The 142,856-nt window shown below is 41.4% G+C and overlaps 6 protein-coding genes across 8 annotated transcripts; 3 read left to right on the top strand and 3 right to left on the bottom strand.

Annotated features, from left to right (window-relative positions):
- Positions 1–19,975: 19,975 nt before the first annotated feature.
- NPY4R2 (neuropeptide Y receptor Y4-2) lies at positions 19,976–21,109 on the bottom strand. The gene has a single exon (XM_009814795.2). It carries the CDS (start codon positions 21,107–21,109, stop codon positions 19,976–19,978), a length of 1,134 nt encoding a protein of 377 aa, XP_009813097.2.
- Positions 21,110–41,632: 20,523 nt separating this feature from the next.
- On the top strand, positions 41,633–41,998 carry ELOB (elongin B). Its single transcript, XM_009814799.1, has one exon. The coding sequence runs from the start codon at positions 41,633–41,635 to the stop codon at positions 41,996–41,998; it is 366 nt and encodes a 121-aa protein (XP_009813101.1).
- Positions 41,999–49,997: 7,999 nt separating this feature from the next.
- Positions 49,998–53,536, bottom strand: LOC104259424 (beta-microseminoprotein). Its single transcript, XM_009814800.1, has 4 exons — positions 53,528–53,536; positions 53,047–53,155; positions 50,840–50,945; positions 49,998–50,127 (listed from the first exon to the last, which is right to left on the bottom strand). Exons 1-4 carry the CDS (start codon positions 53,534–53,536, stop codon positions 49,998–50,000), a joined length of 354 nt encoding a protein of 117 aa, XP_009813102.1.
- An 8,964-nt stretch (positions 53,537–62,500) lies between these two features.
- Positions 62,501–66,686, bottom strand: LOC104259421 (beta-microseminoprotein). The gene is made up of 4 exons (XM_009814796.2): positions 66,658–66,686; positions 63,611–63,710; positions 62,979–63,081; positions 62,501–62,764 (listed from the first exon to the last, which is right to left on the bottom strand). The coding sequence occupies exons 1-4, from the start codon at positions 66,658–66,660 to the stop codon at positions 62,635–62,637; spliced, it is 336 nt and encodes a 111-aa protein (XP_009813098.2). The 5' UTR covers positions 66,661–66,686; the 3' UTR covers positions 62,501–62,634.
- A 10,584-nt stretch (positions 66,687–77,270) lies between these two features.
- On the top strand, positions 77,271–114,670 carry WASHC2C (WASH complex subunit 2C). 3 transcript variants are annotated; one of them, XM_059820865.1, is made up of 27 exons: positions 77,271–77,342; positions 78,964–79,029; positions 79,699–79,872; positions 80,549–80,642; positions 81,044–81,102; positions 81,916–81,963; positions 83,283–83,387; positions 83,967–84,054; positions 85,296–85,364; positions 85,753–85,865; positions 88,110–88,182; positions 91,054–91,212; positions 91,829–91,962; positions 93,379–93,471; positions 93,990–94,094; positions 95,465–95,581; positions 97,101–97,264; positions 97,726–97,744; positions 98,776–98,961; positions 99,994–100,176; positions 103,082–103,210; positions 103,415–103,510; positions 104,575–104,694; positions 107,013–107,225; positions 109,558–110,169; positions 110,771–110,945; positions 114,186–114,670. In XM_059820865.1, exons 1-27 carry the CDS (start codon positions 77,313–77,315, stop codon positions 114,320–114,322), a joined length of 3,561 nt encoding a protein of 1,186 aa, XP_059676848.1. In that variant the 5' UTR covers positions 77,271–77,312; the 3' UTR covers positions 114,323–114,670. The 3 variants fall into 3 exon arrangements, with proteins under 3 accessions (XP_059676848.1, XP_059676846.1, XP_059676847.1); XM_059820863.1 differs by having other exon boundaries at positions 97,726–97,837; XM_059820864.1 differs by lacking the exon at positions 93,379–93,471 and having other exon boundaries at positions 97,726–97,837.
- Positions 114,671–118,523: 3,853 nt separating this feature from the next.
- ZFAND4 (zinc finger AN1-type containing 4) lies at positions 118,524–139,217 on the top strand. The gene is made up of 9 exons (XM_059821204.1): positions 118,524–118,735; positions 126,177–126,252; positions 126,348–126,415; positions 126,976–127,162; positions 131,311–131,458; positions 132,341–133,522; positions 134,152–134,206; positions 136,609–136,723; positions 138,773–139,217. Exons 1-9 carry the CDS (start codon positions 118,552–118,554, stop codon positions 138,906–138,908), a joined length of 2,151 nt encoding a protein of 716 aa, XP_059677187.1. The 5' UTR covers positions 118,524–118,551; the 3' UTR covers positions 138,909–139,217.
- The last annotated feature ends 3,639 nt before the right edge of the window (positions 139,218–142,856 follow it).

The raw sequence follows: 142,856 nt of genomic DNA, 5'->3' as shown, positions 1-142,856 counted from the left end.
TCATCTAGATCATCCTGTAAGAAATCCACAGCCACACTAATTATCTCTTTTCCTGCCAAGTATTCTGGAAAGGCCGGTCGGACAACCTAGGATCCTGAAAACCAGGCTAAATTCAAAGAACTTGACAGGATCATCTGTCTTTGCGTATGTAATCATTTGTCTAGCAGCTGATTCCCAATAAAATTATACCAGGCAAGAAGTTTGAAGAACTGTTGGTTTGGTTTTTGGTGGAAGATAGGGAGAGAAGTCTCTTAAACTAGCCAAGTACCCAGTAGGCATTACTACTTTTTCTGGTTTCCTGATGAACTTTTCACATGGTTCTAATGATAGGTCATAACCACTTTGTTAAATGTTTCAGTGACAGTAAACACAGCAAAAATAATTGTCTACAATACATTGTGCCTTACAGCGCTCTCACTAGTTTAGGAAAATTGTGGTTAAAAACTGTGGCATTTGGATGACCTTCCTTTTGCTGTTCTTCCAGCTAATACTAATACTCAAATCTAGGATAAATAAAGCAAACATTACTGATAATAAACTTTCAAACTCAGGCACTGACTTGTTTATAGTTAGGTTGGTACTTGAGGGATCCAGTGCAATTTAAAAGGCAATAAATTGAAACAAACTCACTCCATTTTGGAGGCTGTTTATGAACTCTTTTAATTTGGTGTCATATTTATTTGGGGAGAATTAGATTATCCTATTCATTAGCTGCAATGGTCGGTGATGAATGGAACAACATTCCACATCAATGGCATTAATTGAATCCTCACAAGCACAGATAATACCCCTGCAGGAAACAGGAGAAGATGGAAAAGTTCTCCAAAGTAGGTCTGCAAATACTGCAGTGGAGAGGGAGCGCTACTGGACAGCCAGGATTGTTGGCAGCAGTTGAATCGTTTTCACATTTATGAAACTACTGGAAGAGTAGTTATGACCTCTAGGCATACAATTAAGATCAGATCCCCATGGTGCTAGGCATTGCACAAGGGCATGTTAAGGGGAAGCTCCTGCTCCAAGGCTGAGTTTAAATAAAAAAATCACACAACGTATGGGACAGGTGGTAGATCTAGCCAAGGGGAAAATAGGTGGTTTAGGATGTGGTTTAATGATACAGGTTAGCTGCTGCCCTAGCAGACCTAATATAATTCCTTTACTCTGGCACCTACGTGACTTGGTGATGAGCTGGTTCTGGGGACAAATCAGCGGAGAACTTATCTCAGTATTTGTAGCCTGAGGCTGTAAATTCGTTTCAAGGGGTTGCCTGAACCAACCGAACATCTCACTGATGGTGAAAGCAAGCTGTTCCACTCCCCCTTCCCTGCTCCCAACCATGTACTCTTGCCTGTCGCTGCTCCCAGGCCTCGTCTGACCACATGCCAGCCCTAACAGCAAAAAACTAGCTTAGCGCTTCTTTGCCTAAGAAGGGAATTGCATCAGCTTAGCCTGAGATCATAGCCAAGGCAAGGGAGAAATCCCCTTCGGCGGGCAGGGAGCCCTTCAGCTCAGTAACAACAAACCTGCCTCCTTCCTCTCCTGCCAGCTCAGACCCCTGCCCTGGTCGGATCATCAGACTGCCGGTACCACTACAGGGGAATCAGCGATGCGGACGGAGGGGAGGGGAGGGCTGTGCCAGTCGCCCCACTGGATTGCCTTCCTTGGGTTTTGACATTGCACCCATGTAGGTGCTTTTAAAAATGGGACTCCAGTTCAGCAGGCATAGGAAACCTTTTCAACATCTTGTCCGGGATCACCCATGGTGTCCGGAGCAGAACCCAGGAGAGAGTACAGGCCTCCTGAGCTGCCAGCTAGTGCCATACCTAAACACTTTGCCCTAGGGAAAATTTACTTTATTTCAGAGGGAAGCCATAATCAAAAAGACTGGCAGACCTTCCAGCAAAACGGATTTAAACCTCAGGTTTGTAGCAAGACCCAGATGATTTTCTCCTAACTCATCAATAATACATGCTTGGGTCTGTTGAGGAATTCCTGGAAATGTGTCATTCTTCCAGGGAGTGTGTCGTATTGATAGAGCCATAAGCCACTGCCAATTAATCAGGGCATAATGCAGCGTTCAAAAATGAGCATGAGCTTTTCATGCCAGTCCTCTTTGATTCATGCCTCCGCTATGATTCATGCCAGTCCTCTTTCAGAGCATAAGCTGTTTGTTATAAGCAAATTACTTTATTGTCAGTGAAAGGTGAAAACCAGCCTGAGACATTGATGGGCTTAGGTGCGAAGAGAGTAGGAATCCAAGCTTCATTAAATTCTGAGTTTTCTCATTACTTCCTATGGAAGAGACTGCTCTCGCACATCCCAATGGCACAAAGCAGTGAACAGGTGAACAGTGGCAAAGTGGGTTGAAGCAGCTGTGCCCTGGACATATGGGACCGCCCCCCCCCCCCCCCCCCCCCCAAGATCCCTGATGTGACCTATGAAGTCCCTGTATTCCTGATGGATCCTTTCCATCACGGATGTGCTTCCAGTCTTCAGGCAAGGGGCAGGTATCCTCAGCAGTGTGTGCACCAGGACGGTTCTCCTGGGGGAATTCAGGGGCAGTAATTGGAGCGGTTTTTCCTCAAAGTTTTGAGCACATGCCCGAAACCCTCCTGCTGGGTAAATGAGAGAAGCAGGGCAGCATGTCAGGAGTGATGATTACTCATGCAAAAAGGAGGTGGGAACACTAATGACTCTGAGCTCTCCCATGGCATGTCCTCTGCCAGAGGCAGGAAGGCTGGAAGGCAGCAAGTAGCACTGTCCTCATTTTGCTGAGCCAGAAACAGAGGTGAATGACCGGTTCAGGGTCAGCAGTGGAGCAGGGATTAGGATGCAGTTTGTCAGAGCCCCAGGCAAATCACCCACCTGGGGACTCCACCTCTTCTCTCTGCTTGTGCTGGGCTATGTTTCTTTCTGATCTGCGCTCTCAATATTGCAATCCTGAGAAAGTGCTCTCAGCCAAGGTCTCAAAGAGGTTAAAGCAGTAATAACCACAGAGGGAGCAACATGGGCATCTATAAAACTAACCATTTCAGAGCACTAATCTCATCAGCAAGCTAATTGCAAATATTCTATCTAAGAACATTTCCAGCCATCTGCAGGAAGGGAGTGTCACAGTGCTTGAAAGGCATCATGTATTTATGATTGTGTCTTGCTGATAAATAAATCTGGTGCAGTGAGTTTTGGATGTCATGATGATAATCATGCAGAACAAACATCTCTTGCTGTTACTTGGAGGTATTTACACACCACCTTTATTGTGGTATCTGAATACTTCCTTGTGTGTGTAAAGTCCTGCTACATTTCACCTCTGTTTTAGAGTATAGAACTGAGTGAATATGGGGACGGTTACTAGTCCCTACAGCAGGGCTTGGCTGTGCCTGTTGTCACACAGGAAACCTGTGATGCTGCAAGGAACAAAATCGCATCTTCCCAGCTCCAAGGCTGGTACTCTGCCAACTGCATCTCCCTCTTTTATTGTGGATCCAGGTAAATATCTGCAGTCTCTAAACAACTTTCATCAGAATCAGTCCTAAGGTGACATGAGTGTCAAAGGAATCAAAAGGTACGTCCGTGTCCCATTCCCAGAGTAAGAACAGCAGCAATGTCAGGGAAGTGGAAGTTTGTGCTGTCACTGTCCCTGTGCTCTCTGTATTCTGGGTAAATTGAAATCCTCGCTTCCTAGAACTGGAGGTTTCAGCAGACACCAAGTCTGCTAGAAGGTAAGTAATTCTTATAAAACGTACACGGCAGGATTCACCATGTGGTACAGCCTTGTTTGGTTTTTGATGCTCCCTGAATCAGGCAGTGGAGCTTGAGCTCTAAAGGAACCTGCCACCCCATTGGATAGAGCTGTGGCATGATTTGCCTTTCTGTCTACTTGGAACCAGCTCTCGAGGCTTGTTGTTCCCTGGGAACCGAGTTTTGATGTTTGGATTGTCTCACATAACTCTCAAATCATCTGTGTTTGTAAACAACCCTTTTCAAGGACTTGTGTATGATGTATAAATAAAGTTAGTTATGCTTACCTTTTTCCTCCCGTGCAAAGGTGACCCATAAGGACCTGACATGTGAAGCTACCTGATGAGGTGGCAACGTAACAAATAACCTGCAAGACCTCCCTCTCGCACACCAGTTAAATAGCTGTATGTCTGCATATATCTTGCAGGTTTTGTGAGTTGCCAGCCAAGGAACTGAGAGTTTAACACCGCCACAGGTCCTGCTTTGCAAGAGCCAGCAGCCTTTTAAAGAGAAGCCAAAATTATTTTTAAAAGTACATGTTTGTCAATCATTTAATGAGAAAGCTTGTCCCACTAATGGTTATTATAACACTTGTTACAACAATTCCCTCACCCGGTGATCTGTGGAGACGTTATATTCTGAAGTCTCAAAAGTTTGTGCTGAGACACAACAACAATTCTGTCTTGAGGGCAGGGTGAAGTTATTACATCCAGGCTTAAGGCTAACTAATCCCAGGGGTCAAGACATTCAGACTGATCTTGCAACATAGCTCTTAAAATATTTCCCATTTTCCTCTGGAATAAGCTAGTTGAAAAAACACACTCATGTTTCTTGTTAATTTTAGCATGCGGCTATCAATGAGACCTTGACTTTGTGTGCAAAGGAAATTGAAACCTTACCCCAGAAATAGCTCACTTTAAAAGGATTTATTAACATCCCAGCTTGTCCGGGCTCCAATCCTGGTAGCTGATTTGTCTGGACAGTTTCAACGCTAGGACTGAGCACCATGGATTTTGTTGAAGTTCTCTTGTGTTGCTGGGGTCCAGTTAACATCTTCTCAAGATCATGACCTATGGTTGGAGCAGAGAACTGCACAAAACTTTCTTTTCCCATCGACTTTAATAAGAGGTGTGGAGACTAAGCACCTCTAGTAATAAATAAACATATGTGTATAAAGTGGTTGTCATAGTAAATAGACAGAAGTAGAAGTAGAAGTAGCTTCACAGTAGAAGTAGAAGTAGCTTCACAGCAATGTGAAGGGACCCTCCAGAAGGATCTGCCAGTGCAAGCTCTGGCAGATCAATACCTGGGTCCTGCTTTTCCTATAGATTGTGTTATATGTCTGCCCTATGAACATATGCAACAGAAGATATTTACTTCTAAAGGCCTAAATGATTTGCATGTGAATACCGGGACACAGTCCTAAGAGCAGTTTCCCGCTCTGCAGTCTTGACCGTGCTCTGAGAACTCAGCTTCTTTTGTGTGTGGTTCCCGTGTGTTACTGTTTAGGGCAGAGCCTGGACAGTTATGCAGTATGAAGTCTGCTTCTACTTCTGCTCTGACACAGCACAGGCTATGTGATCAGAAGATGTTGGTGCTGTCTGGGTACACCAGATGATTTTTTTAAAACTGATGTATTAATTAAGGGCGTCTTAGAGTCTCATTTGTGAGATTGGTAATACTGGTAACATACATACTGTGACTAGTTCATAAATTCTGTGTGTCTGTCACTCCTCCTGGCAGAGATGACCCACAGAGACGACATGGGTTGAAGACAGTTAAACTAAAGCAGCACCCAGTCACTCAGTCTGCAGGAGCAGAAGAGCAGAACCATGAGCACAAACCCAGCTTCGCCACTTCTAGCACGCGTAGCACCAGGCCTCCCAAAATCTGAACCCAGGTCACGGGAGAACAAATAGAAAGCCCAGTTCATGCTGGCTGAGGTTTCAGTTCAGAAGTAAAGCTTCTTCTAGTCCCTCATGCCTCTTCCCAAGACAACTGCTATAATAATAATATTTTTGTCACAGCACATGGAGGTGTGTAAGGCAGGCAGGAAATTTCACCTCAAATTTTAAAGCTCTTACAATTTAGCAGAAGGCTTGTTGAAGAAAACAGGGTCTGCACAGTGTCTCTTGTAATGTAATAATGGAAACATTAGCCTTTGTCCATCTTACAAGAGTAGTACTGTTAGGAGCAAACAAACTTTGATCTTTAGACTGTGAGACAAAATCTTGTTTGGAGAAAAAACCAGCAGGTTCACATGAATAGTGGACAGCACTATTAAGGTTACTTCCAAATTGTGACGTTCCTTTGAAAACAAAATCCTGATGTAAGGACAAAATTCTCAGCAGTCATGGAATCACTTAGGAATGGAAATCTGAGCAGTTCTCAACTTACAGTTGGTGGAAAAGGATCACTATTTTGACAGAACAAAACTGATTTGTAACACAGATGCATGTGATGATGTATATGTAGAAAAAATACCCTGTTTGTTTGTGACTGAACTCCCAATTCAGGATGGCTCAGTGAAACAAAGAATGAAATAATCTGCTAATTGTACTTCAGGATGCTTCAAAATTGGCTAAGCCTGGATGGGGACTGAGCTTTGGCCCAGCTCCACCCACGATAATGACTTTGTAGAGTTGCAGAAGCCATTTCCATTCGCACAAGTGAAGCCTGTTTCACTGACTCCGATGGTGCTCTGCTGCTTTACAGCAGCTGAAAATCTGGTCTTAATTCAACCAGATGTTAATTCCCAAAGGCTGGGCAAGTCCTGACTGCCTGGAAATAGGCTTTTTAAAATAAACCACTCTTCCAGCCTCCCCTACTGGGGTAGCTGCCACTTCGTTTGTCATTACCTTTGCCCTGCTTTCAAGATTGTTGTGAGGCTTTATTAATGCTTGCAAAAAATTGCTCCATGCTTTGCAGAAAGTAGCTTTTTAAGTATGATGCACTTCTATCTTTAATGCTGGAAAAAAGTCATAAAATCAGGAAGCACATTGATTGAAGTTTATTGGGAACACCTGGGTATAAAATCACCACCTGAGACATCAGGGCATGGAGAGGTGAGAAAAATCAAACTTCATGTAATTCCAATCTAATATAATTAATTGAGGGTTAATTGCCAGGGAGGGGCCCAGAAGACTTCCCCTTCATTTATGCTATTTAAGGGACTGGGCAGGGGGCTCCTAGGTTTCTGGGGAAGGTGAGTCTGAAAAAAGGTGGAAAATTTGTATAGCCTTTACTACTGAAGCTTAGTGCATTTCCCCATACAGTAATTATTGTTGAAGATTTAACTGAAAGTGGTTTTTTGGGCTTTGCATTTTTTTTAATTGTCCTATTCTGAGATATGTTACTTACAGAAATATTTGTCTGGTGATCTGGAAGCTTCAAGGTATGCTTCTGTTCAAAAAGAAAAATTTCCTGCCTCTACCTGAAGGGAACAGGGAGTGATTGTTGTGATGCTGTGAACTGCTAAAAGGTTTATGCTAGTTCCTTAAAAAGGAGGGTATCCCAAGCCTACTGCCATCTTGGGGAAGCTTGTCCGCAGGTAGCTTCTGCAAAATTGTTGATTTTTTTATCTGTGCATTGCAGAAAGACATCTCAAGGCACAGAGGGGTTAGTCACTTGGCAGGCTGAGATAAAGGAAGGAGACTTCGAGCAAGGCTGGCATTGAGATTGCCGTGGTCAGTTTGGTCTCGCAACTACCTGGCAGCAGAGCACAGGACTGTAAGAGCTGGTCCACAGCTATCATCTGCTGCAGCACCAGGTAAACTCTTTTACTGGCTAACCAGGCTTTATTCTTAAAGTTAATATGATTAGGAGGTACCTCAATGAAAGCCTTCCAGTTTCAAGCCCTACATTAACTTGTTTTCATGCTAGCGCTGCCTCTTTACTTGAACTGCCTTTTCTTTCTCTCTGATTTAATTTGCTTTATGCAGGTACAAATGGCAATTGCAGCCTGGATAGAGAAGCTCTTTCAGTCATTTTCGGTACATAGATTGGCTGTTTCTCTGATCCTAGTAATCTTACTTTGCAGCTTGTCCTGGCTTCTGTAGATCTTCCCTCAATGTGGATAACTATTCTGCGTGAGGTCCCTGCACAATGACACTTTCATCAGGTACTGCAACTATGTTGTTCTATGCATCCTCAGATTGCATTTGCACTTCTCATAGCTGCCTCATGTTATGAGCTCACTGTAATGCTGGAAGGGCAGCCTTACATCGTCATCTAACAGCACCAGCGACCATTGCTTTCTTCAAAGGACACTATAGTATTTTACAATAGTAAATCAGAAGATGGACTTGGCCATTTACCTTGGTGTTGTGGAGAGCAGCATCTCAATGCATCTTGTGCACCTGCATTATAAATATTCCTGAGTCTGTGCAGAGGTCAGACTCTGCTCCTCAGGGTTATGGTATGTTGCTTAGATTCCCCATCCACCCAATATTGAACTCATATTGAATAAATAGATATTGTAATACCTCTATAGCACTCAAGTGCTCAGGCATGACAATGGTAGGACAATTAGGAGAGGTATAGAGAGCTGTTATAAATACTCCCTGGAATAATGATTTGTGGTGGACTTTTCCATTTTTTCTGTTCAATGGTAATTTACCAGCTCATGGCTGCTTACATATGTATTCACTCAGTTTTTATCAGCTGACACTTCTGAGCATTTGAGCTTCATGTTGCCTCCTTGTTTCTGCTCTTTTGTCACAAGAGGAAAAAAAGTAATTTTAATAACTAAATATATTTGTTCAGATTTCTTTATCCAACTGGCATTACTTACTGAGAGTTACTTAACATCTTCTCTACAGCGTTGTGTAGGACAAACTAAAAAATGAGGCTGTCATACGCTACTGTGATCCAGAGAGGAATTGAGCCAGCCGAATACAGTTATGCAAACTGGAACATGAACAGCATCCAAAACACACAGCAGGAATTCCCCCTGGCATAGTAGCACTCAAAACACATGCCATACATTTGCAATAACTACAGAAGGTCAGGGTCTCAGCTTTATAGCTCATTGGAGAAAATGGACTTGCTAGTTTATTCTCATTAGTACTTATACTAGACTGTACCTGGCTTCTTGTGCTACACTCTCCTCAGTGTTGTAAGCTGATAAAAGTCCATGGTGTCAACATAGGGGTGAGATGATTTTTTCAGAACTTATAAGGCAGAAGTTCGACATGGGGTACTTTTCCTTCATTTATTAAGGAACTTAAACCTTTATGTTAGAAGCTTCTATAAAATGCATTTTTTGGGTGCACTGGTGATCATTTGCAGCAATTGTAAATACTGGCGCAATTATGCTAAGAGCAGTCAAAGTATTTCATCCAAATTACATGCTAAGTACCTTTTGTCTTATCATAACATTGTCTGCCTTGTTAGTATGGTGCAGAATTTTTCATTTCCTGCTCTGAAAGACTGTTTAAGTTGTACTGAACATTGTTAAACAGATGTAGCATTTCACCCAAGAGCTGGTTGTGTTTCAATTCTGGATAAAGTGGTTCCTGTAAATAAGGCTTGCAAAATGCTTTCTGTCTGAACAAAACTATGGGCCAGTTTTTATTACATGCTATTATGATAATTATAGGATCTTCTGCTTAATCAGGATGTGCTTAATTAGGATAGCCATTTAATTGGGACATCTCCCAAGGAACCAATTTAGCTTAATGTTATTAGTACTATCTAATCAGGGCAGCTTAGGAAAAAATTTGCTTTTAAAAAATAAGACCCCAGCAGAGGAAAAGATAAGCTGATGTTTTGCTGGTCTGATGCATCTAGTCCATTCCCTAAAGGTTCGGATTGCAGTGCTGCTCAAGCAGCTGCAGGGATGATCTCCTTAAAGTAACAGAAGACAAGTACCATCCTTCTGTTGTGAAAGTACCAGACACAACCTTCACTCCTGCTGTTGGCTGCTGTGTCCTTACACCAGAATACCCTGGCAAATGAGGTCTGTGAACTTCATATTGTACCCAACAGGAAAAAAGTCTTCAAGAAATATAAATGGCAAATGGAAAATACCACCACATCTTATATTTGCATGGGTATGGAAAAAAGCAACAAGTAACAGGTATTAAAAGGAGAGTTGTTCAAACAGATTCCCAATGAAACTGTTTGTCATTGAGCTTTTGTTCATATTTCAGTGAAAAAAATCTGTTTGTTCTATCTTAGGTTTTGAAGTTAATGTCATTGTGGTTATCTTCAGCATTGCCCTATGAGATACCATCACCAAACAAAAGCTGCTGTTGTAAGAAAACATAGAATCATGAAAGTTAGGCCTAAATTTCAGTAAGTTCAAAGGCACTACCTTCTGTAATCAAACTTAAGACTCCATATTGGCCTGTGAGCTAATGTGATCCCAGATGGGCAATATGAGCCTGCAGCTGAACTAGACCTGGATTTGCAATTTCAAATACTAGTGAGAAAGTTGGGGTGGAAAAAAACCAAAGTAGGGGACAGACTTCCAGTTGGTGTAAATCAGTGATATCCCATCATAATTGGTGCAGACATACTGGTCTTAATGTGATGAAGACTGTACCTTAAGACAGTGAGATGAAGCAGTGATACAGTTGCTTGTGCAAGGTGGAAGCACTGGAACAAGGTTGCCCAGAGGGGTTATGGAATCTCTGTTCATGGGGAGATTCAAAACCCATCTGGACATGTTCCTGGGTAACTTGCTTGTGGTGACCCTGCTTGAGCTCAGGGGTTGGATAAGATGACCTCAAGAGGTCCCTTCCAACCTCAGCTGCTCTGTGATTCTGTGAAGGTTCTGACTGCAGTCCCCTCAGTATGGGTAAAGAACAAGTCTGGAGGCTAAGGGTTTAGTTAGGCACAATGTTGACTTTGGTGAAGCTGGCTTAAGAAGTCATGGTCCCCAACATTCCCCCCTTATGCTTTTTCCCATGTTGCAAGGTCACTGTCTTTTTACTTGTAGTGATAAAACTATTTATAGGGCCACAGCATTAACTGGATCAATGATAAGACAAGGTTAAAAATAACAAGTTTTCTTTTTTTAGAATGTTTATTTTTTTTGAGTATTATTTTTAAATGCATGTCAGTTCAGCTACCCAGTTCCCAGCTCTGCTGGAATGTACTATGACAGCACATGGGATGATGAACAAGTGGATGGGGAGAAAGTTGGGAAGAGACCAGCACGATGCCTGGATCCAACATATTGTATAATTGCACACTGACTTACACTGTCTTTTGCTGAAAGCAGGGTTAGCTGTTACTTGATGTTAATTAATTAAAAAAATCAGGCCTCTGTCTTCAGCTGACTACCTCTTGGGTACTTTTCATATGGGGATAGGCAGAACATACAAAACCAGGTATGCTTTCTTTAGGTGCAGTTGAGGAGGCCTAACAGTTAACCAAATAAGAATTAAAATTGCATAAAAGTATATCCAGCAAGTTCTGCACAGGTAGGTGTTCCTCAGGGGCTAGATGGCTCATTAGCACTACAAGCCTGCAAGAAGTGAACTCATTCAAACTAAGTTAATTATAAAACCAAGTGACTCCTCAAGAAAGGGAATTGTTCTAATTGTGTGACTGCCCATCCTTATTCAGGTCACCTTGTACAGCCCCATCTCCTTTTCAGTGCTCTTACTCCCTGAGTCTATTTGGGATTGAAGATACCAGGGCTCCAGTTTTCAGAGATTTGGGTACAGTTAAGATGAAAGTGGCATATTGATTAGTGTGATGGTGTAGGACTGGGTTCAACACCTGCTCAGTTACAAACTCCCTGCATGACTTTAGCACGTCACCTTGGAGCTGAATTTACTATTAGATTTAGATGGAGCTTGGGCACATATATTCCACAATGGGATCCTCGGAACTCTCCCTAACCTTAGACTTCTGCATTGTGTCACTTCCCTGGTCCACCTGAAATCCTACCGTGGTCATGTCCAGGATCCCCTCAGTATCATTGCCACATGTGAGTGGTTCACCTTCCCGGTCTCTGCTGCTGTCTGCAGACCAGGTGCTGCCCAGCCTGTGCTTCCCCAAAGGCCTGCTCTGTCTGATGTGCATCAGCAGCTTGGGCAAGACAATACCCTTGCCCTACACTCTCATATGACTGACGAGTAGCTGATGTATAGGCAGTGCATGCGAGACCCTTCTTCCCTGCACAGCTTCTGCAGTAGCAGGAAGCTGTATTTATAGCACAGGTAGATAAGCAAAATTATCTACCTGTGTCTTCAGGGTTCTGAAAAGAGAAAGGAAAGGTGTAAACCTATTTAATTTGTCAGTGTGGTCTGTTCCCAGGAGTTAATTATCTGCACATCATTGCTGTCTCATGTGGCAAAGAGCAGGTGCTCTATGGCTGTGTGTCTGCAGCCCTGAATGTGTGTGCATGTGCTTGTGGCATGTAGGAAAACACCCAGTGGTGTCCAAGTCAGAGTGCTCCTGCAGCTCAAAATCGAGTTTTCTGTAGCTGCCTACACTTAATTTCTGTGTACCATGATGGCACTGAGAGGTCTGGAACTCATTGTGGGAGATGCTGCTGGTAGTTATTCACAATTAATGCATGTTAACAGAGGATGCAACACAGATATTATTTCCGAACAGGGCAGTGATTTGTAAACCTCTATTAAAACACTTGACAGTGTTTTCCTGAATAGATATTATAAATGCGATTTAAAAAAAGTTTGATAAAGAATGGATGTTCCTGGAAGCTGGTGCTACTTATTGGCCCCATACCTTATTAATTTGTATTTAGTTATAAAAGGAAATACAAAAATCATTTGCTCTTAGCATAAAATGGGAGATTGCCACTGATAAGCATGCTTAAAATAAGCATCACAGTGGTTATTTTCATTCCCTAACTACAATAGCAGATTATAGAGACAAAAATGAATGCAGTCAGTCCAGCTGATGGCTGAATCATAGCAACAGCATCAATTGATTTGTTTCCAGGTCTAAAAAAACTAATAAAGACTTTATGTAATTTCCTAGATACAAGAGGATTAAGGTTAATGTCTTAAATCTGTTCCTTATGCTCACATAATCTCTCTGTACGCACAGATGCCTGCTACTACCTCTTTCATGTGAATTCTATTTGTAAAAAGTGATACTGAGTTAAGCTGGTTGAAAAAAAGGCACATTCCTTCTTATTATGCTTAAGAGAAGCTATTAGCTGTTCTGTACTGCACCAAATCATACCATTTACTTACAGCCCAGTCACAATAGTGCATTCATGTGTGCTTTACAGTGTTTATCATTACTGTGCTGTTGTTTTATGTTCTTTCTAGTGAATCTAATGTGTTAACCTAGGAAGTACTGCATAGTAGGAAGGCTAAAACCAAGCTACTTCTACCCCTGACATAACTTCAAGTAAACAAATTTTCTACTGCGTTCAACCTGTTTGCAGAATGAGGGACTGTTTTTCATCCTTGTAAGTTGTTGCTTGGAAATTGTCAAAATAAAACAGATTTTCTTAATGAATTATTTTTAAAATGTATATTGTATATTTGTTCCATGGCCCAGATCCTGAGAAATTATATGGGCTTATGATTCATCTTATATATATTTTAAGCCTGGAATGCTTTGCATATTGTTGTTCTAAGCGATTGTGGTTTGTGGAAAACTGATCAGTGAAAAAATTTTGAAGCGTAAAGCCTCATATTTTCCTTACTTAAGGCTTAACCTTTGCAAATCTGGAATGTAATATATTCATTTTGCCATGCAAAGAATAGAGCATGTGCTGGATCAGGGTTTTGTTTGCAAATATATTGCTTGTTGCTCTGAGTACAGGTAGAACACTTCCTTTTGTTTCAGCCAAACAATTCCCTGCTTCCTTCCTGCAAATAGTAAGATACTCCTTATTTAGGACTTCTCTGCCCGGCTGTCCATCAGCAGCTCACCCAGACACAGAATGCAACTACACTGCCATGAAGCTTTCCCTTGCAATGCATGGGGAATATATTCATCCTATTAAGAGCCATGTTTCATAGACTATTTCTGAGGGAGAGGAACTATATTAGCAGTTTCTAGGTTTAATAGCAGACCTTTTGGTCTGCTAGTGAAGATTAGCTTGCTTGGTGTGAGGTTGTGCCTGCATGCATTTTCATGTGTCATATGATACTCCTGTGGTGGCTTGTGGAGATGTGGGGTATTATGAAAGGACACTATGACTTGCAGCAGTGTAGCTGTATTTCTGATGAGTGGAGTTAGGTACACACTGAATTTTAAATGGAACTGGTGGTGTTAGATGATTTCATCAGCTTTAAGAATCTTAACCAAGGTGCCAGCCAGCTTCTGTTGTCTTTGAATCCTGTGAGCCTTCCCAAAACATGAGCCCAGAGGGTATATGCACATTATGCTCCTGAAGCAGTCTGCGTATTTGCCATTACTTTAAACAAAACTCTCTGCTTGACTGTATTAATTTCTGAGTTTAACATGTATGCTGAGGAGACCAGAACTTGCCAGTATCTTTTAGCTATCTCTCTGATGTGAACGCAGTGTGTTTCAGAAAGTGGTTACATTGCTCTTTAGGACATCAGGAACTTTTCTATAACCTGTCTCGAAATGAAAGAAATACTTTTAGTCATTAAGTCAGCCTATCAAGTACATGAATCAATGCTCATTACCTCACTACAGGCATAGCACGAGATAAGTGCATTCTACATGCAGTCACCCTGTAATAAAATGGAATCAAGACAAATATTTATGAATGATGAAGTAGTATTTGCCCACTAGCTGCCAAAAGGGAGGCTTTGTATTCCTATAGTCTGGATAAGGGACACAGTAATTCATGAGCTAAAATTATTATATTCAAAGGACAGAAACTTTTACCTGGGACTTTTAAGGACAAAACTTTGCCCTATTTTTAAGACTTAAAGTGCAAGTTTCATTTTCTGGATGTCATCGTAGGTTTTGTCAATCAAAAGCTGTCTTTCTACTGCCAGAGGTTGTGTCTTGATGCTGTATTTGCATTTGTGATATTCTATAAAAAATTCTTATTCATATTATTATTACAACACCATGTCTAACATAACCCATAATATTTTGCCAATAGGTTGAAAAAATGTGCAGTACTATATTTTGTGTATCACGACTACATTTTTTTAGTACTATGGGTGGTAATCTGTGTTATGGTTGCTATTGAACAAAGTATTTTCTATCATATGGGATAAATACTATAGTACTATTTAACTGAGCATTTTTAATAAATGGGTGGTAGGGTCTCATCAATTTTAAATTCTAAAAAAGTCTCTGGAATTCAATTTCATCCCATACTTCCATCATATAATCTCTGTGCTGCTACTGGGCTTCATGTTTACTAAGCATTTATTGAAAGGACAACAAAACTATTCTGACTAAGGCCTAATGAGCATTGTCTGGCAGGAAAAGGCATTATACAAAAGTAGAAGTCTCAGGCTTGTTCTACGTATGATTTCCTCAGTTCAGAGAAGTGCCTTTGTGAAGCAAACTGAGAATGTGAGGGAAGGTCATAAAAGCTACGTGGATTTTGATGCTCATAAAATATAAACCCAGATTACCCATGGCGCTAAGCAACACCAATTTCCATTGAAATCAATACTGGCCCAAAAATCAGGCCAGTATTTCATGTATTAGAAATTTGAAGAGAAATGGCCTGTAATGAAACATCAGGTGACCTTGTGAGAAGACACACAGGTCAAAGTAAAAGAATCCCTTCACAGGTCCTTAAGACGCTGTGTCTTAATTTACAATAAGCTCTGTTAGACTGTCGTCCTTCATACGTGTGTATGTACTGCATTTGCAAATAGCAAACCTACAGTGCAGACCCTGACTGCTGTCGCAATGTCATTACCAACTGCTGCTGATTATTACATCACATTTATGCCATACAACAACATTCCAGGCAGGCAGCAGATACTGCTATTGCACTCTTTCCTTGTGTGTGTAACTGTAATAAACATAACCTGGTTATAGTACAACCTATGGTCATTTCTAGTACCTTGGCTTGCTTTCTGTCAAGGCAGGTAACCGAGGTCAGAGAAATCTACCCATTCTTTTAACCCAGTGAAAGCATTTCTGAGGTGCAATAAAATTTAGATGAATGTCCCACATCAGTTTTCATCTCAGCAGTCTTGGTTACTTTCTGGTTGGGTGCTGGTCAGGGTTCAGGACACTATGCCATGTAGGATCCAGTTTCCTGTGCAATCTGGGAAGTCTGTGAAGATGAGCTGAGTCCTGGCATCAGAATATTCCAATGTCCAACGTTGAATTTTTAATACTTAGCCTGTCCTCTCCTCCTCGGTTGGCTGTGCTGCACCGTTGTCTGTACTTAGGAATAATGCATCAAGCTATTAATCCTTCATATATCAATGGCTCTTATCATACAGTATAACTTGTTTTCTCTTGAGAAACACTAGTTGAGAACTAAATCTTATGTACTTTTTACTATGAATAGTAGTACGCTATTTTACAGAAGCAGGTACAGAGAAGTGAAGTAACACAGGTAATATTATTTTATTTGTTATTATGAGACTCCCCACAGCGTGCCACTTATATCACAGCAATGAGTTGTTTTCTTGCCTGAAAACCTTACTATCTTCTTACAACACGTCACAAGAGGCAGGATTATAAAAAAACTTTTTTTTTTAAAAAAAAAGCAGGGTAAGCTCTCAGACTTGTAATAACTCCTGATTTGCACAACTCCTGTGTATTTCCCCAACATTGCCTTCAGAACTCAGTAGCAAAACTTTGTAAAGAGCATACTCAAAAGCATAACTGTATATACAATGAACATAAAAATGCATGATCCTTCTTAGATATGAACCTTATTTACAAATGGATAAGATGTATGTAAGCTATTTCTGTTCTGTTACCCTTTGCTGAGACCAAAGAGATATAAACCCCCTTGGTTGCATTAGAGCCTCAAAGCGACAAATAAAATGGTTCTTTCAACCATGCAGGTATAATTGCATCCAGCCTTGTGCCTTTGCCTTCAAAGGGAATAGAGTACAGTTGCTAGAGCAGTTCTTAAAAACTAGGAGTGTAATATCCTCTACTGCATTTGTGCACAGCTGCAGAAGCCTTGATGTCCATGCAGAATGAGGAAGTCATGATAAAGGCACCTATTTGTGCCAGCAGGATGCCTAGTGTGTAAATAAAGACAGGGCTTACACATGGCATAGATATTTAGTCCTTTGGAACTTAGAGAGAGATATATTTTTTTTTGCTGTGTTTACTCTAAAGTTTATTTAGTTACCTAGGGAATTTTAGAGATGGAAAAACATGTATCTCAGGATGGTATGTAAGTAGATGGATAGGCAGCAGCTGGTTGGGAGGCTGGAGGATCTGCATTTTTGCAGTTAGATGTATGGGTACAGTTTGGTGGCTTTTAGTGTTTAAATCCTTTAGTTTATCCAGTCCAAAGTCTGTTATTTGACTCCAAACTTGACACTTCCCTTAATCACAAGAGGAAGATACATCCATTTGTGTCTGTCTGGGTTACTGTAAAGTTGGATCTGCTTGCTTTACATATTTACTTGTGATCATGGATACAAATGGCCACGTGAATTACAGTTAAACAAAGAGTCAGACCCCACTGATGTTTCTACCCTTTGCAGGAAGAACTGGGACCTGATGCACAATGCAAATGCATAGCTCTAGTGGCAGGTCTCTGACATGCTGTAAGTGCTCTATCAAAAAGTTTTCACTTAAAACTAGTGACAAAGACACTTTCATCGAAGTACAAATTCTAAAGGTAATTGTGTTTCCACTGAAGACACGGGTGCTTCGAAAGTTGTATACTTAAGATCATAAATCAGATAATCTTCTATGCTTGACATGCATCTTAGTTAATTAAATGTTGGAATTATAACAAGTGCAGGAAACAGGCAGAATTACTCAAGGCTAATTGGATGAAATTGATCCCAAATACAAAAATACTACAAAGGTTAAGCAGTATTTAAGCCCTCAAATAACACAACACAGCATAAATCAAGATGATGAGGAAGAGTTACTGTATTTTGTACTACTCAGCATCACATGGTTGTATCAGCTCTGGTTTCAGCCATGGTAGCAAATTTCAAGTTGCATATAAGATAAAATGAGAGTCCTCTTGTTCTGTTTCCAATAGACTCAATGCCCAGTCTAGAAATGACATTGCATACAAACAAATCAAGAGAAACAACTTCTCATCATACTGCAGCAAGTAACAAACAATAAAAGAAAGCAGAAGTCCATTTGAAAGAAGCAAAAATGTCTTGCGAGATAATTGAGGAAGATATAAAAGGTAATCGCGTGTGAACTCTCTTACTGAGAAATACAGGTTCTGCCCAGTATTAGAAGGGTGGCTGCACCAAAATGGCTTCTGCCTTAAGACTCTGCACACAGGAATTCAAGTCCAAACTTGATTTTTTGCCACCTATTTCCGTGCACCCAGCTCATGGCAAGGGATTAACTCCCATTTCTGCCAGCTGAGGATATGATCTCATACTTGCTGATAGCTCTTGCTATTTGATGGCATAAGGTGTTGCTCTTGCCTTCAGATACTCTGTCCAACATCCATATTACCTATCAGACTACAGCATGGCAAGAATTTTTTCCTCACCTAACTATTTACCTATTTGTCTAATCAGAGAGCTTCCAGCTAAGGAATTTCTATCTGTCTGCATAACTATACATTGGATAGCTTCAACTCTGTGCGAACTCATTGACTACAATGTGTAACAACTGTTCATCATAGCATAATTAAGGTTGGGAATTACCTCAGGTGGTCACCTAATCCAGTCTTCTGCTAAGGTTAGTTTAACAACGCAGGATAGAACATGCTTCTGTATTTCTTTAGCATTGACCTGGCTGGTCTCCTTTTTACACTTGCTGCCTTTTTTTTCATCCTTTCCTCAGTACAGGCTTCTTGGGCATACGTACTTCTTGGTTTCTCAGTAGTCACTGAGCAATGTCTCTGGCTCCAGAGGTTAAAATGAGTTTATGGGTTGTAGGTTTTGTGGACAAAGATGAAAAATACCATGGATATGAAATAGCATGACTCTCATTTAGTAAAGCAATTGACAATACTACCTATTTACATGTAGCTTGTCTTCAACCTGACCTGGATTCCACCTGTGTATTGTCATTGACCTTCTACTGATTAGTTGGAATTTCAGCTCCGTCTCTGTTGCTGATGCCAGTGAGTAGGACTGGTGTCTGACTTCTGGTTTTTCTGATTTTATTTTAACGGGAAACTGAAAGCCTCCATGCATATGCTTATTTCTTTGGGAGTGTACCAACTCTGAAAAGACAAGGTTTCTACAAACATGTTTCCATGCCTGTTCTGACCTTCTGAATGAGATACTTTTCAATTAAAGTAGCAAGGAGTTTCTGAAGCAGAAGTGACATCTTGCTACCAAGACCTGGAACAACTGCAGTAATCCAGCTGCCTTGTACCATCATGGCATGCAGTTTTAGCATTTCAGAGCTTTGTGACTGACAGCACCAGAAATTGTGAAGTCAACCAGACTCATTCTATGTAGATCTACAACTGGTTTTCATTTGCTTAAAAATAGTGCTCAGCATCATCTCAATGTGTTTCAAGAATTTAATCCACTGAGTAACATTTTCATTTGCCGCCATCCCTCAATAAGTAACTGTCTTCTTTACATACCGGGGTCATTGTTCTGTATGCCTACTTGCAGAAACAAGGGCTATTCCCAAGCCTATATGACAGGGAGAAAAGTTTCATACAAACATTCAGTTGTTTGATGTGAACTAGATCTGCTGAAAGATTACTGTTACCTAATGGACTGTGAGAGTTGGTAAAGCACAAAAATTTATATATTTACATATCTCTGTTCCACTGGTATGTCAGCCATGCATAAAAATCTTACTAATACTGAAAAACTGAGAGACTCTTCTCTAATGCAACTTTTGGCAGCCTGCAGTGCTGAAACTGGAAGTCTGGGTTCCTACTGCAGCTGTGGTAGAGATGTGAGCTTAGCTGATGAACCCCGTGTCAGTCTATGTGCAGCCACATCTTAGTTACTGATCTGTTAGAGCAGCCGCGTATACATGAGCCCAGTTTCCTCAATGTCTGTACCATCTCAATGACATGAACAACTTGTGTACCATAGGAGCTACTGTATACACTGATGACATTCCTTTGCCAGTTCTTCCAAAAATCAGGCAGTAATGGGTTCCTGTTCACATCCCAGCTATGGCATCACCAGTTGCTTTTTATACCTACAGGTAATAATTGGTGTGTGGTGTCAGTGCATCCCTCTGAAATGTTTTCTACTAGCTAGATAGAATTATGCCTGCAGTTCAACATCAGTGAGCCCTTAGAGATTTCAGTCTGCATGGTGGATAAGGGGAAATGATCATATTCTTCCATTGATGCAGTTACTGAATTGTGCTGGCAGCTCAGAATCAGTGACTTCACTTCTTTTTTGAAGTTGCTATTTAGGAAACCATAGATAACAGGGTTGACACAGGTGGAAGCCATAGCTACCAGGTGGCACAATGAGAAGATCAGATTGTGGTGGCAGGGTGAAATGATTTTGTAATTCCAGTCCACAATGGTGTTGAAAACATGCAGTGGTAGCCAGCAAACGGCAAAAGCAGCAACCATGGATGCTAACAAAATATTTATCCTTCTCAGCTGAACTGCTCGGTTGCTGTATTCACTCTTCTCAAACATGTCCTTTCTCTTCTGTAGACGTAAATAGATGCGCAGGTAGCAAAGTATAATGAAGAACAGTGGGATGCAATATTGCAAGAGCAGTAAAGTGGTAGTGTAGATAAGTCTGTGTTGCTCAGAAGGCCATGAGTCAATGCATATGACCTTGTCAGTGGAAAAATTCATGATGTGTGAGAGCTGCTCATACAAATCATTAGACAAGATGGATGTGGTCAAAAAAGGTAGGGACATGAGACATGCTAAAGTCCAAATTACTCCAATTCCTAGATAGGCTTGGGAGATACGTGGCCTCCAGCCAGTTGGGTTTATGATGAGCTGGTGTCTTTCCAGAGCAATAAGGACAAGGGAAAGAATTGACACTGTCACAGAGGTGCACTGAGTAAAAGAGGTCATTTTGCACATGACTTCCCCAAATATCCAGTAGTCCATCATGGTGTAAACAACGGTGAAAGGCAGACAGACAAGACACATAAACAAGTCTGAAATTATTAAGTTGGAAATTAAGATGTTGGTGACATTGGCCTTTTCCTTCTGCCTGGCGATGACAGCAATCAGACAGATGTTTCCCACAATGCCTAGGACAGTCTCCAGGCTGTAAGATGTGGCCAAAAAGACAGTAAGGTCAGTGATATTCCTGCACTGATTAGAAATGTGCACAGGGAAGCTTCGGTTTGAGCTCAAGTTCTTACTGTTCAGGAAAGGAAAACCATCATTAACAGCCCTTGTCTTATTCATCCTGAACCCCAAAATATTTATCCAAAAAGGTGATAGTCAAATAGAATCTGGGTCTTCTGGAGCCAGACTGAAAAATGTTTTATCTGTTCTGTTTGGCTGTGGAAGATCTGGGTATATCTGCAAAGGGAAAGGAAAGAAGATTTCTTAGTTATGCTACAAGAAATTAGTCAAAATGGTAGGGGGACAGTGAGACAGGGAAGAAAATACCAGGGATTCTGTGTATATTCTGCAGCTCCCTTTTATATACTTAAGCAAAGGGTTCCATTTTATAATCTAATAAACTGTGGTATGGAAGTCTGTGCAACTCTATTGAATGATGACTGTGTTTAATTGTGTGCAGTTCTGGTTTTACAAGGTTCTGATCCAAAATTGAGCAGAAGACATATTGTGGGGTTGTGTTTACCTTTGGTTGAGCTAAACATCAATGTGAAAAATAAAGCATGTTAGGTGCATAAAGCCAACACTAAAATATCTTATATGAGTTATCTGTGAAATGCATTTCTGATTGCAGCCAGACCTACATTTGCTTGAGACAATCACCATGCAAAAATTCAGGCTCATATCCTCAGGAGTGATAACATGGGACAATTTTGAAAAAGTCTAAAATAATTCAAAATCTTTTCAATGTTTTTCGGCTTCTACACAGCTGTGATAGGTCATGGGAACTGAAGTCCAAATTCCCTGCTTTCCCATTCTGGATGAAATCCAGTGCCCATGAGGCATTGATGTCTCTCTCTGGGTGGCCAATGTGGCCATCACAAGGTTTATCAGAAATATAGTCCAGTCTCCTGATTTTGGCTTTAAAAGTGATTGATTTTGACAACATCTCTTAATTCCTTATGAGAAGCTTCTTATTGATTCTCCTTCAGCATAATTTTGCTTTTTTTTAACCAAGAGAATTCAAGTGCTGTAATAGTATGTGCTGTGTCCTGGATGCTGTTTCTGCAGAGGCAGATGTGTCTGCTTCTTAGCCACTGCTGCAAGCCCTGAGCTGGGATTTTCAATGGGGTCTCAGGGAGCTGAACCCACGGAGTTAATTGGGGCTGCAGACTTTTGAAAATCTCAGCCATAGGACTGCCTGGACTCTACCAGATGGCTCCTGGGAGGTTGTCGTGATCAGCCATAGCAGAGCCTGCTTTATAATCCTGGCTCTGGAGTCCAAATCCTCTATGTTCAGGAATCAAAGAAAAAAATCTGACTCTGCTGGGAGTTCTCCTCAGGCTAGAGGCAGTTACATGCTGTACAATGGCTTGTAAAGTAAGAAGTAAATAAATACTTGGGGAACGACACTATTTACCCATTGCACGACTCTTTCCTCAACAATAAAATGCCACTCAAACAAGTTTGTGGAGTTGTGAAAAACTTCTGAGCTTCAGAAAAACAAGTGGTCAAGATATGAACACATGACTAAAATGGTATAGTGAGCTTAGTACTTTGAGTAGCATTTACTGCTGAGCAACTGCATGCATAAAAGTGTACAAAGAAGTGTTCACCATGCTACAGGTTTTTGTTTGCCTTGTCTTCTCCTTACGAATTGTATTGTATGCTTCTTGAGATGTTGCTTCTCAGGAGTAGTGTACAGTAAATTAGAAGGTGTTTTGGGATTGTTGCTCTACTTCATTATCAAAATTTAGTACAGTCAATTCTTTTGTTGTTTTGCTAGGTGTGTTGATTTATCTACCTGTATCCGTCTATATCTATCTGTCTTCTGTCTGTATCTATTGTCTGAGACAGTCAAGACAGTTACACGAGTAAAATATAGTAACCTTTTCTTTCTCTTGTTCTCTAATTTCCTCAGTTGTTTAAATCTTCATTAAAGAGAGCAAAGGAAATTTTTCAAATTGTGGACATAGGTATGACTCTGTTCACTCACTTTTGTGTTGTTACTCAACTCGTGTGAACAGGTTGATTTATTTTCTGGAACAAAAAGAAGAGGCAATGATGATGTATGGGTTGCATGGTCACATATGGGGATGGTTTGTGCAGGGAAGAGTCTGTTTCATCATGAGAATGGATATAGAATGAAAAACTATCAACCACCCCCTTAGCTTTAAATGATATGCAGTATCTCCACTGGCCAGCAGTGAAACAGAGCAAAGGGATCAGCAGCCTGCAAGATTATGTGGTACCTATCAAAGAAGCTCAGTCTTGGCATTTGGACAGGACAAACAGGCTCTGTTGTAAATGAACACATGAGCTTTTTACTACAGTCCCAGCCTAGTGTCCTTAGCTACAGTATCTTCGACAACAAACACATGGTTCTCTTTTGTTGCTTGAAAAATGTGTGCCGAGTTATTACAAACATCTGTGCACCACGGAGTAAGCCCTCTCAAGGGTTCCAGACACTTTTGGACGTGCTGAGGCGTCAGCGTGGAGAACTAATGATGTTGAAGCAAAAAAAGGAAGTAGTGGAGTCACCTGAAAAGCAGAAGCCAGATCCCACAGCGTTAAGAGGCACGTTTCCAAGAGGAATGCCAAGGGCAGAGCATGGCTGTGCAATTGTCACAGATGGCAAACATGGTGGGGATAAAGACCATCTCTGAAGGTTCTGCAATGCATTTGGTTGGGTTAGGAGCTCCCTCTCTTTTAACACCTTGCATTCCGTGGTGTCTTCCACAGGTGACTGTCAAGCACTTCCGGGGCATTCATTCTCTTGGTACTGCCCAGAGAGAAATAAGGAATTGTCATCCTCTTATCATAGATAAGGGACTGAGAGAAGCAGGTGAGACATGAGTTGTCCAGTGTCTCAAGGGAACCTGTGGTGCACTAAGCGGTACTTAAAACTGCCTGCCAACCTGATGTCTTGGGAAAAGTCAGAGCCTAGATCACCTAGGTCCATAGCTTTCTTTATCTCTTGTTCCACCAACCGTAATATAAAAAGTAGTTCTAGAAAAATAGAAAAATAAATGTTGTGGTGACCTTATACTTATGTATCCTATTATGGTGTCCTTGGATGGCAGATTCTCAAGGTCAGTCGCTGCAAAATGCTGTGTTATCTCAAAGTGTTTGCCATACAGTTTGGTGTAAATTGAGAGCCAGTAATGAGCAACATGTACTTACTCTGTTTAGACATTTGAATCAAATGTTAGCTAATACACTGAATCAACAATGCAATGGGAAAAAGGGTGTTAGCCCCCTTACTGTATTGAAGGGTTATTGATTACCCAGTAAAATATAGCAAAAACTCTATGGGCTAAAAAACCATCAGCTTTTGTCTCCAGAAAGTGAAGCATTGCTTACTTGGTTTATAGGAGTAAGAAGCATGCCTCCTAAATCAGTTTGCAGAGGGAGTGGGGGGAAAAGTTGGATTGGTTTTGTTTGCGTGTTTGTTTTTAAAGAGGAAAGAGTAATCCTGTTGGTAACCCTTAATGAACTTCAGGAAAGAGGTCAGTAACAAAAGCTAACATGCTCAAAAACAAGGGTTTTCTTCTCTAATTGATGCAGCATGAGATAGTTTCTCTAAAAAGTGAGCGTCACAAAAATCTGCAGCAAATTAACAGGATACAGAAGGAAAAAGAGAAGGAGCTTTTGTATTTAATCTTAGTGTAAGTTAAAGTCCCCATTTACATCTTTTACAGACATTCATCACTGCTGTCTGTGTCAGAAGCATAGAAGAAGAAGGGTTTGTCTTGCTGAAAACCACAGCTTTCTAAACTAACAAATGTCGCTCAGATTGTCTCAAAAAAAGGAAACCAACTATCACTAGTCAGCTTGAAAGCCTTGCCCTGGAGGGCTATCCTATATTTCCTGAAAAAAATTCCTCAAAGTAAAGGGAATTCTGCAGAGATGGGTCAGGGAAGAAAATTAAACCCTCAGTGGGTTCCAAGGAGACTGCTAGACAGTAAGTGGCTCCAAGCAGTTAATGCATGACTGCTCTTTTGAGAGACCTCTGAACTCGAAGACATCCCATGAAGACCTCTATAAAAAACGTATTCCTGGAGGCAGGATAAAGCAAGGGACTGCTACTGATGTTGTGCTCTGTGTGCTAACCGGAAAAGGGTGGGTCATTCTTGCAAAGGTGTTCATGATCATCCCATCCCTGTAATCAAAACCTAGTCTCCATAGTTGTGATGGAAAGTGTGGATCAACTTCCACATCAGACATAAGCTGAAGAACAAAATGTTTGCAGTGTTTGGCTTCGTTATCGGGTACTCAGTAGCAATTGCTTATCTAGCTCAGAACGTAACCAGTTGCTCAAGCTATGTTTGTTGCTTTCAGTCCATAAGTCTTCTTGAGAAAAGCAGTTCCTAAAGATATGAAGTGATTGTATCATTTAAAGAGTAAATTATCTGGAGTAAAGCAGCTATCATCTGCCTCTTATAAACTAGAAACAAATGAACAGTGGAAAGGTTTAACAGGACTCTGAAATTCATATTGCAGATACTAACTGAGGTGGTGGTGACTGGCTAACAGTGGTATCCCTTTTTGCTGTCAGTGACGTTATCTCAGTAAAATAGATTTGCCCTGTTTAATCTTACATCTTGGGGAAAGGTTAAAAATCAGTTGGCTATCTTTACAGGTTCCCAGGAAGGCAACACTTAACTAGAAGAGGGAACCTGCCACTGGTATGCACAGACATCCCACAGCAATGTTAAATCCATAAGGGATTTGGTACAATGAAATTTAATGGTGGACTCTTCATCTTTGTTTAACTCTGTGTTGCAAAAATATTGGGAGTGACTATCTTAGGTCATTGAAAAGGTTATATATATTAAAAATTTCTAAAACATGCATAACAGGGTATAGCACAAGTTGTTTGTATTACTGTGTTACAAGTCTATAACATTGGGAGATGGTATAAATTCCCAGGAAAGTGAATGTTCTTCCCCCCTCTCACATCTACATGTTTTCAGAAGGAAACCTTTTAGGGGCTATGAACTGATATTATGAGTTAACCTTCTCTGATCCCGCAGAAATTAGGGAAGTTTTACAAAAGCACTTACTCTGGCTTTTTGTTTTCTGTTTAAATTCGTAACAACCTTACCAAAGACACGGAGCCGGCTCACAAATGTAAAACGTGACTAGCATGTCAGCAGACTGGAGAATGGTAGTTAATTCCTGATCCCTTAAGAGTAAAGGCCATTGTGACTTGTCCTGTACCCAAGAGAAAAAAAAGATATTTTTACAAAGGTGATCTTTACCAAGGAGGTGGGGAATCTATAAATCATTGTAATGGGCACCTTAGCAGACAGCCAGCTAGGCTATCTGGAAAGTGATGTGTGCTGCCAGAAACTGCATGGGCTGGGTAAGGAACAAGGAGTCTTGGGGACAGGGAGATAAGAAGTGTTTTTCTATGACCACCGGTAACGAGGAAGGCTTTCTGTCACACCACAAGGTGGCAGGGAGCACACCTGAACCCCAAAGATCCCCCAAGAAGTTGCTATCTCCCTCTTGCATCCTGAAAGATTGCAAAGCTCTACTCTGTAGATACAAGGGTTCAGCATTTCATGACAAGTCAGACTGGATCCATTTGTCAAAAGCAGTCACCTGCTTGGTCGAAAATGCTGGTTCCGTGTACCCATACTCTGCAAACATTTCATGGAGCTGAGAGATGTTCCTTCAAATGCTTTTTCTGAATCTGACAGAGGAGGGAGAATCCAGATAATCATGGTCTCCATTGGTTAAACACCAGGTTTGGTACCATTATCTCCTGTACAGTGGTTCAATTCCTTTGGTTTATTAAAAAAAGAGCTTAGGAATTTGTTTCCAATGAAAAAATATGTTGCATTCATACCAAAATTACTTTTTTTGCATCTGAAAATGCCTCCTTTCCCTCAAAAAATCCAGTCTTTCAAAACTATACTTTTAATGTTTTGGTTCAGGCACTGACTGATAAAAGCAATTGTTTGCAGAGCCTTAATCAAAGGCCTCCCTTGTTTTTATAACCCTTCTTGCTAAATTATTACCATTAATAATTACATTAATACTTATTATGGTGGTATTAAAAAACTAATTGAGAATAGGTCCTTTTGTGCTTGGTGCTGTACAGGTCTAGAGAAGCAGACAAGTCTCTCTTGACAGAAATGGACAACAGCTTAAAAAGCATACAAAGAGAACAAGGTATTTATTACTGTTTTTCCTTGCCTTGTGACTGGATTCAGAGAGCGTTGTTGATTACAGTGGACTTTGGATCAGGTTCACTTTAATATTTCTGCCCTTGTTTCTGTATTGTTCTAAAACTATATAGAAATCGACAACATTTTCGTGGAACTGAAGGATGGTGCAAGAATTCTTTGCTTTTAGGAATCTAATATGTACAAAGCCTTTCAATCCATGGTTTCTCTTGAATTTAAATTTCATATCCCTGTCAATATCAATGGATCGATTTTAGACTTTAAATGCTGATTGAATGCTTTTTATTATCTCCTATTTACCCTAGTAGTTAAACGAATGAAGAATCATATCTGAACTGTTTGTAATCCGTATTCTCATGTTCTTGTAAAGCTTGTTTCTTTAAATTATATTAATGTAGCAACTACTCAGCAACTCTCCCTTAAAATTTTCTGATACACAACTCCTGCCTCAGATCTTACGTTAAATTTCAGGTGAATGCTTACTTAATGTTTTCTGATTAGAAATCATTCATTATCCAAACCAGAGGAAGATTTGACCAGAAAGGAAACTAGCATTGATGGCATCAGCTGTCAGTCATGCAAGTGAAAGTTGAATAAATTTTTATAATCAAAAGTAATAACTTTTTATTAAAGAGATCTGAGCTCTTATCCATTTGAAACACATAATTTAGAAAATTCTTACCTGATACTGATTGAGGAAATCACTGTTGTTGCTGCACGTTTCTTTCTTGGAAGAATGAAGGAATGTTGTAGCAGCAAAGTAAGGTCTTCTGTATCCTAGCAATCCAGAAGAGGAGCTCTCCTCACTGTTTCTGTAGATAATTCGGATGGCATCTCTCTCCCTCTCCCCCTCCCCCTCCCTCTCTCCCCCTCCTTCCTTCCCTCCCGACAGCTTAGCCAATGAATTCTGCTTTATGGTTGTGGTCTGACTTTGAAGTTCTGGCTCCCTCTGCTGTTATATAGATATAGAAATTCTACAGATACTTGAGAGGAATAGCAACTTCAGGAAAGAGCTAGGAAGCTATATGAAGCTCGGCATGCACCCATGCTGCATGCAAGTGTGTACTGACAGAATGATAGGGGTTGGAAGGGACCTCTGGAGATCATCTGGTCCAACCCCCCCGCCAGAGCAGGTTCACCTAGAGCAGATTGCACAGGAATGCGTCCAGGCGAGTTTTGAATGCCCCCTGAGAAGGAGTCTGCACAACCTCCCTGGGCAGCCTGTTCCAGTGCTCTGCCACCCTCAAAGTAAAGAAGTTCCTCCTCATGTTTAGATGGAATTTCCTATGACCAAGTTTGTGCCCATTACCTCTTGTCCTGTCACTGGGCACCACTGAAAAAAGACTGGCCCCATCCTCCTGGCACCCAACCCTTAAGTATTTATAAGCATTGATAAGATCGCCCCTCAGTTTTCTCTTCTCCAGACTAAAAAGACCCAAGTCCCTCAGCCTTTCCTCATAAGAAAGATGTTCTAGTCCCCTAATCGTCTTTGTAGCTCTTTGCTGTACCCTGTCCTTCTTGAACCGGGGAGCCCAGAACTGGACACCGTACTCCAGATGCGGCCTCACCAGGACAGTACTCAAGGGGAAACAGACTGAAGCAAAGGGACAAAATACAGGAACAGGGCCTAATCCTGTTCTCCTTGCTGAGGCAAGATTTCTATAGGGCTCCAAGAGAATTTTGCCTTATACATATGAAAACGTTGCCAGTATCAGCTTTCTCAATTTTTCCATTCCATCACAGACCGATACTGAAATTTTATTTTAGAAGGATCCAGGCTGCAAGTCCTTAAATTGTGGAAGGGGAAGAGGCACACTGTTACTCAGGCAAAGAACTCAGAAATGTAAGAGCACTGAGAAAGCTGGAAATAGAGGAAAGGAAGGATTTGCAGAAGTGCCAGTTTCATTGATTTTTCCCAGGTTTTTCTCATGAAAAACCAAGGCAGAAATCAGAGTTGCAAATTTTTCTCTTGCATTGGGAAAATACACAAACAGAGTATTTCCCAGGGTTATATCAGAATAACCTAATTTTGGTCTTTATTTCAAGTGGTTTTTCAGCTATGGTCAACTACTTAACTAGTCGAGTGGCTAATGCTATTCTGGGGCCCTTCTAAAGGTGTGTTAAGTAGTTGCAGCAAATATGTGTTATCATTTGTAGGCATGTAGTATGTCAACAGAAATCAAACATTTCAATATCAAAATAAGTACAAGCTCTTATCAGCTAAACTAACTGTGAAAATAGTTTTTCATTTGTACTGTATTCTTTCTTTCATTTTTTCTGGTTCCAGCTATTGCAGATGTGCCCATCTACTTCAAGTGCTTAGCTGACATCTTTCATCATTAGAGCAATAATTAAAGCAGAAGCAGGAATATTTAAGGTCTTTCTAGGGTATTTTGGCATTTCTCATGTCTTATGATGCTGAGAAGCATAAAACTGGAATCTGTGTAATGAATGGTGTAAGCTGGAGAGTTGTCCATAGTTACTGGTTCTTTCTTCAGGGCATGCCTGAGTTGCTTGTTGTTTTGTATTACTTGTTTTTCCCAACCTCCTTTTCAGGAGCTTCATTTACCAGCTGGTTTGAACCAGCACCCCATACCCCAGCATTTCCCTTTTACTCAGACGCCTCAGAAGGAGACAACCTTGTTGATCTGGTTAGGGAAGGGGACATGAAGTCTGTGCTCCAGCTGAGAAGGCATCAGCCCACACAGATCTTGAGCCTCTTGCCAGCTTCTTAGGAATTAGGAGCTTCCTATCTTACTGGAGCCAGAAAAGCTGAAATTACTTATTTAGCTGGTCTGTTCACTTTTGTTTCTTCCTTAATTTATTTATCATAAGTTTATTTGTTCTGCTGTTCAAAGCATTAAAGGAAGGGGAGGAAAACCACTAGGAAACAGGCAGTCCTTTTACTGGGGAATATTTTGATTTGTGAAGCTGTTCTTCGCTCTGCTGTGCCCCTCAGCTTGCAGCATTCCTCAGCCAGACTTAATCTCCACACCTTCCAAACATTGAAAGATATGCTGTGTCACTCACTTTTATTCTCTCAATTCAGACTTTTGGGCAGAGCCTGCAAACTAGCAAATTACCATCTGCTCTGCTCTTAAAGTCAACAGAGAACAGCTGCAGCACTGTGACTGAAGGACTGCTCAGGGCTCTGCCACCCAGGGATCGGGAAATGACCTAACCACCAATATTTTGCTATGGCATCTGGGACTTTCTTCTTGACAGATTTTTAGGATGAAGTGCTGTATCAAGGTTCTGGCCATTTTTTGATGAGGTGAATGGGGCTGCATTAGAGTCCTATTACATGCATGTTCTTTCCACATGGTGTCCAAATTGCAGGGTGAAAATGCTTGCTATTAACAAGCTAACGTGGGAGCAGCACTTGCATCATTCCAACCCTGCGCTAGTTCATGTAGCTGGGATTTACATGAACACAGCAGCCGCTGAGCGTAAGCCAAGAGATGTGGTGGGGCTGGAGCTGCCGTGCAGTAGCTGTCTGGACTGTAGCCTAGAGGGGATGATACTGGAGCTAGCTTGGAGTGAGAACAGCAGCAGCAAGACAAAGATGCAGATGCCCGTTTCCTCATCCAGGTGGGTCTTGTAGGCTCGGCTCAGCAACTTCCTGAAAGGGCTGGTGGTACCTGAGCTGGCTAGTTTGAATCTGGCCATGTTTAATTTCACTATACAGTGAGGACTACTAACATGTGTCTGTGGAGAGTCTCTGTGAGGACCCTGACCCATTAAGGCTTTTGCAAAATGCACAAGCAGTACTTGTATGAGGGTGCATAAAGGTGGAAATTCCTCTATATGTAGGACACTTGCTGCTGGGAAGCAACATGGAAGTACTGTAGTCCCAGCTATTGCTAGTCACGTGCTGGTCAGACTGGCTGTTTCTGTTCACATCAGCAGGTTTGCATTGACTGTAGCAACTGATGGACCAGCCCGTTTGCTGTTTATAGGGAATGGAGTAAAGAAACTGTAGCTGGCATGCCATGGGGCTCTCCTACTACCTACAGAGCAATAAGAAGGCCTGCTCCCATTCTCTGTCCACAGTACGTGCTCCTGTTACAGGAAGGCACTGGGGAACTGTCCTGTTTTCTCTGCATAAGGCAGTTGAACTCCATGGAGACAACCTGTTTCAAGGGGGTACAGATGCATGGGGAAAATAGTCCTCTCTGCACTGGCCAAATAACTCCTTTCTCCAAGTGGTTATGGTGACAGCAAGGCCTCTACCAAGAAACGTTCATTGGATGCAATTAAGCATTTCCCTGGGAGTGAGAGGATTGTCACAGCAGTGGGATTACAACTGCACTCTGGATGTTTTGAGGGTCTCCTCCACTGCTCTTGTGTCAGATCTTCAGCCATGTTAGCCTTCATTGATGGAGCCCTGAAGCTCTGTCTCTTTCTTTCCTCTGAGCATGGAATTTCAGAGGCCAATTCTCCTACAGTACATTTAGCAAATCTAATTGTGGTCCAGCATCTGGACTCCTGCTTTCTCTGGCACTGTTAAACAGTGAGCAGTGTCCACAAAGAATAGTACTAGGTAGTCGATTACAAAAGCATATGGAGAAAATGTACCATGGAGCAGTACATAGCCCATGTGTATGCTAAGCTTAGCATGTCTACATGGTATTGTAGGTATTTTGCACAGGTTTGGTTTGGCTTTGTTTTGTCAGAATCTCTACCTCTCTCTGAAGTGGAATTGATATTTTAACCATTTTCAGCCTTCTCCAATTTGTTCACACCCCTCCTTCAATGGGGGGGAGCTAGTGAAAATGATGTATCTTCCCAAGGATTTTTCTGAACTGCTTAAATGATGTTCAAACCTTCAGGAAAGCCCTGTTACTCCTGGTCACCTAGGCAGGCCCTTATAAATGCATCTAGTACAAAGGAAGCTGATAGCATGATCCCTTTTATATATCTATCTATCTATCTCCTTACATATACATGTAGCTGGGTGAAATCCTCTTATCCACCCTCAGCAAGTAGAAAAGTAAGTGCTCCTTCAGTGTTTGCTACTTGCAGGTTGGAAGGGTCATAGCCAGCTCCAGTGATGTCCACTCCATTACTCCCAGGAAGGCACAGGGGGATATCGTCAAAGGGAGCGGCTACTAAGCAGTTCCAACTAAACCTGAGAGCCATAGATTTAAGAAGCTACGATCGCATTTCTCATTTTACCTGGTTCCTGCAATCACCTTAATGACTTTCTGGTAGTACCTGGAGCCATGAATCGGTTTTCTTCTAACCATTGGTAAGCTGTTTTCCTTAGTATATGCAGGTTTTCTACTCCGATACTCTTAGCACTGCACTTAAAAATAAACCATGTGACTGTGGTTTTCCACAACAGATATTGAAAAGAGGTTGTTGTTTCCATCAGCTGAAATATTTCATTGTAATACACTTCAGCAAGGTAGAGGAAAGGCAGATGATGGAAACACCTATGATGTCAGTGTTGAATAAACTGAACATACTCAAATGATTTATCTGTGCCTTTTAAGCTGTACAGTGCTCTTGTTATAATTGCTCTTAATATTGTCTAAATATCTTTTATAGGATATTTCTCATATAAACCATTTTCATGGACTTTGTACCAGGCACAGTGTAGTGCCTGAAGTCTACTGGCTAAACATGTTTTATAGTCTAGGTTTTCTGTATAAACAGCTTTCATGGGGTTGTTTGTCAGTAGACTTTGATCCAAACAAGATTATTGCAGGAAATCTACCCTGGTATGGAAGGCTACAGAGCTATTTATATGGCATTTCTTTGCAGTAGGTTGGACTTTCAGGCATGGGCTTGCTTTTTTTGTGATATACCAGTCATCTCCTGTAGAATATGTTCGCTTATGCATCTGCACTAATGTATTGACCTACACAAGGCACCAGGGTGGGGGCAGGCTTTCAAAGGGCTGTTTTCTGCTTTGTTTCATCCCATTCTTCTAGTATATATGTCCTTGGGGGAATATCAATGAATGTAGAAGCATAATGAATCTGTTTCTCTGGCAACAATTTATATAATACCTGTTACTCTAAAAGCTAGATGATTTCCAAATCAATAATTAGGTTTACAAACACTTACAGACACCATGAATTCTTTTCTACAAGACCAATCAGTGACTATTTAGAAGGAAAAGCAGTGATCTGATGTATGTGAAAATTTATTTAAATCTGGATCCCAACACAAGAAAAGTCACAAAGATATCTTTGGTCAAGCTTGGTTACAAATGAGTACATTGTAAGACAAACCACCTAGTGTCAGAAATGAGACAGATGTGGCACAATGAGAGCTGTGAAAGGCAAGAGGTGAACCCATTCCTCCTGAAACCATGCTGCTTTGCTGCTTTCCTCTATAGGAGAGATCCAGAGCATGTTCAACTTCTAGGGCAGGCACAGAAGAGGAGAAACACATCACGTGGTCTTAACCAACTCCATTGTAGACTTTGCAGCTTATGTCAGGATTAGTCTTCTTCACCACTCGGATGGAACAGCTTTTCTTGTGGAATAGGCCAACACAGTTCACCCTGTCATAGTTCTTGGGGATTAAAACCCTGTCATTGAGAAAGGCAAAGAGAAAATCAGCAGTGAAGACATGGACTGAGATAAGGTTGCTTACCAAGCCACAGCCATCCTGGAGAAAGCTACGTCATGGGTCAATTTGGCTTAATGGATCCCATTAATACAAGCGCTATGGATTATCATAGGAGGAATACAGAGCCCCAGTCATGGCTGTTAAAAGATGAACTGATCTCCCAATGTTTGTTCTGGTTTAAATGCGGTTCTCACTGGCCATTCTCTTAGGGATTGGTATAAAATCCCATACAGAGACAAAATTGGGATTAATTCTGTCTTCCCCATTTAAACTAAGACTTCCTTGACACGAACACAATATTTAAAGCGTGCTGAATCACCCCAGCATGAATACCTCCTAGCTGAGCCTCTTCTCAACACAGGCCAACTCCCTCCCTCCCACGGCTGAGGACAGCCAGGAATATTCCCCACCAGTGGTTCCTTGGGGTGTATCCTTCCTCAAAGACCCTTTATGGGACTCATTTTCCCTCACCTCAAGAAGAAATTTCCCAGCCTTCCAGGGAGATCATCAGTTCACACCATTATATTTAGGAAGACACAACTCTTCTTAATGTGTTACCTGCCATCCATGAAGCAGGAACATTTAGAAAGCAAATTATCAGAGCAGGGCAAGTGTGTCCTGTTTTGATAAGCAGGAAGGGTGGGCTCTTGGCAGCATGGGAAGGATGTGGAGCAGCTCTGGCCTGATTAGATGCTTGCAGGCAGGCCACTGGTCTGGTGCAGAGCTGCAGAAGCTTACACGTATGTGTGTTGTGGGGTGTTTAGGTATCTAGAGACAAGCTGCTGCATAGAAGGAGAAAGAAAACTGAGGTTAAAGGGAGCCACACACCCAGTTAGTGTCAGAATCAAGAGAATGACTAGGTGATGAGGAAGCGCTGTGTGCTTGAAAGACCCTAGCTGTGTTTCATTTTGTTTTTTCCCAAAGAAGTCTATGTGATTGCCAGGTTAGTCTGCTTGGTCATGATTAGAGCTAACTGGGAAACAGGAAGAAGAATTTTGCTCATGTGAGTATGAAACTCCAATGCACGCTTTCAATGAGTTTTTTTAACTTTGACATTTCAACCAGTTCCTGAATAAGCGAACAATAATTTGGGGGAACTTACAAGCTGCAGCAAATCATTGCAGTCATCTTACACCTGCATTGGTAACAATCTTCAGTCTTCCACACCGCACCAAAAACATAGAGGTTTCTGTTTGAAAGGCACCCTGCATGCACACACCAGAAAATTATAGTCAGTAGATCAGTATGAACATGCATCAATAGACATAGACCACAGTCTTATGTTTGTGGACTGGCAATCAAAGCACAGGTTACAATGAGTCACACCAGGGAAGAATCTGACCCCGTGCTCTGCAGAAAGGATACCGTGTCTTTGCTCCTGAAGTGTGCATGACTGTATGATAAGGCATGATAAAGTGGTAGCAACCACATACCAGAGAAGTACTGTTCTGCTACTGCAATGGATCTGAGAAATGCCTTAGCTTTTGGCAACGGTCGATATTTCTGCCCTTTCTCATATCCAACATACAGGTCTAGACTTCAATTTCTCCCTCCTCCCTTTTCCCCAGATCTTATTAGACTTCAGCTTGCTCTGCTAAACTAAATTTAAACACCAGTTGTGTTGTCTTTGCTTTGACTTTAGTGTCAGGTACCCCACTCAGGTTAGTCAAGGCTGCTTAAAAGTATGTGTTTTTTGCCACATGGGCAAGGACTTCAGCTATACATCAGCCCAGAGGGTAACTATTGAACAGGACAGTGCCTTTCTCTGTGTGTCCAGAGATGTCTCCAGGTGGGCTGATTCCTGAGTATGGAGCTGTTTCCTCAAAAAAGAATGTATTATACTATTCCAACATTTCCAAGAAAATAAGGGTTTGAATCTCTGAATTAATGCTTCAGGGATGTCTATATATTTGCCATTCTTACCGTATTTGCTGGCTGGTCTAAAGTAGCAGCGAGCATCACACAGACTCCTTGAGAAGAGAAGGATCAAGCAAAAGACCAGCAAGAATTTCTAGAAAAAAACCAAGAATTCTTCTTTGAAGTTAGGTGTTTTTTTCAAAGGTCTAGCAGACTAACTTGCACAGAATTAAGGATGAGTCCTACTACTCCCAATAAACTCAGATTAAAAAACACTTCCAGTGTACATACACTGCCCCCCCCCCCCCATAAGCTGCTGACTTACCATACTTGCATGGGCTGCCCACATTTCATAATGAGGAGTAGCGTGTATTTATATACAGTGAGGAAACAATGGTCAGTGCAAAGGGAGGTGATGTAAATGTGAGCACCCTGGGTGCCAATGGACACTCTAACCTGTTCCGATCATCGATCAGAAGGTGACACCTCAAAAAGTCTTGCAAAGGCTTGTTTTGTGCACTGACATACATTGGCATCTTGATCTCCATTGTGCTGGTGTAAATCTGAAAGAACTCCAGTAGATACACCAGTTACTCCGCATCAGCATTGGTGTCAGTGGAAGCATCTGACCCCCAGAAAGCTATGCCTCCAGAACTGGCAGGCCATCAAGGAACAGCAGGGAAAGGGCACATGCTAAGCAAGGCAGCAGGGCACCATTGTTCCCCTGACCTGCTACAAGGAGATCGCCCCCAGGTATGGAACAGGCCATTCATACAGTGCAGTGGTGTGGAGAGTCCACTGTTCTCAGACTGATTTATTAGAATTTCAATTATTTTATATGAGACACATTATTTTGTCCATATGTAGGGACATGCAGGGACTAGCTGTAGTTTTGTATCTCTCAGTTGCTGAAGCAAAGCCAGGCCTAGGGGTTAGAGGCAGTTCACCATGACCAGATAGCACCTTTTTGGCAGTGGAAGTGAGATGAACTGTGCATTGTCTCAGTCCAGAAGCAAACGTAACAGTCAGGATGATTGTCACTCATGGCTCTCTTCCTGACAGCAACAACAGTGATGCAAAGGATTGGGGGGACAAAGAAAGGGAAAGTTCCAGTTTTCTTTCACCATATGCATACCTGCCTTTAACACAGCTGGAACAGGACACAAACAGCAGTGTTGTTTCTGCAACACTAAAATGAGGACATTTCTTTCAATACACATCTTGCTGTAGGTGTCCAGGTCTTTGTGCAATTAGACTGTTGCGACACACAATATGTGAGGCTGCATCTCAAAATCAGCCAGGAAAACTAGCTCAGATCTCTGTGGCTTCATCAGGGGCTGCAGGGATTCAATGCTTTACTGAATTGGAGCATAGGCATAGCAAGTGTTAAAAGTTACCGGAGGATTCCCAGCATAATAAATTGCATTAATTCCATTAGCTTGGCTCTTTCAGCACACCTGGGTTTAATTAGACACCTTGATTGGTATGGCTGAACTCGTTAGCTTCCACTGATTGACAAATAGCTAGAGGAAGCAAAGCTGCACTGGAAGTGGTTTCTGGATAAAAGGGACAGTGGCAGAATGAGTGTGCTCTCTTGAGGGATCTGGAGTAAAGGGGCAGTTGTGAAGGAAGTGGCTGCTCTTTGTTATGACAGAAGATCTGATTTATGTAAGTTCCTTTTGTTTATTTGTTTGTGTGTACTTAGTGAGAAGCTTTAGAGCTTCTATTGTAGTTTGCTTTTAACTTAGAAGTGCAGCCACCAAGTTTTGTGTTAATCTTGTGATTTTGGTAGGTTATGCTCTCTGCGTGTGGTTCTGCTGCAGGAAACAGTTGTGGTATCTAATGAAGTGCCTTGAGGAAAAAAATTTCTCCTCTGGTAATCCTTAAATTAATGACCTTCTCTCTGAAGGGAATAATTTGCTTAAAATTACTTAATTAGCTATGAGAAGCAATAATGTGAAAATGTAACATATCTCTCATACTACTGAGCCTTTAAGTATGTGATATTAATTTGTTTTTATTTTAATTGAAACTGTTTGATTAGGGTCTAGTGTAACTAGAGGCCAGACCCACTTCTGGCCTGTTCCTGCTGTAACTCTTGACAAATCTTGTGCTGTTTGAGGATGGCTAAATGTTATGGTGTATGATATCTCCAGTAAGAGTATAGTTGCAAGGAAATGTAATAAGCAACTTCTGACTTGAAGGTCATGGTGGATTCTAAATTATTCTCTTAAGATCATCAATTTACTTAATTAGTTAATAATACTTTCTTCTTTAGAGAGAAATAATTATATTAATAACTTTCTTATAATTTTTGCTGTTTCTCAGGTAGACAAATGTATAAAATAGGAAACTGAAGTATAGTGTGATCAAGGCTATTGCTGACAGAAATGCCTGGTAGCTCTGCCTCCTTAACCTGAGGTATACATTAAAGCATGCTTGTGTGCATTTTTTCCTTTAAAAAAAAAAAGCAGGTTAAAGCATTTTGGATTGCAGACTTGAGAATGAAGAAACCAAATGCTTATGAAAGCCTGTAATATTGAGTGAGTTGTATGTGGGATCTGTAGCAGTGCAGAGACTAAACCTGTCTCCTGCTGACCTGCTTGGACTTCTCCTCTTGAGACAAACAAGGTTTTCCAGGTCAAATGGATAACAAAGGAGTAGAGAGGATTCTCTGTTGTGCAGATGTAAACGAAGTTATCCTCTGGGGCTGCAGTATTAAGCAAGTGTCCTCTGGAGGTTCCTCTGTTAAGGGAAGGTTAAGTTGCCCTAGCCTAGCTTGTCTAGCTGATGGCTGTGACAATTGAGAAGATTGATTACCTCTAAGACATGCAGACCATGGCAGCTTTCTGCTTTCCCTCTATACCTTCTCCCTTGGGGTCTGTTGTGCTGGAAGGGCTTGCAGCCCAGCTCTAGACATACTGACTTAAGTAAAACAACTTCCTTCACTGGCTGTGGGGGTATGGCAGCAGTTAATGTATGGGTCTCCTCAGCTTGAGGTCTGTGAAGCGATGAGAGGAACATCCAGCACTGCCTTTGCCTATTTATCTAGCTCCCGTGTCTGTCAGGGAAGTTGCCAAACTAAACTGGGCAAATAATATAGTGGCTTGATTAAAATAGTGACTCTGTGTCAAGCCAAGGAGGCAGTTCTGCCCTGGGAAGTTTTTGCCAATTAGAATGATTCTGAGTTTTCTGAGGAGATGCCTGGAGTTGGAGGGTCTGGGCTGTAGTCCTCCCTTGAACCAGAGGGCTGCCTGGATAATGTCTTCAGGTCACCAAGGCTCTGACTAGGGTATCAATTCCATAATTTGATTAAAACTTGCTCACATTGAAAACATCTCTTCATTAGCCTTTAGTGGCTTTAGACATGATCTGCTGGTTGTCTGTTCCTTCATCTTGTGTTTTCCAATTCAAAACTACATCAATATACTGCTTAATTACTAAACACCATGGTGGGCTTCAAAATTGGATTAAAGCACATGAATAAATCTGACCTGACTTCAAAATGGTTCATGTCAATCTCTTTTAAAGAGAAGCTAGGAAGGGAAACTGATGTTCCTTCTGGTTCTGACAATCGATTGCCTCCCTTCTTAGCTGAACTCATGGGAGTGAGCCTTTAGGTAGGATCCTTAGCTGCATTTGTGTGTATGCAACTCTTGGGAAATCAAATGGACTTCATGAAACTTGGTGTTTTCCCCAAAAGCACCACGTGTGTGACCTGGCTCTTGTCAGTGATAACTTAGTTTGCTACTTATCAGAGATGCAGCACCATCCGTGTGGCCACTGCTTGTGGTGGGTACTACTGTCTTCCCTCTGCAGGAAGGATTCAAGATTGGCTTCTCATGCTTTTAGGTTATGCAAATGCACCCTGCCCACATTCTCTCCCTAATGTAAATTTTAAAAAGACATTTCTCTATTAACTCTCCCTTTCTTTCCCCACTGGTCTGGGGCAGATGGCAGTTGGGTCTTTTGTATGTGTGGGGTTTTGTTTATTTTAAACTTGAACTACTTCAAGTTATTTAGCCTATGGGCATGCTCCCCTTTGCCCAAATTGGCTGTGTCTCTGAATACGCTCCCTTTGAAGGAAAACTTGAGTTCTCTAACTGCTGCTCATGCAGAAGGCCTGACTCTTTCTTTAAACTGTTCAGTAAAATGACATAACACAAATGCCGTGTAACATCTCTACTACGTTGAGAGGTAAATGTTGCTTTTTCCTTCCTTCAGTACTAGGATTGTGGAGCGGGTAGTTTTGGTCTCAGTTCACAAATTCATTTAGATCCCAGGGTCTCCCTTACATTCAGCAGGAATTAGCCCTTCCATAAACCTTGAGACTGAGCCCAGAGCAGCTCCCTTTTGTTTTGTTTGCTATGCTGGACTCATGACATCTCTCTGCTACTTTCTTTCCCTCTCTTGGAGAACACACTGCGAAGCACAGGGGACTCCAGTTGGAACAGGCACACATGCATGTCTGAGCTGGCATGACATGAAGAGACAGTTAATGGCCATACTTAGATGACAGTGCCCCTGGGTCACTGCTCAGGGATGGATGAACTGAGCGCTGCCAGGCTGGAATAGCAGTGTCTGTCTTCCATTAGGCAGGGAAGAAAATACTGGAAGAACAGAGTTATTGCATCTGTTACTATCTTTGGTGTAATCTAGCTTGAATGACCATAAAAGGGATTAACTGTAGCCTAGGTTTGTCATGGAAAGCTTGCATTTGCCAGGGATATCAAAGTGCAGATGGCAGGGAAAAACAAGGTTAAATATTTTTTTCCCCTCTCTCTGTCCTAGTGAGCAAGAGTTCTGCCTTCTTTCAGTGGTGGAGGCCTGCAGGTAGCTGACCACTGCCACTGCTTGCCTTCATCCAGAAGAATGTCTTGCTCCACTTCTTGAGGGGGTTCCAACTGAGGGGTGGGCAGAGCAGTAACTGCTCGTGAACCTCTGGAGCTTGCCCCTCTCATCCCAAAGACAAGTGCAGCCCAAATCCCTGAAGTGCAGCTGTTCTTCCAGGGGGCTGGGAATGGGGCTCGGTGTCTGTGGGTGCAGATGGAGCCAGCCCAATGCTGGTCCTGAACTTTTCTGTGGGAACCAGTAATGGAAGCTCTGGAAAGATGTCCTTGACTCTCTTGAGCATGTCAGAGCTGAAGTGAGCCTTTAGCCTTTTGGGTGTGACTTGTTCTGTGTGACAAGTGACTACACTGGCACTACCATGAAGTACTCCTAAAATGGCTTGGCTTTGAAGAGATCTCTTTTAAGCTAGTGCTACCAGCCCTCATTTCCCCTCCCACTCTGCTCCTGTGTGAGCCTCTTCTCCCTCAGAGTTTGGCTAGGGTGGAAGAGTTACTCCTAAGCTGAGTCTCTACTGTCAGCATTGGTGCTAGGCAATGAGCTATTTTGACAGCTAACTTTCTAGAACTGGAGTAGGAGGCTAAAATATCTTAACACTGTCCATTAGTTTGACAACTCTCAACGTTTTTGTATTTATCAACTTTCCTGTCTTTACTGAACATGTGAAGGAGCCAGGGAAGTTCTTGACTCTTGCCTGACTAGAAACCAACAAAGCCCAACCACTTCGTGTGCTGCATTCTTCTGTGCTCCATCCTTTCTGTGCTGAGTGCAGTCAGTTGCATGCTTGGCTCCTCCTGGGATCTTGGGTAGATGTATGTGGCCCAAAGCAAACCGGGCATGAAACCCTTCCAGGCAAGAAGCTAAGATAACACATTAACAGTGTTAAAAGCTCTATGCTAGATGACATCTAGCTAGGAAGACAAAAGTCATTAAGTTCTTAATAGCTCTGCTTGTGTTGACCATGAGGATCTTAGCCTGGCTAGTAGATCATCTCCCTGTAGGTATTTTTTTTTTCCCCCCTCCTTGTCCCTGTTGGGTCCATTCATGTAATGACAGTTCTGTCTTGACTTCAGCTATTCCTGAAAATACAGGTTTCTCACTAAGAGGACTGAAACCTGTTTCCCAGCGACACAGGACTGCAGGAAGCCCTAGGATAGTGATGGATGTCTACTTGATGATTCGCCGTCACAAGACAACAATCTTCACTGAGGCCAAAGAGATGACAACTGTGCATGAGTTGAAAAAGGTGGTGGAGGGAATACTGAAGAGGCCACCGGCAGAGCAGCAGCTCTACAAAGATGACCAGCTGCTTGATGATGACAACAAGACTTTGCTAGACTTTGGCTTAAGCAGCCAAAGCTGCCGTCCTCATGTTCCTGCCACAGTGGGCTTGGCTTTATTCAGACCTGGCAATGGCACCTTTGAACCGTTGCGTATTGACCCCTTCTCAAGCACCCCTGAGCTACCTGATGTTACGAAGTCACGGGAGTCTGGTAGCAGCTCCAGTGAGCAAGCCTTGCTCTAAAACCAGCATCTTCTGTTTTGCCTCTTGCAGATAGGGTGCTGGTCTTGTCTATGTGTCCTGTGTCCATCTACACCCTTCCAAATGTGTCTATCTGACCAATAAAGCATTGCAATTCAAAAGCATGATGTCAGTGTGTTGTAGTGTCCAGGCAGCCACCAGAACTGTTTCCTGGGATCCTTCTCTCAAATTAGTGCTAGAGGAGACGGGTAGCAGCAGCTACATGTCGCCTCCTGAATTGTAAATAGCATGTTCTGTCACTTGTGTTTTTTCCAGCCCATGGCCTTATCAGCTCTGGGCTGCTGTTTTTTTGCGGGGGAAAGAAGTGTTGCACAGACTAACTTGGTATACAAGCATTTGTTTTTCTGTCTTCGTCTTGACTTCTGACAGTAGTGCCTCTGAGGAGTTTGGCTGGAAATCTTGGGGGATGGGGGTGCAGAAGGAACTTCTAGTCCTGCCTGTAGCAAAACCTTTAGAAAACTATAACCTTAAGATCTGAGCAGAGGTAAGGTTAGCAAATGGAGCTTATTACCTCCAAAGTTAAGGGATACTGTACTAATACAATGCACCACAATGAATTTCTAGAGTTGATGTGAAGTATGGTTACTGGCATGGACTGTTGAAAACCTCTATCAACTGGGCAAAGATTTTTTTTTTTTTCTTCAAAGTATTAGGAGTTTACTTTCTGACATCTGTCATCTCCTTTCTTGAAAGGCAAGAAAACTGCACCGGAAAAAGGGCAGTATATCGAGAAACTGATGTAATGAAACTGCAGTTTGTGAGGTCTGTAAGAAAGAAGTTGGCTACCATAGGCATGAGATCAGTTCTGTCAATGCTTCTACTGTTAAGAAAGCTTATGAAGTTGCTTCTCTTCCCAAACAGAATTGATCTCAGCACTAATTTTTTTCTATGAACCAGATTATCTATTTCAGAATTATTATTAGACTTTCCCTTTCATCCCTAGTGATGATTTCACAAGCCATCACATCTGACTCAACTCACTCTGCTCTGCTGCAAGGGGCAATCTCCTGTTTTTGCTCTATGTTAACAATCAGCGGTGCTAATGCATCTATTCCCTGAATGAAACTCTGAAGTAGTGGTGGTGTTAAGTTTTCATTCTCCTGTATCAAGAGTAATTCAGGCAGGCCAGTCTATGTCCAAGTTCAAAAAACACTCTTAAAACTACTCAGTCCTGTCCATGATATCTCCTTGGAGGTTTCTCTCTGTACTGATAGACTAAAGACATTTCTGAAATGCGGCTTACATTGCTAAACCTTACTGGAGCAAACAGAAATGGAGCTCAAGTCTGCCACCTGGATCGGGATCTAGGTTTCTGTGTCCTCTGTAGCGCTGACTTGTCCATCCTCTCCTTCCAGCAGAGGAGCACTGTGGCAGAACGAGGATGCCATCTAGTGACTGTCGTGAATTTATAGGAGAGTGAAAAAAGAACAAAAACCTCAGCGACAACAAAAAGAAAATTCCAGAGCTGTCATATGCATAGATAAATACACTGTACTAATGTAGCTGGGCTGTATTTAGAGCAATCTGCTTGATCAACCTCCTGATACTTCCCAGTAGGCTTGCTGAAAAACTTAAGTTCTCTCTGAAATTCTTGGCCTGCAGTGAGCACCAGGCAAAGAATACTGGCATGCTGCTCTCCATTACTCTACGCTTTGAATGTATCCGTTCAACAGTCTGCCTTACAGACTCAAATACTACAAATAGGAATGAACAACTGAGCTAGAAAAAAGAGACTTTTGTGAAATAATCCAGTCTATGACTTCAGGAGTATAAAGAATTTTGAGTGAATACTGCACCAAACCAGAACCCTGCTCACCTCTCCTTGACCATCACCTTTGGTGCACAGGACAGCATCCCTTTTTCCAGAAGCAGAGCAAGAGCAGGAGAGTACCCCAATAAAATAAGTTCTTGCAGCCCTCAGGAAGCTTCCTCCCTGTGCAGGACCTGGCAAGACTGAGGGATAGTGCTATTAGGAGAGATCAAGAAAGTCTGGAAATAGGAGCTGAAAAGGGGAGGCAAAGTGCCTCAGGGAGCTGTTGTACTCTAATGAGGCTGTAACTTGGCTCAGTGTAGCGTGTTAGGGAGGCTACACGGTCCCAAGCTGGTATTTCAGCCCAGACCAGCTACCGCGTCCTTCGTACAGCGGACTGGAGTGACCTCTCTGGTATACGGCTTAGGGAATGAATTATTTTGCAGGCTCTGAGCCATTATAGTTAGCTGTTAAATAAAACCACTTCTTTCTGTCTCTGTAGATCTGCCCCATCTCTGGCAGGCCAGGGCAGCAATGGGAGAAACCTCTGGAATTACAGTGGAGAAAATACTGGGATATTTTGAAGAAGGTAATCATCTCGTAGTGGCAAAGGATTGCAGTTTATCAGCGCTCCATAATGGAGATCTACTTGAGGTATTGACTATGTAAAAGCACTGAAGCCCTGTAGAAATGTAAAAAGCGTGGGTCAGTGGTTGAGACTTACATGCTGAAAGAAATTAAATGTGAAAACAGAATTTTTGGGGGTGGGGAGAAATGTTTAAGTAACCTGGTCTTACTGAGTGTTTTAGATTTGTCATGTGACTTGTGTGTTCTGGAGTTTCATGTAAATACCTATTATAAAGCCAATCAGTTTGCCCTAAAATAGAGCACAGCTTGGCCCAGGGAAACATGCACACAACAATAGAGTCGAACAGAAATGTTCAGGCTTTCAAAAGGCGCCAAGGCAAACTTTCCTGCATACCAACAGTCGCGTTAACTAAGACAAAAGCGAAGAAGCAAAATCATCATAAACTGAATTTATCTAAATTTTAAAAATTGGCACAAAGCAGAATGTGAACTGCAAATCTCTAGGTTCTTGGGTATGCATAATGTAAACGAGATATGCATTTTCCTTGTTTGTGATTGTTTGAGTTGGATTATATTTTTAATATTGGAGTAAAATTCTTAATGGAAACAAAACATGAATGGGTAATAGACCAGTAAGTTTTAAGTGATAAACTGTTTGATAGGAAAAACTTCTATCAGATTTATGACATGTGTGTTCTGGTGTTTGGTTTAAAAGACTTGGTAGTTGTTAGGCTAAACGCTAGATTTCATTTTTAGGGCAAAACCATCTTTCCAGTACTCAAAAGATTTGCCTTGAAAAGAATTACTGGGAGTAGAGGGACCAGGGCCAGCTATCTGAAACTGCCTCTTTTTCTAGCAGGGCTAGTGGGAGAGCTGTGTGCTACCAGGAGGAGAGAGGGAAACTGGGAGGAAGAGGGCACGCAACCTCTTCTGTTCTGCCCAGGCTGTGTGGCCTCCTAAGGTTCTGTAGAGTCTCTTAAACCTTTAACATGTCAGGACAATTGAGGAAACTCTTATGTGAATGTTTCCTTTCCACTATGTGGAGCTAGTGGTGTTATGATCTAAGGTTTTGAGGCTGGGGCGATGTATTCTTTGTATGGAACTGTAGCTGCATTTGTTGAAGTAGTGAAATGCCAAGACAAAATATCACTTGGCAAAAGTGGGAAGAGCAAAGCAGAGCTTTGTACGCTCTGTCCCTGCTTTCTCGATTTTGAAGGTTTTGTCATCCTCCCACAGCTAGACTCCTTACTACAGAAGGGAGCCAAGTCCTTGCTGTGCTTCTGGTGTTCCAAAACTAGATGCGATAGGTAACATCATCTGTTTCCATGTTGAAACTTGGAGCAGACAAGAGAAGAGCAGACTGCTCACTGGAGGATTTTTGGATTAGACATGAAATGAATCTTTCCTACTTCTGCATAGCAGACAGGGTAGATCCACATATCATAACAAGACTTGGCAGATGGTGGAGGAAGGTGCTTGGGTGGATTTAAAATGTGGTTAAATAGGTCTGGATCATGTAGGAGTGCCAGTAAGGCTGGCTTTTCTGGAATTTGTGTGCATAGGTCTACTCAGCCTTAAAAAGGAAAGTAAATCTTTGGTCACAACTTATTTAAGACTTGGTGTTCTCTATGGACATGCCTTGTAACTGAACCTGGAAGTCTCTTGCAGACAGCAAGATATCCATGGAATGGTTTGAGTTGGACGGGACCTTTAAAGATCATCTAGTATTGCTCCCCCTGCCATGGGCAGGTACATCTTCAACTAGATCAGGTTGCTCAAAGTCCTGTCCAACCTGACCTTGAACACTTCCAGGGAGGGGGCATCCACAACTTCTCTGGGCAACCTGTTCCAGTGTCTCACCACCCTCATAGTAAAGAATTTCTTCCTTGTATCTAGTCTGTATGTACCCTCTTTTAGTTTAAAACCTTTACCCCTTGTCCTACCACTACAGGCCCTGGTAAAAAGTCTCCATCCATGTTGCTACCCTTCCTGTGTCACCTCCTTTGGTGGAAACTAGAAATAGCAACCCTACAATTCCCATGCACCATGGTGCAGTAGTTTCTCAGAAAGTATTTCCAAGTCCTCTAGCCTCAACCCTGAAGTGTTGGAGTCTGTGCTAGGCATGGTGCCTTTGGAAGATGCCTTCAAATATGCTTTCTCTTAGCATAAGCATGCAAAGGGAGGTAAACAGGCTCATGGCCTAGCTGCTAATGGGGACATTGTCTCCCAGGCAACGTCACTGAATGTGGATAGATTGTTTTGTTAATGGTAAGTCTTGAGCTTTCCAAGCAGGTGAGAGTGGGAAGCAGAAATAGAAGAGGCAAGCTAGTATTTCTGCTTGCAGTCGTGCTGTCAGCCAGTTTTCCCAAGAAACACGTGTGCTTTGTAGTAGGTGAAGCAAGTATGCAAGTATGTGGGTGCAGTTTCAAAATGGTTCTAACCCAACCTCAGCATCCTTGGCAGGTGCTGAAGGGACTGGGGCTGGTCATCCAGAGCAATGAGTTGAACCAGAACACTGAAAAGCAAAATTTTGGTGCTGGAATAAGGAAGGCAGTAGCTAGAGGCAAGCAGAAAACTAACAGCCTGCACATGCACTGGATTAAACCAATTAGGGAGCTGGAGCCTAAGGTAAAGGCAGCTTACTACTGCAGGAACAAACCTAGTAAGAAGACAGGCTTCTCTTTGTGGGTGGGGCTCAAATTGCATCTGCTGCTGGGATGGTAATAACACAGAGAAAAATCTCTCCTTTGTGCTGTATAAAAAGGGCTGAAGACTATTACACGAGCTCCAAAATGATCTGTCCACTCTCCATTCCACTACAGCAAATCAGGATGCCCTCACAAATGCCCATCTCCTCTTGGCAGGCAAACTGGTTTGCCCTTCTTTCCCAGGTATTGGGACAGGCTGTGAATCTGAATGTTCTACCTGCTGTAAACAGCAAGATTCATGTCTGAGCACATGAATCCTGTCTGTACACGGATGGCCTCTGTAAGATGAGGGGTAGAATAATGGCTTGTTTTTTAAACTTCCTCTCATGGCCTTGATGCTTGGGTAGAGTCCCTCTGAAATGACTCAGGAGGTGTAATGCTCCCAGCCTTTGGACAATTTTCAGACATTATATAATGGGATGCCTCATATACTTCTACTCTGTCTGAGAGTACTCAAACCGGCAAACTTAAGCACACAGTGAGGAGCTCGGGGTAAATGCATTTCAGTGGATTTCATTCTGTTTCAGAGATCAGACTGTGATCTGCAGCAGAATAGAAAAGACTGGTGTCCTCAGAACAACTGGAGAAAAAGAAATTAGCAGACGTTAGTGATGCAGAAAAGGAATTAACTGAGGAGGGGAAGAAGATGGCAGGAAGGAAAAAAATGGCCTCCTCTTTTGGAAGGCTGCACAGAACTTGACCTCTTGTATACAGAGACCATGAACGCAAAGCTCAGCTTCAGTCAAATGCAGGTCACAATTTAAGACCCATCAACATTTTCAGTTTAGGCTATGGTACTGCAGAAAAGGAATAATTCAGGGGTTCAGAAGCAGGTGTCTCCATAGGGAACTCAGACTATCTCTGCAAATACTGAGAAAGTTTATACCACTGCCTTCAGAAATGTCATCACAGCACATTGCTTTTTCGTTACTGTTATGTACTTAAGTCTTTGTATTCGCCAGCTTGTAATCTTCCTGAATATAATTGTGAACTCTGGATCTTATTTTTGACTCATTCTATGAAATAGTTCCTTATCAAAAAGGGACTTCTGATCAAGACAGATGCTAATCATGTGCCTAAGTTGTTGGTTACAAAGCTTATTCCACAATGCACTATAACTGACTGTGTGTGTAAGTACACCACAAGCAGGTCCCAGTAGCTTCCAGATATCGGTAGATACTAGAAAAAAACCTAATTCAGCAGTAAGTTTCAGGTGAGTTTGTAGGTAAACTGCAAAATAAACGGGTGTTATAACAGACAAATTGACAAGATAGCTCTGTTAAGTATGTGATCAACATCCCACTGTCTGAAGATAATAAGGGAAGAGGTATGCTTTGTTCTCAAACTAAGGTATTTTGGGTGTTAAGCTCTGAACTTCTACATACAGCATCTTCCTGGGCTTCACAAGAACATCAGTTCAGTTACAACCCAATCTTGTGTGCGCTCCTGGGCAGCCTGTTCACACCTGTCTTATCTGATGCAGAGCACAAGACCTCAGCCAGTGTTGCATGCTTTTTGGTAGCCTAGAAAGGAGAAAGTGGGACAGATGCAGCTCAAATCATGCAGAACCCTCTTACCTTTTTCCCAGTAGATGTAATTGTTACTGCTTTTGATGTAAGTGCCTTATGGGCTTTGTGACACCTTTAGTCTATTTGCACAGTGACATTAGTAGCTTTGGCTTGTAATCTGTTGTATAAAGTATGTTACTGTGGGCCCTCTTCCAAGAGGACATGTGGTAGGCAATTTAAAAAAGTATAACCAACAGGGTTGTCTTCCCGGGGAAGGAGAAAGGGAAGCAGAGGTGGAATAAATCACTGGGGTGTAGGTCCTTGGGTCCTGTGTTGTTTACTGGAGCATATGTGGTCAAGGCTGATGGAAGCTGAGGTTTGCCTTGCCCCTGCAGACAGCAAGCCCGGGCTCTGCTGACAAGGTGTGTGCTCGTTCCATAATTTGAAATGAGGAACTATGGAATCTCTGACACACTCTTTCTGTTACAGGGAAATAGAGCATGGTGACATATGATGCCCACAGTAATGTACTTTATACAACAGATTCCAAGCTAAAGCTTCTAATGTCACTTGTGGAAAGAAGCAACTGAACAAATGTACCCATAAAGATTATGAAGCAGCACCTCAAGGGAGAGCTTATACCAGCACGTGTATCCCTCTCAGTTATTGCTTGTGGATTTGCCGAGCTTCTTCCTTGTTTGAGCCCAGTCCAGATCAGTCTCTCCATCCAGCCACAATTTTGTTCATTGGTCAATTTAATAACTTGAATTTCTTAAGGGTTATTCTGAATAAAGGACACTTCTTTTTTTTACCCAAATCCCAGGTTGAGGACTGGGTCTGCTGTGCTGTGGGTGCAATGGAAGTATAGTGCTGGGTTAGACTGGGTAGCTGGTGGTTTTTGCAATCTATGGTTTGGGCAGGCTCAACTATATAGGATAAAAGACATTGTCCTAGAAAAGAGAGTGTTCAGAACGATTTTTAAGTTGCTTTTCATTTCTTTCCCATTGTTTTTTGGAATGTTAGTTCTTTAGGTTACTATCCTCAAAGAAGAAAATATGTCATACAGATTTCTGATGCTTCATCTGATTTTATTTTAGCTTTAAGATACAGCTGTGCACAGATAATATATTCCCTGGCACTGAAGCATGACGAGCGAAGAATTAAAATTAGCAGCTACTGAGGATGCTTAAAAATGTTGGCTTTAATTTCTGCTCACAAGGAAGGAACAAGTCTGTTCTTTATGGGGAAGCAGAAGGAAGAAAAACCAAGGGAGTCTTTTGTGAGTAGATATTCAGTTTTATTATGTGTTAGGTTTTATGAGTAGATTTCCCTCAACAGCTGCATTTTTCAGTGTTTTTGAAGTTGTGAGAGAGAGAACCCTTCAAACAAAAAAAGGAAATATCCTCCAAATACACAACCCTTCTCTGTTAGCCCACCAACTCATGGACTGGGCATTCTTTTGAGTGATCGTCTTTCTCCACTACTTTATAAGTGCAGGTGTCCTTGTTGAAAATGCTCACACACTTCTCTTCATCGTAGCCAACTGGTATTGCAAAGCTGTCATTGGGAAAAGAAAGAGGTGATGAGATGAAGAAGTAAACAGCTTCCATTTCAGATGATAGCTACACTTTCAATATGAAGAGGCTGTACTGAGATGATGTTCAGGAGCAGAAAAGGGAACTCACACAAAGCTCCCAGCTCAAAAGTTACTTAGCCTGCTGCTTAAGCAGGATTAGGGGAGAGCTGTTGTTTACTGATCTGATTTACACCCAAGGGATGTTTGCTGTGTTTATTTGCTACTCAAATATCATTGATTTTTCTTTTCAGCCGCAATATGGAACAAGAATTGCATGAGTGGTTGGGTGTCACTATAGTAAAAATTACAGGCAGGACAATGTATCTTGAGCTGCTTCTCAGAGTAAAGAGGGTCTATGTGTGGCTTTGGGAAGATCTGGATTAGGAGCGGTAGAAAATTCTTAAGTAACTACATGTTCTCTCTTGAATCACTGTCTTGCCTGAAATTTTAGCCCCGAGAAGAATTAAGTCCTTTTTTTATAATCCAGAATCGGTTTTTAAACATGAGCTATATTTGTCAGAGGAATTTCTTGCATGCTCAGTGATGATGGTGTTGGGTTAATACATAACACTGTGATATGAAGTGAGCGAGAGAAGGGTCATGGTTGTCTCTCAGGGACCCCTGTTTGAGGGGAGGTGCTTTGTGCTGTATCATGACAGTGGAGAAAAACCCCCATTGCTGCTCTGAACTCACCTGGAGCAGCAGCTGATTCCGTTCTTGAAACAGGAGCAATCATAGCAGTCTGCGTTCCTCCAGCGGGAACCAAATTCATGCAGCTCTCCACTCGAGTCACGGCAGCCTGAAAACGTAGTGTGCAAGCAGCAAGCGGGTGGGATCTTTATTGGCTTTTTACGTTAACATCCCTATCTGGCAAACACTGAGGGTCCCCAACAGAGCAGGACTGCTACTATTCTAACATATGTAGAAGGGTATCTTGGGTCCCTCTGTTTCCCGTGGTTCTCGGCAGCATTGGGTTTCCTGGAGTAGCTCATCTTTACATACAGGAATTGGAGCACCCAGCAGAAAGGTAACTAGGCACAGACCTGGTCAGAATTAAGAAAAGACTTTGACTTCCCCCCTCATTAACACCAACTATTGTTGACTCCTCATTTAGAGCAAGACTAAATCTTCCCAGAAAACTTTTCCCAGTCCTCAGCTGCAGGAAAAAAGCACATATCGGATACAAAGTTCCTGTCCAACAGTCATGGAATTGCAGAAGACACCAAGTGGTGCGGTTGACACAAAGGAGGGATGGGATGTTGTCCAGAGGGACCTGGACAAGCTCAAGAAGTGTGCCCATGTGAACCTCATGAGGTTCAACAAGGCCAAGTGCAAGGTCCTGCACCTGGGTCGGGGCAACCCCCAGTATCAATACAGGCTGGGGCATGAAGGGATTGAGAGCAGCCCTGAGGAGAAGGACTTGGGGGTACTGGTGCATGAAAAGCTGGACATGAGCTGGCAATGTGCGCTTACAGCCCAGAAAGCCAACCATATCCTGGGCTGCATCAAAAGAAGCGTGACCAGCAGGTTGAGAGACATGATTTTGCCCCTCTACTCCAGTCTGGTGAGACCCCACCTGGAGTAGTGTTCAGCTCTGGAGTCCTCAGCCCAGGAAAGACATGGACCTGTTGGAGCGGGTCCAGAGGAGGGCCACAAAAATGATCAGAGGGATGGAACACCTCTCCTGTGAGGGAAGGCTGAGAGAGCTGGAGTTGTTCAGCCTGGAGAAGAGAAGGCTCCGGGGAGACCTTATTGAAGCCTTTCAGTATTTAGAGGGGGCTTATAGGAAAGATGGGAACAAACTTTTTAGCAGGGCCTGTAACGATAGGACAACGGGTAATGGTTTTAAACTAAAAGAGGGTAGATTTAGACCAGATACAAGGAAGAAATTTTTTACAATGTGGGTGGTGAAACACTGGAACAGATTGCCCAGAGAGGTGGTAGATGGCCCATCCCTGGAAACATTCAAGGTCAGGTTGGATGAGGCTCTGAGCAACCTGATCTAGTTGAAGATGTCCCTGCCCATTGCAGGGGGGGTTGGACTAGATGACCTTTAAAGGTCCCTTCCAACCCAAAGTATTCTATGATTCTGTGAATAGACTTCCCAAAGGAGTGATCTGGAAAGCAGGATTTTATGAGGACAGGACAAGACAGAGTGGAGGATTTTGGGGTTCTAGGTTGTGTCTTTGCCTATAAATATGTTCCATTTCTTTGGCAATGCTAACTCATTTTTCTAGTAGTTTTCCCATAAAAAGCTCTATTTTCAGGCACTCGGTTTATTTTGCATACTGACACTCATCAGCTCTTTTTGTGTCCAAATAATTGCATGCTTCTTTTGAGCACTTATTTTCCTGCAGCTCCATCCATCTGCAGACTGATAGACTAGCTGTGTTCAGGAAGAGTACTCCCAGACTCAAGGGAAGCAGCCATTCTGTTCTTAAGAACTTTCCTCGGGACAGGGAAACAACTAGTGAGTAAACTGACCAGTGTGATGAATATTAGCTAATCTGTTCTGTGCTTTATACTGACCGCACGCACATAGAGAAAGGTCCTTCTCCTCCCTTCTCTGTATTTCTAAATATGCTGCCATAGTGAAAACATGAGCTACTACTTCATGCGGATTTATAAACTAAGCCCATGCTATTTCTCTGGACAAAATTAATTTGTAATTTGGCCTCCATGATGCTTCTCAGATAAACTCTTCTTTTTAATAACATATTATAAATTCCCTGTTCTCCATACCGCATTCCCCCCCCGCCCCCCCCCCCCCCATTTCCTAGTGGTTTCTCTCCACTGTTTCCACTTATTTCTAAATTGTGATGAATTGCACTGAATGGACAAATCAAATCAAGCAGTGCTTGTGGTGATGTCTGTCAAGTTGAGGACAGTTGACTTCTCACCTATGATCTTACCATCAGACATCCCCGGCTTCAATGGCTGAAAGAAGCAATCAGCATTGGACATTGTCATACTAATGGCAAGAACCAGAAGGCAGGCCAAGATGGTTTTCTGAACAAGAAAGCAAAATTAATATTAATATTTAAGTAATTATTAAGATGTCTTGAAGAGAAATACTACCATTAGAAATAGGAAAATATATTGTGGTTTCAAATCAAAATCCATTGTCTTTTGCAGTTTAGACACTTTAACACACAGTCAGGAATACTGTGTCATTTAGAAGGAGCAGAGGCAGAACATCATTTGGGAGGGGAAAAAGAGTCTGTCTTTCCAAGCTGTTAAAATCAAGCATTGCCTAATACGGGACTGATAGATGCAGATACTGTTTGTGAAAGGAGTATGTTCTACTCCTTCCCCCCCCATTCATTTTTCTTGTCATTATTTTCTCCATAGGATTGGTCACCAACTGTCTCTGCCACTAACCTCACTCATAGTTGTAGAAACCTCTTCACTGGAGTCTGAAGAACCCACTGGATATTTCACCCTAATATTGAAGGATTAGGAATGAGCTGAAGAACTTTAGCTGAAGTTGAACCCTCAAGATTTGGCCCTGCTTTGAGCAGGAGGTTGGACCAAAAGACCCGCAGGTGTCCCTTCCAACCTAGATAATTCCGTATTTTATGGCCTTTGTCAACAGCGTCTTCTGAAAGTTCAACTTAAATTCCTCAGTGAGTCCCTTATCCTTCAATATTAGCTTGAAATGTTTGAAGGGCTTTTGTTGGGGATATGAAGGAAAGAAATGCAAGAACTCTAGGGTGGAACTAGCTCTGATGAATTTAAAATCTTGGTGAGAGAGGAAAGGCAGACCAGGAATAAACAATGACATATACATACACACGTATATTGTATTTATATGTGGTTTTTTGGATAGAGTAGAACTGGTGACTTTATAAATAGAAGCCATATCTAATAGATGGGAGGAGGAAAAACTAGCATTTAATTTTGCAGAGAAGAGGTTAAAACCCAGAGAACTGCAATAGAGCTGTAAATGAGTAAAAATCAAGATAACGTTTTCAAGTTTAACTAAATGTTCAGACACAAAAATGAAGGCCAGTTCTAGGTTGAGACACAACTGAGCTGCCCTCTGCCAGAAAAGAGATTACCTCCAAACATTGCAGGTGAGTGAAAACAGGTTATAATAAAAAGCCTTAGCTGGAGTCCTGTTAGACATCTCCTGCCATATACATGTTGATATCTTTTACCCAATGTTTTTACCTGCCTGTGCCTATCTGTCTGACTTTAGCTCTCAAAACGCAGAATTTCTACTTTCTCCAAGTTGCTTAGATCTCTGAGTACTGAGATAAATCCAGCAGAACCTCCTTTAAAATCTATAGCAAAATACCATGATCCTTTACAGTAAAAGGTGTAAGGACTCACCATTCTTGCAGAATAAGGAGGCTTCCAGTAAGGAGACAACCTGTAAGAAGCTCATCTTCTCAGAGAACTTATATAGAGAGGGAATTTATGGTACCAGTCCTTGAGCAAACTGAACATGCATGAATAACTCCAATGAGGTTTCTGCAAAATGACCTCATGGGGTGGACATTATTAAGATAAGCCAAATATATACAGGAAGGTTTGGTTCTGAAAGGCACTGAAGAAATAGGTGTGGCTTTTGTGCCACACCAGATCTGGAAGGCAGTTATGGGAGGTATTTCAAAAGGAATTTCAAGCCTGGAAGGAATACTTAGCACTTGCCCTGAGAAACCCATTAGAGATGTTGTGGTTGTCACTCACAAGAAAATTTGCATGCTTAGTTTGAACCATCAAGGTTTTAAAACAGAAGAACTTTGAACTATCATTCTGCTTTCTTGTTCATCAGCTGCAGGCTTTTTTGGAAAAGGATTGGTGGTTGGAAGGGTTACATGTAAAGCAGTGTTTCTGTGGAGAGTGGCTGGCATCTGTAGGCCCTTACAAAAGGGTCCTAGATAACCATTTTCTTCTTCAATTTTACATCATGTAGAAGACCCATATGCTCTGGTCCTCTGTGAGTGTGGAAGAAAATCGGCATCATGTATTTTCTTCCTTCATCCTTGTAGCCAGGGAGAAATGGTCTCTCAACAGAGTCCAAATGTCCCCTCTGGATCTCTCACAAATATGTATGAAACCAATTTAACAGCATCATTGTTGTTTTGGATACTGTCAGTGTTTCAGAGGAGGTATTTCAGAGCATGTGCATTTTTCTAATAAAAGGGGGGGAAAAGGCTCAGTAGGACAACAAAGGAATACCCCCTCATCCTAGACCAAAGCTGCCTTTTGTGTTGGTTGCAGTGAAGAGCTCACACCCTCCCTTCTGATGTTCTGTTCCTGTGCTGCCTGACCTAATTGATTTACATCTGTGAGATGGCTAAGGATGGGCCCTAGCTTTGCATGCCTGCTCTTCATAACCTTTATGTGCTGAGAAGTAACTATTTCATCTTGGCTGAAAATACTGTGGGAAGTACCACAGAGTCCTGTTCAAGATATTGGCTCCTCCATGTCCTCAAAGGTAATCTGGAGAAAGTATTCCATGATAGTTTGGAAGAAAAGGACCATCAAATTACATTGTCTTAATTCTGTTAATATTACTGAGCCATTTAATTTCCTTCTTCTTGCATGTTGTGGAGTTTGCATGCAATATTTTTCTTGACAAGCACCCTGCAGCAGTTTTTGTATATGAACAACAGTCACCAAACGCATAGCAATTTGTGATGCTGGTGTACTGGAGTGAGACCTGTGGAATTCATTACAGCCAAAACCCATTCAACTTACTGGTTTGGTGCTGAGTAACAGAGAACACGTTTGTTGCTCTACTCCAATAAACAAAAATCCAACCAATGAGCATATGTCTGTTCTCTCTCAACTTTTCAGACAAGCAGTGACCACCTAGCTGTTCCCATCGCAGGACCCTCCCTGTTTTCTAGGTGCAAGCTATGCCAGGTATGGAGAGAAGTTCTTGCCAGCAGCTTTCTTTGGAATGCAGCAGGGAGCGACCTGTCTAAGCCTGGGCAGTGTCTAGGGACAGTGAAGAAGCTCTTTGCATGATCTGTGAACTCAGGGGACCCTAACAACATGCTGTGGTGCTGAAACCACTCAGAACAGCAAACTCTATGTTGGTAGTCCATTCGTACATTGATTACTGAGGTCATTTGTGGCCCACATTATGCTGCGTTTCTTCTTCACATTGTTCGTATACAGGATGACAGGTGCCTTGTTTGTGTGGGGAACAGGTATCTCCAACAGACATTGCTTGGTGAAATCTCGTGTTGTCTTCCCAACCGGTTTATTTCTTACTAAAAACATTCTAAGAATATCAGTGCTCTGCCTGGTTCTGTTCCCTCTTTCCACTTATGCTGATGAACAGAGTATCCTGTTTCTTCCTAAAGTGGCGAAAAATCTTGGGGACTTTCTTGAAGATTTACCTCACTATTTTACTTAGCCATTCTTCAGCTAGGATTTCTGGTTACATCTCACTGATGACCACAGAGATAATGAGAGTAATGCAAGATTATCAGCCTTGTTTCTTCTGTGTCTTTCAGTGCTAGGCAATCAACAGAGATAAATACAGCAGGATTTCGGAGCAGTAATGTTACTAAAAAAACCCAACAAGCTAGCTAATACCTATCAAAGGCATTACTCTCTAAACAACTTAAAAGCTAGAAGAGATGCACTAGAATGAAAGCAGTCCAGGAACCTTGTTTCTTAACCCATCATTTCAGTACTACTCTCACATTCTTGAAAGGGATCTGATTTCTGCAGGAGAGAGGAAGTGAAGGACCCCTTATGGAAGATAAGTTCACGTATCCAGTCATGAAAAACAATACGTTGACTGGTACTGCCATTGAGAGGGTGAAAGCAAGAGGAAGCATGAGTGAGGCATATCAGCTCACAGATCATAAGTAAACACAATTTTACCAGTAAATTCGTCTTGACCTTAAACCGACAATGCTATGTATAATGTACATTGGTTTTACAATTGTTAAACAAAGCCTGCCGCATTTGTGTCTGAGAAAGGACAACTGTTTTAAGGAAAAGCACAAGCAAACAGCACTAAAATATATGGTGCACTGTTGACACAGAAACATATTGTAAACGTGCTAGGAGGAAGCTTTATCTTGGTGGGAATATTTTTGTTAACTCTGAGGCTCATATACCCACAAACCTCAAACCCTGTGCCCTCAGACCTCTCCTGGTATAGTGATTAGCAAAGAATTGTATTAATTTTACAGGCAAGAGGCACAGGTGGTGTGAGTGACTTGTCCCAGGTAACATGTGGCATAGCAGAAATTTGAACAGAGGGCTCAATTCAAGCTGGGAGGCCCAAGCTGGAGACAGCAATGTCATTTCTCCCCTGATCTGAACATCCCTGTTTCCTTCCATATGTAGCAGAGTCCCCATCACTGGGCCAAATTTCAGTTTTAATTCAATGCAATTTCAGTGGGATGAGAAACACTTCATTTTTTTTCTCTCTTCAGTTCTGTGGATAGGCAAAGATCCCTCTTGCTAAGGCACAAATGTAGTTTTTTAAAACATGTAGTAATTCTTCAGCTAGTCTGCAAAATCCTGTCAGGTCATGATTCCCAAATGAAGCATCAGTGCTAAGCAAGGGACATAGAGATAGACAAGATCTAAAGAACCAACTGCAAATGCCAGGCTGTGTTTGCAAGGAGCAGACCTCCATCTTTGCAGTGTGGGTAGCACGGAGGAAGATAGCCACAGATTCTATAGTGGCAAGGACAAAAGTTCCGAGGCAGTAAAACAGAACGGATAGGAGTGACAGAGGTAGCCAAAAAGAGATCTCCAATTTATGGGAAATGCAATATTTCCTACACTTCTAACTTTCAACTCAAGCCATGTGGTAACAAAAAGATCTTGGAAATCTTCAGTGAACCAGAAAATGACAGAAAACTTATTCCAGAAATGAGAAAACACAGTGATTCCAAACACAGCTTGTTATCCTGACCCTGCAGCTGATTAAGCAAATGAAGATCATAAGTCTATGAAAAAGTAAAGACTTTTTGATGGAGGCATGACTTAAGGAGTTAGCTATAGGAAGGGTGGTGGAACGGAGCGTTGCTGTAGTTGTTGCCACCGGTGCCTCTGGCTTTGTGGAACTTACATGGTGCAACAGTGGACCCCGCTCTGGCCACACTGGCATTGGAAGCATGCCTTTGTTCCTCCAGGTGGTACCAAATTTGTGGAGTTTTCTGTCATTAACACAACCTGCACATGCATGCACAAAATGAAAGGAGGCTTAACTTCAGTTTTATGTTGTCGGTTACTTAGTTCAGTGACCTCTGGGCTTTCTTTCTGGGAAAGCTCAATTAATTCTGTGTATACCCCACCTACACTGTATTTTAGTTCTATTTAGAGACCATGAGCTTGTTTCTATTTTCTAAACTTGTTAGCCACTGATTCCATGAAGATAAAACTCAGCGGTTGGATATTGATGCTGCATGGACTCAGAACAGACTGGGGTGGGGAGGGCAGCTACAGAATGCTTTGGCCAAATCCATGAGATATCTTGGCTGTTGGGATCTTTTCTTTCTTCTCTGCTGTTTTCTAACGTAATGTATAAAATCCTGCTTCCTCCCATTTCTTGTTCTACACCCTTCCTGTCTGTTCCTGAGGGACAGCAACTAGAACAGAACAACATAAAGAGGGTTATGCAGCTCTTATCTCTGGCAGGTTTCACCAGAATTGCACCCGGGCTGTTTAGTTCATAGTAACAATATGCGTTGCATAGCAGTGTCGAGAAGAAAGCTCAGGAAACACTGCTGTAAGAACCCCACAATGTCTGTGACTACTTCTTGAAAGTATTTTAACAGTTACTGAGAGTATATTTGTGCTAGAAGAATTGCTTTCCCCCCTTTTTGAGAAAGCAAGCAGGAATCGCAACACCTGAAAGGGTAGAACATTTAACAGACTATGTAATTTTTTTCGCAAAATGACAGCTAGCATTTTATTTTTGTTATTCCTTCAGATGTGAAACAGGTCGCAGCTCAAATGCATGTATGGTACTGCCATGGCTCTCTGATCACATCCCTGTCAACAGATTGACTACAAGTGCTATGAAATCTTAAGAATCTTAAATTTATGTTTATGATAACAATGTGTTGTTTATAAGGAGCTCTTGCATGGCCTGTCTGGTGTTTCCTGCAGGGGTGAATATAAAAATGGCAAAAACTTATTCTTCAGTTTCTTACCAAGCAAATCAAACACAAAAATATTTCAGGTTCGGAGAGGTTCTGTTGGGATTTCTGAGGAAGTTATTGAAATTCGACTAGTAATCAATCAGCAGTTTCATCGCTGTGAAGGGTGCAAAATGGAACTGGTACCTCTCCGTGTTTCTGTTCTACACATATAACCCTTGTCTTTGTGGTATGCAAATAATGACAAGTATTCAAAACAGAAGGTGAGTGATATATCATCCTGCTTTCCTGCAGCTGGATCATCTCATGAATGCAAAAAAAAGGGAAAAAAAAATTACCTGCAACAATGCTGTTAAGCATTTCCCCTCTCAGCAGAGGGACTTTCCACTTTATAGCAAGAGGGAGTCAACATTCCTGAGCTTTGTTGTTAAAATTGTTTCATTTAGGGAAAAAAAGTTAGTTTTAGTAGTGCCAGAAACTCTGGCAATAGAAAACCCAATACAATTGCATGTTGAAACTAAAAGATCGCTTTTTTTTTTTTCCAAAAAAACATCTGGAGGGAATTTCTGCGAATCAGCGGAGCCAGACTATTCTCTGGAGCCTCTAGGTCAGTTCCCTCTACCTTTCCTGGGCCTGGTAAACTCATGAGAATTCATTTCCTGGCTTCTCTGGTGTCAGCTCTTGTTTGTCCTGGGCTGTTCAGATTCTGCTTCAAGTACATGTGGTGGAGGAGGTGCCCTTGCAGTGGAAGATGGACTTCCCCACCACAGATAACTGCTGGAAGGACGTGCTAATCACATTGAACAAATGTGCTGTTTCTTCCCAGTCTCATAACCGTAATGAATATATTAAGCATGAGATCCAAAGCCTGTGCTAGATTTCTTGTTTCAGTCCCTCATACTTTTACTGGCGCTACCAGCAAATCAGACATCTTCTTGCACTGAGACAGCCATCTTCATCTGTAAGAAAACTGGCACTTAGATTCCACAGAAACACTTGGGACTCTATGAGGTAATAAGGCTCCTAATTATAAATAAATGAATAAAGGTCCAAATAAGGTAATAAGTAGAATGAAATTCTGTTTATTTTAAAAGTGGACTAAGCATCTGTAAATCACTTAAGATGTTAAGTCTTACTGAGGAACTACCGATATTAAGAACATGAATGTGACCTTATGAGATAATAAACTAATTTTCATAAGTTTCAGAAGAAAAATGTAGCCTTACTTTGTAAGACTATGGTAGAGCAAAACCTGGAATACTGAAATCATGCCAGTATCACATGGCACAGTTCCAGACTACAACAAACTGGATGTTAATTCTGATGTGTGCAGTTCTCAGTGGTTTAAGTTAAAAAATAATCCATGAGGAGCCTCCAGGTAACTTTTGTTAGTGATAAAAATGTTTATTTTTAAAACTGGGATTTAAAAAAAAAAAGAAAACAGATTTTTCTCAAGAAACAGTTCTGTGATCTATTTAGGTAGGAAGTCTTTGGATCTCAAAATATTACTTCCTCTAAGAAGCTGCAGCTGTTTGTTCTGTAAGTGAGAACATTCCTTCAGGTACCAGTTGAGGCTGCATTCTGTGTAACTTTGACATGAGCTGGCAGAAAAGGGGAAAAGTCATTCAGGACAAATTTCAAAACTGTTTCTCTCCTGCAGACGTGAAAACTCTTTGGAGAAAACTTACCCTAGGCAACGTGAGAACATTCATTTCCACATGCTGCTGTTTAGGGGAATTTTGAGGAATGATGTGATTAAATCAGTGAATGAAAGTCAGATTTTAAAAAGGCAGATGCAAATGTTTGTACAGGAAAAAGCTGAACTGACTCTAATTCTGGCCCCTCACATTTTTTCAGCCTTGCAGGAAGCAATTGTACAGGAACACAGAGTTATTGACTGATATCCAGCCTGTGGTACGGAGAACTTTAAAAGGCTAAGAATGTAACACTGGTGCTTGCAGAATGCTTGGATTTTTTTCCCCAAAAGAAGGTATCTTAAGAGAAGCCATAAAAAAGTTTAAAACAATGTTCATAGGCAAATGTCAAAAACAAAGCCAGAGAAAACATACCATATTAAATCCTCCTGATTTTACTGATGGCTCACAGAGCTTGAGACCGGTCATCTTGAGAAGCAAGTACCCCTGCTGAATAAATATAGGCTGACAATTGATTTGGGGCCAAATGAGGATCCCTGCCCTAAGAATGCTCAGCTGTGTGTAACCTTGTACTTTACAACAGACTTGTCATGATAATGGAGAATCATTAAACAGTCCACTTGTCCTGGAAGGTGTGTTTCTTTCCAAACCATATAACAGTTAACTGCAGACTGTTGTGGGTTTTTAATACTCAATTCTGGAGCAAAAAGGCCATGTAGAAGCAGCATTTTACAGGGTATTGTTGCCTGGTCTCCTATATGTGGGAAGATTTAAGATATTACCAGTTGCCAAGTGGGAGATTTTGTTTTGAAGCCCATCACTGGCTGGACTTCTCTCCCCAGGGAATGTGGGGAATTTTTATACTGAAGAGACAGAAGACATCTGCCTTTTATTAGTATCTCAAGCTCTGCTGCCATGAGGAAGCATGTCTCCAGGGGCTGGTCTAAATCTCTTCTTCAGTGTGGGCAAGAACTACTAACGCAGCACAGTGTGTGCAGGCTTTCAGGAGTGGGGCTTGGAGGAGGACACCTGGCAGCAAGTCAGAATGGGCAATAGGGAGGAACAGCCACCACTATTGGGTGGTGACATTGCTGAAAAGAAGGAGAAAAAAAAAAAGAAAAAAAGGAGGAAAAGGATTATGATCTTCCATCCTCACTGTTTTTTCAGGGGTCACAGGTGTTAGCAGCATGGGTCTTGCCAAAACTCCTGCAGCAGTTCAGGTGTGCCCAATGTTCCCTGAGTAGGAGCTATGGCACAGCATGGCACAAACAGTGCATCTTTTCCAAATGATAATGGATTTTGACACCTGGTGAACTAAAATGTCTGCTCTGACCCTTGGCTAGAACAGGACCTGCAAAGCATGAGAGGGGTTTGTGCTAGTGCACTGCTGCACAGCATGTTGGAGTAGTGAGGTGAATGCATTCCTCTCTCAAAGAAGGTGACATTGCCCAGTGTTATTATGTGAAAAGAACCACCATTATGAAGTGTTTCTGGATGTTTCATCTGGATTTATTGTATTCAAAAAAGCTCAGCCATACCAATGCAAGTAATGACAGAAATGAGACATTATATCTGATTATGCATCTTGCATACTGAATTAGAACAATTGGGACATTAAAAGTGAGCTGCTGAAGTACTCTGTCTTACAAGATCTTGCATGTCTTCGAGCCTCTCTGTGATGGCAAAGCACCTGCAGGAAGAGGAGGAATTCCACAGGGCAGAGAGGTTCAGAGCAGGTGGGTTGTTAGCCCACACGAGAATAGACCAAGCACTCCTTTGAGGGGTCACTCTTCTGCACCACGTCATAGTCACAGCTTTTCTTGTTGAAAACGACTTTACAGTTCTCTTTGTCATAACCAATGGGAGTATGAAAGCTGCCGTTGGCAAAGAGAAAGCAAATGTTAGACTGAGAGCAATAAAAGATTCAATACTTTAGTGGTTCAGTGATTATAGCTTGAACTAGTGCTGAGTGAGATACCTGCGAAACTATAGCTAAGACCAGCCTAGCTAGCTTGAGTGCCACAGAACTACAGCTTCCAGGGCCTCACATGATGCCTTGCTGCATTGTGCTGTGTATTTCAAACTTACAGGGAGCAGCAAAGCATTGCTTGTTGGCTGCAGCTGCATCTGAAGCAATTATCTGTCCTCGCGATCTCTCCAAAGGGGTATAGTTTTCCATCCAGGATACAACCTGTATAAGACCGCAGCAAAAGAAAACATGTTCTTTAAGCTTCCACATAAAGGCTGAAAAGTTTAAAAGTGATTGCAAGTTTTCTGAAAATGTTTTTCTTGGCAATAGTAAAGTAGAAGGCATTTTGTTCTCCGGGTTATTACCTGGACTATTTTGAACTTGTTTCTCCTTCACTTGTTAGAGACAGTTTCAGTGTGACAGATCTGGGGTGAAAGTGAGCAACCAAACAGCTAGGTCTGCCAACTGGCATCACACTTTTATTCAGAACTACTCTAAACTCCAGCATCAGCTCCATGTGCTGCAATAACAATAGCAACCCACCACCAATAACAATAATATTGCTGCAACCATACCCAGTCCAGAGGAACACTTTGGTTTTCCCTACTTTTGGAAACTTGGTACCAGAACCTCCTATTAGTGTCTTTCTGACATCTCCCCCGCCTCGTGTATTTTGAGCCCTTCCTGGCAGCTCCACGTAGAGCTGAGCTGCCACAAAACAATCAAGTGAGAGGACCTTCCCTGTTCTTACCTTTGTCGGCCTCCCCTGGCTTGTTCATTTTAGAAAAGCAGTATGCATCACCCAGTGTCACCATGATGCCCATTGCAACAAGGAAAGCCAGAAAGCTCTTCTGTAAAAGAGACACAGATCCCATGGCATGAATTTAATTCCACTTTGATTATCTTTGTTTTCAAAAGCTAAGTCACTGAACCTGAAGCAAAAATTAGAAATATAGAAAATGTTGGAAAAGGGCACTCCAGATATTTCACTGCATTGATGACTTTTTCCTTTAGGTGGGAAGAGACAAAATGATATAACATAAATGTGTCAGCATCATCACTCCCTGCTGAAGTTCAATCTCTAGAAATCACAAAAAGCTTCCATAGTATTATACTCTTGCAAGCCCTGCCAGACTCTTATTAGTGCTTTATTTATTGCCTTTGAGTCAGATTTAGCTATTTTGCCAGCAAATCACTGTCTGTATAGCATCCCATTGCTTCACTTTTGGTTACAGCAATTTCTCCAAATTTGGCAGTGGAGTGGAGATCTCAAACCTAATTATATTCCAGTAAGTTTTTTTAAATACATGGCTGGGTAGAAAAGAGAGACTCAAATTAGTGTGATAAGGCAAAATTCCAGTCCTGTACAATCTGCTTAGCAGCACATGAGCCATCTTGTCCAACCATGCACACACAGGTCTCGACATGTCACAGCAAACCCTTCCGTTTGTCTAGGGATGGCAACAGCTTTTGCCTAGTGGTGGCAACAGCTAAACATCTGTAAGAGCTCTTCAGAGATATCTGCTGGGACCTGCTGAACAACCAGGCCTTTTTTGAAAAATCCTGCATTTTGATGGGTTGCCCAAGCTGGATAACTTAAGGCAAAAGTTTAGGAATGGCCAGAGACTGAGAAGCAGCAGAGGAAGTTATTTAAATTTTCTTGACAGCACTTGCAGATCAACAGGAAAGGATTGTAAAATGAGTAGATCTTTCCAAGTTACTGTTCTGAAGTCCAGAGGCTGTTGCTACTTGAAATTGGTGTTTAAAACAGCACTGAGAGGCTTTGTTTTTAGGCAACTCTGCTGTCTACCTTGGGTTATTTGAATCATGAATATCAAAAGACACTGAAAGGTCCTGAACCTTATGCAGATGGTGAGCCAAGGGGAATCTCCTCTGCTGTGGAAAAAACTTGCTATATTAATCCTTGATGTGCTGCTTTCTTACAGGGCTGCGGGACATTTATGGTGTAGTGAAAGGGAGGAGGAGGGCCTGTGGAGTGGTCTGAGGAGGGTATAATGCTTAATTTCCATAGTGGTGCTGTGATTTGGAGTTCCTGAGGCTTTGGGATAGAATAGAACCTGTTGCCATGCTGAGGACCATAGCCAGAATGAGAAGTTAAGAAGAAAGACTGAAACTCTTAAACTGCACTACTGTGTGGTGCCTGGCCAAAGGAAAATTGTCTAAGCAACTCCTGTTCTGTGAAGTTGTAGGATGTAACATTGCAGCTGATCTCTGCTGAGGCTCCATGTGCATTTGGCATGGATCTGTGGGGCTATCTGTGCTGTGCAGCTGTCCAGGGCTTTGTGAGCTCAGGGAATCATGGCTTTCCACGGAGGATCACAACATGCTTGGGATGCTGCTTGCTGTATATTAGTCATCCATCTTGAGTTTGGTGGTGGCTTTCCTCCAAACTGGCTCAGGTGTTTGCAACAGCACAGGCCAGTTCTACCAGAGGTCTTACTGCTGTCACCCATGTCTTTATAGAAAAGACTAAAACCTTCTTTTCCTGTGCTGGACTTTCTTCTGTGAATGTTTTATCCTTTGTTTGCTACAACATTTGTCCTTATCTTGCTATTCCTAGAAACGCCAATCAGATGAACTTGGGCATGCTCCTCTTTCTAAAGACCAAAGTTCTGGACCTTCCACTGAACCTAAACAGAAACAGAAGGGGGACTCTGTGGTGTCTAATCTCTGCCTGAACTGACCTTACGCTGCAACAATCAAAGAATACATCAGCTAAGCAACAGATAGTTAGCAGTAACGGGCCCACATGTAAGTAGGCTGAGCACAGAGGGTATCAAACAGGTAGGAAAGCACAGGCAGAAACAGTATCCTTTATTAGAAATGGCAGAGATTATTATTGTCATACCGATGCCAAGGGCTCTTAGTTAAACATCAGAGTTGTGCAGTTCCAGGCGGCCTGGGAGCAAGGCACTTCAAGGAATCTTTTTTTTTTTTTTTCTTCTTTGCTCTCTTAAAAAGGGGATGCCACCAACCATCTTGCAGAACGGAGTCTTCCAAACTGGATTTTATGGCCTTTGAAAGTGGGTGAGTTAATGTGGAATGAGATACGAGATGATTTTGTTCAACTAAGTCTTATCTGAGTATAGACAAGCCCTCAGGAAAGCTTAGGGAGAGAAAAAAGTAGATGGTAATTTCTCCCTTTATTTATGAATCTACATATACTACAGAAACTACTGCCTCTTCTGTAAAACTTATGCCATTCCTGAGATTCTCATCAAAGGTACTAATTGATGTCTGTACCTTTGGGGATTACATGAGCATAAATTAGAGGAAAACTGGGCCACAGGGCTTTGTCTATCTATTTAGCATTACCTAACATTCTGCAAACACATTTGGAGGCTTGAAGAGCTGAAAGAGGACACAACTTGATAGATCAGAAGAGAATTGCAGACAAAATTCACTGTGTATTACACTTTTAATTGTAAAGGGACTAAATTTTAAACTGTATTTCACATCTATAGGTTTTGAAAGCACGGTCCTAAATGTTTACAAAATTCTGATTATTTTCACAAACATTTCTGAGAAAAGGATAACAGCAAGTGAATGACCAAGAGATATGCGTTTCTTGCAGAGAATCACAAAAAAGGAACAAAATTCATAGTAATCATCACAAAGGTGTCTTACTTTCTTTGCATCTTGCCGTTTTTTAATAGAATATATCCACATTCAAAAATGTGTAACTAGGTGATTCTCTTAAATATCCTTCTTCTGTAGTTTTAAAGCAAAGAGTGATCTGTATCCTCATTAAAAAAAAAATCTAAACCTTTGACTTACCATTGTGGAGTGCTTGGCTTCCAATGAGCTCCAAGTCTCCAGAAGAACTCTACAAGTGCTTTATGTGGAATCTGAGAGCAAGTATTTTATGGTGCCTTTATGTTGAGCAATTCAAGCCTAGGACAAAAAGCTTACTCAACTCAAATGCTGAAATTTCAACAAATGTTGACATTTCTGAAGAAATAACTGAAATTTCGCCAGCTGGCAATGAGAAAATGTTTGACTCTGTAGAGCACTGACATGGGTAAAATGTTGAACCCAGAACTTTGTATTCCTTGGACTTACTATGATTAGAAGAAATGCCTTTCTGATGAAATGTAAGTGTGGATAGCTAAGCTGTAAGGCAGTATTGTACAGTTAGGTGATTTTGAGCTGTGGCAGGAAGGCATGCTGACCATTTTTGCTATCAGTGGGCTGGAATATGCTTAGAGTAGGGAACTAGATATTGATAGTTTTGGGAGCTTTTGCCAGATCTTTGCATACTCATGTTTAATGCTGCTGTAAGATAACCGAAGGTACTTGGCCATTACCAGTATTAAAACCTCTTAACATCCAGATCACAGTCAAAGCTGGATCACATTACAACATTCCTCTTTCTCCTCAACTGAAATAGGGATTTCCTCTCAAACCAAAAGCCTGCTGTTCCTCCTGTGGGACTGTTCAGGATTTGACCTGAATAACTGTGAGTATATGATCATTTTTATATGTGCAAAATACTGCCACAAGCAGTAATAAATTTCAGAGTGCTAATCAAACACTCTGCTTTCTCTTGCTCCTGCAACCTCTTTTTAGAAGGAAGTAACAGACTGTGGCCCTACTTATGTTTCTCAAAAAAAATACTTTGTTACAGATGCTGGCAAGCAATTTGAAACTCATTCCTGTGGCAGATTTATCACCAGCTACAGGAAATTTGGCATAAGTTTTTAAGATTACATTTAGAAACTTCGGACAAATAAATTCGACAAAATTTGGCTCTACTACAAGCTAAATAATTTTGGTCTTATTTTTTTTGAGACTAAATTTAACACAGAGTTGTAATACTTTGGAATGGTGGAATGGTGGCAAGAAAAGCTGTCATTCATATCTTCCTATGCACTATGTATTTCCAAGTACTAATAATAATTAATTTGGGTTTTGCATCTATTCAATCCAAATAATTCAGCAGAAGCAAAAATATTTAAGTGCATTGCATGACATAGTTCCATGACCTTCTTGGAGGAAATGCTGAAGTTAAGTCTGTGCAGGTTTAATAATCGTTTAGTAAGAAATACATAATTCATGAAAAGTTACTAGGCATTCAATTTTACAGATTATACATCTGACCTTTTTTTTGATATAATCACTACAGGTTTTAAAACTTTCATTTCATGAAAATCATGTCTATGTCATTGAGAAGATTCAATAAATTTCCTTTCTCATCCTTTGCTTCCAGCATACTAGATAATAGTACTTTATCATCAAAATCTTCCTCTTGTCTGTGCTTACAGAGTGTCAAGTCAGCTTATAACTTCTCCTACAAGAGTACAGTGGTTTTGGTCTTCAGCTGTGTAGAACAGATTTCCTTCCATTCTTGTAACACATTTCTCAACAGTCTCCAATTTGACAGTATCTCATTTCAAATCTGAGTATAGAACAAGTTATGAAAGCTTGTAAGTGTTGTGGAAATGACCCCAGACACTGTGAAGGACATAATGCCTTTCCTGTATGTACATCCAGGGATCACATCTGTTGTGTTAAGCACCATATTGTTCTAGGTACAAAACATTTGCTTTCCATCCCTAAATCCTTCTCAGGGGCACTGTTGTTAATATAGATTGTATGTTTTGCAGAGTTTAAAAAAACCCCTATTCCTACAAAATTAAAAAAAAATCTCTAAAGCATGGATTAAGTAAGCACAGTTTATTTCACCATCAAGATGACCCGACTTAGTCATTATTTGTCACGTTAAGCATTGTTTTCAAACTCTATCAGCAATGATTTTATATTTTCTCCCAGAAAATATACTTCAAATACTTGAAAATACTCCCTTATACTTGACATAAGGGTTTCATACAATTGTAGAGAAACTATAGACAATGTGCACCAACCTATGGCTTGCACCAGTTTTACAGCCTTCCCTTGCCTTCACCTACCATGTCTAGGCTTTGCTATCGCCAGGTCACCCTGGGCTTGACAGGAAATTTTATGCCAATCCTTTTGTGGTTTTTGATAGAAAGCTCAGAGCGAGACTGTTTTTGCTTTCAAAGCACTTGTTAGGCGGAACACCTTATTCTTCTGCCAATGAGTTCTTGATATAGATGCCAGAGCCCTGCCAGCTGCACTGCTGATTGTCTGCTGGTAGGCTGACACTGCTCTGAGTGCCTTTGAACCTCCTGCCTCAGGATATGCAGATTCTTGCTTTAAAAGAATTTATTCTCTTCCTAAAGTCTTGGATCTGGCTACATCTCCAGTGAGTTGCTTTTTTTAATACAGTTTTTCAAGAACGATTGCTTCCATAGCACTGCAATAACTCGCTTTTTACCAGTTGTCATATAGCATGGAGAGAGACAAAACTGCCTGACAAGCCCCTCACCCTTGTGATCAGCCCAGACATTTCTGATAATTTTCAATATTCCTATGAAGTTGATAGCTGGGTTATGAAAACACACAGCGTTGAAGGTCTGCCTTTTCTGAATGCAAAACTACTAAAAAGCAGGAAACACTTTTAAGGCTTTGTTGGTAAGACAGCTGCTAAGCATTTCATACTTAGACCCTTCCTAGCTTCCCAGTTGAATGCTGCTAAACATATCTGGTCTCTTTCAGCCTCTCAGGAAGCATTTTCTCTGAAGTGTTGACAACTAGGGAAATCTCTGAAAAGGTTATCCTGTCCGGCTATTATGGTATTATTTTTCATAGAATGGTTCAGGTTGGAAGGGACCTTAAAGATCATCTAGTTCCAACCCCCCTGCCATGGGAAGGGACACCTTCCTCTAGACCAGGTTGTTCAAAGCCCCGTCGAACCTGGATTGTGGGGACAGGACAAGGGTAAATGGCATCACCTTTCTTTCCATCACCCCAAATCAACCTGCCTTTTAGAAGATCCTAGAAAAGTACTTTTAACCACTACAAAAATCCAGAGGGACCTTAACAAGCTTGAGACGTGGGCCCATGTGAACCTCATGAAGTTCAACAAGGCCAAGTGCAAGGTCCTGCACATGGATCGGCGCAATCCCAAGCACAAATACAGACTGGGCAGAGAATGGATTGAGAGCAGCCCTGAAGAGAAGGACTTGGGGATGTTGGTTGATGAGAAGCTCAACATGAGCCGGCAATGCATGCCTGCAGCCCAGAAAGCCAACCATATCCTGGGCTGCATCAAAAGAAGCGTGAGTTTCTTTCAAAAGTTTCAGAGCTTGTTACCTGACTGTAGAAGAACTGCAGACCCCAGAGACAGAACCCAAAAGTCACCTTCCCCTGTTCCTCACACACTAAGCATTCCTACCCCACACCAAGGGAACTCAAAGGTAACGGCTGTCCAAGACCACGATTTTACCATGAGAGATGAACTTTTGGGATCAAAGAAAGATCAAAGTCACACAGGGGAAAACAGTGAGCCAATATAGTAATGTGTGAACAAGTCCACGTTCCTTTAGAGGATTAGCAGTTCTGCTCTGGATGGTTTTTTCCTCCTTTAGGATTTCTTGTTACCTGAACTGAGTTTATCATCCCAGTTCTTTTTTTCCTTCTTGCACAACAACTTATTGCATTAAGTCATTTGACTCGGCACATGGCAGTAAAGTCTTTTAGGTGACATGGGTAATCATAGTATGCTTATTTCTGACACACAGTTGTAATTAATTATTTTAAAGGAAAACGGATTTTGAGTTCCCTAAAACAAATAAATACACTGGTAGGCAAGTGGTGTGTTCTGTCATTGTATTAACCAGCAATGAATCCCAAGCAGGAGGGGAAGTACCTCTGGGGGCTTCAGGCTCCTGTGCTGGTCCAGTGACAGCACATGTGTACTTATTTCTAGCTATAGGTATTCCTTTCTACACTGTGCACCAGAGACTGAGGCATCTTCAAGCCCTGACTTCACTTGTCACTCCCAAGTTCTTTTGCAGCCTGCAGATAATACAGGTGCTGGGACTATCTCTTGGAGGCTGGGGAGTTCTGGTAATTGCAGGACTTGGACAACCACATCTCTCCATATCCATATCGAGCCTTAAACACAACCTGTGCATGAGAACGAGGAGTGCCAGGGAAAATCAAGAACAATGCACAAACTGTGTTGGGGTTCTTTCTTGTGTGATACAGAAGCTTATCTTTTAATTGTAACTTGACTTTTTCTTTTGTTTGCATCCTGTTCTAAAGTTACAAAAAAATATTTACTTTCTGTTAGCTATTGGGAAAGCTGGCTGTGGTATTCTCTTTCATTTTTTACTTTGTAAATATTTGTGAGTTTAACCAAGTCCTGTGTCTGTTTAAGCTTTTGTTAGCACTTCCAGTGTAAAGCAACAGAAAGCAGTACTTCTGCCAAAGTTTTTACCCACAGGAAAAAAAATTACCCAGGCTAGCTATATGGCATATCATTACCCAGATTATCAAGAAGAAAGAATTATATTTAAATTTATATTGAATGTCATGTCAAGACTCTAAGTCTTTGTCCACTGTAGGCTGTAATTTCTCCATGGACAAATGCTAATAGGAATTTAGTAGCCACTTCATGCAAACAGTTTCAAAAAAAAAGTAAAAGAGAAAAATCAGATCCCCCTAATAATCCTGTATGAATGAAGAATATTTCTTGTTATTTCATAATCTGTGTATGTGTGTTAGAAATCATTCTGTCTTTAACAGAGTTGCATATGGCCTAGCAGTGAATAGGTATAGCAAACACAATACCTCCCTTAAAGCTGGTGATGTTGTTTATAGGGATATTTTCTGGACAAAACAATCTACTGCTTGGTTTGAGAGTAGTCAGGATCCACTCTAAATGAAAATGTTTGCTTTCAGCTCTGCAGAAGCTGTGAAGAGACAGTAAGCTGTGATCATACATAACAAGCGTGCAACACTGGCCTCAAAATTACTTTCAAGGTTGCATCATCTTGCCTTCAGCCTTCTACAGCCATTCTGCAGCTGCTTAAAGTTCTGTGCAGTCCTATGAGCCTGTGGAAATTATTGTGGGTACCCACTGGGGACAAGGTCCATGGGAAGGAATAGGTGTCAGCTTGTGCAAGGGTGTAAATACTGGATTTCCTCCTTTGCTTTGCAATTGCTTCTTGTTCTGATGCTCACACATGTTTCTTTGTGGGCATAAAGAACAAGCTTTTAGGCTAACACAACCTACGCTTAAACTGGTGGATTAAGGAGTCTTAGCATGCTCTTTGGTCTGGATAACTCCAACTGTCTGTAGTACCCCTCCCACCACTTTTTGTCCCCATTCCATGCTTTGGTTTCATAGGAAGGAAGCTTAGGGATCTAAGCCAGGAGAAAGCCATCCAGATTGCTATAGCACAGAATCCCTAAGTGTGCCAGGATCAGCCCCCACTGCTCAATCCAAACTCTGCTAATTTCGTTACTACATTGAGGAGGCAAACTACAGACACACATTTATGTCTGTATCCCCAACTCAGTTGGGAAATCCCAGAGCCAGCTGTAATTTCAGGCATATCCCCGATGCCAAGTCTGTGTGTAAGCAAGCTTTCACACTAGAGCAACAAACTTTGATCACTATTTTCTCTGGTTTTACCTGTTGGCTTATCAGAACTAACCACAGGATTTATGGTCTGGCAGCAGTTTGGGGTAGTAAATTTTTAGACAGGGCTGACAAGCAATTACAGGATAGGCAGTGGCTTTTTCCACCATGGAGTAACACTGCAGAAAATAGACTGAAGTAGGACCAGGAAAAGATCCATAAAGGTTTGGTTCCTGTTGCACCATGTCTGCATAACTATAGAATCCCCTGATGCTGTGCTAGTTCTTCTCCAGAAACTGGAGGGCAGAAGAGAGCAGCACTTGCAGTATGTGCTATGTTTCTCAAATCTGTCCTGTTTATATTTTCCTCAAACCCTTTGTGTCCTGCACTCTGGCCCACCTCTGCAATCCACAGGGGCCTCACAGTAACCTTCTGACTGCCTGACCCACCTTCAACACTTTCACTGCAGCCTTTCAGCCCCCTCAAAAGACCTCTGGCTCATTTCACACTGCTGCAGATGCACAAGGCTGAGCAGTTGCATGGGACTAGCAGAATTACACGGAACACCAGTCTGCTGTAACTTCTGTCCTTGAGGCCATGCAGGAAAGAACTTGTCCCCCAGACTGATTCCAGAAGCACGCTGCCCTGCTCTGGAATGTCCTAGGGAATATGAGCTGCACAAACACAGTCCTCAGGGCCACACACAAGTAGCAAGTGATGCCACAGAGGTAAGGCATGCCTGTAAGTGTGGATATCAGAGTTCAGCTCTATGCAGTTTTACATGTTCTGTTACTTAATATGCAAATTAGTCCCTGATGACATATGTGATTTTTGATACTTTTGCACTGCATATTCATTTGGAAAGTTCTAAGGGGGACAGCAAGTGATTTTTCTTGTTGCCATCTTCTCTCTAACCTTTAAAAGGAACCTGTTTAAATTCCTCTCTAAAAGGAATTTTAGGACTGAAATGCTTTTTGGGACTCTGACATTAATGTTTAGTTTGGGACTTCTAGAAAGCAGATTTTTATTGCGCCATTCGTAGCCCTCTCTGCTCAAGGGCTGGTGTATGTATCACAAATAAACAATTTCCCCTAAGGGAACATTCAGGTTCCACATTGCTGTCTTTTTTTTTTTTTTAATGGAAACTGATCTGGAAGACCCCCAGACCTGAAGCTGCCTGATGGTAAGATCCTGTATTTTTCAGTATCAGTACATATAGAGCATATAGACCTCACATTTTGTAATGCACAAAGTTCTGTGCCAGTAGAACTTTGCATTATCAAAAAATGACTTGTTGGATTTTATTCCACATGTCAGTGAATATGGAAAGTAACTAAAGGCAAATTTTTCTGGTTTTTGGAATGTTGCAGAGGAAGGAACTATGGCAGAACACTAAAAGCCTTAGAGAATAATTTTAGATTAATCCCATCTGTGTGTTTTTTAACAATCTTGCTCAAGACATTGTTGTGAAACTAGCCTAGGCTAATATTTTTCTACTTGTACTTTGTCAGTTTCTGCTTTATTATCAGTATATTAAAATTATTTAAATTCTACTAGGGTTGAAGATCTGAGCCAGTTCAGTAATGGTATCTTGTTATAGAATCACAGAAAAATAAAATTGAAAGGAATATGATGATACTTGCTTTTAGAAGTTCCTATGGCCCTAATCTAGCAATATCCTTCAAGTATCTGAATGTAGCCATTAAAATCAATATATGAGAACTTGGAAATCTTGGGTGTTTTTTCTTATTTAAACTGAGAACCAAGCTAAGAAATAAATCACCCAGTGCCCTGGTTCCGCATGAGGTCTTCTGTGGTATCAGTGTAGCCAAGTGCAATAAATAAATAAATAAACTCCACCTGCTAATATCAAGGGTTGATCTAAATTGACCGTTTCCAATGAATTATTTAGTTACCAGCTGGAAGAACAGATGATTTTATTGTAATCTCTTTTTGTTAATTCACTTGTAATAAAGTACATATGAAATACAGTGGTATGACAAGGCTTTTTAATCCATTGGAAAAAAATTACTTAGTGAGAAAGTGGGAAGTTAGAGTGGGTGTTTGACCTGTAAAGGCCCAGGGATAATTGGCTGTGAATCCCTGTTTGGCGATTTGCACCGTATATTTATTTATGCCAGTGTATATAGTATTTTCTTCTAGCAAATCCTGGAATTCCAGTGTGGGTTTATTAAGACTAATCCAGTTAAAATCAAAGGAGATTTTACTTGACTTGTAAGGTAAGTCTTTGTGGTGTGTTGACCCTGGCTGGATGCCAGGTGCCCACCAAAGCCGCTCCATCACTCCCCTTCCTCAGCTGGACAGAAAATATAACAAAAGGCTCATGGGTTGAGATAAGGACAGGGAGATCACTCACCATTACCATCATGGGCAAAACAGACTCGACTTGGGGAAATTCGTTTAATTTACTACCAATCAAAATCAGAGTAGGATAATAAGAAATAAAACCAGATCTTAAAAACACCTTCCCCCCACCCCTCCCTTCTTCCTGGGCTCAACTTCACTCCCAATTTTCTCTACCTCCTCTCCCCAAGTGGTGCTGGGAGATGGGGAATGGGGGTTGCAGTCAGTTCATCACATGTTGTTTCTGCCGCTCCTTCCTCCTCACGCTCTTCCCCTGCTCCAGCGTGGGGTCCCTCCCATGGGAGACAGTTCTCCACGAACTTCTCCAACATGGGTCCTTCCCATGGGCTACAGTTCTTCACAAACTGCTCCAGCGTGGGTCCCTTCCATGGGGTCCGGTCCTTCAGGAATAGGCTGCTCCAGCGTGGGTCCCCCATGGGTCACAAGCCCTGCCAGCAAACCTGCTCCAGCATGGGCTCCTCTCTCCACAGGTCCACAGGTCCTGCCAGAAGCCTGCTCCAGAGTGGGCTTCCCACAGGGTCACAGCCTCCTTCAGGCATCCACTGCTCCAGCGTGGGGTCCTCCACGGACTGCAGGTGGATATCTGCTCCACCGTGGACCTCCACGGGCTGCAGGGGCACAGCCTGCCTCACCGTGGTCCTCACCACGGACTGCAGAGGAATCTCTGCTCCGACACCTGAAGCCTCTCCTCCCCCTCCTTCTTCACTGACCTTGGTGTCTGCAGAGTTGCTTCTCTCACATATTCTCACTCCCCTCTCTGGCTGCAATTGCTGTTGCACAGCAATTTTTCCCCCTTCTTAAATATGTTGTCCCAGAGGCGCTACCACCGTCGCTGATGGGCTCGGCCTTGGCCAGCAGTGGGTCTGTCTTGGAGCCAGCTGATATTAGCCCTATGGGACACAGGGGAAGCCTCTAGTAGCTTCTCACAGAAGCCACCCCTGTAGTTTCCCCACTACCAAAACCTTGCCACGCAAACCCAATACAGTCTTACACTTACTTTTAAAGAAAAATAGGAGGAAGGGGTCCCTCTCTACTTCTAAGACCGGGCATCGGCATACCCCGTTGCAGTGCTCCAGCGGGGAATGCTGCTGTGCTGCAGATGTGTTGCCATGACCTGCCACTCCTGCCACCCTCAGCTTTGTTCCCGGTGTAGAGTAGGGCCCCTCTGTGCACACGTCCATTACAACTCATGAACGGTCTCTCAGTCAGGGGTGTCAGACCCTTGAAGCAGTTGCAGTGGTCAAAGCCATCACCCATCTGGTTCTTCATTCTTCTCACCTGGCAGATATGGTCCTCAGGACCCACAGAAAGGAGGGCGTGAGCATCCCTCACCCAGCTGGCAGCCAGCTTAGCTCAACCACCCCCCCGGGGCTGTACGCTGTGACGGCTGATTTAGGACCGGGCGGGTGCCCAGGTGAGTCCTCTGCTCCTCCTGGTCCGCCGGGCTGGGCCATTCCCAGCAGGGGTTGGCCCCCGGCCGCCATAGCCCCGTACAGAAGACATCAAGCCTCCGTGCCTTCACCCACACGTCTGCGCTCGGGCGGTCCAGGTGCGCGCGCGCGCGCCTGCCTGCCCTGCCTCGCGCCCTGCCCGGCCCCCACGCGCGGCGCTGCCGCGCCTCCTGCCGCCCTGCCCGTACGCACGCCACGCGGGGCGGGGCCGGGCGGCGGGTCACGTGACGCCGCTCAGCTGACTGCCGCGCGGGCGGTGCATCGGATGGCGCCGGCGGGCGCGGGGGGAGCAGTGCGGCCCGCGGTCACGGTGAGGGCTGCGGCGGGCTGGGGCCCGGGCCAGGCCGGGTACGGCTGCGGCACCGGCTTCTCGGCTCACTGCCCTTCTCCCGCAGATGAACGGGGCCCCGCGGGATGCGGCGGAGCCGGCGCCGGTGTGGGAGCGGCCCTGGTCGCTGGAGGAGATCCGTAAGGGCAGCCAGAGCTGGTCCTTGGCCTCGGACGCTGGGGTGAGCGGTGCGGCCGGGACCGGGCCTGGGTCTGGAGGGTGAGCGGGCTATGGCTGCCCCGGCCTCCCCGGGACCGGTGCTCCCTGCCCCCGCGGGGTTGGCGGGGGGTGGGGGGGGCTGCCGGGCGGGGCAGCGGCCCTAGCAGCCGCCGGGGATCGGCCTGCCTGCCTCGGGAAGGGTGCTGTGGTAGCAGCCCTCGGGGGCCCCGCCGGGCGGAATGCGGGGAGGGCAGCCCCGGTCAGGGTCCTGCGGTCGGCAGGCTCTCCCCTTGCTTTAATCCTCCGGTCCGGCCGAGAAAACTAAAATGAGGAGTTGGCCCGAAAGGAAATGCAGAACGAAGTGGATGCGACTTGGTCCTGAGTGTACGTGGGGGTGCTTTAGTCTAAATGTGTTTATTTTGATGCTCAGTTGAAGTGTATAATCAACTCTGCCTGTGTCGTAAGCGGTGCCAAAAGAAAAAGGAGTTGGATGCTGACTATTGCTTTCCTCTGTTGTAAACAGCTTCTGCATTTTCTACAAGAGTTTTCACAGCAAACCATTTCCAGGACTCATGAAATCAAAAAGCAAGTAGATGGATTGATTAGTGAAACAAAAGCCACAGACTGTCGCCTTCATAATGTCTTCAATGACTTTCTTATGTTGTCCAATACGCAGTTCATAGAGAATGTGAGTATGTTCTTGCATGGCACCAAGCTTGTACTTCAAACATTGGTATTGTCCCTTACTGTAATGTGGAGAAGTGATTTGATTTCTTGGCAAGTCTGATGTTAATTTAGAGACAAAGTGGCTTTTAATAGCTTTCTGTTAAATGGTGTCCTAATTCCTTAGTAAGTGATTTACTGTCCAGTATTGGAAGATTCCCTTTTGCCTTTTCTGAGGTATCTTCCTTGTTTATATGTGACATGGGCATCAGAGTTTTGGTTTTTGGACTATGAATGAGTTGGGATCTCTGGGATGTGTTCGTATATCTTTACATGTAGCATGAATGTACCTGGGCTGTGCTTGGCTGTCTAGATATGAGGAATGTTATACAATGCTGTCAGTTTGCCCAGTGGTGTTATTTTATGCTAAAAGCCGTTGGTATTAAAGGTGTTGGACTCCAGGCAGTTGTCTATTATGTTGGGTCAAGATGAGCATATTTGTTGGCTAATGTTCACACTTTATGAATGTCACTATTTTAGAAAGGTAAAAGCTAGACTTGAAAGCCTGTTACAACATTGTATCACTAGCAGCATGTGTATAAGATGTAGGGCTTTAGTAGTCTTTCAGATTTGTGGAGGGTTTTTTAGCACTGTGAGTTTTATCAGGTATTTTGTTCTGATCAGCATTGTTCTCGGGCCACACGCGTGTCTCATCTGAAGCCACGACGCTATTATCAGAAAGATGCTGACAGAGGACAAGATGATGGAAATCTGGATTTCTGTTGTGGGGTTTTTTGGAGGTGGTGGCTTTCTTTCACAGCGACAATGTCTTTTCTGGCTTACCTCAACAGAATCATTATGCTGAACAGCAGAGAACAGTTTGTACCAAATGTCTTAAATCTTGAGTGCTTGAAGCTGTTTGTTCCCAAATTTAACTGCACAGAAATAGGTCCTCATTTCAAGTTCTCAACTTAGTTAATGTGAGAGATCTGTTTCTTCCCAGGGGATAACTGCACCTGTGTTTGAGAGATTTGGATTTAGGTTTGCAGGTTCAAGGGAGACTTTTTATTCCCCTGTGTCTCCGTGTAGCTGATCCTACAAAAGACTGCTAAAAGAGCTGGATGGGAGGGATCATCAGAACAAACTGAAAGCTGAGGGAGGATGTGAACCTTCTCTGTAAGTACAGGAGAAGGGTAAACACTAAAGAAGGAAAGCTACTAAATGACAGAAAACAAAAGGAAAATAGACAGCCCGTAAGTAAACTTAGGTTTGACTTTGAAGGCTTCTAGAATAGTTTTATGTTAGGGGGGTTAAAACTGCTTTTTTAAACATATTTGGGTCAATCTGTGAACAGGTTTAAATGGTCACCGTGTCTTCTACTACTGTAGTGACATTTGCAGTCTTGAACTACCTCAGTTGAGTTAAGAGGCTGCCTGATGATAACTTCAGGATGATTACTTCAATGCGTGAAGGAGGCTATGAAGATGCTTGGCATCATCCATGGCTGCTTTTTTCAAATGTGTAATGAATTAATGTGTAATTCATTACACATTAACAGTGTATTTTATTTTGTGGGTGGTGCCTGTGGTTTAGTCCCTGCAGCAGTATGTTGTTCTTACTTGAATTAATTTTGCTTGACTTTTTAGAGAGTATATGATGAAGAAGTGGAAGAGCCTATTCCTAAAGCTGATGCTGGAGACAAAACAGAGCAGGTAGTTAACTTAAGCTGCCTTGAGTGCTGGCAGTATGTTTGCAGCTGTTGTCTACCTTCTCATTTTCAAACTTATTTTGCAGACATTACACCTTGCAAACCAAACTGTTTCCTTCCTCCTTGAAATCTCTGTTGGATAGTGTATGTCATTCAAACCTAAGGTTGACAGTAACATTGGAGACTACTACAATATCTGATAATCTGTAGGGCCTCCCCAAGCTCAATACTGTGTCCAATAGACAAGATTTATGTGTTGATTTTCAAATGGCTACGCATGTTTTTTCAGCAAGAGAACTGAGGCCTTGGGCCTTGAATTCTGAGGTAGTGAATTGGGGAAGCAGAATATGACTGCAATTCCTGGGGATAAAAATTCAGAGACCTTTTTATATATCTTACAGTCTAGCTGTATTATACCATAAATGTTCCCTTGATGGGCTGGGAACACAAATAAGATAGTACTGTGCTGGTGTGGATGTTTAGAACCTCTCTGTTTCTGAGAGTGATAAAGATTAATCAAGTCAAGCAAAAAAGAGTTCTGAAGGTCTTTCTCTTACGTATAGTGAAAAAGCTTTCATTGTACTAATTTGAAGATAAAATTTTGCATGCGTGTTGTGGTGAGATTGAGTCTTGAGTAAAATGCAATGAGAATGTGTTGTTCCTGTTGCTAAAGGAAAAGACACGGGAACAGAAAGAAGCTGATCTGATCCCCAAAATCCAAGAAGCAGTGAATTATGGGTTGCAAGTTTTGGACAGTGCGTTTGAACAGCTAGACATCAAAGCAGGCAACTCTGACTCAGAAGAGGAAGAAAGTAACGAAAGGGTGGAACTGATTCTTGAGCCAAAGGTACAGAGACCTGTTCTTGCTGGGAGCATGGGTTTGTATTTGGCTTTGTTGGACTTGCTTTTTGCTTCTGTCAGTGGCATCACTGCATTGGTATAAAACTGATATTTGTTACCTAAAAAGAGAATTTGATGACTACATCTGAAGGACAAGTGCTCTTTGCTGAGCTATTCCTTGTGTAGCCTGCTTGTTTTGCAGTTGGGTTCGCATTAAGGTATGGCACCGTAAAGGGAGTTAGTTTAATGGCAGTGAATTTGGAAAGGGGAGCCTCAATTCTGGGTGGAGTGGGACCTTTACATTTCATGCTTTTTAGATACAAACCATATCTTCATAGGTGGTTTTTACTCTCACAGTAATTAAGAACCCTAGGTGCAGGATTTGGGATAAGACTGACACGTGCAAGTCTTTGCAAGAATATTCTTCTGTTAGATTACACCTAGAAGACAAGTTGGGACCACAAAAATAGAAGTAGCCCTCTTCTTTGACAGTATTTAAAAAGAATAAACCTCAGCTGGCCCACTCAGTTGCATGCTGACTTGAAACATGTGTCTGATGGGACTCTCTTTAAACAAGCTTGTATATTCCTTGAGTTAAAACAAGGGGTGTAAGACTTCTGTCTTTGTCAGCAATGTAGAGTTCTTCCTAGATGTCAGAAAGACCTAATGTTGTCTCTTCCCAGGATCTCTATATTGACAGGCCTTTACCTTACTTGATTGGCTCTCAGCAGTTTATGGAACAAGATGATGTTGGCCTTGGAGATCTCTCTAGTGAAGGTATGTGCTGGCATGACCTTTTATTCTTGTGTGAGTAACTAGCTCCTAATCTTAAACTTTGGTCTGTTTTAACTCACAGCTTGGATTATACTGTGTAGTGTTCTTGCATGTTTAAATGCACACTGTAATTAGCTAGGGAAAAAAATATGCATCATGCTGTAACAACCACTTTTCCCGTATGCAAAGCAGTAACTTCTCAGTAACTTGTGCTTTGTGTATTAGAAACGCACAATACTAAAATTTCAGCAGCCTTCAAAGCTCTTCCAAACCACTCTTTTCCGCCTGATTTTTAGTTCTCTTCACAAAGCCTTTAAATTTACTGTCGATATGTCTGGTGACCACATTGCTCTGTGTACAGGTGTCATGTCTGATCTTAACTTTTCTGTTTTGGTTTAAAATAGAAGGATCAGTAGACAGTGATCGTGGAAGTGTAATTGACAGTGAAGAGAAGGATGAAGAGGTAAGTGACAAGTGAGAGTACCAGCTACTTTACACAAGCATTCATGAGTTCTTGGTTGTGTGTGAGACCATTAGCTACCTTGCTTTTTCATGTGGGGTCTTAAGATAATATTGCACAATGTCTGTTCCCTGTGTCTGTTGTGGTAAATGTGCTTTTCATTATTATTCTTATGCAGTAGTTTCCTCTGCAGCTTTTCAGAGGAGCAATGAAGTGGTATTGGCTCTCACTGCTGTTATAGTAGAATACTTCAAACTGAAGTGTTTTATTCCAGTCTAATTTCACTTTGTGAAGTAAACCAGATTCTTATCAAGAATTGCATTTATGGAGAACAAATCTATTGTAAATTACAGTTACAAAGAATGAGATGGAGACTAACAGGAGCAAGTTTGAAGGCTAAATGTGTGTCCGTAATGGACCTCCAGGCTTGCCTCATAAATCTGTTGTGTTGGACTATCAATTTCTGATATGTTTTGCCTGCCTTGGCTGGGATGTCTCTGCTTTGTAACTCTGCTATGGAAGCACTCCCTTTTTCCTGAGGAGTTTGCTTTTGTTATCTTTGCTCAATTAAAGTTAAATCCCTTTTGAGTTACTCAAATGCATTGTCAGATGGAGCTTACTGTCTTTGCTAAATTAATGACTTTCTGGTGAGCTCTGTTCATAAAGATGGTCAATGGTGGGCAAACAATTCCTTGGTCAGGTCAATGTGAGGAGATTTGAATGTCCAACGTAAGCAAGTCCAGAGCTTCTGAGCCCTCTCTTGACCACTGGAAAAAATAATGTGTGATACTTGTCTTTGGGTCTCTTGTGTTCCAGGAATCAGATGATGAATTTGGAAACCCTAGTGAAGATGACCAAAAGACGGTACGGTTATACGCCCTGGTACAACCTGAAAGACTTCCCACTTGTGACACAGTGAGGGTGCAAGAAAGAGGAAATAAGAGCTCTAGATGATTAACTGTTAAAAACTTTGGTTGAGCCTGATTTGTATAACTTTGTGCAGGAAGGTTGTCCTGGCCAGATGGCACTGTGTTGTGAAATTGAACCCAGGCTGGGCTTAAAGACATACTTGCAAGCCATCATTAGATGCAAAGCATATGTGGGATGGTACTGCCTGATGTGTGTTTTCCTCAGTAATAATTTTGGAGTCATGAAAGGTCAGAGAATCTACCCCAGGAAAAGGAGGCTCATGTAGGATTATTGGGTTTATAAAATTCTAAACTTGCTTTGTGGGAAGTAAGGAACAGTGCGGTTTGGATATGACATGAAATCAAAGATGTGGACAGTATTAAATCTTTGAAAAGTATGTCCATTTGGATAATGAATGAAAAGGGGAAAAAAAATGTATAGATTGAAAAATTCAAGCCTGACTTTAGTAGTTGGTAGTAGGAGAAGGAATCTTAGCCATGGTTAGATGTGCCGCTCAAAAGACATTTCTGCTAGGGATCCTCAATCCGAAATGTTTTAGTGCCAAAAGAACAGTGTTTCAAATAGCAACCCTTGATTAGTTTATGTATTGATAAAACAATGTTACAACAGCACTCAGATGTTACATTAAGCTGTATTGACCTTCATAGGGTAACTTTGTATGCCTGATGTATTTTTGGGTGGTTTGTGATTTAGTTCACTTCTGGGCCCTTGTCCGTGCCAGCCCCAAGCTCACAATTCACTTCATCTTTTTCATCCTTTTTTTCTTATTGACAAGACTGTGGCCAAGGTGTGGGCATGTATTGTCTGTCATTCTGCTATCCACTTCAGGAATAGCTCAAGATGCTATAAGTTTTTACTAGCTGATCACAATGTTCTTGAGTTAAGGCTGAACACTAGATCTTTAGCGGAGAGGAGTTCATAAACTAGGGGAAGCAGCACAGCCAGTGTCTCAGGCTTGTGTATAGTAGCAGCACACTCCTTGTGAGGAGAGCTTTAGTGTCCTCAGTTGCATCTCTGGTCCAGAAATGTTTGGTGACACAGCACAGGGGTGTACTAGAGAATGCAGCAACTGGCTTCAAGCTAGAAGCACTCCTTGCTTACTTCTCAAAAGCTGTTAAGTAGTCCAAACTGGCTGAATGTTTCCCTCCTTTCAGTAAGTTTGCTTTGAATATTTTATCTAAAGAGATGTAGTTTTGTGTTTGTTTTGTATGCCAACTTCAGGACAACGTAACAGGGTGTTATTGTTTTTTCAGAGGACAGCACAGATGAGTGATGAAGATGATTATGATGGCTGTGATCTCTTTGACTCTGAAAAAGAGGAAGATGAGGATGGAGACTTAGATGAAAGCACTAGGCCTGTAAGTCATTGTTGCCTCCCTGGAGAGAGAGATTTGACTTCCCTCATGAAAAATCTGTCCTTACAGGGATTATTATGGTAGCTCTCAGTTACCTGGGATGGGATTCTGTAGAGAGGGCCTGTAAAAAAAAAAAAAAAAAAAAAAAAAAAAAAAAAAAAAAAAAAAAAATCCTGAATGGTCTTTCAATGCAGTTGTTCAGGCTTTACCCCTTTAAACTAGGGGACTCCTGCACCCCAAGCTGGCATCTAAGCTGTCTCTGAAGATCATTAAGAAATTACTTGTTGCATTTGCATGTGGTAAATGCTTCTTGCTTGTCCTGCTCCCAAAACAATGCGACTTAAAAAAATTATGTGATCATAAGGGACTAGAAATGGCTTTTTTTCTCTTGATGCATGCATAATCCCTTAATTGCTTTCTTAATAGAATGCTGCATTGTCTCTTCTGAGGGCTTCAGTCAAAGTCTAGACAGGATATTGTGCAAGTGAGGCTGTAGAATACTGTATTTATAACTGCAATTGCACGAAGTTGGTAACCAGACTGTATAGAAGGAATATGCTGTTATTTGTCCCTACTCCTCAGAAAAAGAAGAGGCCAACATCATTTGCAGATGAGCTGGCAGCCCGAATCAAAGGAGAAGTACCAGTCAAACAGGATGAAGAGCGTTTGTGTAAGTTAAGTTTAACTCTTTAGCTTTGATAAACACTTGTGAGATAGTGGGGGACTTGTTGAGAGAGTTGGACAGGAGATTCTGTGTAACAGAAGTTTCACAGATCTGTTATTTGAATATGTATTAGGTGAAAGCTCAATGAGAGGAATTAAAGACACCATTTTGTATTCTGAGAAACTTTTTGACCATAACTTACAGGAATGAATTGGAATCCACTGAGTCTTACAGTGGAAAACACATTGCTTTCAGGTGAGACAGGTCATTCCCCAAGCACATGTGTTATTGGAAAGGTTTTCTCTCCAATCTGATTCTCCCTCTGCTTGTAAAACTGTATGTTTGACCACATGTTCTCCCCACTGTTTCAGGTAAGTATGTGAAAGCTACTGGTCACTGTAGTCTTTCTGGGAGCTCTACAGTAGAAAGTCCCTCAAGCAGTAGATTTATATTTTCAGGGGGTGTAGGTTGTTTATTTTTTCCTCTTTGTGGCTTAAATATGCTGTATATTGAGGAACTTTTCCTTGCTACTGTTTTCAGTGTTATTTTAGACTAAATACTACATTTACTTTTGCATTGCTTTCAAAGGGAGAGACCCCTCTCAATTAGCTATTCTTGCAGCAAAGCAGCATTTGAAAATAGCTGACTGAAATAGAGGTGGTCAGTACTTGCAAGCCTGCTTTTGACCTGTAATTCTGAGAGCACAAACAGACAAGGAGAGCGCGTGTGTATTCTTGTGTGGTTCAAACAAACAAGCTAGGTCTGTGGGTATCAGAGTATGAAACCTACCAGCTTACCTTGTTCAGTTACAGGGAAATCTTGTGTTCATTGAAATAACTTTGAGATGGTAAGGCCAGAGGGAATAAAACTCTGACTTTGCCTTAGGTAACTGAATCAAGGATAATATGTCTGGAGCCATTTGAGATGCTCAAAGGTTCTGTGTGCTCTGTGTGGGATCTGCACCATCTGGAGCTGTGCTGCTCTCTGGCATCTCAGGTGACACCAGTCTGTGTGTGGGCAACTGTGTTGAACCCCCAGTGCCTGACAGAATGATGCTATTACAATTTTAAATGCCAATTTTAGAACCTGTACTTCATAGAATTGCTTCAGTGGGCTGATTCATATGAAAATGTATAGGTCAGCTTGGTTAGATTATTTTTTTTTAGGTTCTCATTATCATCGATTAATCACAGGCTGCAAGTAAAGATGGACTGTTTTATTTATGTTTTGAAATTTTCTTCTTAAAGCCCTGTCACAAGAGACCAAAACAAGGAAAATGCTGAAAGAGAAGAAAGAAGTGAGAGTTCCATCGGATGGTAGGATTTCCTCCTCTCTTGTTTTTGAATTGTGAGCTGGAATGTAAGACACTGCTTAAGAAATTGCAGCATCTACTCTAGAAACTGGGTGGGATATCAATAAGCGTCCATCAAGGTGAGTGTGTACACAAATCTAGGTTGTGATGTGCATGTAAAACAAGGCATGTAAAAACTAGGCAAAGAAACGCCTAGTGAGAGTTCCTCCTTAAATATGGTCTTGTGGAGCAACCATATACAACCCAGTCTGACTGCAGCAGCTTCTTTATACATCTCATGTTTGAGAGAGATGGGATGGAATCAAACCAGTTTTTATTTTGGCTGTCTCTTTAATTCCCTTTCCTGAAACTTGGTCAGTTGTACCACAGCTCTTGGCTCTTGTGCTTTCTAGATGAAGATGATGACATCTTCAAGCCTCCTAAGTTGACTGATGAAGACTTCACACCCTTTGGGTCTAGGGGTGGCCTCTTCAGTGGTGGAACAGGTCTCTTTGACGATGAAGAGGTGAGAATGCTGGAGAGGATAGAAATGGAGTGTGTGTGTCTCCCTTTTAAAAACAAAACAAAAGATTCTGACAAATTCTCACCTCTGGAAGGCAGGGAGGGGAAACAACATTTTGTTGCTTGGTAACATTCAAGCATAGTGGAACAGCGTAGCTTTCTAGTGGAGAAAGAGAACTACACAAGCGAGGCACTTTACGTTCCCCTTGGCTCAAAGCAGTCTCTTCTGCAGTAGTACTGCTAGAGATGCAAGTGTGGTCCTATCATTACGTTAGACAGGTTCTAATTCCAGCAGAGCTTGCTTGGCACCTACCTCACTTTTATCTGTGGAGATAAACCAAATGCCATACTGTTTATTTTAAACAGAAGATTTCTGTTAAAATGCTTGGGACGATACTGAATTTTGTCATTCTTTCTTTCTCCCTGGGTGTGGGAGAAATTTGAAAGGAAAGAGAACATTATGTCCTTTCCGTTTTATCTTTCACAAACCATATCCAGACAGTGATGCTATTGGGTTTCTCTGTGTCTGTGCTGTTAAAAGTTCTCTATTGCAATTATGTTATGTTCTTTCATCTAGTTATTGTACAGTTCCTGGGTTACCTGCACTGGAAAGAAAAGTTCACCTTAAGCTCACTCTTGTGCTATGTATCTATAGCTGACTTGATGGCACAAAGTGCGTATCTGACCTTATTTTAGCGTTGGTTGTGCATCTGAAGGGGGAGAGAAACCCAGTGTCAGGAATACTTAAGATTTAAGAATCTGACAGTGCAGCTGTGTAAAACAAATGATTGCCTCTGATTTTTATCATGAAGCTGATACTGGTAACAGTCAAGCATAGTCCAGAATAGTAGCCAAATTGTTGCCTTTGTGGGATGTTGTGTACCTCGTTGGAACCAGAACAAAAGTCAGGTATTTCTTGGAGGTGAGGTGTCTTTTAGACTGAAATTTGGAGGGATACCTCATGTACAGCTGACCTCAAGTTTACCATGCCAGTCTGCTAGAATATAGCCAATAAGCACCAGAGAGGGGCATTGTGCGAAGGGGAGAGGATTGTTCTATGCAGTGCTTTCCACTCAAATGCAGCCTTTACTGAAAAAATATTAATGCACTTTCTTTTTAAGTGGTAGCCAACAGCTTTAAAAAAAAAAATATGGTAACGCAAGCCGGCTTTGTGTTGGTGCAAATTCAGATGAAGCTATAATTAGAGCCTCTTGGTTACTTATTGCCAAGACTACTTTCCTCATCCTGTAGACACAGGACAGCTGAGCAGATTTGTCTGTGATTGTTGCCTGCCTGCATACACTTGTTCTTGGTTTTCTGTTACCTGAAAGTTAATCATCTAGAAAGGGTAACTTATCTTCACTTACCTTGTGCAATGGAGGAGGCCTTACTGTACCAGAAGGCAGCCACAGTAGGTCAACAGGCAAACAGCAACTGACAAATGTGCACTAACTCACTGACATTCCTGCTGCAGCCCTCTGCTCCCCTCCCCTTTCCTAAGTATTGCTGCCTTCTTTCCACAAAGCTTTATACAAAGACCATGCATTTTGAGTCTCCAGGGAGGCAATCTCTAATACCCAACTTCCTGTAAGAGGGAGGCTTTCAAGAAATTAAGTTGCCAGTACTCAAGATCTGGAGGTTTCCTGGAAATCTAGGCTGTGATTCTCAGAGGATCGGCATAGGGCAACTGCAGCCTGGACACAAGGACTTTTGTGGGAGTGTCCTGCAATGCTTTTGAACTATAATGTATATCTCTGCACCATACTGGTGTCTTAGAGTTTCCTTAGCAATGATCTAAATCATTCATCTTAACCATGTGAAGTTTAGGAGTATTTTTATGCTTGTCCTGACCTGAGTTCTTCCTTCAAACCTTACTGTATAAGCTTCAGTAGCAAAGCTTAGAAGGGTGTAATCAGCACCTGAACAGCTGTAGATTAATTAGTGTAAGCCCTTGAAGATATGCAAATAAAAGGTCATTCCTTCTCTGCAGTAAATGGACTGATAATCAGTGTAAATTAAATTTTAGAAGACAGAAACGTGCTCTTCTGAATTTATGAACTCAAGTTAATGCTTGAGTACGTAGGTTTAAGTCTGTACATGCAGACATCCTTTTGAGAAGGGAGTGGTGGCTACCTCCTCTGTCTTTGGCTTAGAAGTGGATATTCTACATGGAAAAATCAGCAGCTTCCTTTTGCTACAAAAAACAAATTCACCACTTCTCTCTCTTTGCATTTTCATCTACAATCAGAGTGATCTTTTTGCTGAAGCACCAAAAGGAGAAGAAACAAAAGAGAGAGAGGAACGAGTCCCAGTAAGTGAAGGTAAGAACCAGTTGTTGCCTCCTGTAGTCCTGTCTATGCTGCGATTTATCACTGCTAGCAGCTAGGCTGTTTTGTTTCCAAACTAGAAAGTCTGGAGTAGCAATTGTCAGCAAGTCTCTTTTCCTCTCCAATCTTAATAGAGAACAGCTGTGTTTTCCTTGAATTTTAAATGTGTTTGTTCACTATGATCTCTTACACACACCTACTCTCCTGGAGCTGAAAGGATGTCCTTTGGCAGAGCTGTCTGCATGCACTGGGTTCCTGCTGCTGAAGAGTACTTTGCATAATCCAGTTATGGGTTTGAGTGGAGGGAAGACTTCTTCTTGCAGATTAATGCACATCTGAGTTTCACATTAGCTGCAGATCTAGACCCTTAAGGAGTCTGAGCCCACATTCTGTACTGCAGCAGCTTTTACTGAAGCATTGTATTTGAGTTTTCAGATATGGGTTAGGAGGCTAAGCCATTTTGGTTTGAGTTTATTGTATTGAAGTGGTTTTGAGTGTGTGGATGTGAACTTTTATAAATAATGCTATGTGTAAATGTATATTATGTTTATAAGCTTCAGTGTAGTAGAGCTGTTTTGTAGGGTTTTAATGGAGCAAAAATAGCTAGACTATTATATATACCTGCAAAAAACCCAGAAGTCCAAAGAGAATGTCTAAAGAGTTCTGAGCTGTTGAGGAAAAAAAAAAGAAAGGAGCTCAGAAGTATTCTCAGATTCCTATTTCTATGGTAGAGTTCTGAAGGCTTTGACAGCATAAAACAAGTGCATCCATTTGTATTGTACTTCCTATAATTTCAGCATCCTCTACAAAGTCCTTAAAGAAAGTTCCTGCAGGTGCAGTATCTCTGTTCCCAGGTATGATTCATTCAATAGCAAATTGCTTCATGCACAAAAGGCTCTTTCTGGAAGTTTTCTGGATAGTTTTCTGGAAGAAAACTATCCAAATACAGCAGCACTGCATTGCTTGATCATGTGCTTAATGACAAATAGAGGTGCTTCTACCATGCTAAGCCTAAACTGCAGCATGCCTTATGGATAATCAAGATTCTGTAGGAGCTCTGAAGGCAGATATCATTGATGGCAGATATTAGCAGCTGTCAGCTTCCAGTGTTGTGCTATGCACTTTTAAGGATGTGTGTTACTTTAACTAATATTATACAGTTTAAGTCTGCAGCGCATGCAGTCACACCTTCCCTCTATACTGTGAGAAGGAAATGCATTTTGATCTTGCAGATTTGATCATATTCCTTTAGGTTAGCAGTACAGTTTAAACATCCAGTTCCTATATTTTTGTGGCACGGGTAAGTAAGACCAGTCTTGTGCTCTGGTTTTGATTAGGAGGATCTGCATATATGGGGAAGGACCAGATCTGTAACTTGGAGCTAGAAAAAAAAAGAATTGTTCTAAGAACCCTGTTCCATATCAGACTCCAAGCTGAGTAATGAAAAGAAATGTCACCAGTCTCTTTGAATCAAATGACTTTGATTTCTGTCTCTGGGTCTTCACCTGATTGAGTTACCTTAATTTTAAGTTTTGCCTTTTCTTAAGAAAGGCCTATTTTAAGACTATGACTTCAGTTAACTGAGCCCTCAGCATGATTTTAGAGTAGGATGTGTACAAATACAGCCTTTTTACTGTAGGATCAAAGATATACATCAGCAATGGTCATTCTACGTAACTATAAGACTTGGTAGCAAAGTTTAAAACAGTAGATTGATGTTTTCTTTACCCTTCGCTCTTTCTTGGAGGTACTGTTGCGTAAGCAGTGAATTTCCCATCATTCTGACAGTGTCCTGTTCTAGTTCATCGGGAATTAAGTTATATGTAGCATTTATTCAAAGCCCTAGTTGCTTCCTCTCAGTAACTTGTAGACAGGCTAAAGTCACCAGAGAAAAACCAAGATTGAGGCTCCTTTACTGTTCAAAATAACTTGATGAACACATTCCCAGTGAAGAGTTTGTTTAGGAACTTTAGAAGGTTTAATCAAACTTTGTGGCTGTATTCCTGTCAACCCTGTGGCACTTTCTAATGGCGTGATACACTTTTCTATAATAAACTGCTGCTGTGCTGGTCAAAATTCCTGCAGTCTGCTGACTTTTAACCAAATAGCAGTTGTTCTACTTTCTGCCATCCTTTCAATTAAAGTATCTTTATTGTTTTTCCCCCACCGTTTCCAAGCATCTATACATAAGGAACAAAAAGACAGGCTTAGAACCAGGTTACCTATTTTTACCAAAAACGCTAAAAGTGTTTGCAATCTATCAACATGCACGTATTGCTGAAGCAGGACGTTTCTACACCAGATGTGGAAGAAACAGTTGTTACCAGCTTATTCTAGTTGATGACTGCCATATCTGAAGTACACAAGAATCTCGGGACCAAACTCATCCTCATACTGCAGTACTGCTAGTGGTCTTGCATGACAAGTGCAGCTCCTTGAGAGAACTCAGTCACCTGTATGCCCCTCTCCTCAAACACCTTACCACTTTTATTTGTCCACAGTGGTGTGGCTTACTAGTGAGTAAAGTAGGATTCTGTTTTGAGAAGTCCGTAGGGTCAACATTGTGGGACTGCTGGGTCTTTTGTAGCTTTAACACAGAACCTGGCTGCTATTCCTAGGGGAGGTGAGCAGGTTTGAGGAAGAAGTGATTGCAGTGAGAGTGAGGGGCCATCTGTCTGTGACTTGGCTTTATCAGGAAGTTTCTGGCTAATGCTTTTGATGCAGCGTTGTTGCAGGAGTGCGTTAGAAGTTGTTGTGATAGAAACTTTGCCTGGCTCCACTTACTATGGCACAAATTCAGCTTTTCGGTAACTCTGACAATGACCTCTGTGTGCAATTCCCCCCTTCCCCTCATCTGACCTACAGGAGGAAGTGATGTGTTTAGTTCCACTGTAATTGTGGAAAAAGACAAGAAACCTGCAACACAGAGCATAGAGAAAACTCCTAAACAGCCTGGGAAAGTTCTTCTGTTTGATGACGATGATGACTTCTTTGTGGGAGCAACTAAAAAGCCTCCAGATTCAGGTACCTGTATACATGTGCAGTGGAAGATTAAACATTAAAGGTCATGAAAATTCAAACTGATAGGAACCAATGAGTTAAAAAATTCAAACCTGCATCACTGTTACTTCTGCTTGGATTTTTTGGGTTTGGTTTTTTGGGGGGTTTTTTGTTACTGGCATTTCTTTTCCTCAGACTGGTGTGGGACTGGTTTATTTGTACATGCTCTCCACTGACTTTCCTCTCTTAGAATGCTCCTTCTACTGCTAGGGCAGTATTTAGAATTGAATCAGGGAGATGCTACAGACTTTATTCACACAGCCTTGAGTCCCTGTGCCCAGCACTCCCTATTGGCAAGGCTCTAAGCCTTTAGAGGTGCCAAGCCAATACAAAACACAGCCTTTAGAGGTGCCAGCTGACTCTACCCCAGTGCTTGTTGACTGCACTCTCTGTCACCAGTGCTCTCAGGTAAGTGGTGTTTCACTTTGAGAGCTTGTCTAGCTTTTTCTCTTAAAGACTTCTGATGCTGGTCATCTTTAAAAAAGGAGCATTCTATCTTTTGAGACTCTGGTATCTTCTCTTGTTCAGTAGTGGCTGTTCTGTTCTCATCATTCCCTGTTTGTTTTGTCTCTTAATGCAGTGAAGTCCACAGCTGACCTATTTGATGATGATGAAGAAGGTGACCTATTCAAGGAAAGACCTGCCATTCCTCCTGTGGTTGCTGGCACAACTAAAGAAACAGAAAACCGTAGGGAGACAGTCATGGAAAAAAAGGTAATGGCTTATAAATGGATCGTATGGCTAAGGTTTTAGGAGAAAGTACTACTGCCGCTGAAGTAGTCTTCAGTGAACTAGGTTCACAGGGTCTTCCATGACCTGGTGCCTCAGGGGTCCTTAAATGCCTCTTGCCTCTCAGACTTCGGGTTTATTTGAGGGTTTTTTTTTGTGTGGGCAGTGATTGGAAGAATCTTATTATGACAGGATCGAAATGAGAGCAAAATGAGAAGCCTCTGATAATAAAAAATGTTTATGAAGTTCGTGGCTGAAATGAAACCAGCCTGATTTAAGAACCTTTGGTGTCACAGTTCTGTGCTGCGGAGACTGTGTTTGTACTTACACCAACTGCTGATAGCAACTTAACTGGTAACCCATTGCTTGTATATATTGTGGGAGAGGAAGGTGGATGTCACAGTTCTACCTAAGCATATACAATACTTGGCATGTTTAAAAAGCTGTTTTTCAGCTGAAAACTCTTAAGTTGTAGAAAGCTCTAAATGCTGTCCTGAGGACACATGTACAGAGTTATGAGAGTCTCCTAATGTCCACTGCACTTTCATTTTCAGAGCAGTGTCTTGAGGAAAGTAGTAATGCTTTTTGTTTCTATGGCAGAGATTGTATATATTCATTTTATACATATCTGCTGTCCATTATTTGAACATAATGAGCTACAGTGACTGAGAAGCTTACAGTGCTGGGGATGTCTAACGCAAATCGATGTAGGACTTTCTCCATATTGCCTTATGAGAAGCACAAGGGCTAAAACCAGCTTCTACTTCTGGTGTAGTGCAAGAGTATCCATGGTCAATGGAGTGGGAGTGGTGGTGGGAGGTCACCCAATGCCATTGCTCTGATCTCATAGCACTTGACTTTTCTGGAGGAGAGTATGAGAACTGATTCAGCAGCACCACTCCTGCTCTGTCAGGAAGTGAGGGCTGTTTTATACTCCAAGCTTGCTGACAGTAGCGCTTAGGTCTGGAATCGTTCCGAGTTTAATAGCAATATAGCTGGTGGCAGGCTGGGGCTGTACTGTGCTAATGCAGGAAATGATGGCTGGCACAAACTGCCCTCTTCCTTTACAAAACACAGCTTGTTAAAAGAAACATTTTTGCTTAACTCACAAGGGGGCCTGGCATGAGTTGCTGCATACATTTTTCTACTGAAAAGGATGGTGGTGAGAGGGAAGGCCTATGGTAAGACCTGCAAGTTACTTGTGCATAGCTCTGGCTGCGTGTGAGGAATTCACTCAGCGCATGAGTTTTGGACTTCAGCCCATGGGCGACAAGCTTGTGCTCTGTCCCTTCAACTGCTGGGATGCTGCCAGCAGCATGCCTCTTAGAAAGGGTCGTATGATGTGCCTGCCCTTACTGAATCTAAATGGGTGCTGATGAGGTGTCTTTATTTGTCCTAAAGAGTCAAACATCTTCAGGTGAGGACCTCAAGCCTTTATCTGAAATGCCTCCAAGAAAACAGAGGGGCCTCTTCTCTGATGAGGAGGATTCTGAAGTGAGTATCTCCTTTAATAAATACCTACAGAAATCCTTGGGATCTGAGTCGCCCTGACTTAGGTCTACTTGTATCTGGGGACTCCTTATTCATCTGTAGGATTGGGAACTCTGACATCCATGCATCTACTCCCAGCCATCCTGAAAGTTCCTTCTTGTTCCAAGAGTGAAATCTTTGGGAACATTTTTCCTGTCTTCAGAGAGTTAAACTTGTGTGGTACACACAGGCATAAATTGAAAGCCTGAAGAGAGGAAAGATCAGCAAATCAAGAGCAAGAATCATGGAAGACTGTATATATTTAATCTTGTGTCCTCAGCTTCCAGCTAGCAATGAATCTGCAAAGCTGAGGGAAATCCCTGTGGAGTTGCAGGTGATTGGTACATCTGAGGAAAACAATCTTTCTCTACTTCACAGGCACACCAAACACCTTTTTTAAAAGGAAAAACATGACTGTCCCATTTAGAGTTCTTAAATGAATAGCATTGCTTTGCAAAGTGACGTTTCTTTGGTTTGCACAGGACTTGTTTTCATCAAGTAAAACCATGAAGTCCAAAGCTACATCTCTCCCCATCAGCAAGTCCATGACAAAAGCTCCACTCTCCTTGTTTGATGATGATGATGAAGTAAGTACCACCTCCTGATACTGCCTGTGTATGGGAACCCTCCTGCACAGCCTGTTGCAAATGTAGCAGGAAATATTCAGAAGTTTACAACATTAAGCTTGTAAATGGAGCACTAAATTGATCTTGCATTGTGTAGCAGTTCTGAGCATGTAGGCAGCATTATGGAGGAGAATGGTAGCAGGGACTCTTGCGAGTTCTTGGTATCTTTTTAGTATTTTGCAGTCAGTGCATATTATGTCTGGACCTAAACGTGAAGGACATTATCCCCCTGATTGATAGGACTAGAGAACACTGAGCAATAGAACAGATATGGGCTTCAAGAAGCTGTTTTGTCCTGGCCTGTGGTACCTAGCCACATGGATGACTTCTTGCTTCTCTTGTGTCCTGGCTGGTGAATTCCTTTTTTCTCACTTTTCAGTGTGTAAGAATTGTGGCTGCTAGTTTAGAAACTGAGATCAGAGCACAGTTTGTGCAAGAACCTTAATAAAATTGGATTAGTGTGTGCTTTTCTTATCTCTTTTTACCCTCTTCTCCCTCCCATACACCCTCCAAAGAGCTTTCAACTCTGGGCCTGCAGCCTTCATGGTGAGTTAACTTAGCCCATAGTCTTAACCTGAGGCAAATAGGAGGCCTGCTCAAAGCTGTAAGATAGGGGACTTCTGCAAACTCAAGATAAAGGTTTTCTGTTCAAGAGGGGGTTGCTTCCAGCTCACGTTTCTGAATAGGGGCTGTTCAGAAGCAACTGTCAGGATAGTGAAACATTTTTGTAATGTGGTAAGGTCTCTGGTATCTGCCATGAAGGTTGTGTTAGGGAACTGAAGTTCAAGTTGAGTGGAGAAAAGCGTAAGTAAGTGTTAGATGGTGAAGTCAGCGTAGGCTTTTGTATATTCTGATGCCTATGTAATCATCTGCATGAGTGTCTACATGCGAAAGGTCTTGGTTCTTGCCCAGTGGTAGTGGGTCAGCTTGCCTATTGCCTGTCCTCTCAGAATAGGATTCTCTATTTCGTTATGTATATGTAGAAACAGTGCCCCATTGTGTTAGCTGCTGTGCAACAGAATTGCTGTGTTGTGGTTTTTTGGCTGCTGGTCAAGCCTTATGGTAGAGAATCTGTGGGCCAAAGTCAGGCTGGGTGCTTACAAGTTTCTGGCGTATCAAATGCTGTGTGTGTAGAATTCTCTGTACCAAAATACTGTATCGCACTTGAAATTGTCTTCAAAAAGGGTTCACAAAACACCATTTCTCTATCTTACTCATCTGAGAAGAGGATGGCAACAGCGTCTTGCATGCTATTGACATCTCAGTGACCTTTTCATTGTGGTTTTGGCTTTTGATTTTTCTTTTTTAAACATACATTTTTTTATTTTAAGGATCTCTTTGGTGTGGTACCTGCCAAGAAGCAACAGGAAAAACCCCCAGAAGAGAAAGCGAAACAGTCAGAGCCACTCAAGAAAGCCTCCAGTTTATTGTTCAGCAGTGATGAGGAGGTACTGAGGAGTAAGATTTGGTTGAAAGGTGTTACTGGGCTTTATGATGGGCAAAGCATAAAACTGTTGAGACGGGAACCGCAGTCAAACTCCGCTGTGTCCACGTGCCATGCCTACCCCAATCCTGTGACTTGTTTGCAGCTGAGGAAGCTGTCTGATTCTTGGCTGAAATTGTCTCAGGATCTAGGTAACAGAAGTCATGTGAAAGAGAAAATCAGTATTTTCAATGTAACTTATAGAAAGATCAATAGCAAATGGAGGCTGCTGTCAACAAACATGACTCAAAAATACTAAAAGGGAAAAATAAGTTTGCTCTTACTGCTTTAATTTCTGTAAAGAAAGTTTAGCAGTTGTACATAGACATGGTGAATTTTTCTTTGTTTTGGGTTTTTGGGGTGTGGGGGGGTTTGTGTTTGGTGGGGTTTTGTTTGCTGGATTTTTGGTGCTTGGTTTTGGGGTTTTTTGTTGTTTTTTGTTTTTTTAAATCTAGGGATGGGGAAAAATGAAACATAAATGACTAGGCTTCCCAGAGAGCAGCCTTTTTCTAGGGATGGATTAGGTGTTGTCCTGCATCTTAAATGAAAGCCAGAGACACTAAGTAAATTAAACTTGTGTGGAAAGTCTCTGAATTAACTCACATGAATAAGACCCAAACTCTTCTTAGCCCTCCCACCCCCCAAAATTAGTCTTTTGTGTAGACTTGATTTTTATTAGCCCTCCCACCCGCAAAATTAGTCTTTTGTGTAGACTTGATTTTTATTACTTGTCCTGCAATTGCTTGTTTAGTGGATACTAGTAATATCTTTAAACGCATTTTTATCTTAATGTAGAATAAACCAAGTTCATACTTCAACATGCCTGTAGTCCCTTTTAGAAAGGGGATGAACAGAGGTGGGGAATGAGGCAAACCACTTGAAATGCTGAGAAGAAGAAAACACCCAAGCCAGAAAACTCTCCCAACCCCAGAAATGTTTCCTTCTAATGTAGATTTTTGACTTGTTCAGTGGGTAGTCTTGATTAAAAGCTAACTCTGGAGTGGGGGGGGGAAGGGAAAATACTGTGGTTGAAAGTTGAGGAAATAAGTGCAGCATCATGCACTCTAGTCATGAGGTGTCTTTGGTGTGGGCATTGTTTTTTTCCTTGGGATTTTTTGGTTGTGTTTGGTTTTTTTGCCCCATCCATCAAACTTGCTAATTATTTAGGTGGCTCAAATCAGGTTCTACTGGGTGACCTTACTTCAGTGACTACAGTTGACACTGACCTCAGTTGTCAAGAGCAACTATAATAGTAAAATGTGCATACCTTACTTTGCTGGGCAAATACCATATGCCAAAATGTGGCCAGGCCCTCTGCAAAGCCTGAGCAATGTCAGATTACAATGGCTAGCACAAAGGCAGGAAAATAAACTAGTGGAGAGATGCAAGGACTGCCAAGATGCTGAACTGTTTCTGCTTATAGAGAAGATGGGAAAGTGGCTTGACCAAAACAAAAGAAAACTTAAGGGTTCCTTATCTTTAAGGAACACTGGAATGTCTCCAAGCCAGCTAAACTTCCTTCTGAAGATGACAGAAAAGAGGACCCTGCAAAACCAGCTAGCACTGTCAGTCAGGCTAAAGCTGTGAAGAAGACGAGCCTCTTTGAGGAAGAGGATGAGGAGGATTTATTTGCAATCACTAAAGAGAGGTGACAGTCCTGGGAGGGGACGGGGGGTGTATTTTTTCAGAACAGCCCAGCAGTGCCCTCAAAACTGGACAAACCCAGGCATATTGCAAGTGTTGTCCCTTGCTACTGCTGCTGAGGAAGAAGTAGAGGTGTGTGAGTGGGAATGGGCAGGGATGGGCTCTTTTACCTCTTTTTGCATCTGTGGTGGATCATTCTCCTTGCCACCACTGAACTGGGCTCTCCATTTCCCTGCCTGCGATATAATATCCTCTTGACCTCTTTTTATCTTCACTTCTGCAGAAAGCTGTGCAGACAAGAAGGGAGGGTGGTAGAATTGTTGAGAACAGTGAGGAAGCTGAGTCCTGTATCTGGGACCACTTGCTGCAAATGATGGTCCTAATTTATACTTTTAAACAGATGCAGTGTGTGGCCTCTGAAACTTTTGCACTGAATCTTTCACTTTCTCCTCTCTCTCATTGCAGCCAAAGAAAGCCACAGAAGGTATCGTTGTTGTTTGAAGATGATGCTATTAATGGAGAATCGCTCTTCAGCTCCCAATCAACGCTACTTCCTTCAGCTGCTAAGGCTGCAGTGGTACCTCCCCTTTCTTTTAAAGCTAATGTGGAACACATAGTCTTTTTATAGTCTATCTTCCTTGTTAGGTACTGAATGTAAGTCTAACTTGTTTTAGACAATGGTAGTTCTAGCAAATTGGGAATGGGAACAGGGCAGACTGAACTTTTACATGTAAAATTCCATACTACCATCAGCCTAATAGAGATTTCAAAATTTTCTTGACCACTAATGCTAAATTTGTTTGGTTTATGCTAAAAGCCCTTCCTGAGGGTGTTTTGAGAGCTCTCAACCATAAAATACCATTAAAAGGAACAGATGGCTTACTGCTGACTTTGAAGCTAGGGCTTCACCCTCTGTGTCACCTCAATCAAGCTGGTTCAGATGTGTCTACAGGCTCCTTACTGGTCCTCTGTTGAGGGTGCTTATGCTATCTTCTGTCTTATGAGCTCAGCCCATAGTGTACTGCCTGTCTGGTTGTGCTTTGGGATTGAGAGTAGGAGTTGCAAAAGCTTAACACAGCTGTATCTGTAGTGGGAATTCCTGCATGTGTGTGTGTGTTGCCCCCCCACCCCCTTTGCCTTTCTGCTTACCAGGAAAACTGTTGTCATGGCCCATAGATACAATAGGCTTGGGAACAGCAGAAGAAACAGGCAAGCCACAGTCTAGCTGCTGGCAGTCACAGGAAGTGGTGCATCAACCAGACAAGATTCCGAGGGCATCTGCTCTAAGCTTGCAACTGCTTCCTGGCACTCTTTTTAACCAGACTCAAGAGCCTATAATACTAGAAACCATAAAGTCGCAAACCAGAATGTCCCATGGGAGGAAAGGAGTAGTCAAGCATGTTGCCAGTGTCCTAGACCCCTGCAGAAGGCAAACTGAGACTGCTATCCCACAGCAGCGTATGCTGCTTATATACCCACCAATTTTATGTCAACAACATTCTCTTAATTTTGCAGGAGAAAGTAAAACCAGCACAAGCACCACCTTTCTTTAATGAAGAAGAAAAGGAGGAAAAGCAAGATCTGCCAGATAGAGCAGCGAAGTCTAGCCAGCTAGAAGATACATTGTGGTGTTTAGAAGAGCCTGGAGCAGTTCCTGTGCCTAGAGGAACAGATGTTGCATGGCAGCAAACAAAGGAAAAAGTGAGGGATTTTCTTACATTAATCTGAAGTTTGGTAAAGGTTCAGTTTAAAAAAAACCCCACAATCTAACAGCGCTTCTCTGGGACAGAATTCTTTTTCTGGATTTCCTCTTCTATTGCCAAGGAGAGAATAACTCTTTCTCCATTTAGCAAAATCGCTTGTCAGTCAAACAGCAAATTGATTAAATGGCATTTAAAAGTTGTTTCCCAACTGACATACGTGAGAATTGTTTGGGTTTTTTTGCAGGTGAGGGGAGGAATCTGTTTTGTTTTTCCTCCAGAGTGGGTTGGGTAATCCTTACTCACATGAATGAGCTTTCTTTTAAAAGATAGCCTATACTAATGTGTAGGCTTTGCTTCAAGCTCACTAACTTTGTTTCAACATTAGGCTGATTGGTTATAAATGGTGTTGGTAGCTGTGGCTTTCAGGATTGTGAATTCCTCCTGGGCAGTACTGTTACAGAACAGCATTGATGTGTATTATTGAAGAAACTTCAGCAGAACTTAATCTTGGGCATGGTCTTATTAAGTGATTGTTGGGGAATTACCAGCTGATGAATTTCCGGAGTAGTTATCATGCTTTGCACTTTCCTGAGTGCATTCAAGGTTCAGGTAGTGCTGCCCACTCCAAAGAATCCCAAGTTGCATGAACTAGGTACCTTGGAGATAATGGCAAAGCTGCTTAATGCAGCTTTGTGGCACACATGCAACCTGACATATGGATGTGGAGGAAATCTTATGCAGGAAGGTGCTTATCAACAGCACTGCAGTGTAGGGTACAGGAGGAAACTTGTGTTCCCTTCAGAGCCGCAAAGCGTGTTCTCTTCTTTATCTACTGTCTCTTGCTAATCTACATGTTGCTATTCTGTCTGCTTAAGAAAAATGAGTTGAATATAGTTGTCAGCTTGGTAATGGATTGCAGAACTCTGACCACTGCTGGCATTTAACCAAGAAAGCTTAGTGAGTTTTTTGGCAAATCTGAACTAAATCACAGGCTGATGTGTTGATTTTTTTTTTTTTTTTTTTTGTGGAGCCTTTTGCAGCAACATCCTCCGAGCCGGCCAGCAGTTCAGATCTGTTTGCAACATCACCACCAGCTCTGGAGAAAGATGTCAAGACCCAAGCTAAGAAAGTGTTAAGCTTGTTTGAGGAAGAAGAAGAGGAGAGACTGGAAGACGATGATGGCATTAAAAATGCACAGAAAGAAATTGGTGTGGTGAGTCTAGGGAAGTTCTTGAACACTAGGAAATAGTATTTCTACCTTTCTACTTCTACTATTCTAGCCAAGATTTTGTTTTTTACCCTTCCCTCTCTTCATGTCGTGGAGGCTAATCTTTCTCTATTTTTAAACTTCCAGATTCTTGGGTGAGAAATTATTCCTGCTCTTCCCCATGATCCTGAATGCCTTTGTAATTTTTTTCCATCCCACTAACTCAAAAGCATTTGGCTGCATGCTAGTATGAAAAGAAATTTTGTACAGATGTTTTGGTGCAGCTACTTGATGTCTGCTGTACAGAACTGATTCCTCAGTTACTCCTCAAGGTCAGAGGTACTAGGAAGTAGAAGGATAAGGAATTTGAAGCCTTGTGGTTTAGCCCTTTATTTTCTTTATATTGTTGCAGTTTGCTTGGTGGATATATGCCTGCAGACTTAGCTTCAGCAAGAATCATCTTAATTCTATGTTCACTTCTGTTTTTCAAGTATGTGTGTTCACTTTTTAAAAAAAAGCCTCCAGTTGCCATATTCTTGCTGTCTGGCTTTCCTGATATAGCATATACCATCAAGAGGTAGACTTTGAATCTTCAACAGCAATATCCTTGAATCCATGGCAATGTTCTTGTTTCTGTTTGATGCAGATGTAACAAATTTTCTTCTGTAAACTTGAAGTCATGTCAAAAAGTATATACTGTCTACTACAGTATACCACAAGGTTTTGTCATCTTAGCGTGACATGTAAAGTTGTCAACCCTAAAGGCTTTGTACACTTTATTCAGAATTCCCTGGAGCTGAATGAAGTAGATGGCTCTTGGAGAAAAATCCCTGCTAATAGCTGCTTCTGAGTTAAAATGGATTGTTATCTTCAGTGCTTATTTACCTGTTGTGAATGTATCCTGTGTTCATCTTTTTTGGGGGGGAGGGGGGAGGGAGCACATTGTGAGATGGTTGCAAGAAGCGACATGTCTTTATGAATTTGGGAAGATACAAATCCTTTCAAATCTTTCCTTCAAAGCATTCAGCTGTCAGCATATTACAGTCGTGAAGCAATTAAGGTGATGAAATGCATATTCATGTAGAAATTAGAATAGGTAATTTAGGAACTTAATCTTTCTAATAGGCAAATCTGAAAGGTGCTACTATTTTCCTTGCTTGTCTCGGCTTAATATGAGTTTCATGTGTGTATACTACCAGATGTGCATTAGGTTTTCATGTGTCTGGGCATAAAGAGCAGTTCTAGTGCTCTAAAAATGTGACCTGGCTTTTGATATAAAATTAAAGCTGGTGCACAGAGAGGCTGAGAATGGAGCAATAATAAAAATCATAGGACAGGGTGTACAGACCAAAAATGGTGTACTGGGAACTACCTTTAGTAGGCAGCCCTTTTGGGCTCCTTGAGGCTTGGACTGGGAAGGGGAGAATCAGGCTTTATTCTTATGACTACTGCTCCTGCTACCTGGATTTTGAGTCTGATGTTAAGCTACTGGATATTCAGTCATGCTCTTAAGAGGTATCCTTTCATTTGCGGAGGTCCTGAAAAGACATCTTTTGGGTGGTGAAACATTGATACGGGCCTTTACCTAGACATTCAGTGGGGCCTTTGCCTTTTGAAAGTCAGACCTGGGTGTATACGGTGACCATGATCATAGAAAGGCATTGGTTTTGGTGTCCAAGCAGCTGATACTGGTTGGTTTGCCAGAGAGTGGAGGGCTGATAAGGTGATATGTTTCACTATCAACCTTCCCTACCACCAGCAAATTTGAAAGTACAAGTTCTTGCCAAATGCAGACAATATGTTCTGTTCTTCATTGTGGGGGTGTGTTTGCTTTAGTGGGAGGAGAATAGGGAATCTAGCAACAATAATAGCTTTACAGGCCTTCAACTTTGTGGGGTTTTTCTTTAATTTTATTTTATTCTTCTTTAAAAAGGTAGCTTAGGAAGATAATTAACCAGATTCTCTTCCTCTCGCTTCTCTGTTCTGCAACCTCAGCTGAAAAATTCAAGGCATAAAAGTCGTCTTAAAATATAAACCTTACTGAACACTCATGATAACATACTGAAAACTTTTTTTCTTCCTTCTAAGGAAGCTTTACAGGTAAATAGTAGTGGCTGGATCTCAGGTCAGCAGACTGTCATGGTTTAATTGCCAGCTGACAATTAAGCACCACACAGCTGCTTACTCACTCCTCCTGCTCCCAGTGGGACGGGGGAGAGAATCAGAGAATAAGTAAAACTCGTGGTTTGAGAAAAACAGTTTAATAGGACAGGAAAAAAAAAGAAAGTAATAATAATGATAAAAGAATATACAGAACAAGTGATGCACAATGCAATTGCTCACCACCTGCTGACTGATGCCCGGCCTGCTCCAGAGCAGCAGCTGTGGCCTGCTCCCCCCACCCCGTTTTTGTTCAGCATGATATCATATGGTATAGAATATCCCTTTGCCTAGTTTGTGTCACCTGTCCTGGCTGTGTCCCCTCCCAGCTTGTGCACCTGGCAGGGCAGTATGAGAAGCTGAGAAGTCCTTGACTTAGTGTAAGCACTGCTCAGCAACAACAAAAACATTAGTGTGTTATCAACATTATTCTCATCCTAAATCCAAACCTCAGTACTATACCAGTTACAAGGAAGAAAATTAATTCCGTCCCAGCTGAAACCAGGACACACACACAGATACATTTCGGTTAATATCTTCTCATCAAATTGAACTGTGAATGCAAATATTTACATTGTAAGTTTTGCAAATTGGTTTAAAGTAAAAAATATAACTGGCAGTTAAAGTTGTATTTTTGTTACCAGGGTCCTATTGTAGCCTCAGGTGAATTGTAACCTGTCTTATCACTAGGCAAATAACCTCCTTAAGGAGGGAGTCTCTCACTGCATGGACCTTGCTCCTCTACTTCCAGGCTTCCAAGAAAAGTACTCGGCCAAAAAGCACTGGAGTCTTTCAAGACGAAGAGCTCCTCTTCAGTCACAAACTTCAGAAGGACAATGATCCAGATGTCGACCTCTTTGCCAGCCCCAAGAAGTCAATGGTGAGTTCAAAGTCCTCCTCTGAAACTGCTACTTAAAAGCAGTCTTTGAATGTGCAGCTTACTGGTGTTCTGTGTTTGAACACAGCTTAGAAGTCACTGATTTCCAGGGAGGGCCAAGTCCTAATATCAGTTCAGGCATCATGGGCCGAAGGAGATGTGTTTTTGATCTGTGACACATCTTTTCTTTATCCTTTGTCTCTTTAGTCTGCAAACCGTACCCTGAAGCCATCATCTGGAGGAGGGCTTTTTGGGGATGACGATGAGGATGATCTCTTCAGTACTGCTAAAACAAACCTTCCGGTATCTGTTCCTCTGCTGTAAATGGCTTATATAAAAGACATTGGAAAGATGTGTATGGAAGTGATTTTTTCCATATGTATTCCCACAAGAAATGAATTGACTTCTCAAATCTTTTTGAGAGAATACAAATGGCCATTGTGACTGTGAAGACATAGGGAACAAACAGATACATTAGGTCTCCCAAAGCTGGGATGAGAGGATTGGATGATGATTCTTTTTGTGTACCACTGGGACTGGCTTAGGTGTAAGAGAACACACCTAAGCAGAAATCAGAGTAGTAGAGTTTGTATTGTTTAATTGTTTCATTGTTTAACTTGCTAATATTACTTCCCTGTAGTTCATGCATGACTGATGAGCCTTGCTCTATGATTTATGTAATTAAAGTCTCTGCAGGTAGGTTTGATTTAAGGTAATGACTGCAGTATTAAAATCTTTGTGATCACCGGATTGTTTTTAGAGGGTGAGCAGCTGCAGTATTGAACGAGAATGCATTACAGGTGATCTGAGGTCAAAGTCCTAACATGCATTCTAAACTAATACTCTAAATGTATTTAGCTTAATTAAATTGAAGCCAACTCTTACTTCAGTCTATTTTCATGTCTGTAGCTGGAAGTTAGGCTAGTAAACTGGCAATAGTTCCTGGAAACAGTTTCTTTGAGGACTGTGGAAGGGGTGGTCTTAAGTAATTAGCACTTGGCAGCTATATATGGAGCCTGTTTGCTTGAAAACATAAAAATAGCAGTGTTCCTTAGCTAGCTTTGTGCTTTTATTTCCCCTGCTGTCCAGTGCATGAGGAAATATGTATGCATTTGGAATTTTATGGAAACTCTCATTATTTATCATTAGCATAGACAGCAAAGGCTGAGGTAGACTAAAGGAATGGAGGCATGGAAGGCCTTTGTTATTAGAGAGCCAAAAGGCAATGCCTACTATGTGCTAGTTTTCAGGTAGAAGCAAGATTTTAAAAATCTTTGCTTGGGTTTTTTGTGGTTTGGTTTTTTTTTTGATCTGCAGACCATGCTTTTTACCCGATTCATGTCGACTTGTGCTCTTAATGCTTTCAGAAAATAGCTGAGAAGACGACACTTAAGGCCAGTGCCGGCCCTTCCTTGGAGAGCAGTACCCTTCTAGAAAATGCTTTAAGTGCCAAACAAGATGAAGCTCTGAAGGCAGTAACTACAGAGGCAAGTACCTAAATCTTGTGCCTTGAACAGCATGCAAAGAAAAAGGAGATATATCATTTTGTTTTAAATAAGTCTCTTGAAAAGACCAAAACTAATGCCTGGATTCACCGGCTACGAAGTGGCAATGCATGACCAAACTTGTCTCTGCTTATTAGCAGGTGCATTGTTCTACCAACAAGTTTAAATGCTGTTGACACAGTGTTTTATTCATTGCCCACACACTTACAAGGGCAAGGTACAAGACAGTGAAGAACTACACCTCAGGTCCTGTTGGATTGAAAATGGGTTGTTGTTCATTCTTCTTTGAAGTGAATGTGATCTTTAAAGTACAGGTAGGCTTTCTCAGAAAGGAGATCAGGGCATGCAGCATAAATCTGTGGCTGTTGAGAATCTTATCTTGGAGACTTTAGGATGAGCAAACAAGACTCCTACTCCTGTCCTTAATCTTGCAGAACCAAGCGTCTCTGGGAGAGGCAGTCTGGATCTGAATTCTAGCTTGTGCCTCACCAGAGCTGCTTGTTGGATTTCCATCTGTAGGAGATTAGCTTTTCATTGCAGGGTGTTGCAATGTGGGTGTTGTTTTTTTCTCCTCTGGGCACAGGAACACAGAGCAAGTCTGTAGGGCTAGTTATTAACCTGTCTTCCCTTATGGTGAAGCATTCCTTGAAGTGTAGAACCACACTCGTCTTCCCTTTTTGGTAGCTACTGACAGCCTGGTATAGGAATGATCTCAGCCTGTCTGAGGTTCAGCTGGACACCACATCTGTTCAAGTGGAGAACAATCTCCTCAGACAGTAGGATTCCTCTGTCATGCTACTAAGACCCCCAAACCACTGTCCTAACCCTTGCAAACCCTCAGTTACTTCAACCTGGCTGAAGGAGCTCTGATTGCCAAGTCACACCAACAGTAGTACAGCCTAGCTCACGGAACGGTGGTAAACTACGAACTTGTGGAGAGCAAGCCCTGGGAAGAGCACCTTAGGAGATCTGGTTCATCCCTGAGCCCTAGAATTGACCCAAGTCTTCAGAACAAACAGCTGCTCTTGCTTTTATAGCCTAGTGTTATTTCTGGCACTGATGGCCTGCTTTCTATAGAGGAGCACTCACTTCTCTGAAGCTGAGAGGTACAACTTTGTAGCCCTCTTGGCTTCCATGTGGGCTTCATTGAAGTCTGTGGCTCTATTATAGCCAGTCATAAAGAAAAAAGTTAGTTATATCATGATCTGGCAACATGGCTTCAGAGGGTCTTGGGGGGGGGAATAAGCAAGGAGGGAGAGTACCTGTCACAGTTTGATTTGACTGGTGTTGCATGTGACCTGGAGAAGATGGAAGTTGTTGGGTTACTCTGGCAAAGTATAGTACTGGGTAGAAGGAGGGTGGGGTGGAATGAAATGTGATGAAGAAGATGGGGCTATGGCATGTGCGGAACTGAAGCTGAAAATTGAGTGACTGTAGCTCTGGTGGTAGAATGTGATGATAACAAGGTATCTTCACAAGAAATTGGTAAGCAGTGAGCTGCTTTCTATAGATGTATTAATGCAAACTATGGTCTGGTTGATAACAACTTGTCCACTTTGTTTAATCCAGTGTAATTTTGTGCAGAAATCTACAGGTCCAGTTCCTATTAAAAGCAAAGAGCCCTCATCTCGGATTGGAAAGCTACAAGTAATTAACTTTATTGGCATTTTGACTTTCAAAAAAAAAATCTTCCTTGCCTCACTGATGGCTTTCCCTGAAACAAAATTTCTTTTTACTTCCTTACCTTACTCTTGCAATGTTGTTATTTTTTTTCAGATGGCGTATTTTCTATTACTTTTTCTGCATTGCATGTTTAATATTATTTCCCCCTCCTGTTTCAGACATGACTCTGCAGCACTACTTACTCTATTTCGGGGGCAGAGGGTGGGCTCCTTTTTGACCGGCTATTCTTCTCAGCACTATTTCAAGTGTGTTCAGAGACTCTTGAGGGTCTGGGGTTTTGGTTATGTCCCTCTTCTGACATGAAATGACTAATAACTATCTATATCATAGTATCACTCTTAACATCAGAACCATTGTTGTCCTCAGACAGGATACTGAGCTACATAGGTGTTTGGTCTTATACAGAATAATAGTGTTGAGCACTCCACCGGCTTTGTGAGACAGAGGACGTGGGAGACACAGAGTGTGTCGGTGTGAGAGAGGCCAGGCACTTGTAGAAGTAGAACTTGAGTACTTACATATGCTAGTTCTTGCTGCTTCTCTGGAGCCATGCTTGCTCTTGAGCAGTATTAACATGATCTCTTTGTGTGTATGTTTTTGTTTTCTCTGTTTTGTAGGCTAACTTAGCTATTAACCCTGCAGCCTTACTACCTGGTGCAATGTCTAAGGTCTCCAATGTAAAGTCCCCCTTACCAGTTCTGGACACTCCATTGCATGAGCCCAAGGATGTGCAGAACAGCGAAGCCTTTTCTGCTGCAGGAAGCAATGAAGAACTAGGTGTAAGCTTTGATCAGCCTATGCAAGCGGATACCTTGCACAGCGCCAATAAGGTAACCTTGGTGTTTAGGAGGATAGAAAGGGGGCTTAAAAACAGTCTATCCTTGTGCAGGAATGTGTGTTTTGGTATGTAAGTTCTGCTAACAGTGTGGTCTCTCTGATTCTAAATAGAGGTGTGGAAATCTAATCCCCTCTCACTGCCATGGACCACTGAAGAGAAAGTCAAGCCTACTACATTCTTAGCTCTGTAAGGGGCTTATGCATATGCCTAATTCTGTGTCTTTTTAAGCTACGTGTGTACATTCCCCAAATACAGTGGTTTTCCCTATAGGTTAAAGGTATTTTAGCATAACATCTTGTCCTGTCCCAGGAGATGCCAACCTGAAAACCATAAAAAAAAAAAAAAGCATCTCTGTAGGCTAACTACAAAATACATTATGGACAGCTGCTGTAGCAAGATATCAAGAACACATCACTACTGTAGGTTGACCATTACCTCCTCTGTGGATAAAAATGTCATGTTCTCCTGAACTGTCACTCCTAATTCTTCTTCAAACAAAAACTTTGGTTTTAAAGAAAAAACCCACACAAAACCAAAGCAAAAAAAGCATTAGAGCTTTTGACATGGCAGATCTCTGCCTCCTGACTCACTTGTTTTTTATTCATACCTTTTACTTTATGGACTGCGAAAGACATATTCTGATTAAAGATTTAGTGGTTCTTTAAAAAAAAAAAAAAGCTTGAACCATATAGTTAAGATTTGGTCTGGGTGCTTATGATTTTATAAAATCTCTTGGGTTTTCCGAGAGCAGTGATTTGATTAAGATAACTTAGGATTTTAACTTTGATTCTTTCTTTGCTTAATGCTGCTGGGGCTGTTCATTACTAGAGGAGCAGCAGAGATGACTTGGGAAGATGCAGCAGCTGTCACCACAATGGCTAACATGACCCCTTAGTGTCAAATGGGTTTGAAGCTTGTATATCAGACTATGCATCACCATGTAGGCATAGTTGTTTCCAATAGCAGCATGTCCTGCACAACAGACAAAACCCTCTATCATGATACTTTCAAAAATATAGGCTTGCAAAAGAATAGAGCTCCTGTAGCTGTATGTGGTCAACCTTGAATGTTCATTTTAGCATAGTGATGATGTACGTTTGTTTACAGAAGTAATCTGAGAAGCATCATCTCAGTAACTACACAGTGAATGTTTTTTGTGGCTCATGTTACAGGTTTTAATTTTGGTGTGTCATTGCTTCTTGAACCTTTCAAGTTTGAGTTTAAGCTGTAAATATATGCAGCCAAATGCACGTTTTTCTAAAGGCTGGAACAAAGCAACCTACCCCGCATTCTGGCTGTCCTTTCAAAGAACAGCGCATGGAGCAGGAATCAGTTTATTGCAAGCGCATCTCCCTTCCATCATAATTTTCCTGTTTTTTCAGTCATGCTCTGATAAACACAGCCCCATACTCTGAAGGCAGATGTGCTTCTGCAATGGTTCTGACAAAAGCACATGGCTCCTCTAAGCTGTGTTATAGCATATCCATCCAGATTGTCCTTCTACTCCAACACAGCAATTAACAAAAGGGAAGAGGAAGTTGTACAGATCTGTTTCCTACCTTGTGTGAATACTCCTGTCCATGTGGGATATGGTAGAGGCTATAATGGAAACTTGCAGGGGAGCTTTTCTAAAAGCAGCAGAGGAATGAACTGCAGCAGGCTATACATAAAATGAAATTAAATGGAAACATAATTAGTCATGACTTGGACAGACTGACTGAACCACAGAAGCCCCTGGACTAGCAAGCTGTCAGACTGGCTAAGGTATTACCTAAAGCCAAGGGGCTAGAGTGGCTTGTTGATCCGTGTTGTGACTCTCTACTTGTGAGTGCTGTTGCTTTTGTACCCCAATTCCACCTGCTGTGAAATGACCTGAGGGCAGCAAATCAAAAGTCCTGGGTTATTTTTCTGAACCTTGCTGCAAACTACTCCAAGCTTGAATGTCCCACTTGTCCATCTTTCCCCTTTCTGAAAAACGGGGAGAATGGGTGATGCTGAGCTGATGATGCATGGTTCCTGCTGCTTCTCCCTATAACCTAAATCAGTGTCTGCTCAGCGTTCCTTGTCAAGATTCTCAACTGAGCATTTGCTGAAATGTACACATAGCTGTTTAAGTTACTTAAACCAGAGCTGTGAGCAGAACTTGTAGTTAATTCAGTTTCAGTGTGCTAGTATGAAATGGATAATGCACGTTAATTGCACTGTTGTGAAGGCGGACAAAGTGCTACAGGGAAACATAACAGGAATCCTAATTTGTCTTCTGTGAAGTGTGGGGATTTTTTCCTTCTATATAACCCTGTTCTGCTTTTACTCCTTTCTTGCAGACCAGGATCAAGGTTACAGGAAAACGAAGACCTCCTAGCAGAATGGCCCGCCGTCTAGCTGCCCAAGAGTCTGAAGAGAGTGAGGAGGTGGACAGTGCTAAAGAATCACAGTTCTCTCTACCAAAACAGACGTCCGCAATAGTGAACATAAAGGAGCCTCTTGCTGCTGAAGCAGAGTCCAAGGAAAACGGTTTTCTCTCTGGCTTGTCACTAACAGCTCATGGCAGCATTTTGTCTGCTGGGACAAACAAACTCCTTCCTCCAGAATCCACAGACCAAGGGGATGATCTGTTTGAATCAGAAGACCTTTTTGCAAGCAGCTCAACATCCAGACCAGCTGCACAATCAAAGTTAAAGGAGGGAATGCCAGACAGTGTGTCTAACAAACCGATCAAAGGCAGGGAGAAAAAGCCTGATCTTTCTGTTCTGGGTGATCAGGGCAGCAATGATCTCTTCCAGCCTGTACAGCAAAAATCTTCAACAAAAAGCAGCCCTATACCTTTTTTGGAGGAAGAACAAGACTCTCTCTTCACCTGTCAGAAAACTGGAAAAAGGGATTTGAAATCTGCTGTCCGGCAAGCTGTTGACCCTACTGCCCAAGATATCTTTGAGGTAATGATTGAGCCTGCTACCTTGGCCTTTTTGATCCCCAGGGCCTTATGCAGACCGCTCTACTTAGGCATAGGCTTAATGGAGGCTGCTGAGTAGGATGGGGTGTGCAGGATAGGTAGTGAAATAAACTGTCCATCATGCCCTGCTACCAGGCAATAGAAACCCTTTCTTTGGCTGTTCACCCCCTTATTAGCAAGAGTGGATTAAAAGGTGGAGCCTTAACACAGAGCAGGCATGTCACTGAATGTGCTATGACAACATACCTATGATTATGATCTTTTTCAGAGTAATAAAGTATTAGATTCTTATCTGTTAGCTGTCTGTTCAATGCACAGCAGCTCAAATAACTCTTTTAAAAAAGGAATAAAGTTGGCAGGCTGGGCAGCTGATACAAACCTCTGTGCTGCATTTGACCTGTGCACAATCCTACACTAAGGCACTTCTGCAGAGTCCTCCATGGGGAAAAGGGACTCAAGCTTCTCGGGTTTGAGAAGCCCAAGGCTGTCAGTCTTCTAAACGTCTCAGCTGCTGTGTACGGGTACTTTGGCTATTCTCTTGAAGTGCATGGTGTGTTGATGATCTCTCTATGCTTTGCTCCAAGGATGATATATTTGCTACTGAGGCAATTAAACCAATGAACAAAACAAAAGAGAAAATGCCAGAGACTAACCTGTTTGATGATAACATTGATATTTTTGCGGATCTCACCGTAAAACCAAAAGAAAAGAAGACCAAGAAAAAGGTGGAACAAAAATCCATATTTGATGATGATATGGGTAAGTATCTAATATCTTGCTGCTAATCTCATAATATTGTCCTGAGCTGCATTCATCAGAGATATTTTAGAACCCTTTGCTTTCTTTTAAATTTTCAATTGCTCTGAAATCTCTGGTCATCTTCGGATTTTAATGTTGGATGAGAACTTCCTAGATTTGTAGAATTAGCACAGCATTTAAATGGTTTAGGAGAGTATATAAAATTCTTCTGAGAGAAGGAATAGTTTAATTCCTGTAGGGATTTTCTCACCTGTGGGAATTAGGAAATTTCTCTTGTATAGAGTAAGAGACTAATCTCATGTTGTTATGGCTCTAAGAGATACATTTTCTGTTTCAATTTGCACAGCTTTTTGTATCATATTTTTAGATGATTCACTGATATCAAGAAATTAGCATCTCTTCCCATCCCACCTTCACTATTGTGTTGACTGCCTTGGAGCCCGTAAGATTTTGTTTACATCCATGTATACCCAGAACAATTTACAAATACTACACCTGAGAGCCAAAGTTTGCCCTGTATAATTTGTTGAAAAAGCAGTGTATAGTAATGTGAAATGAGGCAAAGCATGCTCCTTTCTTGTTCTCCATCAGTGGAGGTATCAAAAGTCATTTGATTCCTGACTGTGTCTCTTCCCACGCTCTTCATGTTTATAGCTCTTCTTTGGGATTGCATGTATTTCTTTTTCTCTAAGACAAAAAGATTCCCTCTCCTCTAGCTTTGATTCTTGTCAGTCTTCATTCTTTCTAACCTATTCAAATTGATTCTGCCTTACGACTGTTTTTCTTGGGCTGCTGTTAAGCATTCCACCCTGATGGAATGACCTGGATGAAGCCTGTAAAAGTGTTAGAAAAGTTGCCAGAGAATGAACATCTTAAGATTTCAAAACCTTCTCAATTGATATAAAAAATAAGACTTAAATGTTCACGGGCAAGGTATTTGAAATATGTATTGGATGATTAAAATGTCTTATTTTAATAATTTACATTTTTTTTCATGTAGCCTATAGCAAATGAAAGAATTTAGCAAACAGTTACCTCTTCCAAATACTTCAGCACAAAAATCCAGACCTCACATTGAAAGAAACAGTTGTAGAGTGCCACTTGAAAGTATCTTGGAAAATTAGCCACAACAGAACCTGTTGTTTGCACTTCCACTTTTGACATCTACTCTGGCGCTAGAGCTTGTTGTTTGATGTCACATCTGATCTTGACACCTATAGCATCTACAGCACCCTGTATCTGATAGACTTCATCTTCCTCTAGAGTGTTGACTGTTTTGTGGTGCAGCCATAGGTACACAGCTACTTTGTGCCCAAAGCTAGGGTGCTCCAGAACGCCAACAGGAGTGCGGGGAAGGTGCCTGAAGGTGAGGATGCCCTGCTGGCAGTAGGGTGGTAGAACTGGCACTTGCCTATGCTTCAGGTTAAGGGTTGGCTTAAGTGATCATGATAGCACTTTATCAGGGCTGTATATTGTTGCCTTAGGAGATCCTTTGTGCTGCAAATAAAACAGTAATTGGGTGCAGTTTGTGGGGGGTGGAGGCTGCAAGCTGCTTTCCTTCTTTGTCCTACCATAGCTTGTAGTCACTATTTACTACATTTGTGTTAGGCTTGTGGTGGCAGTATTAGAAAAACTCTTTCTCAGGTCCTTATCCTCCTAACGTCCTCAGTGACCTTACGGCTGATGACACACATACCTTGATGTCACCGCTGCCTGTCTGGGAGAGTCTGCAAAATGGTGACTGAGCTCTCTTGTGCATTGACAAATACTGTTTACCATGGCAAAAACTTTCCTATTCCTTAAGCCTTGTCAAAAAATGGGAGTGATACCTCTACTGTTGATGGCACTCACTGTACTTCCCCTCTGCTGTGAAGCTAATCCTTGTGATAGCTTCTTGCTTTGGAGTGATGCCAGCAGCGGATTACTCTGGTTTACTGCCTTTCTAAACTGCTTTTGTGCTGAAATGCTGTCCTGGATTATTCCTGTGTAATCCCTATGATCAGCACAGTAGCAGACACATGCTGGAGTGGAAGATGTAGCAAGAAGAGAAAGGCAAGCACATTGTGATAGGTCACTCCATGCTTGGCCTCTGTTTAAGGTTAGGATACATGCTGAAAGCTGAAATACTAGTTTTTATACTCTGGACCAGTAAATGGCTATTAACCTCTGTATAAGACCTGTGTTTTCTTAATAAGGACTCAAGACCAGTTATATGCTGCTTATACTGGCCTTGTGAATCACTAGTGATCCACATATCTCAGTCTGGTCAATTTTTTTTATACCCTCGTAGTCCAGGTGCATAATCTGAGTATCCTAAATTTAAAACCTTAGTGTATAGGAAGAGATCCGCTGTGGTGTATGCCCAGGAAACCTCAGGGCAACACTTCAGCATGTGTATGGTAGCAGCTCCATCTCTTTCCATGAGCACAGCCCTAAACACGAGCAGCACTAGCCACAGCACGAACTGCAGGTCTGTGAGCTCTGCCGCTGGCACAGGGTATCTGGGTTGGAGGGTTTAATTTCTACCTTTTGTTATCCTTCAGGAGAGAAGTCTGTCTTTAATATCAGCATGATATTTTTCCACTTTGTGGTCCTAGTTATTCATAACAGAAATGCTTGTATTGAGGAAGGTGGTGGGAGATCTTGATTAAGGACTGTAGACAGACTTTTTGAATACTCAGCAGGATGGCAGTTGTAGCTGTCTGCCTCCTTGCATCTTAACTGCGCTGTGTTCTCAAGTGATTGATGCTGTGTTCTTATTGTGCTGTAGATCAAAGACTCTCGTGTGGCTAGTGGATGTTGCAACAGTAGTTGCTAGCAAATACCATCTTTTCTGATTTTTCTTTTGGCAACAGTCTCGCAGCTCTTGGATCTCTCATGTTCATCAGACGCTAATCCTCTATATAAGAGGGATGTTATCTGGCATTTGCATGATGGAATTTGTTGTGGAGGTTTAATTTATTAGTACTTCTCAAATGCTTATGAGAGCTTGAACATGTTATAAAATACAAGTATTACTGTCCTCTACTGAGAAGAAAAAATATTCTTAATTTGACTTACAGCTAACAGCTCCCACGTATGTCCTTACAAATGCATCTAGAATCGCAAGCAGCAGGAAAGCATTTGTTTATCACAGAATGTCCTTGGCAGTCACTGCTGTGTGCTGGAGACTCTTATGTACATGTTACTTCTGTTTGGCAGTCACTTCACATTAAAATCTATTTTTTTTTTCCTCTTTAGATGATATCTTCTCTAGCAGCCAAGTCAAGATACCCACTCCCAAAAGCAGATCTTTCCAAGCAGCTTCAGAAGCAAAATCTGAAAGCAAGACACTGAGTACATTTGATGACCCACTGAATGCCTTTGGAGGCCAGTAGCCAAGGGAAGTTGTTGCAGAGAGGAGGCCTTCCTTATGCCCTGTCCAGTAGTAACACTCTGGATTCTCTAATCCAGTCAAGCTGAGATGAGATGGCTGTGGATATTTAAATGAGAACTGATTTTAAATGGTAGTATTCTCTTGTTCTGGGTCTAATTGTGCTAAATGTTATATTTAAAAAAAAAAAAGACAATAACCTCCTGCTATTGTGTTTCCATGATGCCCAGATGAATATAGCCTGTGCAATACCTGCAATGAAGTAATCTATTATACAAAGTATAGTTTGTTTTACTGAACAGATCTATAGAGAAAATAATTGCTAAATAGTAAATGGAGTCTGTTTAAACCAGAGCTGTTTTTATGTCTTACTTTCCTCTTTACCGCTTGCTAAGGTCATCTGCATCATGACTTGAAAACAACCAAAACTACTACCATCCCTTGTCTGGGTCAGCTGCCAATCTACTGAGCTAATGTTAGGGTAAGGCTGGGTTCTGTTATCAGGTACAGCTTCTCTTATGTAATCAAGCAGTTAACAAATCTTAGTGCATCAGACAGAGATAAGGTATTTAATATTGGCAGCTAATGTGGTCTATAAAAATAACAATGGTTAAAACTTCTCTGCCAGAAAGAGTATATTACAGATGAGCACCTAGTGCTCCACGAAATCAACCAAAACCTAACATTGTCTTTCTTTTTGTTCAAGTTGTAAGCCACTAAATGAGATTTTTTTCACCTGGCTGGATTTGCCAAAGTTTTACAAATAACCCTTTCCAGGAACTCCATCTGTACTGAGCATGCTTGGTCACTTCAGGTTAACAAGACTATGTGCATACCTTACTGCAGAGACTTGCTTGTGCCCAGACTCGCTTGTGCCCGAAGGCTGTCTGCTTTCCTTTCTCATCCGTAACACATTATAGGCTGTTTACAGGAGGTTGCTGTTTTGTGGAATCCCTTTAACCGTCCAGTGCATTTGGCTTAACCTTCTTGCTTCCTGTATTTTCTAGATTGCCCTCCTGGAACTGATGCCGTTAACCATACTTGATGCCCAATGGTAGACACTTGCTCTCCTGCATGCATACAAGCAGAGCAAATGCATAAATGCAGAAGGATCAAATGTTTCTCTTATTTTACCAGTGACTGCCTGCAATTCTGACTTGAAAACTAGATGCGCTGTTTTTGTGATAGCCATGTACTGCTTTATCTTCAACTCTTAAGACTGTTCTGCTCCCTGTGAATTTAAAGCATGTGCTCAGAGGATGACTTTGAGAGCAATTCCCACTTTCACTGAAGCCCTTGTTCTGAGGTATCTGCTCCAGTCTCTTGTTTCTCAAGCTGGATTTACTTTATCAGGCACAGTAAATACTACAGCCGAAGCATCTAGCACTAATGAGGGTAAAGCAGAAGAGAAGGTTGGAAGGGATAAAGGATAAACATCATGTGTTGATTTGCACCATAGGTGGGCTTGGCAGTGATTTGTGTTAAGTGGGGGGTAAGTTGGGAGTAGCAGCTTGGAAAAGAATGTGGGTGCTATTTGCAAATGGGTGTCTACAGTGAGAGCACTTGCACTTTATTTATAGGCACTACATCTGCTGTATATGCCTCATACATGATTTGGACTGCTGCTTTACTCCTTTCTTCTGTGCTTAGAAAGGCTTCAAAGATGTATGGGGGGAAAGAGGAAAAAGATGGTGACTTCTATGTCTTTTCTTGAATCCTCCTTTCTTCTTGGCCCTTCACATTAATAACTTCCATTAGCATTGCAAAAAGTGCTGTTCATAAGCCAAGAACCCTGGGGGCCAAAAGCTGTTGGAGTAGAAGGAAAAAAAAAAAGGTCCTGCCTTAAAGTGTTTCTTACACTTTACTGTGAAAGCTCAGTAGAGAAAAGCTCTTCATAGAAACTTGCACCGCGACATAGATCAAAACCTTTCTTTCCCACCCAGTCTTTGTAAACTGACACAGGGAGAGTTGATTCCCCCTATTAAAATGTGTGGTCCTCCACTGACTCCCTCTAACAGGCTGCAAATCCTGGTCTAGGCATTTCACTTTTGGGAGGGCTTGGGCTGAGTGGTGGCTTTTTTTAACTGAGTTGTGGCTTGCTGTGTCTTTTTTTGTAAATTTGATAAACCATGGCTGCATTTTCTGCGAAGGCCAGGGCTGGAGTCTCAGTGTTATAGCACCTAGGACTTGCTCAGTGCTCTTTGTCAGAGGGCTCCCATACCTGCTACATGCATGTGAAAAACCACAGTATTTGTTTTGAGTGTTTTAACTGGGCCTGAAACCTAACAGCTAGAATTGAGGGTAAGTCTTGCATAACTTTAACCACTTCACTTTCCATTTAGGTTTTATGTAATTAGCACCTCCTAATAAGCTAAGCTTGTTTTCTCTGGCCTGTGGTCTTCTGAAAGCAGCACTGCTCCCGGAGCCCAGCCTAACTCCTTTGTGTTGAAGCAGGAGCAGGGTTAAGTGCTGACCTTGAGTAAAAGGTGCCCAAGAGCAGTGCTCGTCACCCTGCCACCTGCCCTGGCTGCCCTAGGCCTGTGCCCCTCATCAGGGCACGGGGGGGCCTGCACAGGCTGGGAGTCATTCCTCTCCTGCTCTGACTGGGCCCCGTGTTGCACTAGTACGCGTTAGCAATCCCTGGGTGCCTCTCGGGTTGAGTTTCAGGAATAAACGATGTTTTTGCACATCATCTTTGAGGAAAGACCAAGGGAGCGCATGCAGCAGTAGGGCCAGGCCGCTGGAGCCGCCGCCCTCTCAGCCTTGCCCTTCCCTGCCTGGCCCTCTCCGCGCCGGAGGCGGGAGGCCACCGGGCCGCCATGACCTCCGCCCCCCTGAGACTACACCTCCCAGGAGACAGCGCGGCCTCCCAGCCGCCTGTCACGTGGTCGCCGTTGTTAGCGGTGGGGGCCCTGCATCCGGGTCCTTCCCGGCGCACGCTCTGCCACCCCGCGTCTTAACGACCACAACAAGCGAGAGCAGCGCGCGGCGGCCCGGCGGACACCCGCCCCTGAGGCCGCCGGGAGCGCCGCCCCTCGAGGGAGCTGATTGGGCGAGCTGCATGAGAACGGGCGTCGCATTGGCCCGTAGGAGGATGACTGGCGGGGATGTCATAAAGGCTAGGTAAGCGCGGAGGGTGCCGGGGAGTGAGCGGCGGCGCTGGCGGCTCCCGGTCGTACACATCTCCTGCGGCGGCGCATTCCCCGCCCGCTCCATGAGGCCCGCTGTGGCTGGCGAGATCCTGTGAGGCGCGGCGGGCGGGGCTGCACGGGGGGAGAGGAGCCTCGTCTCCCCCCTGAGCGAGCCCGGCGGCGGCAGGTGAGATGAGACCCCACCCTCCCTCCTCCCCTCGCGGACCGGCTCGGTGGTGCTGCTCCCTCAGGGGCTCTGCGGCAGGAGTGCCGACCAGGGCGGGGGGAGAGGGGCAGTGCTCTAACCCTTTCCCTCCCCCGGCCCTGCTGGCGTGAGGTGCGTCCCTCGAGGGAAGGCGGGGGGGTTCCCCCCCGGGGGTGGGCTGTGGGGGCACGGGCGGCGGGGCCCCGCGTCCTACCCGGGGTGTGAGGCCGCCCCGAGGTGTGGCGGGGGGGTGGGCAGCTGCTCTCGCTCCTTTGTTTGCGGGCGCTCTGCTCTGCTGGCCTGGGTCCGGCCTGCTGCCCCGGGGCGGGGGTCGCGCTGGGGCGGGGGCTGGACCGGGGCGGCGGGAGCGCGGCGCTGCCGAGGGGCAAAGCTGCCGTCTCCTCCTCTGCCTTTGCCGAGCCCGGACGAGTCCCTGTTCTTATGTTTTTCTGGAGTTTTTCCTCCAGCTCTGACCCTGCTGAGGGCTCAGACCTTGTCAGGAGGCTTTGGGCGTTAATATCGCGGGTTGGTTGGGTTGTCATGTGGCTCGTGAAAACAGAATAAATAAAAAGGTACTAGGTAGGACCTGGAATGCTGACTGAGGCTAGGGTCCTAAAACTACGATGGTATTAATATCATTTGTAGTTAGCTGTTGCATGACCTAGATACTATTTTGCTGTTTCTTAATAGCTATTTTATTGTTCATCAAGAATAAACTGAAACTTTCTTTAACTGCTACGTTCAGATGTTGTTAGAATTATGCTTGTTTGCTTTATAGGTGAAAAATCCCAAACATGAACAGCAACGCATCACACCTGTCCTCAAAGCTGACTTGGCTAGAAGTGGAATGTAGTTTCCTGACATATCTTCTTACAAAGAAGTTGTAAATCCTTTGTGATGGCCAACAAGAAAGAGCCTCCTTTTTTCAATGAAGATAATATGGGACCGTTTCACTACAAGCTTCCTTTTTATGAAACTATGGAGCTCTTCATTGAAACGCTCACAGGAACATGCTTTGAACTGCGAGTTTCCCCTTTTGAAACAGTTATTTCTGTGAAAGCTAAAATTCAAAGACTGGAAGGTACTATTCTCTCATATTTCAGTGTAAATTTTATTGCTTTAGAGGAAGTCTTGTTTTACAAATTATAATTGCTAAAATCAAACCAGTTAAATTACTTTTTCAGTAATACATATAAGCTAGGCACTCGGTTTATGGCTTAGGTTTGATTGGAATTGGGTTGTTTTTCTGTTCTTTCCTTTTTCCTATCAGTTCATGGCTTAGGTTTCACTGGAACTGGTATTTTTGCTCTTCTTTTCTTTTTTTGGTATATCATTATTAAAACGAATCTTTAGAAGTCTATGGTAAATCATTAATTGTTTTGATATTGTATGGGATATAGTATTGTTGGTGTTGAAAGGATTCTCCGACATAAGTTGTTTGTTAACCAGCAAGGTTATAAACTTGAGTCTTGCAGTATGTCTATATTGCAATTGTCTGAGCATACTTTAAAGTAGGTGCTATGGCTGTTGTTTCTTAGGTTAGTCAGTTTATGGTTTGTTTATGATACTGCAGTCACAAGAGCAACTGCAGTGCAGGCAAACCCCAAAGACAGTTTCAAGTTACTCATTTGAGTTTTGTTTTGGTGAGTGATCTTTTGCTGGTAGAGGTCTGGCTGAGCAATGCTTCGTCTTGAAGTGATGAACTTGGCATGTCTTGCAAAGTGAAAACGTCCTTTAAGGTATGAGGCCAGTCCTGGTGCTGATGCAAGGAGAAAAGATGTGGGTTAGTCCTCTCCCACCTCTTTCCCTCTACAATGAGAATGATCCTGCATGAAAGAATGTGATTTGAAATACGTGTGTGTACATACTTTAGCTACTTTTCAGCACTACATCTTCTTTCTCACTTTGGAGCAGTTAAAGAACTCTGTAGCTGCACAAACTGAGAGTACCAGAGTTGAAAATTTTAAGAAAAGAAATCCTGTCTTTCCCTGATATACCTGTACATGGTTTTTCATGCTTCTGTGTGGAACCAACCCTCTGGGAAATGTAACGTGATGCTTTAGACTTGAATCTAAGATATTTTCCTCCTCTTATGGAAATCTGCACTAATGGACGGAAAAAAAAGTATCTGGCACAAGTCTTAAAACACAGAAGCATTGCAACAATAGGGGTGACTTCTTGCTAGTAAGGTCACTTAGTAGAAGCTCCACTGTGCAGATAACTAGAGTTTACATCAGTGTAGCTACATTAGTGCAGCTATGTGGATAGGCTTTTGTTTCTCCTGGACAGGGCAATAATTAATTACAAGTCAGGGAACGGAACGTGTTGAGATGCTCCTGGAGGCTAGAGGTGAAACAAGAAAGGGGAAGGGTTTTTCTTCTCCGTGTTTGAATATAGGGGTAGGAGACTTGCAAACAGATATGTGGTAGAATGCTAAGAGTGAATTAAAAGGGAACATAGGCAATAGAGTACAGGAGAAGGCAGGCTATCTGGACAGTGTAGATGAAGCAGTGGGCTTTAAAGGATGCATGAAGAAAACAGTGGGAGATATGAGGAAGAGGACTTTAGATTTCTTGTAGTCCCAAACAGGAGATTCGGAGTAGACATTTTGAATTATACCTACAGTTTATTATTGTAGGCTGGGTGTGCCTAGCTTACTAAAGTATCATAATTTCTTATTAGAAGAGAATCTCGGTATTAAAATTATAATATTGCTTATTCAGAATTTTGTTCACTTGTAGTTCATAGGATGATAAGGTAATTAATGGCTTAGGTGCCTGCTGTATAGACTTAATTATTATTAAGTAAATTTCATTAAAACATGGAAGACAAGAGTTCACTGGTGCTTACCACTGAATTGTTAGAAGTCAGTTGAAATACCTTGATACTCCAGAACAGAGTTAAAATATCTGTAAAGTCCTGATTAATATGATTTATGGGAGGTGGGGTGAAAACAGATTGATCGGCTATGTATGAACGGGACAGACACACAATGACAAATCAATTTTACGTTGCATTTGAGGTTGCTGTTGCATGTAAAAAAAATTAACAACTTCTCAGTGACAAAGTTCCTATTACAGTGCACAAGTTCAAGCAATGACTCACCTAGGGGGAGGGAAAATCCTAAAGTAATTTTGCTGTTGTGATTTAGCATGGGAAGCAGAAGGCTTACATCTGTTTCTGCTGCTGTTTTTCAGTTTTTGTTATTGTATCATGTCAACTTTCATGGGGTGTGAACCTGTCTCGTTTAAGCTGCACTTCTGGCTAGAGAATGCCTCCTATACTGCTGGGAGACTATGTGGGGACCCTAGCATGCGTATTGTCTCCATGGACTCATTTGGGTGTTGAGGATGATGGTATATAAGCATACAAAAAGACAAGTTTTGAGAAAATAATCTGAGACCTCAGATCTCCAAGAACAAAATCTAGAATTGTATCAGAAGTTAACAAATGTGTTCAAACGTCACCAATGCCTCTAATTGTAAAAGACTAATAATAAAACTAAATCAAGATAAACTGATCTTTGTCAACAACTGGAATATCAATAGCTGTAGACTGTCTGCACTGTAATGAGAAAGGATAATATGGATGGCATGTTAGGATTTTTGTATACTTCTGATACTGTTCGTCATTCTTAGTGCCTGTTTAATGATCTGATGTGGAAAGGGTTTATTTAGACAGATGTAGTAGACATTGATACCTTACTAAGAAAGAGCTCCACACCTCCAGCTCTCTGTTTTCAGGTGGTTTTATATGGGTAAAAATTTATTAATGGGTTCTAAAGCATCTGAAATTTCAGTAAAAGTCTACTTGTAAATTGAAGTTAAAGAAGATCTGATGTGTGTTTGGATCAGATCCAGGCATTCGTCCTCAGATATGTTCCATGCGAAGTAAGCACATGGTATCCAAAAATTTAGATTTGTTGTAATGTTGACTTTGGAGCCACGTAGGGTAAATTGCTCCTAGCCTCAGATTCACTGAATGAGCCTTTTAAAATGGTAAGCTGGAGAAGAAATAGCTCCTTTTGTCTTTACTAACGGCATAAAAGCTAGAATACACACCACCAGCAGCATAGCACAGTGTTGCCAGCAGTGCTACCTACTCTGTTGGTTTTTGTTGATTATTTGTATTTGAAAGCAGGATCATGTGTTGATGAACAAGGATAGGATGGTACCTGAGTTCCATGGTGACATGAAAGACTGAGCTTCAACACATGAATGGTACTTAAAAATACCACGATTTCACTGAAAGAGGAAATAGCTTTTTTTTTTTTTTTTTTTTTTAAACTGAGAAGATCTCTTCTTGCTTCCTCCGTTGCACAAGTCTTTGTAGGTGCTGGGCTGGACAAAGTTTAGTATTCTTCCTTTGGAAACACCAATTGTTATATTGAATTTTATAGAAGGAACATTCAGATAGTGTATTCCTAGTAGTGGTTAATTCTTTCCTCCCTTAAAGAACCATAGATAATAGCTGTAAACATGTTTGTTCAGTAAGATAGGATTGAGTCTCAAGGGAGGAGGTGGGGTTTGGGATTTGGTGTTGGTGGTATTATTATTATTAACAACTCGCAGGAATTAATTTGCATTCTACAGTATGGAGTATTAAGGCCTTCATTTATGTAGCTAGCTTTAAAATAAGAAAAAACAACTAAGTCATGGTTTGTTCAGTGACTGCTTGCAACTGAATTTTATGATCTGCGTACATGGAAGCATCTACCTTTTAGATGAAAATTTAGGTGTTCTCTTGTTCTTCTGTTGTTGTAAAGGGGGAAAACAGAACTAGCTTTCAGAGTACATCTTAATTTAGAATGCTTGTGTTCGGCAGGGAACAACAGATGCACCAGTAATTTTGTTGTGTGTGTGTGTGTACTCTCAGTGCATCATGAGAGTTATTTTTCTTTGGTCTTTTTGCTGTCATTATTTTGCTGCCTGTGTACAGCAGCTTCACCTTAAGTGAAAGGAACTGGATGAATATCAAGCAGGCTTCTTCTGGATGTTGTATTTCTTCCAATATTCTGTGAATTCAGAGTATGTCATAATGATATTTATTACTAGTTGTGTTAGAAAAAATAGCTATGTTTCTGTCAGGACTGGAGTAAGTGGATTGCACAAGCGTAAAGAGTTTTTAAGAGAACCAATCTTGCTTTTCTTCTGTCTACTGCTTTTCCTGTGTCTCCTGTTCACTTTGTCATTTGCCTGTTTACTGTGCTGATAGAGACTAGAAGTTCATGAAACTTTTTTTAAGCTTATGCCTTGTCTGAGCTAGGAAAACACTCCTGCAAATGCAAGTCTGTGCCCAGATCAGATGGTTAGAGTAGCATCTGGAAGGTGTAAATAAGGTCACCTTTGTCAGGAAATTTTGTGGGCCTGTATTCAGTTACTGGTGACTCGCTGTTGTTACAGTCTCCTTTTTGTCAGTCTCTGGGATAAAGAGTAGGTCAGTACTGACCACCATTTACACTAATGTAGCTTACTATCACACAAATGAAAGCTGAGGTGTTTGACAGTTACGAAAATGATCTTGCTGCTGTAAGTTGTGAACCTGTGCACCTCTTCCCTATTGTAGCTAGCTTGTGGGGGAAAATAAGACTGTCAGCCCAGCATCTCGGTAAACAGGAACAAAAAATAAATGTTTAAGAAACTCTTCAGCAATTCCAACATTGGATGAAAGATAAGTACACTGTTTGAACTTTGACTTTGAAATGTTTATGGTGTTTTTAAACATAACAACCTTCTACCCATAACATAAAATCAAGTTTGTTCTGAAATCTACAGGGTTTTTCTTACTGGGTCAGACTTGACCACATCAGTTTCTCTGGTGACCCTACTTAGCATGCCAGAAAGAATAGTAAAGGAGCAAAGCTCAAGGGTGTATCTGATACGCTGATTCAGAGGCAGGGTAGAGTACCTACTTCTCTCCTCTCCTCCCCCCATTTTAGTAGGTCAGATTGTCAGTACATCTGCAGCCATTTCAATAGGCAGTCTGCAGACTCTTCTGTCCTCGTATAGCATCACCTGGCTAGCCCACTTACATTTGAGCATTGAGATTTAGCTTATTGCCCTACTTTCCTCTCTTCTTGGTACTGATTTAGAGCAGGCCAGTGATACAGTGCTGCTTAGGAAGAGAGGATAGTGTATGGGTATCTTGCAGTTCTCGTTATTGTTGCCAATTTTACATGCTGATCTCATGTGCAAATGTCTCCTCAAGAAAGCCTTACTATAATTCAGAAAAGAGACAGCTGATGCATGTTTTCCTGCACCTGAACCTATAAAGCACTTACCATTTCCTCTGTGTATAAATACAAAATTCTTAGAAAGCTGCATAAAAGGGAATCGGTAATAACGACTTGTCTGTTTCCCGTTACATCTGTTCATTTCATCAAAAAAACACATTGTCATTGTTAAATGAAAAAAGTCATGTTTCACCGCAGTACTGCCAGTTGTAAGCCAGCCTCTTTAACAAATAATCTCTCAGTTTATCAAAGTAATTGGAAATTGCTCCTTGGAGGCTGCTGAAACCATAACAAATGCAGACAGTAATGACTGTTTGCAATCAGAAGACTGCAAAACAACACAGAAAAGAACTTCACTGTAGTCTCACTGGCTGTTGCCAGCTTGTTCTTGTTTTGCTTATGCTGCAGACTTGAAACATAACCAATAACCAGTTATTAAATAGCTGGCAGTGTAGTAGCAATTATGTTAGTCTACTATATGAACACATTCCCCTCATAAATGTCTTGTGGACTTCAGAGGATACAAGATTCACGTTAAATGCCGTCCAAGTGAAGTAAAGTTGTGTTGGTCGTTCGTAAAAGAGAAGATCTAGATGTGAGATGTGGAAAGAAAAGGAAACTGTTATCGTCTCTAGAACTTAAAGGATAACAATGACAGTTCCTCCGAAGTGCACTCCCGCTTCTGCACAGGGATATCCACTTAGCATGTCTCCTACTTGCCTGTTGAATCTGTTTGGACTTTCACCAGAATCTGGTCCCCTTTTTTTCCTTACTGGTGATGGGTGTCAGTAGCTTTGTGCCATTCCTCCAGCTAGGAAGAGGCTACTTAACCAACCTTTGCCACAGCTTGCTAAGCACTCTTGCAAGCCTTGGATAAGCAGAGATGGTTTTGGAAACCACCTGGAAGACTTTGATCTTTGTGTTCCCCTCTTGCCAGATGTATTTTGGGAAGTCTTACTGTGTAGCATTGCTACTTGCATCTCCTTTTAAGTATCTGGACATGCAATGAATGAGAGTATAAGATAAGGTTACTTTAATGTAACCTTTTGGAAAATATATTCATAGCTTTTGCTTCTTAGTCTGAGGACCAGTGTTTAGACTTTTTTGGAAAAAACAGTTCTTGGCCTCTACAAATTTTCATTTTAATTACAGTTTGTCAGGAATGCCCAGTGAGATCTTAATTACCTGGATTTCACTAGACGGGTTGAACAACAGTACTTCTTGTGATGCTGAAGGGAAGATTATTTTTTTCCCCAAAGGCAAAAAAGACAGCTATTCATCTTCCTATTAGCCTTAATTTTTTTTTGTGATCTGAGATTTCTCATCCTTTCATAACTGTCCTGGTTTGTACTCTATCCAAAATTTGGGAAGCGGCAGCATTTTAGTAAAAATGTGTGAAGACCGCAGGTTGTACCAGCTTATGCGTATTATCTTTAATGTGTATTACATCTGTATCTAAATGAGTTGACTATGCAGGCAGAAAGAAACAAAGTTAATCGTTGTGTGGAATATGGATTTTTAATAAAGAACAAATATTCAGCACGCTTACTTCCTTTAAACAAAAAATAGTTAGCCAAATCTGTCCCAGAACTTGAGCTGAAAATTAGTATTACTGGATATAAGTAATAAAATGTTCTGATGGCCTAAAAGAACAGACAGAACAAAATAAGCGTTTGTAGTACAAAGTTCGACTAACTGCTATGGTACTATATTGTACATGTGAACTTTCAGGTTCCAAACCAAGCAAGTGGTAAAAACACATATACAGTTGTCACCACTGTAATAGAGCTGCCACCAGTTACCTTAATGCAACCTTGTCTTTACTGTGAGTAATGTAGAATATCAGTCTGTGATTAAATTATTCAGCAGTTCTGTAGTTAAAAGTTTTATCCTGTTTTTCCTGTCAGTAGACAGAAAGCTCTGAGGTACAGATAACAGGAAGAAATCTCCCTCATCTGTTGACTGGAAAAGAGCAAGTATCCAATAAGCCTGAAGCAACTGAATACTTCTACAGACCCCTTGTTGAGCCAAAAGATTGAACTCCAAGTGTGAGCACAAGCCTGCTGAAAAGCTTAACTTTATTCTTGATAGCTATTTGGGAGGTTGGATATCATGAGTGAAGGTTGCTCAAGTGCCTGTCCTTGTCCTGCTTCCTTTCTTCTTTCCCCTGTGATCCTCTTTCTTGACTCTCCTCCATTACCCCCACATTCTTAAAAAACAAAACTCCCCAAAAGCCATCCCACCAAGCTCCAATTTTACTACTCTTTTTTTCTTTGCTTGTTTTGTTTAGGTATTCCTGTCTCTCAGCAGCACTTAATTTGGAATAATACAGAGCTGAAGGATGACTGTTGTTTGAATGATTATAAGTAAGTATAGAATAAAATTGCAATGAATGTTTCTAAATTGTTGTTAGCATAAGCAATAGAGAATGCTACAAAAATTTATTTATTGTTATTTACAGCATTTCAGAAGGCTGCACTCTGAAGTTAGTTCTGGCTATGCGAGGTGGACCTATTAACACTAGAAGAGGTAGGTGTTAACTCAGTTAAAAAATAATGCTTTTCATGCAACACCTTCTGACTGTAAACAGCTTCTCTTAGCTAAGCATTTCAGATGAGCAGACTTCAGTTCTAAATTAATTGGAAAAATACTTAACAAAAATGGAGGCTTTTTTCCCATCTTTTCTTCCTTAGCATACCAAGTGCACCATCCTTTTCATTTTGTTTACCCTTAATTTAACAAGGATCTTTGTATGTGTAGAATCATCAAGTCTTAAAATCAGCAATTCTTCACCTGCAGAAAAAAATGATACTGTAATGTCATAGAAATAGTTTTTAAAATCTGGTTAATAAGAATCAGGCATTGGTTCAGTCTGATGATAAACTTGGTTATGTGGATCATCTATTGAGGAATGAAAATGGAGAAATTCCCTTGATAATTTTCACTTGGAAAACGCTCAGCATATCTTCTAGGTTGGGAATTCCCATTTTAAACTGAGCTGAGCTCTCAAAGGTGATCAAAACCATAATAATAATAATAATAATAATAATAATAATAATTTGATTTTATTTTGTTTTTTCTCTTTGTAGTTCCTGTGGAAGACCCTATCAGGGAAATGGCTGAATACATGGATCCCAGTAGAGATGAGATCTGGGAGAAAGGGCCACCCAATAAACAAGTTACCTTCTTAGTATATCGAGAAGGAGATCAGTTGAATTTCTTCCGTGTGGTAGATCGGGGAGATGGCACTTTAACGCCTTTATCTGAATCTTTGAGGTAAAGTTGGTTTTAATCTTTATATTATTCTTCAAAAGGGGATTGCTGTATAATTTTCAGCTTTATTTGTTGACTTTGTCAAAAGAATATCTGGAATATATCTGGAATATTGCAAGAGTCGTGCTCTAAGGGCTACTAAAATGCTGTAACTGGGTGGCCTAACAATACAGTAGTACTTTGTGGTCAAGTGATCATGCTGACAGCCGTCTGTCACTGTGTGTGTCAATAGAGTGAAATAAAGCTGACCTTGTGCTTGAGGCAATTCTCAACATTCCAGCCCTTTCTAAAAGGGAACATTTCACAGGAGAACCAATTTGGCAATAAAGATATTAAAAACTTTTGTTAAGTACTTTCTCTTCCAATTTAAGGCATTTGTTTAGTTCTTTGTTCACAGCATAAACTTTCTTTTTCTTATGGATATGACTTGACCAAATGATTAGTCAGGAAGATAGTAGATCAGCAGTGAAAAATCCTGAGAGGATTTGCCTGAAGTTTCAGAGAAAGTGGTTGGGGGGTTGGTTTTTGGTTTGTTTTGGGGGTTTGTTTGGGTTTGTTTTGGTGTTGTGTTTTTTTTTTTTAAATATACTAAAATAATTACCAATAGAGCCAGCCTTTGGACATAATTAGGCCTCACATTAGCTACTACTGAGGTACCAAACTTGTCTCAATCACTATCACAGAATCAAAGTACTGTTATCATCAGAAGAGAAGGTATGTCACTTAAGCTACTACATTGTAGTAAACAGATTACTAGTCTTTTTCCTAAAGCTATCAAAATTGGTAATACCTATTAAAAATTACTAGATTCTGACTTTACACTGCAACTTTTGGGTAGTGTTTTTTTTATCCCCTGAAGAATTTAGTATTTGTACAACTGTAAGGAAAGGAGTCCCTATTCTGGGGACTAGCTGCATTTTCTCAGAGGCTAAGGCTTGCACGGTTTTAAGTAACTGTTCCTGTTTGCAAAGTGAAAGCAAGAGCTTTGTACTGGGTTTATATTCAGTGTGATTCAGTGGGTTCAGAGTGATACTATTCTTAGAAACTTTTATGAGAGATCTGTACTTAAAAACTACAGGCTGAATGAAATATCAAGGTTGAATACCCACATAGTTACACAGAGTAGAAAGAGCTAGTGCTTGATATACAATTACTGGAGGGAAAGAAGAGGAAAGATACAAATATTTTGGATCTGTGATCTTATCTTTCAGCCCCTGCACTCTTTTTCAGTAAATGGCTGCATATGGTATTTTGCATAGATTTGAAATAGGTAAAAACCACCATCATCAGTAAGAACCGAGAACCTTACTGCTACATTGGCCTAGATACAGTTCTGGGAAGAGGAGCAGACAGATGTAATTCCTGTTCTCACCCATACCCTGCTTATTACCAGATTGTTCCCTTGTAATTTTTGAATCTAAAGAACATCCAAACTAATCCAACCCTAGGACTGTGGATGCTATACTGTGAGTTGATGCAAGAAGTTGTCAGAAGGAGCTTGCACTTCATTTCTTCAGTATAATGGGATCCCTGGTATCTGCCTACATATTAAAATTCTTGTGTGTGTGACGATTTTCTTTTTTTTTTTTTCCCCCCCATTTAAAACTGGCATGGACAATTGTCTGAAATTCTTAATACTTCTCAATTAGGTAATCCTAGTGCATAGATTAAACAGTAATTTACTTGAGATTGGCTAAATGTAGCAAACCAGAGAATAAACCACACTCTATTGGCTCTTGCAAGGCATCTTGGTAAGCCTTTCAAAGCACAACAGCATGTGTAGAAGTCAAATACATTATGCTTAAGAAATGTGCTGTCACTGGTCAAATGATACAGTTAGGTTGGAAGCCACCTGAGTTGAAAACATTCAGCTCGAGCTGTTTCTTTTCCTCTGTGCTTTCTATGGGAGTTCATTTATTAGCTTTTGTACTAAGGCAGACAGTAATTTGGCAGGGGGAGGAAGAAATCTTAATTTTTGTATTTGTTATTATGACTGGGTCAGACTTTGTGGGAAATGGAAAAAGTAGCAAAGGGAGGAGAGAATGGAAACAAATCAGACCTTTCATTCGATTTATAGAGGAAGGCTATGAATCAATGTGAATACTAGTGTTTTCCACAATGACAGTTAAATGTGTTTTATGTGTGTGAGTATACTGGTGACTGAGCATTTTGAGGCACATGTTTATCAGCTTTTCTCATATTGTTTATGTGTGGAGCAGAATTTAGTGACTTCAGTTTAGAAATGAGACATTGGTTTGGGTTTTGTTTTATAGTTCTCCAGATTACTTTATTTTATCTGTGCTTAAGTTAATGGTTAAAACTTGACAAGGTGTAAATACATACAATGATTGTTGTCTGTGTATTAGAAGAAAGTTGTTGAAGTTGTGGTAGAGGACTGGCAGGCACTGGTGTCTGAAGTGTTTCAACAAGCTACTGATCATTTTTGAGGCACTCATTTTACAAGCAGGATCTCAGGAATGTTGACACCTGTGGACAAAGTAAATTTGAATTTTACTCATGGGAAAACGGGCTAAAAGTATCATCAAAACCAAAGCTCCCTCTTCTTAAAACAAGTCTTCTATAATTTTACAGTCACATTAAAGCAAAAAATCCTTTTGTTACTCTTTTGTTTTTCTTAGTGTTTTTTGGCTCCTATTTAGCCAGAAAATGCAAGAAAAAGGATAACAATTCCTTTTGCATTAAAAACAAACAAACCAAACAAAACCAAACAAAAAAACCCACCCAAAAAACCCCAAACCAACCAAACATGTGAGACACATCACTTTTCATTGAACTTCCCTTCAAGGTCAAGATAGAAAGACTTATTTTGAGTTGGTGACTTAAGTCTTTGCAGAGTTAAAATTCTGAAGTGATTCTTTAGTGTTGAATCTTTACCAGGAGAGGTATGTAATATGCATGCTGACTGTCCCCGTATTGAGGTGTTCAATTTTTGGTAAGAAATTACTGCACTATTTTGCTGACTCTTGCTTTGAATTTGCTGCCGTCTTGCTGTTAAAGATCTGTCTCCCAGTTGTGCTGCCTTTGGAATTTGGCTACATTTTAGGAAATGGATTTGGAGAGTCAGTGCAAAAATACTGTCTCTTGACTAAGGGCAGCAGAGTATTTCCAAGAATCAGGTAAGATGCCAGCTCTAATTAGTGGAAAAAAAAATTTTTTTTGGTACTGACTTTCTCATGACCGTTAGTTCTTCCTCCGTCTCTTCTGGAAAGTAGAGACTTTAGTTAAATCTACTAAGATGGGGAATCGCCGAACTGTCATGATTTCTAGATGCTGACTGCCTAATGGAAGAATTAAAACACTCTTTAAAACGTACTATGTACAGTGTTAAAAATGCATCAATTTGTAATGAGTTGGACACTCCTAATGGTTCTTTCATTTCACTGTCGAATGTTGGATGTCTGTTAGTGATTAATGCTTCATAGGAAAAACAAGTCAGATACTGACTTGAGAACACTGAGGTTTTGCATTCTGTTAGAATACAGAATGGCAAAAGGCAATGTGATGCTATAAATATCCAGTGACTACTAAGTTAAAAAAATTTTGCCTTGGGTCTAGCAATTTTAATCTGTTTATTTTTTCCCAAATATGAGACTCTTTGGAAACCTAAACTGATCCTTTTTTATTTTTTTTTTTATTTTGAAAAGGAGAAATAGAATATCACATCCACATGGGTGACCCCTCCATTTCCATTTATGGTGAGAACACCCCTCAGGATGGATAGAAATTTGGACTTTCCTTCCATGCCAGTGTCTGGTAAATTGGAAAACTGATCAGCTTGTTGTCTGACTCACACAGTTAACAGCTTTGGCCATACCTTCAGGAGACATTTGTGGAACTGGATATCCCCTCTGTGGGGAAAACATATAGTGAGTGTGAACCAACTGTATATGGTATAACAACTTCCCAGAAGTGTGGCTATGTTATGATTTCAACATCATCACTTTGCGTGAGCATCTAATAAGGAATGCATATGTGCTAAAATAAAAGGATTTGAAATGTCTTTGCATACAGTTTTACATAATGTTTTGTCAACAGATCAACTACGGATATGACTTTCTAGTGAGAATACACTGAAAGCATAATTAAATTACTTGATTAGAGTGTGAACACAAAATTTCTTTTATTTTCAGTGGTGCTTCAGTTTATAACTTATATGCTGATGATGAAGATGAGACAGAGGCATCACCTTCTGGACAACAGATTATTGAGAATTCAATTACTATGAATAAAATGAAACTACTCAAGGCAAAGATGGAGAACATGAATCTGAGTAAAAAGGTGAAATTGTGATTTCAATTTTTCTGTTGTAAAATCACAGAATCACTAAGGTTGGAAAAGACCTGTAAGATCATCAAGTCCAACCATAAACAAGCAACCACAAGCAATGGCTTGCACTTTCCTAGTGCTGGCTTTTCTGAAAAGCAGGTCAGACACTTTCCTGTCTTGGGAAGTGAAGTGATCAAGGGTAGATGATTTCTCATCTGTTGTTTAAGTAAATGCTATTGTATAAATGTTCTGCTTTGGAGCATTGGATTTACTTGGATCTACCTGTCCACATTCAAATAATTCACTACTCGTCCTAGATTTATTTGCATGGGTGGTTTTTTTGGGTGTGTGGGTTTTCTGGGTTTTTTGGGTTGTCTTCCGATGTTTTAAGTAGCATTGGTTTGCCATACTGCTCTGGTAAAAATCAATGTTTCTTTTAAGTGAAACTCCATTAGAAATACTGTAACGCCTATAAAATTAAATGTGAGAATGAGATTACCTAGAAGATAAAACACTACGTTGATGTTCATGTCTGTGTAGGTTACCTAGGTGTAAAATGAAGATGTTATACTTTCTTTCATTGTTCATCTTGTTTGAGACCCTAAGCTCTTCTGGATAACTTTGGCATTCTGGCTTCCCTTTTCCACTCCTCCGACATGTGGTCTGTTTACTGAAAAGCCTTTTCTGATTATAATCTTTGATTTTATTATTCAGATGTTGGGGTGAAGTCTTGATGGCTAGTAACAGATGAGGGAGTAGAAAAAATGATTTGGTTCTTTATGGCCTTACACTGTCTGAATTCCTGGGAATATGATCTCAGTCAGGTCTTTGAATGCAACATAATTCAAATACTAACTGTTGTTCCATGTGGGTTTTGGTTTTTTTTTTTAATAGCCTAAGAAAACTGTCAAGGTGAAACCTCGTCCTCCAATGGCTCCTCGACCATCTAGTGGCTCCGTGGCTGCTGCTCGTCACCGCTTTTTAAGAGTGCTCCCCCATATCGGACAGTCCTGCCTACCTCCTCCTGGGAATTCATATCCATCAGAGTCTTCCCAAAATGCACTTTCAGCATTGGCTACTTTGGCCACTGCTGGTAGAACAATGCCATCCACAACTAATGACTTTCTTAAGGAAGATGACACTTGGCAGAGCAACTCTTGGTCTCAGTCAGTTAGTAGCATCAGGTTACCACCGAAAATATCTCGTGTTGAACTAGAAAATGCAAAACTACCTGCAAATAGTATTCTGACTCCTGTTTCATGTCTGCCTGCAAATTCAGAAAAAGCATCTGAAAATGTGACCTCAACAAGTGAGGAGGATGCTGTTTTGTTTCCGAGTCTAACAAATGTAGAACTATATGGAACAGAAGAAAAACTTCTACCTGAAACAGATGCTTTTGCTTTGTTAACAGAAGCAAGCACCTCTGAACAGTGTAGTGAGATATATGATATAGGAAAGGTGAACCCAGAACTTGAACTGTCTGATAGAGATGAAGAATCTAAGGTTGTAGAGCAGCATAGAAAGCCTATTAGCAAAGTGCTGAGCACTGCAGCAATGGGTGCTGGTCTTCTAAGTACTCATAAATTAAGTCCACAGAAAAATCTGCTTTTGTCACCTCTTCGGTATTCAGCGCAAGTAGCATGTCACAGTTCTCTGAAACCACAAACACAACCCAAATGCTTTGAGGCTGGTAACTTGAGAACTGCAGCCTCCCCAAACGTGCTTCGATCACTGGAAGTCCGTAGTATAGCAGACTCCTCTTTTTCTAGGACTACTAGATTTCGTAATGTGAAAGTAGAGTCACTTGGCAAAAGACCTGATGTAATTTCTAAAGCAGAGGCTAGGGACATCACAGATGTGGCTAACAAGGCATCCAAAGAACCTGTGAGTTCTGTAAGTAACTTAGGATTTCTAGCTTCGCTGGCCCGAAGCACAAACAGGGAAAGTTTACAGAGTTCCTGTGGGACAGGCAGGTTTCGGACTTCTGGTATTGCACTACCTACAAACCTTCAGCATTTTCAGGAAGAAAGCATTAGGAAAACTGCTCCTCCAAATGAAGCTGCTGAATATATTCTAGTGAGTATAATGCTTCCAAAGAAATTGAAGTTTTCCTGGCTTTTCTGGTACTGGCATTATGAAAACTGTACTTTCCTGTGTATGTCTATGTGTCTTCAGGGAAGGCAGATGGGGAGGGGGAGGTGTACTTAAATCCCTGATAGTCTTAAACTGTTTTCTGAATTCCTGTTGGTACCTTAACTGCCTGTTTATCTAAATGGGCCCTAGAAGTAATTTTTCATAAAAATTAAAGCGGTTGTTCAGTTCACAACTAAAATTATTAGTTATTGTAATGACAGAATTACGAGTGTCTGTATTTGAACTGTCGTCTGACTTCTCCTGCTGCTCAGTAATTGTCATTTATTCCAAAGTGTGCCCTGTGACTGGCACCATATGTGCCTAGCTTCAGATCTCTAATGTACTTTGTTGTTTTGGTGTGTTGTGAAGTATGGGGAGGCTATCAAATAGTTATTTTGAGTAAGGCTTTATATTGCGGAATTTTAATTTTTTGTACAGAAGTCTTCTTGCAGTCTTCATAGGTACGTTGATTGATACAACTTTTATTTCAAATAAGCTGATACCAGACTGCCTCACTTTTCATTTAATTTCCATCTGCTAGTAATTTCCTTGTGGAAATTTTTTTTTTTTAGTCTTCGCACGGGCTTGGAATGAATGGAAGTATTGCAGCTGTAGGGAAAAGAGTAGGTAAGTAATGTGACTTAAATAATAATTGAAGATGACTCTAATCTTTCCTGATATATCACATATACAGAGGACAAAGATAATTTATCTTTGTAAGGCATATGTCTTTCAAAGTCCTTGCTGTATTACACTTCTATAGCATGGTATAACTTTTAATATTTTAAGCAATTCTTTAACATACAGATGTCATCCAGATCGCAGGTAGACATAACTGTGACTCTTTCCTAGTTTTTTTTAATACTTAATGAATCCTGCATGTCATCTATAGACATAAACATGACTTTCTGCTCTGAAGTTTCCAAAAGGTCAATTCTGTGAATACTTCTGAGTGTCCTAAAATCAGAGCAAAATTTATCAGTAGCATTGTCTTTAGGACTACAGCCTGAGCCAGAAGGATTTGGCAAAAGATAAGTGGGGAGGAATCAATAAGGGCATGGATGCTGAAGATTACTGAGAGCCTGCAGATTTTTCTTGATTGTTTTTTTTTTTTTTTTTGTGATAGGCATCATTCTTTCTACCCTAGTCTTTGTAACTGTGGAGTGCTTAATGCTTGACATCTACTGAAAATGGATGTGTTGTGCCTAAATATTAATTTCTTATGTGATTAATTCTCTTGAGAGGAATGGAATTGTGTAGATTAGTACTTTTAAAACTCTTAAGACAGCAAGCTAAAGATTCTCAGCACAATCAACTTTCCTTCTTCACATCTTTGATTTGCAGTTTGCAGGTTTTCTTTTCTTTCTGTATGACCTTAGGAAAAGAGAGGCAGGCATGTATTCCAGGATTTTAAGATCTAGGTATAAAGAATGAGCTCAAAGATAGATCTTCAAACGGCAGCTGCAACAGCAAAAATGATGTAATTGTAACTATGTGGGAGCAAAAGCTGCTAAAATAGTGGATTGTGCCTTCGTTTCACAACTGGGGGTGCAGCTTTGAATTGGCAGTCAATTAATAAACAGGTCTGTTCTTACCTACTCCGTGGTAAACGAGGTGATACCCTAATAGCCACATCTGCATGATGGGGATGCCTACTATCATCTGTGTCATTTTGGATAGAAATATGAAGAAGACGCTCCTCTGGTGTATCTTATATCAGACAAAAGTGTATTTTCCAAAAGGTTCCAGATATGAGAGAGACAAAGTTGGTGTTGTCATACCATGCAGGCTCTTGAGAGAGAGGTGGCTGGTAATGATCTGTTGTATAACTGGCCAAAGGACAGTTTATTATCCAGGGCTTTCATTTACATTTAATTGCTGTGGGGACCGTAAATGTGAGGACAGGTGTATTGTTTTTTCTGTTTAAGTATGGTCCACAGGGGGGCTGTCTTCAACCTATGTCTTTTTCACAATCTGGGCTAACTAATGCTCCTGAAATAGTATGCTTTTAGATGATGAAATAGATAGCATGGACAAACATTGCCTGGAAGTTTCCATGCTAGATAGCAATGGGATAGCACTGGTTGGTAGTGATGACTGCAATGTGTAGTGACTGCCTAGTGTTACTATTGAATGTAGGCTGCTCTATCTCAGCTGAGAAATGACTGTTGGGATTAAAGGTGCGCTGGACAAAAAATGCTTCTGAATCATGAGGCCACTTCTGGGAGCATCCTGACAATATAGCGGTAGAAGCACTGAAAGAATGTTTGAGAGGATGCGTTGCTCACTTTCACTGTCCTAGTGTATGGTAAATATGCGTAAACATGTTGTGGATGAAGAGCTTACTTCTACAGAGGGAAGTAAGATGCCTTTTCTTTACATGCTTTCCAGTTATAATGCAGTAGCCAAGAATTACAGGGCAAAATGTCAAAGTAAAGTAAATTTTTTAACTACAGAAATGTTACCAACATCTGCAAAGTGCCTTATGAGACCATATAGCTAAATAGAGGCCTGTAGTCTAATAATGTATTTTTCTTGCAGTTATGGAGTACCAGCAAGATTTTAAAATATTGCAGTATTTATTTGGCAAACTTGAGTTATTAGCTACTGAACATACTAGATGCTGGGTACTTGAATGCCCAATTGAGTCTTTGGAAAGCCATTCCGTGCAGTGCTTTCCCAGTCGCATTATGTGTTTTAATTTTGCATTTGGAAAGACCATTAGGAGATGTGTTTCTTGACTTCTTCTGTAACTTCTTGTTTATGTGAACTTTTAACAGGTGTTAAAAATAATGGGTCTAAGTCCCGTATTGTGCTGTCTCTTCCAAAGGTCTTCATAGGCTTGAGGTGTGTTTTCTGGTTTGGCTTTTGGGATTTTTTCCTCTCTGTTTAGGCTTTGGGGTTCCCACCTGAAGTATCCTAAGAAATGCAAAATGAATCTGGGTTTCAAAAGATAACATTTAACTAGTTTGTCATCAGGAATAAGTAAAAATAAAATGTCTTTGCTGTCTTTCTACCTCTGAAAGCAGGTGAAGCAACCCATCTTCCACCTGTGAATGGCTCAATTCAAGCAAAAAAGAAAATTACAAAGCATTGCTTTCTTTGTGGCAAGAAAACTGGATTGGCAACCAGCTATGAGTGCAGGTAGGCTGAGTGTATAACCAGCTGTTGTTTAAAATTGATAGCTGGGTTAACCAAAAGGTTTTCTGTGCTGCATGGTATTCCTTAAGCGTAGCAAATCGAAAGATGACCTTCAAAAAAGTTCCAATTCTCAGTTTAGCAAAAGTCCAGGAATTAAAATTCAGGAATGTTGTACCTGTTCTGCTGTTGATTTTCCTGGAAAAACATACACCTCAAGAAATGCAAGATATCAGGAAATAACATAAATACAAAAAAAGAACGATGACATTTTATACTGGTGTGGGGAGAACTTGCTACAGATTTATGTTCTGCAAAGTTTTTCAACAATAATTGTATCGTTAACAAAACCAGTTTTTCCTCAAGTTGTTACAATTTTTCAGAAAATCTCCCTCAGATTTGGCCCTATTACAACACATCTGCACAGTTTGTGAATTTGTACAAATTTATATTTGACAACTTCTTGATTTTATGTGTGTTCTGTTTCTTGTGAGACTTCAGTCACATTTGAGCATCTAGAGCATCTCAAAAGCAGAACACCAGAGTGCTGGTCCCCCAAATCATGACTTGCAGACAACACAATGAGACCTGGCACTTGGTGGTGATCACTGCAAACTTTAAGAAAACAACAACAAAAAAACCCCCACTTCCTCTGTTGCTCTTGGTTCTCAAAGTATTGTTTCACACAAGATATTATCTTCTCAGTATCACTTTCCATGAGCTAGTCGAGGTTGGGAACTGCTGCACTGTGAGGGCTACATTTGAAGCTGATACTGGTTCATGCCAATCAACAGCAAAATGAACAAGACTTCTGCCATTGGGGAATTGTGTTGGAGAGTTTCAGGGTGAGGAACTGCCTCCTTACTGACTCTTTCAGTCTTTGATTTTTGAACAGTTTTGGACACTGCACATTTTCCTGGTGAGCAAATAGCTGCAAGCTCTTCTAGAAGTAACTAATCAGCTTGCTTAAGGTTAAAAATGAAGCACAGAAAAAGGGGGAATTGCACATCTCGTTCTAGTTTCAAAAGGAGCAACCGTGTGACCTTTTACTAGAATGGAACACAAACCAAATAGAGAATACAGTTGTATGAGAGAACTGGTGATTGCAGAGACCAAAAAACAAAGAAAAGCAAATTTATTACCAGGCATACAAAGCCTCAGGAACAGCTGCAGAGTTTATTATGAACCCAGATAGATAAATAGAGGATTATAGTCTAATAGTGAGACAGTAAGTTGGACAAGTAATGCTTAATCCATTTCAAGAGAATTCTGATTTTTGAATGATATAATTGTTTTACTGTCAAGAAGCCACTTTATCAAATAATCAGGTAAAAGGACACTAATATCAGTCTACTTTAAAGCACTTGTTCAGATCAGATACAACAACCAGTATGCTTTTCTCCAGGTAGGAGTCTTAACTGCCAAGCTGTCAAGTTTGAAGGCAAAAAATCATAATGTTAACTCATTGAAATTGCAACAGACATTGGAAAGGTGCACCCTTATCCAGTCATATAGGAAGTCATGTTCCCTATAGTTAGTCTGTCTGATGTCTTTACAGCTGACTAAATCTGTATTTATTAATCTCAAATGACTAATTTGAGTTTATGCCAGGCAGATGTTGTGCTGAACTAAACATCTATTTTGGTGGTCTGAATAATGTGGTGTTTTTGAATTGAAATGCATTATGTGGATTTCACCTGATGCCATTGTTTTAGTTCCATGGTTTTGTCCTCTGAATTCTGCCAACTGATGTTGTGTGAGGTCTTTAAAAAGAAATAAAATAAATCAAAGCCCATCATTCGTAATTTATAAGTGTGTTTGATCCTTGCTAACTGGTTCCAAGAGTACAGCTCTTGCTTAGCTTCCCAGCTGAAGAGACTGCAACATTCAGTTACAAAAATGTTGTTTTGATTACCCCACCAGTTAATGTTATCAGTCAGGGATGATTAGAATTCAAGCAGTTATGTCAAATAAACAAAACATGATTAAGCCAAAGGGCTCCCAGCATGTCAGAGAGTTAAAAGCTTGTAACTTCTAATATTCTTGATTCTTCAGATGTGGAAACAACTTTTGTGCAACGCACCGGTATGCAGAGACTCACACCTGCACCTACGACTATAAGAGTGCAGGGCGAAGGTATTTGCAGGAGACCAATCCCGTCGTTAGTGCACCAAAGCTTCCCAAAATCTAATATGGTTGTGCTGCGTGTGGCCGTTCTGCCATTGAAGAATTGTATTACATTGAGAGAAGCACTTAAACTGTGTATTTTTGCCATGCTCCATATTTAAAGATTTGCCAAGTAACAAAAGCACGTGAGGATGCATCCTATCGAAGAATAATGTGAACACTACTGCAGTTAAAACTTTTCTTCTTTAGTGAATGAAAAGTTAAAGATTACTTTTTAAAAACCTTCACTATGATTTAACTGTTACTGCACGTCTTGTGTTGTGTTTTATATTTGGAAAAGCTATTTCACTAGACAAGTCTTTAAAAGATGCACTTTACTAACTTTATTTACTGTATAACCAGACTTGAGGGGATGTTGTAATGAGGGTGTCATGTAATGTCTTCTGTACTCTTGCGTTTTTTGTCCATTGCGTGGTATCTTTTAAGTTATTTCACTAGAAAGATCCTCCTCTCTCCCCTTTCTTCAAACAGCCTATTTTGAGATTTTTAAGGGGATAGTGTGTTCTGCCCCTCTGTTCCATACAGATTGGTATTCATACACTGTGTATCCCTTCGAAAATTACATATCCTGTTAATCACATTTTCTTAAAATAAAACTGTTTATATGACAATTTGTTTTTAAATAGAAAATTCCCCTTTTGTTGCCATTAAATATAAGGAACAACTTATCTTAACTTTTTTTGTAATCCTAGGTTTTTTAAGACTTCACAACTTGGTTTGTTAAGATGTTGAATGCTGTTACTGGAAGAAATTCTAATAAATATTAAATTCTGGTTTATGATTTTACGAATGCATAAAAAAACTTTTCCTATCTTACAGCGTGCTCCTAAATTAAAAGTTGGGCTTTGTTATAGGGGGAGAGGGGATTTTTTTTTTTCCAGAAGCACTGGCTCATATCTGTTCCTACTGAAGTTGGTGGGAATTTTCCCACCAACTTCATTAGGAATAGTGTGACCAACACTGTGTGCTTTAAACAAACCTCCTGAAGACTCACAGATGTACTAGCAAAGGCAAAATGGACGTTCAACAAAAATGGCATATATTAACATGCAGCCTTCTCCCCTCCAGCTGACACTGTACAAAGGCAGTTCAGTAATTGCATGAGACACCTTTGATGAGCATGCAGCTACTGCAGAAAGTGATGTTGGAGGAGTATACCTACTGTGAAAGCCTTTCCTCTTTCATTCCCGTCATGTGTCTGAAATCTTTTTATAAGCTTATGTTGCTTGAGGTGTTCTAGTATAAACAGATTAATAAAAAACCTGCTACAAACCACCAATACAAAAGAAATATCTCCACATTGCATCTAGACTATTGAATGTCATGGTCCCTTTCTTGCCAGAGTCCTCAGCTACTTCATTGGTTGTGGTATTAAAGTGATCTGTGCTGCATTCCAGTTGAACAGCAGCAGCTGATGAGCATGGCAATCAAAAGTCTGGCCAAAAAAAGAAAGATGATCACTGAAAGGGAGAGAAGTAACTTGAAGAATTCTCATCCATGGAGGAAATCCATTTCATGTAGTCCACCTGCAACTTCTTAAACCTTCTGGAGTTTTCAGAGAGTGATGACGTCGGAAAAAGGTTTTCAAAATCATTCTGGGTAGTGATAAGGTAAGAAGATAGTTGTGTGTGTGCGTGACCTCTAGGCTCGGTCTTACTGGACAAAGTTGCACCTAGGATGAAGAATGTGTTACTGAGCAGTGCTAGGTACAGTGAACATGCCTGTAGTTTTTATTTCATCTCCAGCATGGGACAATATTTGATGCCGAAGGAAAAGAATAAGGAACAGGGCAAATATACTAGTGTTTTCCCAACAATTACTTATTTGCAGCTTAGCAACTTTCTTGAGACACAGGTATTCATCTTTTTGTAGGTACAGTAGAGACTTGGTAAGTGGATTTAAAATAATATCGGCTGTCATCACTTAATCTGATTTTGCATAACTACAATTGTCAGGAAATTATTTTGTGCTGTATTAGAATGGCCATAATCAAATTTTAATAAGACTTCATAACTGAGATGTGTGGCAGGAAGTCTCTGAGTCAAATCTCAATGGTGACTCTCTGCGTATACATAATGAAGTGCACAACAATACTTTTCAGAAAATGCAATGTAGTAATAATCTAATTTCCACGTGTGTAGCTTCTAATAATTTTTATTATACTTCATTTTGATTATACCTAATACAGACATTTCTTGTGCAGAACTCTTCTGGTTTCATTCTCATCTCCAACACTGTGTACAGGCACTCTTATTTTCAACCAGTAGTACAGCCCTAAGAGCACTTAAATTTGTAATTAACTGTTTTAGTTGCTAATTTATATGCTATCGGGTTTTACCAAATCCTGTGTTAGACTGTGCTATGGATTAATTATTGTTTACTGTGTAAACTTGCTAAATGGTTTGGTTTTCTGAGTATTAGTCAGTGCACTGTGGTGCTATGCATCTGCTGTAGATGAATGTTTAGCTTTTGTGTGTTTGTTCATGTAATTAGATCATATCATAAAGCATTTACATAATGGAAGTTTAACAATGGCTTTGGTGTGTGCTTCTCTACCTTCCTGTCAAATAATTTTTGCATGCTGCTTTTATGCTTGAGGACCTGTGAGGCATAACCAGGCTGGTCTCTTGTTGAATGACCTCGGGGATCCTTGTGTTGAATTGATAAGCGCCACAGAGGTTTTAGAAATGTTTTTGGATCTTGAACAAAATATTTCCTCTGAAATCTTTAGAAGGCCATGGTGATAAAAATCTGTCTGCTTGCAGTTCCTGGTTTGCAGTCCCCTGGGATGTAATTGCACTGGTGCCTTCTGCTAACAATCTTCAGTAGTAGACAAGGCTAGAATTGTTAATGCCTTATATTATAAAAATGAAGTCTTTCTAGTTTTTTTACATACAAAGAATTGGATACTTTGGTTTCTTTTCAAGTATTTCCAACTTTTGTAATAGGGCACCATCTTCTGGGTGCTAAGTTGTGGGTTTGGCATTGCATATGCGTGTAAGGAGTTGCTTTCACCTGCGACTTGTTTTAGGTCACCTTTTTCCAATTTTTAGGTAAATCATGTTAATCTTGAAATGCATTTGACACTTTCTCTGGTATCTATGTTAGCACTGAGCCACAGTTGCTCATGTGAGGACGTTCGTGTAACTAAGAAAGCCATGTGAAGCTATGGGACAGTTGTGTGAGCCTGTGCTACTTCTGATTACTGTAGTTCTTACCCTGATTTTAGTTTGGGGTAGTTTTGCAATGTTTCTAATGGTTGGAGTGTTGGGTGGAAAACAATGAAAAAAGGTGATTTCCTTCCTGTAGTTACTGTCCTGTTTAAAGATTACTGTCCAAAAAAACCCGAAGGTGTGCTCAATAGAAAGATGGACTAGCCTGTTGTGAAGCAGGTATGTTTAGAGCCATTGGGATATTGTGGACAGTAATGCTTGGGTTTTAATATGTAGAACTGTAATTATTCACTTCCTCAACAGAAGTTTGCCAAAACAGTCTCCTGTTCTCTTTAGCTGGTTTCAATTCTTAGTTTATATTTGACGTTTCTAAGGTTATTTATGTGTACCATTGAATGTTACAAGCATATCTGTGCATAGGTAAAGGGACATTCCTTTTCACAATATTAGTTTTTATCCTCCTTTTCCCTACACACACTGAGCAAATATACAAATCAAAGGTTTTGCAAGCATAACATTTTAACTAATCAGAAATGCTTTTCTACCCCTACTGCCAGAAAAGAGCAATTGCTTGATAAGATAAGGAGGGTTGTGTTTCAACCATAACATGTTACAGAAAGGCCACTGGATGTCAGTAGAGACGCCAGTCTGAGAGCAGATTTGGGATAAAATGGTCAAACGTACAAAATGGGGACAGAACTATGTATTTCTAATGATGCTTAGGCTATTGCTCATTTTGACCTATTTTATATTCCTAGCCTATCTTTATTTCCTAATTA

The sequence above is a fragment of the Gavia stellata genome, chromosome 9, assembly GCF_030936135.1.
Source record: "Gavia stellata isolate bGavSte3 chromosome 9, bGavSte3.hap2, whole genome shotgun sequence".
Classification (NCBI taxonomy): Eukaryota; Metazoa; Chordata; class Aves; order Gaviiformes; family Gaviidae; genus Gavia; species Gavia stellata.
Note: the sequence above shows the minus strand (reverse complement) of the source record. Positions and strands in the feature narration are given on the sequence as shown.

Bases quoted from the DNA above. Each gene is read 5' to 3' on its own strand.
- NPY4R2 (XM_009814795.2), bottom strand. From the start codon at position 21,109: ATGAATAAGACAAGGGCTGTTAATGATGGTTTTCCTTTCCTGAACAGT.
- ELOB (XM_009814799.1), top strand. From the start codon at position 41,633: ATGGATGTCTACTTGATGATTCGCCGTCACAAGACAACAATCTTCACT.
- LOC104259424 (XM_009814800.1), bottom strand. The intron at 50,946-53,046 runs GTGAGAAGTCAA...CTACGTTTTCAG, and splicing joins GTCTGATGGTAAGATCATAG to GCTGCCGTGACTCGAGTGGA. The intron at 50,128-50,839 runs GTGAGTTCAGAG...TCCCAATGACAG, and splicing joins GGAATCAGCTGCTGCTCCAG to CTTTGCAATACCAGTTGGCT.
- LOC104259421 (XM_009814796.2), bottom strand. The intron at 63,082-63,610 runs GTAAGAACAGGG...GGTCTTATACAG, and splicing joins GCCAGGGGAGGCCGACAAAG to GTTGTATCCTGGATGGAAAA. The intron at 62,765-62,978 runs GTAAGTTTGAAA...TGCCAACGGCAG, and splicing joins GCAATGCTTTGCTGCTCCCT to CTTTCATACTCCCATTGGTT.
- WASHC2C (XM_059820863.1), top strand. From the start codon at position 77,313: ATGTTGTCCAATACGCAGTTCATAGAGAAT. The intron at 103,211-103,414 runs GTGAGTTCAAAG...TTGTCTCTTTAG, and splicing joins CCAGCCCCAAGAAGTCAATG to TCTGCAAACCGTACCCTGAA. The intron at 110,170-110,770 runs GTAATGATTGAG...CTTTGCTCCAAG, and splicing joins CTGCCCAAGATATCTTTGAG to GATGATATATTTGCTACTGA.
- ZFAND4 (XM_059821204.1), top strand. From the start codon at position 118,552: ATGGCCAACAAGAAAGAGCCTCCTTTTTTCAATGAAGATAATATGGGA. The intron at 126,253-126,347 runs GTAAGTATAGAA...TGTTATTTACAG, and splicing joins TGTTGTTTGAATGATTATAA to CATTTCAGAAGGCTGCACTC. The intron at 136,724-138,772 runs GTAGGCTGAGTG...TTGATTCTTCAG, and splicing joins GCAACCAGCTATGAGTGCAG to ATGTGGAAACAACTTTTGTG.